Below are 144,179 nucleotides of genomic sequence, written 5' to 3' on the forward strand. Positions count from 1 at the left end.
TCATTATCAGATTTCAATGTTGTCTAACTATACAGAATTGTTTAGTAAAGACTCTGGTGTTGGACAAATGCTACAAAAATTAACCAGTGGAACAGAATGGAGACCATACACAGATCCATATTTAGGTTGTCAATTATTAACCCAAAACAGATTGTAGACCTAAAAGTCAAAAATATAATCCTTCTTGAAAAAAAAGAAAAGAAAACGTTTTCAGTTTTGAGGTAGGTCACTATTTCTTGGGTCACAAGTACAAAAAAAAAGAAAAAAATATAAAAATGGAGTTTATCAAAATTGATACCTTTTTCTCTTTAAAAGATATTGTTAAGGAAGTGAAAGGCAAGCCACATAATGGGAGAAATTTTTACCTCTCATCATCTTTAAAAGGATGGGTTTCAAGAGTGTATAAATAGCTCTTAAGTCAACAATCAGAAGACAGATAATCCAATAAAATCCAATAGAAATGGGCACATGTTGAACAGGCACTTCAGAAAAAAAAATTATGAATGGCTAGGAAGCCCATGAAAATATGCTTAACATCATTATCATTAGGAAAACAAAATTAAAATTACAGTGATAGTATAATATGCTAAAATTAAAAAGACTAACAGCATTAAGAATTGGTAAGAATGTGGAGGTATGGAAACACTTTTGTGGTGTAAATGGGTAAAGCCATCACCTGTGATGCCAGCATCCAATTTGGGCGCTGGTTTGAGTCCCAGCTACTCCACTTCCAATTAACTCCCTGCTAATGTTCTTGGGAAAACAGTGGAAGATGGCCTAAGTGCTTAGGCCCCTGCACTGGAGTGGGAGACATAGATGAAATTCCTGGCTCCTGGCTTTAGATGGCTCAGCCATTGCAGGTATTTTGGGGAGTGAACCAGCAGATGGAAGATCTCTCTCTCTCTCTCTCTCTCTGTAACTCTACCTATATATATATATATATATATATATATATATATATAAAAGTGGAAGCATGAGAAGTCTTATAACTTTCTATTCAGTTAAAAATGGCACAACCACATCAGAACACTATTTAGGAATTTCTAAATCCAACATGCAACTACCACTTAGATCAGAGATTCCATTCCTTGGTATTCAGAGAAACTTTATTCATGTAATCGAACACTGAAAACAACCCAAGTGCCCATGAAAAGGTGGACAGATAAACACATTGCCGAGTACTATTCAGCAAGGAAAAGAAAAGAAATAACCTTATAGTGTGTTTGATTTTAAAAGCCACCTTGCTGAATCATAAAAGCCAGACATAAAATTCTACTATTATATACTATATAATTCTGCTATTATACTATTTTTTCAAATAAAATTAATTCCAAAACAACTAAAACAAATATATAGCAATAGATTAGAGTTTTATGTGGAAGTAGGAGGAAACTAAAGTCTACAAAGGTGCTCAAAGAAGTTTACATGAATGATGAAAATGTCCTATATTTTGACTTTGACTTTACAGTTAATCCTTATTTTAAATTTTATGTGTTTACTTATTTATTCCTTTATTTTATACGAAAGGCAGAGAGGAATGAGGGAGAGGGTGAGATCTTTCACTGGCTAGTTCATTTCCCAAATGCCCTCAACAGCCACTGCTGCGCTGGGCTCAAACCAGGCTCCTGGAACCCAATCCAGCTCCCCTATATAGATGTTAGGGACCCAAGTACTTGGGCCATTACCACTGCTTCCCAAAGTGTATGTTTTCAGGAAACTAGAATCAGAAGTGGAGCCAGGACTCAAATCCAGGTACTCTGACACTCTGATATGGGATGTAGATATCCCAGATGGTGTCTTAACTGCTGAGCCAAATATTCACCCTTATTACATGGCTTTATTTTTTTTTTAGCTTTTATTTAGTAAATATAAATTTCTAAAGTACAGTTTATGGATTACAATGGCTCCCCCCATAACTTCCCTCCCACCTGCAACCCTCCTATCTCCCACTCACTCTCCCATTCCATTCACATCAAGATTCATTTTCAATTCTCTTTATATACAGAAGATCACTTTAGTATATATTAAGTAAAGATTTCATCAGTTTGCACCCACACAGAACACAAAGTGTAAAATACTGTTTGAGTACTAGTCATATCATTAATTCACACTGAACTACACATTAAGGACCGAGATCCTACATGAGGAGTAGTGCACAGTGACTCCTATTGTTGACTTAACAAATTGACACTCTTGTTTAAGGCGTCAGCAATCTCACCAGGCTCTAGCCATGAGTTGCCAAGGCCATGGAAGCCCCCTGAGCTCGCCAACTTTGATCTTATTTCCACAAGGCCATAGTCAAAGTGCAAGTTCTCTCCTCCCTTCAGAGAAAGGTACCTCCTTCTTTGATGGCCCGTTCTTTCCACTGGGATCTCACAGAGATCTTTCATTTAGGGTTTTGTTTTTGTTTTTGTTTTTGCTTTTTCCAGAGTGTCTTGGCTTTCCATGCCTAAAATACTCTCATGGGCTTTTCAGCTGGATCCGCATGCCTTAAGGGCTAATTCGGAGGCCAGAGTGCTGTTTAGGACATCTGCCATTCTGTGAGTCTGCTGTGTACCCGGCTTCCCATGCTGGATCATTCTCTCCCTTTTTTATTCTACCAGTTAGTATTAGCAGACACTAGTCTTGTTTATGTGATCCCTTTAACTATTATACCTATCATTATGATCAATTGTGAACAGAAATTGATCACTTGGATTAGTGAGCCAAATATTCACCCTTATTACATGGTTTTAAATGAACTTCTCCCTAATGATTAATGCTTGCAGATTTAGTGTGTGCCTTTTCTTGCAGTTTTGTTAAAGCACTGGGCCTTTGCCCATATCCTTAGTGTCCTGTTTTGTTAAGGAATGTTAATCCTGGCTGTGCAGAAAATTGAATGACAGTCCCTAAATAACCTTTATCATTTTTCCCGAGAGGGTTTGAATGATATTTTTAAGCAAATACGATTCCACATAGCCTTCTTTCTCTGTAACCTTGTGTTTACTAATAAATGCTATATCCCTTTCCTCTCCCAAGTTATAAAATTAGAGTCCCATTCAGTACACTAAACCATGGAATTTTCCATGTACAAAGGGCAACCAAGTGGGGAGATGTTATAAATCTGAGGCAAAGAATGATGTTTCTACACAAGCAAGATTATAGTTGGCATAGAAATGGATTTAACTACTCTTAACTATCAAAGGATATTAGGAACAAATTTGTTGTGTTCATTTTAATTAAAGATACTTTCATGACCCGTGGCATCACTTAATTTTGCTTCAGTTAAACACAAGTAGGTATAAAAATTTTGCTTTTATATCTCAATGTATAGCTTTGCCTAATTCACATCAGACCTATGTTTCAAATGCTCACAATGAAATGGGTTTATTTCTTTTATTGAGTTTCAAAACTAATTAATTTTCTTGTGAAATTTCTGACATATAAGATCCTTTGAGATTCTTCCAAACTCCCTAATATAATTGTCAACCATGCTGATTTGGAACTACAAATAAAAAAAAAATCCTAGGATGCTAAAATAGAATAATTTTTAAATAAAAATAAATGATCTTTTTGTGTTACTATATAGTTTTTTTAAACTTTTATTTAATAAATATAAATTTCCAAAGTACAGCTTTTGGATTATAGTGGCTTTTTCCCTCCCATAACTTCCCTCCCACTCACAACCATCCCATCTCCTGCTCCCTCTCCCATCCCATTCTTCATCATGATTCATTTTCAATTATCTTTATATACAGAAGATCAACTTAGTTTATACTAAGTAAAGATTTCAACAGACTGCACCCACAAAGACACACAAAGTATAGAGTACTGTGTGGGTAGTAGTTTTACTGTTAATTTGCATAGTTCACAATTGATCATAGTGATAGGATTAAGAGTCAAAGGGATCACATAAAGAGGACTAGTGTCTGCTAAAAAATAAATGATTTTAGCACAAACTTCTAATAAATTACATTGAAAAATAGAGTGTTAGGATCATTCCTATATCCTTTTTTAACTTTTTCTTAATAAATATAAATTTCCAAAGTACAACTTTTGAATTACAGCAGCTTCCCCCCCCATGACCTCCCTCACACCCACAACCATCCCATCTCCCGCTCCCTCTCCCATCCCATTCTTCATCACGATTCATTTTCAATTATCTTTATATACAGAAGATCAACTTAGTTTATACTAAGTAAAGATTTCAACAGACTGCACCCACAAAGACACACAAAGTATAGAGTACTGTGTGGGTAGTAGTTTTACTGTTAATCCTCATATTACAACACATTAAGGACAGAGGTCCTACATTCCTATATCCTAATAGAAATAACATAGATAAACTGCTCAGATTTTATATCCACATTATAAAGAATACCTCCTCCATACAGATGTCAGTGAACATGTGAATTCAAATGATCAACTGTGACTAAGAATGAGCATATAAAGGGACAGTTAATTTTTAACTTGGTTATTGTATCTTTTAAAATAATATGAATTGAAACTTCAGAAGCATATTCCTGTGTTTGTTCTGAGTCTAAAGTGATACCTAAGAAAACGATCATGAAGCAATATTTCGACTTTCTGCTGAAAAAGATGAAAGGTTGGTGATATTAATCTCTTCAATTAAAATTTATTTATAATTTGTTTCTTTTTATATACTTTATGCCTAAGACCCATTCAAAAGCTTAAAACAAGGGTCTAATGATATAATAAATGTCTGATGAATTACTGAATGAATATAGTACTTTAATGAATAGAGTACTTTCAATTTTTGAGAGTTATTCATGCCTAGAAATTCTTTAAAATAATTTAAGCATTTTAATAATCATATTTTTTTTGGAACTTAGAACAATATCATACTAGCTATTAATAAACTTAAACAACATGAAGTAAAAGGAGAGGAAGTATCGATATGTTCCTAAATCTGTATATATGAGGTACATGAAACTTGTATAACTTAGATAACATTTATAAAAAAACTTTCCCCCTTCCAAAAAAAAAAAAAAAATCCAGAGTACATGTGGGTGTCTTACAGTGTTCATGGAAAATGAAACTAAAAGATCAATTTAGATTGATTTAAAAAATTCTTTTAAAATCACTTTTGTCCTAAAACTCCATGAAGTAAAAGTTTCCAACCTCAAAATCTAAAGGTGCTGAATCTACCTGAATATATCTAGTAATTCACCCAAAATACATTTGTATCATTTCTGTGAAAGGAATAGATCAACAATATTGAAAACAAAAACACTGGTAACATTTCGCTTACATTAATATATATTCAGATAATTTTAAGACAAGTAGTTGACTACTACACTTTACTTTTGCAATGATTTTTTTTTTAAATAAATAGTCATGGAATGAGATTTCATGGAGTAGGGATTAAGAAAGGGGAAATTGTTAAATCTTCAGTTTATGAATTGTTAATCCTTTCTATGAAAGAATCAGCACAATTTTTATCAGAAGTCTTAAAGGAATTAAATCATAAGGGGCAAGGTTTTCATTATCGTCTTTTCAGTATTCAAAATGAAGAAATGACTTATAAGTTTTATGGCAGAAATTTGACCACATTAGAAAATCTTTCTGAAAGGTGAGCCAGTTGACTGATAAAAACATGTGCTTTTCTGTGTGGAATATATTTTAAATTAAGGCTTAGATTTATCTACTATACAGTTTTATATAGAAATGTAAATTTACGGGTTCCTTCAGTCTTGTTGAATTAAAAGTGAGAATATTTTTCTCTCTGGGTATATTTACATATGCCAATTCTTTGTAATTGTCCATCTTGTTTTGATATTAATGGTAGAGTGGAGAAATATAGCATTTAGTGCACCCATATACCTGCAGAATAATCCCTATGAGGAAGAAATATAGCATAATATTAATAATGTAAAACATCTACATGCTAGATGAAGTAACATTGCCTGTGGTTAAATGTCACCTTTACTTATCTCTATTTTCCTAAAAAAGGAAGAAAAGATGTTCACAAATTCACCCACAAAATATGCAAATGCCATTGAGAAAAATATATTCAAGAACATTCCACAATAAATTCTTTTGAAAATATGTATTCATTTATTTTGAAAGGCAGAGTTACATTGAGACAGGGAGAGACAGACAGAAAACTTCTATCTGCTGCTTTACTCCTCAGGTGGTCACAACATCCTATGATTGCCTATCATAATCTAGGTAGTATCAGGTAAAACCAAGAGTACTACAGCAATAAACACACTAGACCTAAATATTACTAAATAATATTGAATGAGAAATAATTTGAATGATAAAGTTAACCCTCTACATATGTATCATTATTTAATATGGTCGCCCATCCCACAGCCTCAAGTGATTTCATAGAGACTTTCCTTTGATTGCACCATTGAGAATAAAAAAAAAAAAAAAAAAAAAAAAAAAAAAAGCTTTAGCATCATGAGCAGAAGCCTGCACCAACTCTAATTAGAACTACTCATTTGGATATCACAACTTCACCAGGAATTGACTTTAAGGACTTAGGAATGTGATATTCTTCCAGTGAGCAGAAGTGTATGTCTACCTTTGTTTCCAATTTTCCTGAAAAGTGAAATGACCACGCTGAACTACATGATGAGGCTTGGAAGGAGCAGGATTAGAAGAAGAATGATGAGGTTTTGGGAGAGAAACTAGACCACCTAGAACAGTTCTGGAGCTTGACCACATTTGTTTTTCAAATGATTACTAATGGGATCTTTCCAACACAAGTCTCCATTAAAGTTATAAACTCCTGGGGGCCAGCGCTGTGTCATAGCAGGTGAAACAAACCCCTGTAGTGCCAGTATCCTATAAGGACACCAGTTTGAGTCCCAGCTGCTCTACTTTGGGTCCTGCTCCCTGCTAAACTGCCTGGGAAGGTAGCAGAGGATGGCCCAAGTCCTTCGGCCCCTGCCCTCTTGTGGGAGACTCAGAAGCAGCTCCAAGTTCCTAGCTTAGGATCAGCCAAGCTCCATCCATTGTAGCCAGCTGGGGAGTAAAGCAGTGGATGGAAGACCCCTCTCTCTCCCTCTCTCTCTCTCTCTCTCTCTCTCTCTCTCTGCCTCTCTAACTCTGCTTTTCAAATAAACAAATAAATCTTAAAAAATAAAATTACTAATTCTTAAGTAATCAGGTGACCAGGCAAACCCTCTCTGTATATTGTTTTCATTTTTATTCAACCAGATGATCAAATGTTTAATGAGCACATCACAAAATACCCATGCAAATAAGGGAATAAAAACATGTGTTGTCCTTCAACATTGAGCTGGTTACCAAGCTTTTGTTTTGCTAGCAATAGAAACCAATTTTAAGCCCCTATATATCAAATATCAATTTTCAGAATAATGGTTGTTAACTTGATGAACTAAAGGAGACAAAAATATACCCTCACTGAAATGGTCCCTTAGAGTACCTTAGATTACTCTGGATCTGAATTTGCTTCTGTATTTGGTAGAATAGTGACCTCCCAAAAGTCATGTCCACCTGGACTTCAAAAGTTGGCTTTATTTGAAACGATATAATTAGCCAAAATGAGATCATACCGTTTTAGAGTAGAATCTAAAGCCAATATGATTAGTGTCTTTATGAGATAAAGGAAATGTTCAGAAACACTGACACATGGAGAGAACAGCATGTGAAGAGATGGAGGCAGAGCTTGGAGTGACACAACTTGTCTGCAGCCAACGAATGCCAATGATTGGCAGCAATACCAGAAGCTAAGAAAAAGGCATGAAACAAACTCTCTCATAGAAACTTCAAGGGGAGCGTGGCCCTGCCAACAACTTGATTTCAGGCTTCTACCCTCTAGAACTGTGATAGAATAAACTTCTGTTCTTTTAAACTACTCAGTTTGTGGTATTTTGTTACGGCAGTCCAAGAAACTAAACCAGCTTCCTTTCATATCAGATCTCTGGTATCTGTCTCTGTCTATGGAACGAATAAAACTTAGCAACATTTTTGTGTGTGAGAGCAAATTATTTCATTCATAGGGAAAGAATAACAAAAGTGGTTTGATTCTTGGAAGATTTATTTTAGTGGCTGGGATATCTGCTATTGGAAATGGACGGAAATCATTTTCAACTGTAATTTGTTATTGTGATGGATGAAAGAGACGCACATTCAGGAACATTCTCTTTGAGTAGATTTTAAAAATTATAAAAATAAACATAAAAGGAAAATTCTTCCATTATATTATGTTATGCTACGTATAAAAAGATATAATAATATTTGATATATATTTCTTGGTTTAATTGGATGAGTCAAGATTTTAAATCATTTTATCTTTTCTAACAAGAGCTAGATCTCCATATCTACAATTGTATTCCATTGAAATTGCAAGGATTTTATATAGAATGAGTATATAGCATCACAAATAAATGCTAAAAATATGACAGACAAACTTTTTTAAAATTTATTTATTTTTTTGAAAGGCAGAGTTACAGAGAGGTAGAGGTAGCGAGAGAGAGAGAGAGAGATCTTACATCTGCTGGAGCTGGGCAGATAAAAAGCCAGGATCCAGGAGCTTCTTCCTGGGAGATGGGTCAGCAAGTGGAGCAGCCGAGACTCAAAGTGGCAATGATATGGGATGCTGGAACTGTAGGGGACATCTTTACCTGCTATGGCCCTGAACCAGCCATAAACAGGTAAAATTTTAAGAAAGTAAGTTTTATGGGGCAGGTGTTGTGGTACAGTAGGGTGAGCTACCTCTTGAGGTGCATGGATCCCATATCAGAATGCTATGCTGTGCTGCCTCCTTCACTTCCTATACAGCTTTCTGTTAATGTGCCTGGGTAGACAGCAATGATGGCTCAAGTACTTGGGTACCTGCTACCCCTATGGGAGTCCTGGATAAAGTTCTAGTCACCCGACTTCAGCCTGGCCCAGCAGTTGCTCTTGTGGGAATTGGAGAGAAACATGCCTCTTTATATCTATATATTTATATATCTATATCTGTATATCTGTATCTGTGTCTCCCGCTCCTTCTCTCTGTCACATCACATTTTAAATATATAAATAAATCCTTAAAAATAAGTAAGTTTTTAGAATAATGAAGCTTCAAGGAATTTGTTGGGGAAAACAGTATTAAAAGCAGATTAGAAGTTCTATTTTACACAGCACAATATAGGCATTTAATAAATATGAATATATTTTTATTAAAGTTTTCTCTGGCTATCGTTATTGTTATTAATTTATGAATCACTGCAAACAGAAAACAGATGATAATTGGAATGCTTAATTAAACCAGGAAAAGTGCTACTAGAGTAAATTAATAAGTAAAACTTCTCAGTTCATTTATGAAAACCTCAGCAGTTTTATGTTATTAAAATCCACAGTAGTGGATTGTATCTTAATAGATAAGTTTCCTATTTTCCTACAACAAATATGATTATAATTTCATAATTCTTGTAACCATAGCTTAAGAAACTAAAATTAAGTATATTGACATATTGTATTATAGTTGTCCTAAATTCTAAAGAATTTGAAATATACCAAAAACTATGTGATTAAAATATTTTAAAAGACAAAAATGAGATTTGGAATTCAAACAACATTAGTTTTTTTTACTTTTTTATTAAATTGTGTTTTTTTGAAAATGCTTTTAAAAAACTAGATTGCAGATTTATTTATAACTAAAGACCTCATTCCTTCAAAAATACACCTATATTGTAGAAAATTATTTATTGCAGTCTACTACTCTAAGCTTTGTTCACATGTGTGAGCTCATTTACACTCAATTTACATTCAATGAAAGAATACTAATATTATCCTCAATATACCAGAAAAAACTGTGGTATAAGGAAGTTAAAATAACTGCTCCAAAGTCATAGGAAATTGATATAACATTCTCTAATGTTAACTGGTTAAAACTGAGGAAAATTAGATTTCATGTAAATATCATAATCACCCATGGCATTAGGCTAACATATATTGTGATTCAGCAAGAGGAGGATGTAGGCAGTTATTTATTTAGTCAAAACATTTGTTGAATGCTTCTAGGTTTAAGACTAAGGACCAAGGATGTAAGAGTGATAGAGATATACGTAATATTGACTACTGGAGAGGGCATGTGTGATGAAAGCCATGAAGAAATACAAAGTGTGATTTGTCCACTAATGACCATTTTAGGGAAGTTCTAGAACGAGTGACATTCAAGGTGATGGGAAAAGATGGGCAGTAGAATGATTTACTAAGCTGAAGAGAAGGGAAGATGTTTTAGACAGAAATACATCATGTACAAAGGTGCTGAGGCAATAGAAATTCTGCCAGGTTACGGTAACTGTGAAAAGTATAGTACAGCTAATTAAGAATGAAAAGTTATTGCCAGAGGTGAATCTGAAGAGCACCGCAAGGTCAGAGATTTTCTAAGGGTTTTGGTTTTATCCTAAATGTAAACAGTCAATAAAAAGGTAGTAGGAAATGTATGTCAACGCTAATTAGTCGTTATATAAAATCAGTATGGATATGAAGGTAAGCATAGTAGTTTCCCTTAAAAATAAGTCATATTTACTCCATCTCTAGAAAGTATCTTGGATATCTTTGCTTCTCTCCATGTCGATTGCAATCACCCTAAACAGCCATCCTTTTTCAATTTTATTTTAACAATTACCTGCCAACTGCTCTGCTATCAAGTTGAGGGGAGGATCCCTGATTTCCAGTCTTAACTCAGGACTCCAAATAACATTGCAGCATAAGCCAGAGTCTATCCCTCCCCTGTCTAAACACCTCTGATGACTGTTCAATATTAATAAAGTACCAGTGTCTCCTCATGGCCTTCAATACCCATCATGCCTTTGTTTCTACCTAACACTTCAATCTTGCTTACTCTCATTCTAGAACCTTTATACTTACCAGGCTCTGTTTTCTCTTTAGATACTCAATCATACAAACACTATAAAGGCATTGAGACAAATGGAAGAACAGATCAGAATAATTTTCCCTCACACAATTTTAGATTTATAAAAAATGCGTTTGGGTATCTCAAAATTCTGAATAGTTCAGACACTTTGAAAAGAAAACTCAAAACATAATATCAGAATTTTTTTTCTCAGGTGGTAAAACAAATTTAGGATTGGATGCTACCTGAAGTTTATAATTATAAATTTTTTCTTTCCTTTTTATATGTAGATATGGGTAAGGAGAGAAATCCAGTTGTTTCTTTTTAAGTGAGAATTAAGAACCTTCATTGCCCAGAGAACATGATATTAATCCTGAGTCATATTTTCCACTGCCCTTGTTAATTATAATGCTTTGGTCCCAGAACTTTCGAAACTGCTCTGTCAAACAATAGAAGGATGGCTAACATTCCTGAGTGTCTCTCCCTATAGTAGATGTTGTGACCTGGGTGTGGTTCCTGAGTTGATTACTCAGTCTAAGTAGCATATTCTGTAAATAGCAAGCTAACACTATCCACACAGGCTGTGTTTTTGACTTTTCAGTGGCTACAGGAAATAAACTCTGCCCTGATTTCCTACATGATTCAATAGGGTGGAAGCCAGGGGAATACAAGCTAATGTGACCTTTAAATATATTTCTATGACATAAACTTTAAAATGAAAAAAAAAATTGGCAGTGAAACACTGTACTTTAGTCTCAGGAACATGCATATTTGCTGGTATTAGTAAATAAAGCTTATTAACTCTGGAGTTGTTAGTCCGGACTAGCAACAGAAATCATCTTAAATTCAGAAAATATATTTATGCAAATCTTAAGCTTGGAAACAGAAAGGCTGTCTGCTGAAAAGTAATTACTACCTAGTCATCTAGATTGATGCTTAATTTTAATATAATATGCTTACGGTATGACTCTTTGCACTATTATTTCTAATTATTCTTTCTTTTGTTTTTACTGAGAAATTCTAATTCAGGAGTAAAAACATTGGGGAATGACAATAAGGTTTCCTCTTATGGACAAGCAAGCAAGTAAACAACCAACCAATAAAATGTCCAAACCTCTCTGGAAACATTTGACCTACTAGGCACAGCTGGAACTTCATGGCAGGAAACACACCCCGTCACATTTTCAGCTGAACGTTATCTGAATAACAGAATGCAAAAGAAGCTGCCTATTTTGGGCTACTCTTCTATCTAGATGGAAAGATATAATAACATACTTACCCCAATCATTAATGTATAATGAGAAGCATCGCATTTTCTTTCTATGGAGACTTTACTGTGACTCTATAACGTTGTATATGCCAGAAATTTTTTTTTTAACAAATTTCGGCAAAATGCCATCATTGCACTGGCAAGTTAATTATTCTTTGTGGTAATGGCGAAAAAGAGAAAGATCTGAGAAATTCTAATTCGGGAAATTAAACATTGATGAATGGAACAAAGAGTTAGTTATTCAGACCCACTTTATTCATTCATTCAAAAACAATTTGAATGCTAGAGGCTGTATTATGCCACCTGGGGGTTTCAGATAATAGATTGTCCTAGATTCTAACAGAAAGATTCTCCCAAGGTCCATCCCTACATGCGACTACTCAGCAATTATGTTTTGACTCTACTTTGACTTTGGCATATGGAAGCAGTAATAGGTTCTCAATAGTAGCTGAGACAATAAAATTGTCTCCCCAGAAATCTTGGGAAGAGAATTTGGAGGCACTCCCAATATACTCAGAACCATAATGAGTAAACTCTTGTATTCCAAGATAGTCATACTATGTTTAGCCAGGTAGACAGAATCCTGGCCAGCTGGTCAACAAAGAAAGAGAACACTGAAATAGAACAATGCAATGAAAAAGGACAATTGAAAAGTCTCCCTTGGTCTCTATTAGATTTACACATTCTTTTCTTTGTCTATTTTTCCAAATTCTTTACTGTACTTCAGTCCCTAGGTTCCAAGAAATTTCTCTAAATCCTTAAGTTAGGATCCTCTCCACTTTCCTTAATCTAGATATTTTATTTTATGGCAGTTACAATCCAGGGAGTCTTAACTAATACAAGGACAGTGTATTCTAAATTCAGAAACCTAAATTAGTAATTGCAACCCAGATGTTCAATGGTAAACAAAGGATTAAAGGCAGAGGATTAAATAACGATGGATAAGTAAAACTGAAGTGAAGGTTGTTGAGGATTTGATGCTTGGCTCCCATGGTAAGACACACAGTAGAAAAAGAAACCAAGCACACACACAGAATATCAATATCAATATCTATCTATCTATCTATCTATCTATTCTTCTATCTATCTATATTTATTCACAAATGCCTTAGAGTGCATGTTTGCTTTATACCAGATTTGGCATTCTTTCTGGTATCTAAAGAATTTGCCTGGGGAAAGACTTCCAGCTAGCAATACCTGCAACAGAGTGGCCAGTTTAGGCAAGAGTAAAATGAGGCAAGAGGTGGGAGCATTATAGTGTCAATCAGTGCCTCTCCTCCAGAACACACCCACATATCCTGTTTCCAAGGTATGGAGCCAGTTACCAGAATGGTAGCTGTATAGTCAGTTATCTCTATTTCACTGAGATGCTGAAGATATACAGAAACACTTAGGTCAGCATAGGTATTATCAATGGCGATAAAATGCCTACCAACTTCATTAAGATAAACTTCTCACTGATGCTAACCAAGCAAAGACTATTTTAAGTACAATTTGGCAATCTCTGTAAGGAAAGTGAATGTGTTCCATAATTAAGAATTCTCCTATTTCAGTTGTTTGTGGATATTTTGTGACTTTAGGCTTTCTAATTAGTTGGTGGTTGTGATAAAATTTCTTACTGAAATTTTCCCCAAGGACCTATAAGAAAAAGCACACTTAGATGTTATCAAGTCTGCTGTTAGTCAAAGGAATCTGTCTTAAATACCTGGATGTTATATCGTCAAAACTTACTACCAGCTCTGCATTTTCATGGTAAAAGCGTGATGTCACTGGAATATTAAAAGCAATCAGCTGTTATAATTTTATCACATTTCAGTGTAATTTTGTCCCTGCTAATATGAGGATCCTAAACTTGCAGGTCAGAAGCAAGGCGGAAGATAAAGAAAAAATATCCAAACAAGAAAATGACAAAAGCAAGATAAAAAACCCATTAAAATGAATTGGCGGAATCCACACCTTCCTCCTGATCACTGTTACTACCAAGTTCTTGAACTTCAGGAGTCTCAAAATACTGACACCATCCCCACCACTCTTCTGCTGGATCATCTTTGAGGTGTGGTGAAATATATGCAGATCTGTTATTTGCAATACCACTAGCTCACATATAGTAACATTTTAAATCTAAGAAAATATTCCAAATTATTTGTTAGTCTCTTGATTTTGCAATATATATATATATATATATATATATAATGGAGGCTTAAAGAGGTTAAGAGATCTCTTAGAGTTTACAGTTATCAACATGTTTTCTGGTTTCAGAAATCAAAACTTGTGCACAGACTTATACAATAAATTCCTTAAAGCTTGGATTCTTCATGATCTCTCTGCTCCAAAGTATGGTAACAGAACAATTAGCATAAATTAAAATGAATGTGTTGCTATTCTGTAGAACTTGTAAAAACAAATCTATCACTGTTATATATCATCCAGAGATACAATTAGGCTTTTTTGCTTTGATACTACTTTTTCAAAGATCTGTAGTAATCTCAATCACTTCTAAAATCAAATTGAATCACTTTTTAAAAAAACTGGAATTAGATCTCTCTCTATTTTCAACTGCTATCACCAGTACCTGTGGTCATATTCAACACCCCAGCACAACTCCTTAAGTCTCTCAACAAAACAATACTCTGAAACAACTATCTGGATAGTTCCTTTAAATCCCTTCATCTGAGAACTTGCTGAAATCTTTCTTTTCTGTTCTTCACAATTCATTTTTTATTTCCTTGCACTGGGAACAGAACTCAGACAAATCTCTTCTGCCGTTGTTCCATTTCTCTGTTCAATATATATCATTTTTAAACTATTGTTTATATATGTTGAATCACAGACATCCCTTTACTTAGAATACTGCTTTTTCCACCAACAATTGTTTATTGTAACACTTTAGCCATGTATGGTTGAGACCGATGATTGATTGCTTAACTTGTAAATCATAATTCTTTTCCATGCCAAGCAAGAATAACAGCATAATAAACATCATAGCTTTTAACAATTTCCCAAAACTTTAGTCAACTAAACAATCTTCGAACCCCTTGCATCTGTTTTTGTTTTTGTTGCTTTTGTTTCTGTTTAGCTATGTTTGTTTCATTTAGAGGGTATGTGTATGTATGCTAAAAAAAATAAATAAATAAAAGTGACTGTGTCTGTATACCTATGGCACCTGAATTCTAAGGCATAAGCCAGCCATGCCACATATTACTTCCTAACTGCCTGAAGCTCCTTCAGCAATTTCAGAAATGGCAGTTGTGCTGTAAAATGAACTGAAAAGCAATGAAGAACACCAATTCCTCTGCCAGCTCCTCCATTACAGACAAATGCGCCTTTTATTTGTATGTGCATGTTTGCATGCATTTGCAATTTTTCTGTTCACCTATCACTAGATGTAAATATATAGGTAGAAAAAAAGGGTTCCAAAATGCAGATTTCATGGTCTTTCCTAGGGATAATACATAGAATAGGATATGATCTTCCTAGGAAACTGTAATGCTACAAGTCTACTTTGCTTTTTAATTGCCTCCCTTGATAACTCAATGTTTTGCAAAGCCATTTCCTGCTTAACAAAGAGAACTCTGACTCTAAAATGTCCTTTTCTCTCCTCCTCCATGGATCATCTTTAAGCTTTTATATTAATAAATGATCTCCTTCTACATTTTTTTTCTTTGAAAATTTAAAGTTTGATATATTTCAGTCTCACTGAATTATAAACAGTTCCATTTTCCTTCAGCACTTAGACTTTATTAGTTTTCCAAAAAATATTAAATTAACATGCTGAATAATAAAAGAGTCAATAAGATGTTTTTTCTGTAAGCTTTGCATATAAATTTCAGGAAAAGATTGTTGAAGAGCTGACAGATTGAAGGCAGTAATAGTTAATGGACATATAGTGCAGAATAAATTGCATTCTTTATGGAAATGTGTAACAAATAATCTCTGTGCACCACTTCCTTTCATCAGGGCAAACTGTGAGGAAAGATTATAGAAACAAAAGAAACTTCTACATTATTCTTAAATTAAGAATCTTAGCATTTTTAAAGTAATCTACAGTCAAAATGAAATGCATAAAAACACACTTTGTTAATCTGAGGTTTGAAAGAACCACATGTACTTCACTTGCCCTTGAATTCCAGCACCTCATTTTTAACTGTACTAAGTTTACATTCTTCTTACAGAGATTAATCTTCTCTTTTGCTAAGTGCATTGGAAATCATGAGCACTAACTATGTAAATGATGCTAGGAAATGTATCCCCCAAGTATGAAATAAAACTCTAACTAGATAATGCTAATAAATATTAATATATGGAGATAGCAAAGGAATATTAAATGATTAAGCTGCCCAAAATAAGAATAATAATATACCTAAAGTCCTCCAGGCAGTCATTCAGTGTTTTAGGGCTCTACAAATATTAACAAAAGCAGAGCCTGCAGAGAATTATATGTCCTGAAGGTTTACGACTTGAATTGCCCCAAGAAGAGGAATAGACAGTGGCTACAACAAAACAGGTGAATGATTGGCTTAGTTGATTAGACGTGGTAATTAATTCTGAGAGATATAGCCTACTTTTTCCTCTTTCAATAATCAGGTTTTCTTCCATAGAAATTACCATTCTCTAGTCTTTCTTTTTTTTCCTAGGAAAAAAATATTCTGTAGGCTTTAGGAGTCTCTGGAGAATCTGCTTCTATCCTAACCGCATTATCCACCCCCACCCCCGATAATTGGGTAATAAATAGTGAAGTTAAGAGAATGGGCTGATGTTAAGCAAAGTGTTGAAATTCCTCTCACTCAGCAAAAGTGGAGTACACAACGCACATTCCATGGGTGCCTTATATATTTGCAGGTCCTTGGAGCAAAAGATGAAATGAGTGGCAACTTCCTTAGTTCCTCCTTGCCAGTCAGCTTCATAGAACCAGCCTTGCATTCATTGTTATTGGCTCCATATTTGAAGAATGTCCTGCCCAACTCATAACAAATGCCATCAATTCAAGAGGACCTTCTCTACAGTGCCCACTATTGGGTTTGTTTTGTATATACTCCAATACTGCTATCACATGACAGGACTGATGTCCGGATCAATGGATCTTAAAAAAAAAAAAAAGATGAACCAAGTCACAAATGCTTTGTTTCCAAATTTAAAAAGTGATCCGAGCAATTGTAATCTCGCTTGGATGGGAGACAGATGCTCAAGTTCTTCATGACAACCCCTATCCTCACCTTAGTCTTATCAAGGAAAAGATAAAATACTGCTGCTCAATATAGTAGTAGTATAGTAAGAAGATCTGATCATTGTCATAAGATTGTTTAGCATTCTTGCTAGATTTGTGGGCAATTCCTGTCCAATAGCCACATTAACAGTCACCTTGTGGTCTGAACTATAAGTAAGGCCACTGAGTTAGAGATAGTAAAAGTCAGTATTCTTTCTTTTTACATCAACTTTTAATTTCAGAGTAGTTTCAGATCCACACAACAAGAACTGAAATAGTAAACAGAATTTCTATATACTTCACACCGTTTCCTCTATTATTAACATCTTATATTGGTATATTTGTCCCAATTATTGAGCCACATTGAGCTGCCTCTATGCTTTTTTTCGCCGTGTTTCCTATATCCTTCTCACTCGTCCCAGGCTCTAATAATCACTATTACATGTTTATAATGAGTTGATTTTTTTAAGCTGTCCCATTTGAAGGACAACATGTAGTATTTGTCTTTCTGTGTTTGTCTTTCTGGTTTATTTCACTTAACATAATGAAGTCCAGTTCCATGCATTTTGCTGCAAATAACAAGATTTGGACTTTTTTGTTGTTGTTGTTCAAAAGTAAAAGTCAGTATTCTTAATCACACAACCAATGTTGCTGTATAAATTGTACTTCTTGCTTATGAGAATTATATGAAAACAGAATAAGATGACCTGGAAACAACTGAGTAGTGTGATTTTTACCCTGCTTGCAAAAACCAGAGGGACACACACACACACACACACGGAATTAATACAAGAAACGGTACAAAGCACAAAGCACAAAAGGAAGATTCTATAGATGTGATTTCAAGTGAATCAGTGAGTTTCTATACAGTGTATAGCTTTCAGCCTCAATAAAAAGCCAATTATTAATCCTGCAATTACCCAGCCTTATCACTACTGCCCACACATGCTGACTATAGCTAGAGTTTTAGATGATATTCTTTTCATTAGTGTAGCCAAAGGGAAATTTAATTAGAGATGCATCTCTTGAATGGACAAGGGAAAATATAAGGATTAACACATTAATTCTAGCACTTAATTACATTAAAATGTCTAGCATTCTGTATAGAAAATATTGACACTCCAGCTGACCTTTTTATTTGTTCTCTGTTGTATAACAGTGAAAACACTATTTTAAGGGGGAAAAACGTGTTCTTTCCTTCCTGTAGGCTTGTGTACTGACTGCACAGGAAGAAATAATCAACCTAGTTTATTCTGAACCCAGTCAGTTCCTGACCACATTCCGTAAATGCAGGCATTTGGAAGAAAACAAACTGATCCACAGGTAACAGAAACCAAAACCTGTGCCGATGGAGAGATAGGAAACTGTGACTAAATGATTCCAGGTAAGTCCAATATAGCATAAAAGAAAGAAATGCTGTTGAAATATTTAAAGAGATAGTCATGCTGGCATCTCAAACTTCTAATAGCCAGACCAGCAACTAAGTTACTATACCATAGATAGTGCAATTTCTTCCAATCTGACTCTTTCTTGGTCTCTTTTTTTCTCTCCTTCTTTTGAAACTGCAGGTGTGTGCGGCTAGGATAATGTGTATGCTTTGTGGCACATGTCTCAGGTGTCTACCAGGAAGGCCCAGCTATCTGGCTTTGGAACACCCACTCAATCCTTCACAAGCGCCTGCTATAACTTTACTATCATTGTTTTGACATTTAGGAAGCAGATGCGTATTTTCCACTTTGGAAGGCAGACATCTGTTCTTCAGAATTATCTCCAGAAGCTCGAGTTTTCTAGCAGGAGCATATTAAATTAGAGAAGCTCTTTACCACCAGAACCCTTATTCATGTCCCTCAATTGAAAATATTTTAAGAAACAGCAAAGAGAAACTCATGAATAAGCTTACAAGTATGAAGACTCTGCTGACATTGATTAAATAAGCCCATACAATGTTCACTGCAAAGTAATCTATGCTAATGCAATTTACTAGGAAGAAGGAAGAAGGAAGTTGAGCTCCGAGCTCTGATAGATGGAGAGTTGCCTGAGGAGCCAGGTAGCCCAGCACTTCAGAAATAGTGCATAATTCCCATGAAAAAGAAATTCTGTCTGTTTTTATTAAGAAAAAGCTAACCTAAAATGCATATAATCATTTGTGTCTGGAACTGGCATGTTGAATGCCATGGTTAGAGGGGTAAAATATTCACAAAATGTGCATAGAAGGAATTCTTTTTGTGCCTTGTTTTGTTTGGCTTTTATTGGGTGGGGGTTCTGTTTTGATTTTAATCTAAAAGTGGAGACTGCCAGCTGCATCAAAGACTACTTTGCAAAATCTGAAACTGTAAAGCCCTCAAATGTATCTAATTCATCTGGAATTTGTAAATATATTAACTCGCTATTCTCCAGGGGGAAAATGGTATGTTTTAGATGAAATTTGGATGTAAATTCTAAACAGGTGGACAGAGCAGCAGGAGGGTGGTATCAGGCTTCCTGCAGGGGGCCCACACCACATAGTTGGAGAAAATGAACCAGAGGGATTGGTGGAAAGGAAATCAGATTTGCGAAGTCGAGTATTGAAACATGAAAGGAGTATGACTGCTCAGTAAATTATAGATCAGGGATTCAAAGTCATGCACCTACAACTTACAATCATGGAGACTCACTGCAGGCCACTGGCTCTCCTTCCCAAGAACAATGCACATACTTTTAGTTTAATCTTTAAAATCTTGAGCTCTAGGCTAAGTGCTCACATGGTGAAAAGCACTTCTTCCTATGCCTGAGAGTAAAGTTGCTTTGTTTAATTACAATCAACATTTGTGAGCTTCCTGCTGCTGAAACCATTTGTGACACTGGCAGGAACAGAGTGCAAATGGTGTGGTGATGAACTTTATGTGCCTGAGTCAGATAATACAAAAAAGAGCAGGAGAGCCCTTGTATCGTTTTCCAGCAGGTTACAAATTGTCCTGAGAATAAATAACGGATGTTGTTTATGGAAATACTCCCAGTGGGGACATAGATATTTTGTGGAATTTCCACTTATTGCTGGCAATCCAAGAAAGAGTAGAGGTTTATTTCTCATTGTTGGCTTTTTCCCTACTAGAACATTTTCGGGAAACTCGGCAATTTTAATTAAGACATGCATGTTCAGATTTTCAAAAATATTAAAATTCGGCTTTTAAATGGCTTTGGTTTACAAGGCTACTTTAAGCATGATGAGGTCATCTCTATCCCCTTGATATAGGTGAGGAAAGATGCTCAGTACTATTTGCCATGATGATTGCCCCTGATGTTTTCCTCTGCATGACAAGGAATATAATGATAATAATGTAATTAAGATTTACTGAGCATTTACTACTTACAAGACACTGGATTAAATGTTTTACATTCATTATCACACTTAATCCTCACTCTAACTCTGGGAGTTAGGTAGCATTATTATCCCTTTACAAAATGGATGATAAAGCTGTAGTTTCAAGAGGTTAATTAATTTGTCAAATATTACTCATTTTAATCATGGGTAGAACTGGACTTGAATTTAGGTCTCTCTGATGGCAAAGCTATAAAAGATCTCTGTATGCAGTTTACTATTCTCCAAACTGATTATTTAAATTTTCACTAATTGCAGTTGCAGATAATTAGCATACAAAAGGTATCTCAGAGAAATTATTTAATTTCATAAATTTGGGGCAGGATACTGATGGCAGTTCCTTTGACTCCCGTGGATGGTGAGGGTGCTCATTTAGTACTCATTCTTCGCAGCCTGCAGGTGTTTAACTCCCAGTTTGCTATCACTGAAGCATCTCTGCTGGCTGTCCAATAAAACAAGAGTTGAAACAGTTATAAGCATCTACTCCTGGTTGCTCTTATCTTGTCACCAATCACTCATTGATTATTGTCTCAGCTATGTCTAGGTTTGCAAATCCTTCTCATCAGAGTAGTTCTTCATCAGTTCAGCAACCCATGCAATTGGTTAGTCCACTTCCATCACACGTGTGTAAGGTGGGAGTTAGATTAGAATTTGTCATACCTAGTTGTAGAGGAATACATAAAAGCTCTCTTAAAACTCTGTAGAAGACCACTATCAACTGGTTTGATGAAAAAGGACAAGAAATTCTTTTAATCCGGGGCAACAGAGAAGATTGGACTCAAAACACAGCCTTTACAAAAAACTATCTTCATTTGAATACTTGCTCATCTGCTATCTTGAAGTCTTAAAGTGGCTAAGGAAATTCAAAATCCTTAAAGTGATTCTAAAAAATTTACTTTGTAAATGTGCATATGATGACTTGGCAAATGCCTATGTGTTTTATATCAGTGACTGGAAGAGATTTAAATTTTTTATATCCTGTTATATCTGTATCTATATTATTTTTTCTATTTATGTTTATATTTTAGTTAACTTTATACTAGCTCCCTCAGTTTATTGAATATCTTTGAGAAATTTTTCTTTAAATTTACTCAACATTCTAGATACCTGTGCACCATAATAAAGTTAATGTCTTCTCTGTTGTTCACATAATTTCTTATAATTTTAAGATGATATGCACATAATATCAATTTATAAACATTTAACCAAATCATTAACTTAAAACTTATGATAAGTCTGTATAGTGTAATGATTGAGATTATATGCATGAATTTTAGGATTGGTAGTACAGACTCTCAAATTCGCTTTCTGGTATGTTACAATTATATCTATTTTTTCTTTAACAATAGAAATATCGGAAATGATCATTTTAAATGTATTTGATATTTTACCAGATGGATTAAAAAACTGAGGAATAATCTTGTTTATATTTAATATTTTTGCTTTCTTTTTAAAACATTAGTTTACAGAATTTACAATTAACACATAAAAACCTGCAAAAGAAGAAAGCATTTCATGATAGCATGAAAACTACCACTTATTTGTTTAAATATCATTTTAATTTTAAATTTCTTTGAAATAATAGTAAAATATTAGATGTTCATTGTTAATATAAAATAATCTGTAGTAAGTTTTTTTCATGAAACAAATATAGAAAGTAAAAATCTTTATGAAAACAAAATAGCTCATGTGCTTTATTAAGAAATTTCTATTTCCTTAGATTATCATTGTCCATTTTATTTCTTTCCTGTATTTTTTCTTGAAGAATGCAGAATTCATTATGTTAGCATTATTAATGTGTCAACATTTCTATCCTTTTTGAGAGATTTATAAATCAGTAATAAAATATGTGATGTTGGTATAAACTTGGCATATATTTGTAGCCTACAAGCATTATTTTTCCTCATTTTTTTAAGTTAAATAGTTTGGCTGATATGACACACAAAGGAGCAAAATCAAAATGTTTTGTGGCTCCTTCTGCATTACACCCTTTTTCTAAAAAGATGTGTTCAACAAAAAGGGAAGAGGAAAATCAGACAGTTCAGGATAACAACTTCAGGGAAGTCACTCCAAGCTTGCCCTGTCAAAGATGCCTGTGTTAATAGCTTCATGTGTACATCAATGCATACATAATAATAACTTTAGAACTTATTTGACTTCCACTTAGGCACAATCTAAAGAAAACATGGGAAAATATTTTCAAGACCAAATAGGCACCATAGAATTTGAGGTACTTATTTAAACATTATATCGAGAGAATTTCTTTCTTTTTATTGCCTACAATTCTGTAAAAGTGTTCACTGAATAAAGCAGTAGTAGCAACATATTACTGAAATAAACAGCATGTCTGGATCACTCTGATCTGCTCAACACCTACAGAGAAGTCCTCTCCACACAGTGCCCTGATTCCTTGGGTGGCAGAAAACAAACAGAAAGGTTTTCATTAGTTTTGTTGTTTTACATATTTTAAACCTTAGAAAACAACCTGAGACACACTACATTTGTCATCCCCCAAAACAAAGTTATACAAATAAACAGATACTAAAAAGTCATCCATGTCTTGTATCCAACATTCCCATAATTTTCTCATTACAAACACTTTCATGGAAATACTAAACACTTAAGGATTGAAAAGCAATAAGGAAGAATGAAAACATATATTCACCATATCCTTTTCCTTTTTCCCTTTTGTAAACAAAGTATCCAAATAACACAAAACAAGAAAAATTTCATAGTGTTATCATATAGCAGATAATCAAAGGTAAGAATTAATAATAATAAATTTTCAGTATTTGGGGAAATTCAAGTTTGTTTCCTCTGAGCCACACATTTCAAAGGGGTTACAGAGACAGGAGTAATTAGTGATCCTTCCCTAAGAGACTCACTTTTCCAATTAAATATTTAGTGTTCTACAAGAAGACCATCAAACGGCCCCCTTGAAACTGTTCATTGGCTTCACAGTGATTATATTTCACTGCCAATGGCTGCCAATTTATTTTACCAAGAAATATCGGACTTTATATTTCTCTGTAGAAAATATCTTCTCTATCAAAGTATAGGGAATAAAAAGGAAATTCTTGACTGAGGGCATTATCATCTATAGACGGAAGAAAAGATGTTTCCTAGTATAATAAAACACTGCTTGGTTCTTTGTATCTCAGAAGACGGATAAGATATGTCACATCCTGTTCCAGATGGTTTTTGACTTGTTCTCATTTCATAGTGAGTCAACCATTTCAGAATCACAGGATTCCATTCCCTGGCTGAAAATCATTCATCACCAAAATCCTATAGTCAACTGAAATATGTAGTGTACTGTGAGTGAATCAATGCTGAGGGTCAAGTGCAAATGTTCTGATTCAAGATTTAACTCATTGCTGTTGTCTAAAAGTTCTAATGAGAATTGGAACATCATGCTTATATTCTCTGATTTGTTGTCTTCTCTCCCATTTCTTCATAACAGAAAGACTCACGTTTACAGTAAAAAATCAACTCTTATTTAATTTTGATCTGTAATCAAGAATGTTTTCATTCCACAGAGACCACTTCAAGTTTGTGGGGTTCAGAACAAGAAAACTGTTTCCAGTGAGTGAGTTATCAACTACACTTGCTTTCTGGCACCAGAATTCTAATCTCTATGAGTTAATGAAAGATGAGATAATGAATATCAGTGAGTATAATACACAAAGTCAGTTTTAATGTCTTACTTAAAGGAGAGAGGAGCATGTGACAGGAGTGGTGATCGAGAGCATTTAAGTGGGTTCCTCATCAAACCTACTTGTGCTTTCATGGCCTGCTCAGGGGTTGACTCACAAGTACATTCACTCACTTATTTCACATATTTTATCGACAGTTGACCATGCCGTGTGCCTATGCTTGATGTCAGAAGCATTAATAATAAACAGCATAATTTCTTTTTAAATTTTTTAAAAAGTTGTTATTTTTTCATGTTTACAATGGGTTTCCCTAAAATATTGATTAATGAATGCTAATTAATTGATTCATGGATACAAAAATTAATTAATAATACTAAGTTATAGCTACACTAGGATAAGAAGTTCTGGGATTCTATTCCACAGTAAGGTAACTACATATGTTAATGTACCATATGGTTTTATATAAAAAGAAAATAAAAACTAAAACATTCAATTTTGGATATTGCAGTAGTAGGGAAGCTTTTTACTGCCAAGAGCCATTTGGATATTTATAGCATTATTTGTGGCCCCTACAAAATTATCGACTTAAAAATTAGCCTTCTTGGAGCTGCTATTGTGACATAGAGGGTAAAGCCACCATCCGTAATGACAACATCCAATATGGCAGCCAGTCCAGTTTCCTTCTAATGCCCTGAGAAAAGCAGCAGAAGAAGGCCCAAGTCCCTGTGTCCCTGCACCCATATGGGAGACTGGATAAAGCCCCTGGCTCTTGGCTTTGGACTGCCCAGCCTCAGCTGCTGCAGCCATTTGGGGAGTGAACCAGTGGATAGAAGACTTCTTTCTCTGTCTCTTCCCCTCTTCTCTCTGTAACTCTGCCTTTGAAAAACAATAAAATAAATCTTTAAAAAAATTAGCCTTCTCATGGTAAATTTATTCAAACCCACCTGTGGTTGCCGTGGCAGGGTCATACCAAATGATTTTGCAGGCCTATCATTCCTCATCATTGCAAGGAATGCAAAATGTTCTATTCTGGTGATCCATTATGTAACATATAGATATAATGAAGCAGTGCATGAGACCCCATAAAAATGTGTAATTTCCAAGTTTTTAAATTTTTGATAGTTTTTTCCAATTTTAAATATTTTATTTCATTTTTAATAAAAATAAATCTTTATTAAGATCAAATAATTTTTAAAAGGGTCACATAGCAAACACAACTTTGTGATATAAAAATATGCATCAGAAAAATATTTGGGAAATTTAAAAATTAAATATAAACTAGGGAAATACAAACACAAAGAAAGCAGGGATAGATATACTAATATCATGTAACTTCAAAATTAAGACAAAAATCACAATATGAGAAGAGAAGGGTATATTATTATATAAGGGTTATAATTTAGTACAAATAACATTTAGAAACATCTATACACAAAAGTATATGGTATACCTGATTTAAAAAAAAAAAATTATGTATACATTTGTCTTTAAATTTCAGGAGTGAGTTCTTGGCTCCTGATTTTGGCCTGACCCAGCCCCAACTACTAAGGGTTTTGGGAAGTGAACTGTGAAGGGAAGTTCTTTCAATATCTGTCTATGTCACTCTCTCTCCATATATCTGCTTTTCAAATAAAAGTAAATAAACAAAATATTTTTTAAAAATTTGTGTCTAGTTCAAAGATAAATATTGTATTAGAAGTCCTAGTTGAAGCAATGACTTTAAATGAGGACAGGATTTCCAACAAGGGTTATGAAAATATTCTAAAATTAGAAAGCCAAGATGATTGAAGGCACAATGTCATAAATATACTAAAACCTATAGAGCCATATACTTTAAAATGGTGAATTTTCTGTATGTGGATTATATCTCATCAAATCTATTAATAAATAGAAATATATTTAACCAAATATAGTAACCTAATTTTTGTTTTAAAATGACTTCCACAAATTACAAATTTCCTGCAGCTGGTAAAAGCATTCTTTGAAAAATTTCAGCTAATATCACATATATATTATAATATTAAAATACTAAGTGTTTCTCCTCTAAGATAAAGGACAAAGCAAAAATACCAACTGCTATACTTTGTTCAATAATGCACTGGAATTAAATTATCTTTTTTTTTTTTTTACAAATACCATGCTGCTATTTTACACATAAAATTTTAAGAATTCTACAATAAAACTACCAGAAATAAAAAGTGAATTTAGCAAGGCAATATTCCAACAATTATATTTCCATATACTTGCAGCATAAATTTAGAAAATTAAATTTGAGAAGTAGCATTTGCAATAGCATCAGAATCATAAAACATTTGGGAGTAAATTCGACAGAATACAGGGAAGACGTCTGTACTTAAAATTACAAAATGTCATTTGGAAGAATTAGAAACCTAAATAAATGAAGAGATATGCCATACTCACAAACTGGAAGGTACACTATAATCAAGATACTAATTTCTCTCAATTTCATCCCCACAATCATACAGGCACTAGCAATTAATAACTACTTCTGTATAGAAATCGACAAGCTGATTCTAAGATTCATGTGGAAATGCAAATGATCTAGAATAGTCAAAATATTTTTTGAAAGAAAAATATAGTTGGAAGACTTAACACTTTTTGGTTCCAAGGCTTGCTATGAAGTTACAGTAATAAGGCATTGTGGTATAGGTTTAAGGATAGGCAAATAGGTCAGAGGAGTTGTGTAGAGTCCAAAAACAGACCAAAATTGGGTTTTGGTAAAGGTGAGAAAGCAAGTTACCAGAGAAAGAAAAATTTTCTCAACAAGTGTTACTGACGAAAATAGATAAATTTTTAGAAAAAATTATATCAAGACACCACCTCTCTTCATAAACAAAAATCCATTTGAGAGGGATCACAAGCTAAAAGTAAAAGCCAAAACTGTAAAGCTTCTTGTAGAAGAAAGTATAGGAGAGTATCTTTGCAACCAGTGGGTCAGCAACATTTCTTCAAGAGTCCACCAGAAACTATAATCTTTAATGAAAAACAATGACAAAATATTTTCAACATTTTTTTAAATCTGAGAAAAGAGACCTGTAAGAAAAAATGAGTAAGTAAGCTACACACAAGGAGACAATATACACACAATAAAAATCTGTACAAGATTTATATATACAAGTCAATGATAAGACAAACAACCCAACAGAGAATGCAAAGGTTACAGAAAACATTTCACAAAAAAATACAAAGTGATGAACAAACACATGAAAAAGTTATATAAAAAAAAAGAAATTTACAAATCAAAAATCATATAATGTCACTGTACATCAACTAGAATAGCTAAAATTTGTATTCTCAACAACCAATTTGATGAGATTATAGTGCAACTCGGACATTCCCAAATTGCTGGTGGAAATGTAAAATTACGCAATGACTTAAAAAATAGCAGTTCTGCATGAATTAAATGTGTGGCTACCATATGTCGAGCAATTCTGCTCCTAAAAGTATTAAACACTTAAGTCCATTAAAAGAGACATAAGCTTGAATGCTTAGAGTAACTGTACTCATTAACAACCAAAAATTACAAATAACACCCCAAATTTCAAGAACATGGAAACATGATGATATGTTCTTGCAATCACAATCACAAGTATTGATCAACTATTAGTATATCTGATCTCAGAGGTTAGGTCTCCTAGGAAACAAATATTGAGGATTAGGAGAGCAAAGAGTAATGTGACTATCGAGTATCTGAAAATATGGGTGTTGGGAACACTCCCCGGTGAGATAGTGCTAGCAGGTGGAACCTAGTCTAGTTCTGAGATCTCTACCCTCATGAATAAATTGATGACGCCCGCCCTTCAGGATTTGCAGCAATGGGATTACTCTTTTTTGTTCTTCTGCTTCCTGTTATCTGAGGAAACATTGAGAGGCTCCAACTACATGCCAGAACCCTGATCTTGGACATCTCAGCTTCTAGAACTATTAGATATCTGTTATTACGGTCCATGGTAGTTAGAGCAGTTCAAAACGGACTGACAAGAGTAACACAGGAAGAGAAGAGGAACAGTGGCTGTGATTGGTCAGTATCCCTTATGGTGTCACGTAGTGCTGACGGTCCCTGATACCTCAATAGGAAAATTCAGCGTGAAGATGACCAGGAAAAGAAGCGATGCACTAAGCATAAATAAATACTAAGGCTCTTATACCGAGACAGCTTCGTAAAGACTGGAGAACTCCTGAAGCCTGACCTCGCCTAACTTCTGCCTTGATGTGTCATTTATTGGAGGTTGCTTACAACGAAAGTAAAACTGTGACTAAAAACAGAGGTGGATCCTGAAGAATTCCTAGGCTATCATAACCAGATTTTGAAGCTGAAGAGGGAACTCTTCTTTGAAGAGGAATCAGAGCAGAATATTTCTTTATCTGTTGCATACAACACCTTTGGCTAATTTGACCCTAATTGTTTGAATGAAAGAAATTAGATGTAAAAGAGTATGTACTGATTCCTTTCTTTAGCATGACAATCAAAACCATGCCCTCCCCTTTTCTAAATGAGAATAGTGTTTGCCTTTGGGAGAGTGAAAATTAACTGGAATAGGACATGAAAAAATATTCTGTAATGTTGAAAATTCTCCATATTCTAAAGATTGATAGAATATATTAGCATATTTATAAAATTCATACTTTTTTTTTTTTTTTTTACAGGCAAAGTGGACAGTGAGAGAGACAGAGCGAAAGGTCTTCCTTTGCAGTTGGTTCGCTCCCCAATGGCCGCTGCGGCCAGCGCACTGTGCTGATCCGAAGCCAGGAGCCAGGTGCCTCTCCTGGAATCCCATGAGGGTGCAGGGCCCAAGGACTTGGGCCATCCTCCACTGCACTCCCTGGCCACAGCAGAGAGCTGGACTGGAAGAGGAGCAACCAGGACAGAATCCGGTGCCCCGACCGGGACTAGAACCCAGTGTGCAGGTGCCGCTAGGCGGAGGATTAGCCTATTGAGCCATGGCGCCGGCCCAAACTCATACAATTTTAAAGCTAAAATTTTTACTTCTATTTTAAAAAGTCACTATATTTAATCACCACTCCTCTATCTACTATCAATACAAAAGGTGCAAACACTGGAAACTTAAAATAGCCATTAAATTACCAATAATTCTCTACTCATTTACTACTGTCAACTGGTAGTTAACTTGTTGGATAACAAGGTTAAAGCAACAGCAATGAAATCTTGCATGAATTTAATTGCACATGATGTGTACAACTATGTATGTGCAAGTATGTGTCCATATATGTGTTTTCTAGGTGTAATCTTTGATACAATTTTATGTATCTTTGGTCTGATTACTAATAAATTATGAATTTTAAATACGTTCAAGTATGTCTACTGTGAAAATATGAAAAACGTATTTCCAGTCTTCATCAACACATGGAGAGCTAGCCACACCCATGTATACAGGCACTGAAATAAATGAGTAGTTGCATATTGAAGATATATTTATAGAAATAATATATGCTTCAGGTACACATAAAGGAATAATCTTGGCTGCATTCCTCTCACCTGCATTGGCTGCTCTCCAAAGGGCAGAATTTTATGCCATTGCGGTAGATAGAGACTTATTTCTCTTATACTGCTATTCCCATCCTGGATTTTTTTCCCTCATCTGTTGTCCTAATGTAGCCTTTAATTTAAATAGTTACTTAATGTTCATACTATTTTAAATATATACAAATAATGCACAGCTGGTACGCGTGGCTTATTATTTTTGGTTTCCTATATGATTGGTAGAGTTTCTATTGTTAAAAATTGCTGAATTTGTGGCCCGGGAGTGCAGTGGAGGATGGCCCAAGTCCTTGGGCCCTGCACCCCATGGGAGACCAGGATAAGTACCTGGCTCCTGCCATCGGATCAGCGCAGTGCGCTGGTTGCAGCGCGCCGGCCGTGGCAGCCATTGGAGGGTGAACCAACGGCAAAAGGAAGACCTTTCTCTCTGTCTCTCTCTCTCACTGTCCACTCCTGCCTGTCAAAAAAAAAATAAAATAAAAATTGCTGAATTTTGCTGGCATAGTTAATTCTATAGTAATCAGTTCATCCTATTAATTCTAGTAGCAGTTAAGTACAATTTTTGAAATGTACATATGTCTTATATAATGTATCACTTGAATTTATTTGTAGAACTCTTATTCCTGAAACTTCACATTTTCCTACTCAATGTAAATGAGCCATTCTTTTGGTCAACCAGAGAGGCTTTGTCCTGGAATTTTTCTGTTCAGTCATTATTGTGTGTTTTTCATGCTGACCTCTCCATCTTGTGATCTTCTGCTTTGTTTTTTTCTTGTTTAAATTTCCGTGTGGTAGATTCCTGATAAAGTGCACAGGAAAAGTAAAGCAATGGTAAAGTTTTTGAGGAATTGAATATCTGATAACATCTTTATTGCTTCTTCACAGTGTATTGATGAATTTTGAAAGAGAATTCTAATTTCATATTAGGATTCTGAAATCATTACTTTTTGTCTTCTAGCTCCAATATTTCTGAGAATATCCTGGTTATATGGGAACAGTATGAGAACTGTCTTCTTTTTTTCTCTCTGCAAACTTTGAGGCTTTTTCCTTCATTTTTTTGATTATGAAAATTTAATGATAATTTTTCATGTTAATCCTATTTAATTCACTTATTCCTATACTTACTTGATAATTTTTCGCGTATCTTTTTCTGTTTTCTCTTTCTAGAATTCATGTCAGATGTCAAATCTCTAGCCATTTAAGTAACACAATCTTGGGGCAGGCACTGTGGTGCAGCAGGTTAAAGCCCTGGCCTGAAGCGACGGCATCCTATATGGGTGCCGGTTCTAGTCCTGGCTGCTTGTCTTCCGATCCAGCTCTCTGCTGATGGCCTGGGAAAGCAGTAGAAGATGGCCCAAGTCCTTGGGCCCCTGTACCCATGTGGGAGACCTGGAAGAAGCTCCTGGCTCCTGGCTTTGGATCGGCACAGCTCCAGCCATTGCAGCCATCTGAGGAGTGAATCAGCAGATGGAAGACCTCTCTCTGTGTCTCTACCTCTCTCGGTAACTCTGTTTTTCAAATAAATAAAATAAATCCTTAAAAAAAAAGAAACATAATCATCTGCTATTGTCTATCTCAGTAATTCTGTGTTGCCATTAGCAAAATTTCCCTAAATTTTATCTTTCTTTTCCATTTGAAGTTAATTTTGCATATTTTAGATCATCATTGAGTAGCAGTAATCTAACAGAAACATCCATGTCTTTTTATCAGCACATATCTTATACCCATCTTTTTCCAATAAACCTTCCTTCTCTCCTGCTTACAAGTAAGTGCTTATGTTCTTCTCTAAGACAAGCAATACTACTACATTTATTCTTTTTTTTTTCTTTAATGCATATTTGTTATTTACTATTAGTGTCTATTACATGGCCATCATGTAGCTCTATTCTAGTAGAACAACAGTTACAAATATATTTGCTTTCAATGGAGCTATTTGAGGGGCTGTGGAGAAAATGAACATAAAAATGATATTAGGTAGTCAATTGGAACATTATAACCCCAGCTCTTTTTACCTTTGTAAGGATATAACTCTCATATCTAAGTCTCTCATTTATGTAATCATAAGTTTTGATATCTATGGGATAATTTCTATTAGCAAATAAACACACTGTCATGTATCTCAACTTAAAAGGAAGTTTTTATATGCTCCTGTTCCCTTTTAGCAATTGCCACATTCCTCAGCCTTCCTGTAGAGAAAATCTCCACAAACCTGTTGCCTCTATTCACCTTCCCCCTTGTCATTTCTTTTCATTTCTTCTCTCCATGAATCTGTGAATAAGAATTCTTACCCATAGTGGCACCTTCAGTTGGCATTAGCAATAGCTGAATATGCATTCGTTTTCACAATACTGTCTTCACCTTGTTTCCTCTGTTCTCATCTTAGCTGCTTCTCAGTCTCACTAGCTAAGTACTTCTAAGTATGGCTCTGACCAGAAGCTGAAACTTCATTCCACCCCACTTCCCCTGGGAACTCATCCAGTTCCATGTTTAAATGCCCAGGGTATGAAGATGATACATTTAACCAGTTGCCTGTTTTTGATATCTTCACTATAATAATTAATAATAATAGTTAGTGGTAGTTGAGTAATCTTTTATGATACAGAAACTGTCTTAGAAAGAATAACATGAGTTAATACATATGATTTCCCAAGAACTCTTTTTAAAAATGATGAATTGAAGCACTAAATGCTTAATCTGCCCTTCATATTATATAGCTAATAATTTATTTATTAAAAGTTAAAGTTGAACAGTTTGATACCATCTGCCTATGCTCTTACTGACTAGGATATGTTTCTTCTGGCTGATTAACATCTGGCATTTCAGACTAGATATAGGAAGACATTTAGTTTAAATCATATCTGTTTCTAGTAGTGCAGTAAGCATATATGTTTATATGTAAGTATGAATAGCTTGTTGAAGATAAAATGATTAAAAATGAAGCAACAGCTGATTTCCAAGACAATCAACAAATGTACATGTTTCCTAAATAATATTTTGCCTGTTTTTTTTTTTCCTTTAGCTAAAAAGGTGATTATGCTGAGTGTTATTGTTAAGAAATCGGGAATGAAGAAAGAAAAAATGAATGCCAATGGTATAATTAGAAGACATATTTATAAATATGAGGGTGCAAAACCTGTTGTATAGGTAAATGAAATGACTTTTAAACATAGATCAGCAGTTGTCTTCAGCTTTTAGATGCATGAAATAGATGAACACTATAGTAGGCTAGAAGTATTTGGGCGGAATAAATGAACGTTGCTTGCTTCGCCTGACAGTTGTTATGAAGTTCATATAATGGGGAATGATATCACAACCGAAACTGTAATAGACTGTATCAATAACCGAAAGCAGCACAAATTGAGGAGAAACAACATGAAAAGGGAGAGTCACCAGTTCACTTAGTCAATAAAGATCGCAGCTTTCCCATCATGCTTGAATTGCTGTTATTCATCACACTGCCCACTTACAACAGACAGTGCTGTGTAGCTGGTGATTGATAATTATCCTGGGCATAAGGTCAGATCTTCCGTGAACCAGGAAGACTTAGCCCACATATTTGAGATCTCACATGTTGTCAGAATCCACAGTGCAATACATGCTCAAATAAGTTACTTCATTATTATTATTTAATATATTGAGAGAAAACAATTGAAGAACAATTTAGATTTCTTAGGTCACTTTTGAAATCCAGGTGAATTTATGACACATTGATCATGAACATAAAAGTTATTAGAAGCAATTGTTCTATAATAAAAATTGAGTGCACATAACACGGTTAGAGCACAAACATCTGTCACTCATGCAGGCATCATTCTGGAAACCCATCTAACTAACTCTATTTTCCTTTCTGATTGTATCAGGGTAGCTTGCGGCATGACAGTGATGTGAGTGACAGGCATCTGCCATGGCACACGTTGATGCATACAGAAGTTTTGTTTATAAGAATCATGCCTCCTTGAAAAATGTAAATTTTTAAATTGGTTTTTATTGAAAAGAGGTATATAAGGAAGTAGCATTGCTGGCTTCACTCCTTAAAAAGTCAAAGTTATTATAGTCTCCAGCTTTCATAAAAATTTTACTAACTTTTTAAATTGACTTTTTGGTTTTATAATGAAAAAGAACATGAATTATTTAAAAGCTCCAGACAGGTTTTCTTTAAAATATATATATTAGAACCATACAGTACAATGGCAAAGACAATGTTCGAGAAAAAACATAGCACTTGCTACATTTAAAAGAGGTTAACATCCTCACATCTACCTCTACAGAAGCAGCCAAAGTCATTTTCAAATTTTAAAGTTATACTGGTGGCAGGTTGATTGGATATCACATAGAACTATAGTAAGATATCTGTTATGGAATCCTTAGTGGGAATGTTAGCTTATTAGTTTTGGAAGGGGCATCTGAGCACATCTAGTTTGATCCTGGAGCATCCAGAGACATCCCCTCACGGTCATTCCAGTCAAATGGACTACAGCTTCGCTCAGACATTTGAGAGAAAATTTACAATTTTGAAGTAGACATAGGACACAGATTGAGAAGCTGCTTGAGATGCCAGCATCTCATATTAGAGTGCTTGGATTCAAGTCCTGACTCCTCTCCCAATTCTAACTACCTGCTAATTCCCACCTTGGGAGGCAGCAGGCAATGGGTCCCTGCCACCCATGTGAGAGACCAGATTATGTTCATAGTTACTGGCTCTGTCTTGACCCAATGAATCAGTGGAAGGGAGAAGTTTGTTAGTCTCTCTCGCTTGCTCATTTCTCTCTCTCTCTTCCTCTCTCTTTCTCTCTCTGTCTTGCCCATTCTTGTATCACTCTGCCTTTTAAACTTTTATATAAATAAATGTTTAAGATTTATTCATTTATTTGAAAGGCAAAGTTATATACAGAGAGAGAGGGAGAGACAGATCTTCCATCCCCTGGTTCACTCCACAAATGACCACAATGGCTAGAGCTGAGCCAGTCTGAAGCCAAGACCTAGGGGCTTCCTCAGGTCTCCCACATGGGTGCAGGGGCCTAAGCACCCTCTGCTGCCTTGCTAGGCACATCAGCTGAAAGCTAGATCAGAAGTGGAACAACGGGGACGCAAGCCTCAAACTGGCACGCACGTGGGATGCTGGTATCACAAGGGGGCGGTTTTACCCACCATGCTACAATGCTGGCCTCATGAATTTTTTCTTTAATTTTTTTAAAGGAAAGAAAAATGTATGACTTTGTAAGGCAATGCTCTGTTTCAGAAAACCTCCTGTTACAGAAAAGGTTTTTCAGTTTCAGACATTTATTTTCTCTTTACTTCCACAGAGAAGTCCTCTAAAGCTACATAGCACAGAAAACTACTTTATAACAGAGATGCTTAAAAATCTGTGTGATTGTGTGAAATATTATTTTGATATTGTAATGTGACTAGTTATTTAAATTGTTTATAGGAATAGCATAGAAAATACAAGTCAATAGCATTTTGGTAAAATAATTACAATGTCTTTATACACTGAAAACTATTTTTAATTTGAGTGGCAGAGAGACAAAATTTCCATATATTGATTTAGTTTCCAAATATCCACAACTGTCCCAGTGGCCAAGGCAGCTAGGAAGCAGAAGCCAGGAGCCAGGAATGCTATGCACATCTCCCAAATGGGTGGCAGGAACCTAAACACATGGACCCTCTCTGCTGATTTCCAGGGTCTGCATTAACAGGAAGGAGGCGTCAGGGGTCAGAGCCACAAACTGAACCCAAGGACTCCAGTGTGGAACACAGGCATCTTAACAGTGAGGCCAAACACTCGGCTCCTGAAATGTTTTTTATCAGAGCAAATCAGTTCTTCATTTTGTCAAGATTGCATGAAAGAAATGAAACCCAAGTGGGAAAAGATGCATGAGGATCTGGATTCCTGCACTTTCCTTTTGCTCCCAGCTGACCATATCTTCATCCTCTCACAATGCAGCAGATGTAATGGGTCATACATCAAACATTGTAAACAGCTTTTCACCGCTGGGAGGCTGTGTAGGCGAAACGTGGTCTCTTGACAATAAACTCATGCTTTCTCTTCAATTATACCAACCTGAACGTTGGCTTTATGTATTATGTGTTTATTTGTCAAGCAGTAAATTGATTTGTGAGGAGGAGAGAGAATTTTTTAAAAGGAGAAAAATACACACACTGACTTCAATAGACTTGGAGTGCTGTGTTATACTAAAGAAACAAAGATTTCATTGGCTTTTTGTTTGCTTTTTATTATTATTTTTTTTAATCTAGCACCCTCTAAGATAACCTGGTCCTCATGATTATTCTTTTCGTCTTTGGATATCTGGCATTCTCTGAGTCAAGTTCGTAATCAGAAGAATGTTCCCATGGATCACTGAAAATTCAGCTCGGAAAGGATAGGAATCTCGAATTTATTCCATCCATGTCATTTTAATGTTTATTAGGCTGAAAAGGCAGAAGTCTCTGTTCTGACTCAGAAGTCTATTGTTTGAACCACAAAGACAAAACAACCAGAGACTTCACTAAAAATTCTACTGTCATGTATTTCATAGCTTTTCATAGAGAAATCTTTACTATTTTTGGAAAGGCAAGTAAACTCTCTCTACTTTGAATTAGGAGGCAGGAGATCATAAGCAGAGAATAAGACCTAACAGTTCCTCTACAAAGCTTAAGTAATGAGAAATAGATATAGTATATATTTTTTAAGAAAAGCTCCTTTTTTGGCTTGTATTTGGGTGGAAGAAGAAAGCTTATCCTCCCAAATTTTGTAATTTCTGTTTCTCAAAGTATGTATAATTTTAAAATCAAGTCAGTCTTGAGGAGGAAGCATAAGGACAGCAGAAATAGCATAGGAATGCTTTTTTTTTTTTCCTGAAAGGAGGGAAGTTTTTCTTATAATCCAGTGGAAAACATGGAAACAAATTATTACAATTGAGTCAGAGAAAAAAATACAACCAAGATAGAAAAAATATAGAACTAAGTAAAAAAGCAAAATGACATATACAGGGTGCCAAGGATATGTACACAAAGCCCGATGTGTGAGAACCCTGGAAAGAAAATTAGTAAATTTGCCGTTGTTATAACAGGCTGCAGGGATGAAGATTTTTTTCTTTTGCTTTCTTACCATGTTCATGTTTATTATATAAAAACTCTAAGAGTACAGGGCATATAATGTTTACTTCCGTTTTTCATTTAGTTATACTGCCCACATCTTATAAAATATTGAGAGATACAAATCACAACCTGGACCAGAAGTACATTATGCCTGTGTCTTTATAAATCAGGATGAAAATGTAAGAAAAAGATAGAATTAGTTTAATTGCCAGTAAAAGAACCACATCCTCATAACCAAGAGGTAGATCACTTCATTGCTAGTTACTTTCAAGTCATTCCAGTTACCTATGAGGAAGTTGAATGTCTCTGCAAGAGAGCTGTGTGCCTTCTACTGGTTCAAAATGATGATGGGCAGTAGGGTGACTGCTCATTGTGGTTCACCAGTAATTAAGGGATTTAACAGCATAGAGTTTGCAGTGTTAAAATTGGAAAAGACAGCTAATAACCCCAAAGTATCCACACTTACAGAGGAACCCTAAACAGAACCCACAAAAACCCGTGGCAGGAGGAACTACAAATATTATTCCACCAGGTGAACACCAGATATCGTTGATCCTTCCCTTTTTTCATCCTTTTTTCATGAAGATGAAATAGGATGGAGATTACTAGCTGTGAAAAAACGGGAGCTACCCCCAAGATTGTGGGTTTTTTTTTTTTTTTTTGAAATCAGGAGTCTTCTAGGTAGTACTCCATTTAAAATAATAATTATTATCCCTCCATAATGATGGGATTTTTTGAAGAATAATAAATAGTGCATTCCTCCAGGCAGAGAGTTAATTAGGAGAAGTCTACAGCCAATATTCCCATTATGGTTTAGTTTGTGAGTTCAGAAGCAAAGACTTCTCCTCCAGACAAAGCATGAAAATAGGAGGAAAATGAAAACAGTGCAAAGGTTGAACTCAGTGAGAGATTTCAGTTACAGGAACATTGCATGCTATGTGGTGTACTAAGGATAGGCGCCAACAGGGAGAAGAAAATATTTTCATAGCAACAAAAGGATAAAAGGTAAAGCATATGCAAAGAAACTGTGGAAGAATAGAGTGGCTCCCATAACATTGGAGAGCTCAGGTAGGCAAGAGCTCTGGAAGAAAGACTATTCATAATAATTGTAGGAGAGTTAAGAGAGAATTAAACAAAAAGGAATAATCTAACACACTGTCAATGTAAACAGAGATCTGTAGTTCTGACATCTCTAATTTTTGGTATATGAAATAAGAATACCCAAGAAAACTTTAAATTAAAAAATGAAACACACCAAGACAATGGTTGTGTTGTAGTAGTAAATGCATGCTCTGTCATAGGTGATCTTTCACAATTCTATGAGCTACATGTCATCTATAAACTAATACTGCCAGAATGTTTATCTGCAATCTAGACCTTACCTCTAAGCTCCACACCAACCTCAAAACTGATATTCACCATAAAAAATATTGCTCAGTGTCCATCCCTGCAGGTCTGGGTCACTGCCTGTTCTTTAGCATCTTTAAAACTTCACATTCTGAAGACAAGAGCAGAAAGCAGAAAGCTAAACAGTTTCAAATGTAATATGCTTGAAATAAAACTTGATTTCTCTCATGCCCATCACCAGCTTTCTATCTGCTTCTTCTCTACTGTTTTCTATCTCTCTTAATGGTGCTTTCATCTACACACTTGATGCCAACGCCAAGGAGTCATCATTTGTCCCTTTCTCCCTAGGACTCAACATTCAATTTGTCATCAAGTCTCTTAGATTGTGTACAAAATATATCTGGGAATAAAATCTCTCTTCATCTCCACCTCTGTCCCCATCTCTCCTACTTTACCAACTGGTCAAGTCCACAGTCTGCAACAGTCAGGACTTGAGCAGGAAAGAGATGGTATTCTCAACTGAATTGAAGATATGATTTGCAAAGGTGTGGCCAGGGCTTAGGAAAAATAAAAAGGAATGGAGCTTTACTTCAGGTATAGGGACAAGGGGAGGGCTATACCGCTCCAGGCCTGGAGAGAGAAGCCAACTGATAGGCACTTTGGCCTTCCTTTGTAGGAAAAAGCCAGCACAAGAAATGCCATCAGGAAATTGCAAATATCCTACCTCTCTCTCCTACTTTTTTTTTTTTTTTGATTTAAGAAATTTTTTTTTAACTTTTATTTGATGAATATAAATTTCCAAAGTACAGCTTATGGAGTACAATGGCTTCCCCCTCATAACGTCCCTCCCACCCGCAACCCTCCCCTTATCCATTCCCTCTCCCCTTCCATTCACATCAAGATTTATTTTCGATTCTCTTTATATACAGAAGATCAGTTTAGCATACATTAAGTAAAGATTTCAACAGTTTGCTCCCACACAGAAACATAAAGTCAAAAATACTGTTTGAGTACTAGTTATAGCATTAAATCTCAATGTACAGCACGCTAAGTCCGATTTCCTACTGGTATCACTGTTAGCTAAATTCAATGGAAGTCCAAACACAAGGGAATCTATGCCAGCCAGTCTAACAGAGCACATATGAAACAGAGAATGGTGAGCACCAAATGGGGACATCAATAAATCATATGAATTTCTTTCCTCATTTCTTCTTGCCTCACTACAGTCAATTCATCATTCTTCAGATCAACTCAGCAAAATCTGCCTTAAATGTGCATGTACATTAGCCTGTCTTTGAACCATCATTCGTATTTTTGTCTTATCATCCATTGTGAATTCTTTTCAATTATGGTGACATGTAATTATCCAAAATCATTGTATAGATGTAAGGAATAAGGGATGGAAATGTGCATGTCTTAGTAATGGACAGTTTTGGGGCTGGCGCTATGACACAGTAGGTTAATCCTCTGCCTGCAGTGCTGGCATCCCATATGGGCACCGGTTCTAGTCCCGACTGCTCCTCTTCTGCTCCACTTCAGATCCAGCTCTCTGCTGTGGCCTGGGTAAGCAGTAGAAGATGGCTCATGTCCTTGGGCCCCTGCTCCAGCGTGGGAGACCAGGAAGAAGCTCCTGGCTCCTGGCTTCGGATCAGCGCAGCTCCGGCCATTGCGGCCATTTGGGGAGTGAACCAACAGAAGGAAGACCTTTCTCTCTGTCACTCCCTTTCTCTGTAAGTCTACCTCTCAAAGAAATAAATAAAATCTTTAAAAAAAGTCTAAAAACAATGGACGGTTTAATGTTCTTTCTCCCTCCACAAAAAAAGTACTCCAGATTCTAACAAGGTAAGGTTCCAATATGGCTCATTCACTGTAATATTATATTCAGTTGTAAAATATTTCACAATATATTTAACCATTTTACATTCGAGGGGGTAAAATGTCTTAGGATATGAGCATGTTGAACTCTTTCTAAGTAATACCAAATTATTTTTAATTTATTTTCTAATTAAAAGTTCCACCAGTGTCATATGAGCATGATGGGCAAAATAATGGTCCACCAAAGAGGTCTGCATGTTCATCCCTGTTACTCTATGTGGCAAAAATATCTTACAAATGTAAGGTAAAGACCTTGAGATCTGGAGAGTATCCTGGATTATCCAGTGAGTTCAATAAACAAGGGTCCTTAAGAGGAAGAAAGAAGAAGTATAATGTAGAGTGATTCGATGTAAAACGTATGTGACCTAAAGCTTCTAGTTGTATAGGTAACAATAAGGGCCGCATGCCAAGGATTCAGGCAACTCTAGCAGCTGAAAAAACATGAGGAATTACATTCTTCCTCGTGACATCTTAAAGGAAAGAATCCCTTTCAATGTTTAAATTTCAGGTTACTGAGACCAACGTTAGACTCCTAATGCAATACTAACTTGCTGTCATTTTAAGAGTGTAATAATTTGTTATCACAACAATGGAAAAGTAATACAGTGGACAAGTATTTCTGTTGTACTAAATCCTTTGCAACATTTGGGATTTTCAGTCAGCCAATTTGTATGGTGTGAAACCACTTCTCCTTGTGATATTATTCTGTATATATGAGTATATGTACATTGTTATTTATACTCTTATAATTTACTGCCATTTAACATGTTTTATATGTTAATTACCTTGTTGTTTGTGTTCTTTTTTAAAGATTTCTTTAGTTATTTGAAAGGCAGAGTAAGAGAGAGAGAGAGAGAGAATCTTCCTTCCGCTGGTTCACTACCCAAATGGCCACAACAGCCGGGTCTCTCCCAGGCCAAAGCCAGGAACCAGAAGCTCCATCTGTTCTCACGTGCGTGCAGGGGCCCTAGCACTTAGGCCTTCCTCTGCTGCTTTCCCAGGCACATTAGCACAGAGCTGGATCATATATTGAACATCTGGGATTTGAACTAGCATACATCTGGGATGTCAATGTCACAGGTGCTGACTTAACCTACTGTACCACAATGTTGGCCCCTATTGTTTATATTCTTTTTTTTTTCCCACTAGACTGTAAGATCTAGAAGGGCAAGTGTTTTTCCGTTATTCTGCTTATTGCTAAATGCCTTATACATATTGCATCTTCAATAGCTTTTTTATTGAATAAATTAATGAATAAATTTAGTCTGTTCCCCATATGCACTTCTTGAGTTTTGACTGAAAATTGCACATTTCCCACCAGGCGCAGGGTAAATTATGTTTCTCTAGAGAGGATTTATATTTTTCCTGCCAAGTGATTGAAGACACTTCTCAGTTTGAGATCACTGCAGCATAATCTCTCAGTGTCTTCAGATACGTATATTTTCAGATACTCTAAATAGACATATCTATGAAGATCTACTTCTTGTTATACATTTTCAAGTCCTTTTGCTGCATAACACCAAGATTCAAGTAGTTCATTATTTGTATGTGGGAGTAGAAAGGATGGCTGTTTCCTATACAGCAGAACATTGAGGATAGCATGAGGCTTATTAGGATAATACATTTTACAGTTATATTTTCCTAATAGTCACACTACTGTAAAGACTAGGGTTTTATCTTCTATCCTGTGTCCCTCAAACTCTTGAGAAACAAAATTTGAGTTCATCATTTAGAAAATGCTCTTAAGTCTAAGACCAGCCTTGGTATTGAATCATATACCAGGCTGGGTTCAAGATTTCCTTTAATCCCAAACAACAGTATTTTTCATTTTTTTGGTCAGTTCAACATATGGTCATACTTTTTAGGATATGATTTTCCCATTTTTTGTGATTTGTCTTCAAGTACATAAACCCTACTACCTGCTACCTGACATTTTACTAGTAGAAAGCTTTGAAATTCATAGTTTTTAAGTCTTCTACTAATACTTTAGCCATGAAAAGGTTACAGAGGTTTTCTGAGGTGGTACCATAGTGCAGACACTGTACAACTTTGTGAAATACAAAAGGGAAGAAAGCTTCGTTCAAAATTTTAGCCAAGAAAAATCTAAATCCTTTTAGCTGGTTAGTGGCATTGCCAGGGTCATAAGTTATTTTGCCAGTGCTCTCTCTCTCAGGCCTTCCCTCCATTGCTTCAATACTGCTTCAATAACTATAAATATTAAATTCAGTTACCTGGATCCCTGGTGATACACAGATAACTGTAAATGAATTATTAATTATATTAGTTCTAGCTTAGGACTAATTTAAAACACCAGCTAACAATGGCAAAGTATTATATTTGAAAAATATTACATATATTTTACTGTTTTATAAAATTAGTATTTCTAAGACCTATATTTTTATGCAAACAGTGACAATTTACATGTTGAAATGAACTGTAATGAGTGTTAATTCACACAAAAGATTTCTAAATAAATACCCAAAGCTGTAAAACTAAGGTAATTAACCATTCATCAGAATTTCTGACTACTAGTAGCTGGATTCTGATAACATATTTAATACCAAATATTTTACTTTAATATTTTGAATGAGACTATTATGGAAGAGAGCTGATTCAAAGTCATTTCTGTAGCAAAAGTAGCTGGTTGTGTACAGTGTGGAAATGTTTACTTTTGTCTAAAAGTTTATGTTCTAAAGGAATTTTTAAAAATTATTTTATTGAAAGTAAATTTATTGTAATTCATATATAAAATATTTAGGAACATAGTGATATTTTGCATCCTATCCTCCCACCTGCCCACATTCCTACAATTTCTCCTTCTTCCACTCTTATTCCATATCTTAATTTTTACAATGATCCACTTATAGTTTACTTTATATTCATAAGAGTAACTCTACACTAAGGGTTCAACAAATAATAAGAAAAAGCACTATTCCTTGAGCATAGAGATGTCAACTTTACTTCTCTGTATTACATTTTTGGTACTCTATTAATTACCATAGGTAAGAGAAAACATGTGGTCTTTGTCTTTTTGGGACTGGTTTATTTCACTAAGTATAATAGTTTCTAGTTGCATCCATTTTGTTGCAAGACAAGATTTCAATCTTTTTTAAGATTGTGTATATGCACCACATTCTTTATCCAGTCCTCAGTTGAAGGATATCTGAGTTGATTCCATATCTTAGCTATTGTGAATTGAGCTATAATAACATGGAGTATAGATAACTCTTTAATATGCTGATTTCTTTTCACTTGGGTAAACTCGCAGGAGCAGGATTGCTGGGTCCTATGGCAGATCTACTTTCAGCTCTCTGAGATATCTCCATACTGCCTTCCACAATGGCTGCACTAGTTTAGATTCTCATCAACAGTGGATTACAGTATCTTGTTCCCCTCATTCTATTTTTTTTTTTTTTTTTGGACAGGCAGAGTTAGATTGTTCCCCTCATTCTTGCCAGCATTTATTCGTTGATTTCTATATGAGAACCAATCTAACTGAGGTGAGGTGAAACTTCATTGTGGTTTTGATTTGCATTTCCCTGATGGCTAGTGATCTTGAGCATTTCTTCATGTGTCTGTTGGCCATTTGAAATTCCTCTCTTGAAAAATGCCTGTTCAAGTCCTTTGGCCATTTTTTAACTGGATTATTTTGCTGTTGCTGAGTTTCTTATGATCTTTATAGATTGTGAATATTAATACTTTATCAGTGGTATAGTTTGCAAATATTTTCTCCCATTCTGTTGCTTGCCTCTTCACTTTGCTGAGTGGAACTTAAATGTGTAATAAGCAGTTTGAAGATCTTCCACATCACTACTATTAAATAATAAACACAAATATTAGGTATCATTTTTAAGTTATTTCTTTTTTTTCTAAATGTCAATAATATTGTTTTGACAAATGTACCTAAAAGTATATATATTTTCTGAGGTCAACAAAATTTAGAAAATCAACTTTGAAAGCTATCTGGTTGTATTTTTCATAAATTTTATGAAATATTCACAGACTTTGTGTTTAAGTACATGATTTTGAGAGGTTTTTTTTCTGACGAAAAAACTTATATAAAATATTTACATTAAAATATTTTCCAAGTATTATGGAAATACCTAAATGAAGTATGACTACATTAATTCAGCAGAATATTTTATAAAAATATGTTATATGCTACACTTTATGACAATATAAAATGATTCAACAGAAAAATTGAAAAATATAAATTATAGAATCTAATCATATTGATTTATATATAGACTATTAGAATATATAGTGTCTAATGTCAATGTTGAAGTAAACTGATACAATGACAAAGCCTGAAAGTTAAAATTTTTTGTCTTTTATTAAAATTTTTAATTACTTTATTTTTAAGGTGTCCAAATTTCATGTACTTTATATGTACAGATTTAGGAGCATAGAGATACTTCCCACCCTACTGCCCATGCTTCCACCCTAGCTGTTTCTTCCTTTCAAATTTATAACACTTTGAAGGGACAGATGATATTTAAGGCTTAATTGAATTCTACATATGAGGCTTAGAAAAAAGAATACACATTGATTTTTGCCCAATCATTCATGCATTCCATATATATGTATGTAGTCCCATTTCTAAAGCCAAGTTTTATGGTTATATACACAAAAAAGTATGTTAACAAGTCCCCAATTCCCCAGTGAGCTTAAATTCTAGTGAGAAAGAAGGAACCAAATTATTAAAGACATAAAAACAATACAACCTATACTAAATATGATTATGGGGATATTTCTACTAGTTAATTCACTTAATCATTAAACCTGAGCTTTGGAGTCAACCATCTTTTTATGTTGGGAAAGTACCTAAATTTTCCAAATTTTGATCTCTTGATCTGGTAAATGTCATTATCAGATGTAGGTATGCACTAAATAAGAACTGACACCAAGGTATACATAGCTGCTCCCAAAATGACAATTTTCCTTCTGATTCTGGGACTATTTTTAGGGGATTAAAATATCTGGAATGAATGGCACATTTTCTTTCTTTTTTTTCTTTCATCCTCTCCTTCCTTTATTTGTTGCTTTCTTCTTCCTTTTTTTCTTCTTCTCTTTTTCTTAATGACACTTAAATTGAGATGATACTACCAAGCATTTTCTGAAGAAAATATAATATCTTTTTGTTTTCACTGATTGAAGGTTTTACATGGCCACTTCAGACTTCTTGAATATCAAAATCTAACAGTTTTAGGAATTCAGTGAAAATAAATCAGGAATAAATATATTAAATTTTTGAAACACAACAAGTATTTATAGTTAAGATTAAATATTAAGACAAAGAGGAGTTTCCAAAAATATGCTAAAATTTAACTTGTTACAAAAAAAGAAAAAAGAAAGATGAAGACAGGTGGCAAATAGTCAACCTTCTGAATATTATGCCAATGGAATCAATGTATTCATCCTTCAAAGGCAAGATCGATCTAAGACCTCTATTGCTTTCCACTCCTGGGTATTTTAAGGAACACTACACTAACAGTCAATAATTATAACAGATGTGTTTTAGCTGTCTTTTTCTTGCATTGATAAAATAACCCACACTCTTCTCTTAAGATGGCTCCCAATTGAATGAGAGTTTTAGAAAAGGGAAAAAAATAACATTTACCATATCATACATTAGAGGATTTCAACACTACCAGGAGTATTGTATTTCTACTGAATGAAAAGCATCTAAAATTAACATATCATTTCTTTAAAGAAGCTCTTTTGCCTTCAATCGACATAAATGACAAATTGTTCCTTGTAAGAGGATCTTAACATGTTTAAATTCATATTTTTCAAAACTGTATACTTTCTTTAGAGTTTTTTATATTCCATTGCAAATGCTCCATCATAAGCATAAATCATTTGTCCTGTTAAATGGGTGAGTAATCAATATGCATTTCTAAGTTTTCCAGTCTATATTTGCATTTTTATAGCTAGAGAAAAATAATACTGGTAGGAGAAAAGTACTCTGTGTTCTCACAGAAGCTATGAGTCATTTGCTCTCATACACTTATAAAGTCTCAATTATTTCTGAAAATAAAAGATGTAAATTTATGCATGATTACAAAACATGAATAAAACCAAATTCTTTTATATTTGGCTTTGCTCTTTATAATTTGAGGAACAAAGGACTTTACTTCCTGACAGATAAGCTGCACATAGAATGATGAACAAGACTTCAACAGGTTGAAGTGATAGCAAATGGAGCATCCTGGAAATGAAATAATTCTATAAATCTTTTATGATGTACAACACCAAAATTTTTCTTCTGTTGATGGCTAACCAAAACGCTTTTTATAACTGTTGCCACGAAAAATAGAGTTATAAAGTAGCTGAGTTTTGTCATTGGATTTCAAATAACTTTAAGTTAAGATTCCAAAAATTTCAATTTTGTTCCTGGCTATCTCATTAACTCATAAACATTTATGTTTTTACACAACTACTATTACCTTTCTGGACTTCAGTTATTCCATGTATAAAATGATGTAATTGTATTCAGCCATCTCTATGATGCCTTCCAGATTTCAAATTTAATACAGCTGTGATTCAAATCCTGAAGGCCAGAGTTCTAGTACTTAAACTTGTAGCTATGTAGATATATCCTAAACACCCAGATATTCCTCTAGTTGTTGTTCCCTCTTTACTCTTGTTCTTTCTATATCATACCACAACACTTCTCCAAAAGTGTCTGTTCAAAGAAATGCATGACTTCCATGCTCATAACCCAGAGGCTGATTCTTTTTCCTTGTTCTAGATTTTTCAGCAGCATTTCATACAGAAAGTGCTTTTTCATACAGAAAACTTGCTTTTTCTTAAAACACTTTCTTCATCTGATTCCTGGAATATCATTCTCTTAAATCCGTTTATTTCTTACATTATTCCTCCTCCCACCCTTGTGTATGATCCCCTTCTTGACCTTTCATGATTGGAGTATCTTGAGCAACGGTTCTTAGATTTCATCACTTTCCAAATATACTCACTGCAAAGTGATCTTATAAATTCTCCGGCTTGATACAGCAGTTCGTAATACCAGCAACTCAACATAATATCTCCAGCAAACTTCAACTTCAATCTTAAATCCAACTGCATATGCCATGTTGTCAGACTTAACTTGTCCAAAACTAGTATCTTTGTTCCCACTATCTACTTCTGAAGCTTTTTTCCCTTTAACCTACCCTATTTAGGTGAAGCACAACCATATTTTACCATTAGTTCATAGTGAACATCTTAAGATCATCCTTAACTCATCTCTTAACCAGAAACTGTATTGTACAATCAGAAAATCATATTCTTAATATTATATATGTACAGAATTTTAATTGTACTTCATTACATACTTATTTCTTCATGTGCAAACTTCTCTTACTTGTCTTAATTCATTTGTTTTAATAAGCTAATGAACTATCATGAACCTATCATTCAATATAAAAACTATCATGAACCTGTTATTCAATATAAAATCAGCATTCAGTGGTAATTTATATATACATTTTCCACCATGCTACATTATACCCCTGCTACTCCTCATCCAAGTAATAGCTCTTAAGATACTTAATATCCTAGTTCCTTGCTATAGTTTGATGTAATTTTAGCTCATCTGTATGTAATTCTATATATTTTAGGTATGTATTCATTCTTAAAAAGATTTTCATGTTTACTTTACTTGTATTTATTTTTAAATAATATGAATTGCTGTGAGCCATCCAGACTTCTAAAGTTAGTTTATTTTAGCTTTTGTGTAATAGTCCATTTTGTGAATATCTCACAGATTATATTTCCACTCTTGTGTCAATGAACTCTGTGTCCATGTTTTCTCACAGCGAGTGATGCATCTGTGAAAAAGCTTGTACGTGTAGGGTTTCTCTCAGGTAGCAGCAGATGCTTTTAGCATCTTCCCTGGATTCTCGAAGATTCTTTTTAGCTGATTGTTGTTGGGGCTGCTGTTAAAGGTTGATACCCACAACTTTCTCTTGGGAAATTTGTGTGACTTCACCTTGAACTGCTCAGACTGTGCTCTGTGCCCCAGAGATCACCCACCCACTCTCCTCACCTGAGGCACCTGGAGTCAATGAGATGGTACCGTCTCTCATCACAGAAAACCCTGAAGAGGAATCACCTGGAATCACATCTTTGTTTAGCTATGCTGCCTTCCCCTTCCTAATTCCTAACTCTTAGAAACGTTTCACTCAAACACTTCCTTGAAAGTCACTGCTCAAGAATCACTGAGGCTCTCTTTCTAGAGAGTTTGACCCAAGACAAATGTATCCACCTAGAGGACCTAACTTGACAACAGAAGCTCATATTTGAAGGGGATTGTTAAGTTACAAAACACAAGGGATTCAGTTGAAATAAACTTGAAAATTATTTTCAAATTACTCATTTATTCACTAAATATATGAGAACCTACTATGCATCAATTTGATTGCCTTAACAACCACGTGATGTTATAACTTTAAGATGAAACTAAAGCATTTTTCTTTTCTGTTTAGAGTATGCCCTTCTTCAGAATACAGAGAAAACTTCTACTTCAGTTCTTCAATGGTCTAGCCCTTAACTGTAATTTATCAGAATGTTAACCTGTCTCTTAATAATTGAAATAGCTTTCTTATTAAATTATTAAGCTTCACTGACTAGTCAGTTTTGCCAGATAATAGTAGGTCACAAAAAATAAACAGCATGAAGTAGTGAACTTCCCAACTAAAGAACAAAATAGTAACAAAGAAAAGTAAAATATTCTATTTCTGGAATGCTTGAATTCCCCTAACAATTGGAATTTGAATAAAAATGTAGAATAAAAATATGACTATTATCAAGGGTTTAGAGTAGATTCATTAATAAAATAAAGTTTGCATTCTTTTATGCAATAGATATGCCCTGGAAAGTTGTATGCAAATTCAATTTGTCTAATCAAATCATGTACCAATGCTTTCTATTAAGGGAAATTATGAATCTCTTATGAAAGAATTGCCCAGAGTTTTATATTGACTTTGCTTAAATGAAGGTGAATTCTCAAGATGGCATATTTCAATATACTAAACATGGCAAATAATTGCAGAGGAAATATTTAATAATTAATTTCAAAAGCTTTATCTTGGAAGCAGGATTCATACAAATTGAAGGGGAAATGTCTCCAGTTAACGCAATTTCTGTACATTTGTAGAATAATCAGTCATTGCTTTTAAATAGGCACTTCATACTTTAAATATGTGAGTACTTCAAAAAGTTCACGGGAATATGAAATTAAAACATTTTGATGCAAAAAACTTGAAATAATTCACACATGGCTATTTCATAATATACATTCCCAATAACTTTTTTAAGACCCCTTATTTAGTCATTGATACAAAAATATTGTTACCTTAAATACTAATGGGATGCTTTTAACTTACAAAAGCCCAAATTGTACTTCATTAAAACTAATCTATGAAAAAGTGACAGATGGCGAAGAGAAGATGATAGAATTAGTTAGCTGCTATAAAAGAAACATGATCTGCTAAGTAATATCTACAACTTCCAAATGTCAAAATCTATTATTATGTAAAAATCATCTTAGATGCTTACATCCCTAGGATAAATCTGCATGATAAACTATCAGAGTCCACTGAAAAATTTGTTTTATATAAAATGTGTTATTGTTTTCAAATCATAAGCTAAACATATTACTTTGACAAATATGTGAATTTTATCAATAACTATTTTTTGTATGTGGACTTGATGAAAATAAGTTATATCTGAATGGAGACAAAGATTAGGAAAAATTTGACCCATTTCAGAATTTAAGAACACCAAATGGCAGCCAACAATGTCCAGATAGTAGTTTTTGTAATATCAGCTGTATGGAAGGTTTGTCAAACAGCAGCTTTCAATTTCACAGGAAGATTGTCTCACAGGGACAGTTATTTCCCTGGAAGACACTTAGCTGTCTGTAAGCAAAGGCTCAATGGGCCTTGTATTAGACGTCTACTGATTATTCAGTACCTTCCCTGGTAAGGTGTTATATTGGCTTTCCACTCAAAAACCAGATCTAATACTAGTTTGAATGCAGAGTGGAACTGCCATTGCATTAGCAGTCAATATTAGCCTTTTTAGCATGAAACATCATGTACTGTCGATTTTGAATGTACAGCAGCTGAATCTCCATGCTTTTTTTTTATAACCAAGCTAAAATGAAAATTGTATGATATCACATTGCTTTTACCAGGGCACATTGCTTTTAACAGAAGGCACCAAAAAGAAGTACTAACTAAAGCAAACTAAGAAAATCAGCAGTGATCTGGCTGTGTAGAGCAATCCGATGGCAGAGGCTGGGTATAACTCCACATGTGTTTCAGGATGTTTTCCTTATAATCTAGTCTTTGACTTCTGAAATTACATTAAACACTGTTTTCATTTCTCTTTGACTATTTAGCATCTCAAATATTTAATGTGTTTATGTATTCTCATATTATTAGAGGGAAACATCATTCCAAGTGTTATGAATTTTAAATTTAATATTAAAGATAGATGTTTTCTAATTAATATATCTACATTTTGACTGACGGAAGGGCACTCTTGGTTTCTTCTTTTCAAGACAGAATACAGGCTTGGTTTCGTCTTTAGTTTGTTTAATGATAGAGGTAACTTTCCTGGAGAAGGATAGGGACTGGAAAGAACTCCCTGGTCTCCACCCACACCCTCCTATCCCCTTCTTTCACCTCACAGAGCTCAGAAATCTCAAAGTTCTTTACTTCTTTGGTTATTCTCCTCTTTATTTTTAATATAATTACACTTTCAATTCATTTCCTTTCATTTATTACATACCAAAGTCCTAGAATTTTCATCTAGGATAAAAAAAGTAAGACATTAACCCGACTTGTACTGTTTGTTCCAAAATTAAGAAAACTGTGTTAAAACATTAATGTATATAATAATCTCTTTTCTTGCAGGCGCTGACACATATACTCCTGCAACGTGTACATAGGAAGGGCATAGAAGCCAATCATTATGATAATATGTGGTAAGTTCTATAGTGGTAGAGGTCTGAAATGTTGGTAACTCTAGGGCAGAACAGAGAGGGCATAAGTAAATCCTCCTGGGGAAATTTACAGGTAATATCCTTCTTACAGCAGGTTCTATTTCTTTTTCATTATCTGGTTGGGGAATGTAAGAAGCAATTGAGGAACTCAGAAAATCCAAAAGTTGAAGGTTGGTTTTAATTGCGGAGTGGTATGAAGAGCTTAAGTCTGAAGGATTTTGAGTAGGGTATTCTTGCTCTTGGTTGTACTGATCATGAGATGTAATGCAATGTAATATGTATTAAGATTCTGAATATGTTACTCTCATGGTTGAGATTCTGAAGAGAACATAAACGTAGGAAGTTATCTTCAGCTGATTTATGTTAAAGAAAATTTGTAGAGTTGAGAGTTTAGGCCAAAATGGTTAGGCAATACAATGCAATGTTGTTTCAAAATAGGAAAAATATCTCTCTTTAGGCTGTGACCCCTGTTGTTCTGTTCTTTCCATAACATGGAGATATCCAAGGGATTTTGTAAAGAATTTTATCATTTCCTTGAGAACTGGTTTCTATATCTTATTCCATCTTCAAATGTAGTCTGGTTTGAATTAACTGAATTTTTTATGCTTTGCATCCTATACAAGTTGCCTATCACTTAACTAAAATCTCAAAACTTAGAGGATTATTCTGGGTAACTCTATTCAGTTCAACTATATTTTGATAATTCATCAGATTCTTCTACTCCATGAGGTGCTAGATGACATTATTTGATGGCATTCACTCGACAGATTTGTTGATCTTAGGGTACAAGCTGCCTGCATTTTCATTTTTGGAGCTTTTGTGGTATTGACTGGAAGACTGTGTTTAGCTGGAACTATCCACAAGAGCACTTGGCCTTATTTACATATGCTGGGGTTAGTCAAACTGATTTGACTCTGGACAAACATAGAAATTGTTCTATGAAAAATAAGTGGAGAGTAAAATCAACTTATAATTTTTGCAGTCCCAGATTGTCACTTGTGCCACATGCTATTGGGGAATCAGGTCCTAACTACCATTGTGAGAAGTAAAGAATTTGCAGCCATCATTAATATACCATGGTTCAACATCTGGTCATGAATTATTTGTTGCTTACATTTGCAAAATATACATCGTGCCCTCTCAGAACCCCCAAAATATCATCCCATTGTAACACTGAGATCAAGTTCAAATATCAAACTTTTGAATATAATCAGGTCCAGGTTGGAAAAAACATAAATTCTGTTCCAACTATTATTTCTGCCTAAAATCTACCAAAAACATAACAGCTTAGGGTCCGATACTGTGGTGCAGTGGGTTAAAGCCCAAGCCTGCAATACCAGCATCCCATATGTTTGCCAGTTTGAGTCCCAGCTGCTCCACTTTCCCAGCTCTTTGCTATGGCCTGGGAAAGCAGTGGAAGATGGCCCAAGTCCTTGGGCCCATGTACTCACATGAGAGACCTAGAAGAAGCTCCTGGCTCCTGGCTTCGGATTGGCTCAGCTCCACAATTGTGGGCATCTGGGGTGTGAACCAGCAGATGGAAGACCTCTCTCTCTCTCTCTGTCCCTACCTCTATGTAACTCCGACTTTCACATAAATAAAATAAATCTTTTTTTTTAAAAAAAAGCTTAAAATAATTTTGCTATTCTTTCTCAGGGTTGTGCAGATTTACGTTACTCAAGTGTGTGTTCTCATTCAATGTCTCTCATGCTGTTATTCAAGCAGGACCTTGAATAACTAGAGTTAACGCAAGTCTTCTTACTCAAATAATTTACCTTCCTGCAAAAACTAAGGTATACTCACACCATCTGAAGAATCTGTGAAGTATTTTTTTAATATCTATCTTATTTATTTGACAGTCTTTTTTTAAAATATTTATCTTATTTATTTGAAAGAGAGCGGTACAGAGAGAGGTAGAGCCAGAGAAAGGGGTAGAGGCTTTCCATCTGCCAATTCACTCCCCAAATGACCACAAGAGCCAGATATGAGCTGATCCGCTGCCAGGAGCCAGGAGCCTCTTCTGGGTCTCCTATGTGGGTGCAGAGGCCTAAGCTCTTGGGCCATTTTTCACTGCTTTCCCAGGCCACAGCAGAGAGCTGGATAGGAAGTGGGGCAGTATGATCTTGGACTCACTGCTCCTGTAACATAAGAATTAGCCAGTATTTAACACCATGAAGTCTGTCTTCATGGCTTCCTATTTAGAGATATTTGAGGTCTTAAAGCTTGCTTTTTGTTCTTGTTTTACTCTTTCTATCTCATTTAGCTTAAGCTGATATAGTTCTCTTAAAAACACTGTGCGTTTTTATAAGCCTTTTTAGAACCTGCTCAATCCAACAAACAAAAATATCAACGAAATCACACCACAAGTTGCACTGAAACAAGGCCCTCTCTATCAAGGCCACCTGGGAGATTGCTTCGACATAACATAGAAATCCTGTTGCCTAGAGAAGAAAGTCTACACGTCTTGAGCCAAAGATTTTTCAGAACTTGATGACAGAAGGTTTTCAGCCACACTCCTGCTTTCTTTACCAAATACCCCATTTATTGCTTTGAAATTGGCCTTTTCCTTTACATGTCTTGCTCTGAGAACATTGTGCTCAGAGAAATGGGGAATGAGAGACTGTTCTAATTTAAACTCTAGTATGTCTCTGAATCTTTATGTTTCCTCTTAATCTTCTGGAAGAATGGAATGCTTATCTCTAAATTACTTCTTGTTTCTTATTTTATCTTAAAGACCTATGAGAAGTCAGCTGACAATTTCTATGTTCTGCCTGGAATTCTCCCCAGTGAGATGGATGGCTCCTTAGCTGTCCTGTCTTTGCTTCATTTAACTGTAGAGAAGAGCTGAGAAACATTTTACCACTAGATAAAAGGAAGTTCTTGCTCTAAACACTGTGTGTTTCACATATGATCTTTCAACTCCATGCTAGTAGTCATTTCAAGGCCTCTCCAGCATCCAAAAATGTTCTTCAAATTTTTTTTAGTTTCTACCTGATGCCACCAACTCAGTGACACTTGTTTTAAGTTTGAATAGACAAAGGTCCCCACTTCTTGCAAACAGATTCTGTTCTGATCATCTGTTGCTGCAAAATAAATAATGCCCAAAATAGCAGGTAAAAGCAATAATAATTTTATTCTATCACTTGATTTTGTGGATCAGGAATTTGATGGGAACTAAGGCAATTTTTTCATTACATTGCTGAGGTTGCTTGGTGGTTTTCATCTGGCAGAGGCTGTATAGTTGGTCAGCTGTGGCTGCTCACACATCTGTAGCCTTCAGGAGGATGCCTGGAAGCCTGTTCTCACTGGGACTATCCACTAGTTTGCCTAAGTATGGTCTCACTAGCTCCAAAGACAGTATCTGGGTAGATACAGAAGGCTTCTAATTACCCAGCCTGGGAAGTCCTATCAAGTCTTTTCCACTGTATGCTCTCAGTCCAGTAAGTCACTACAAGCTAGATTCAAATGCAGAAAATTTTACATTATCTTTTGATGAAAGAAAGAGCAAATAATTTGCAGTCATTTCTAATGTACTACACATTTCTATGACACAAAATCATTTTATACAAGGATTAATCTTTACATAGGGTTTGGACATGTTCTACATGAAGGTTGTTTTGAAATAAGTAGTTAATGCCCCCAATAAATAATGCTGTTGTATTTAAGATCCATATCATTAATTTTCATGAGGAAATTCTGAGTGGTAAAATAACTAGTCTACAAATACGTGTTTCAAATCATCACTAACTAAATATTTCATGTCCATGCTGTTATGATTCTATTGTGAAGTGCAAATAGATCTTGAGGAAGATAAAATATTACGTAGGAGTATTTGTGTATAATAATATTGTGTCTAATTAAATTTGGAAAAGTTTTTCACAATACAAAGTACTGCAGATATGGTCTGTGTTATGTCTTGGTCAGGCAAATCTAGAAATTACTTTCAGTGGTAGAAATTTTTATCTGTGGTAGAATGCAAAAATTGACCAAAATTTTTAAGCATTCCAAAGTTCATGACCTTGCCAAGTAACTTTATAGTAAATTTATATATATATTTTTAAAATTTCCCCCATGGTGACCCTGACCTGGCCAAAAGAAATAAAAATGACACTTTGTCAATTAGGAATGTGGATATCATGAATCCTTTCCAGCTTGTACCTCTGTTATTGCTATAAACATGAGCTCAGACTTGCTTGCCAGAGAATAAGTGAGTATAGCTGAATTGCCCTTCTCACTCTAGGTAGAGTCAGCATTGTCTAGCCAATGGTCAGTGCACCCTCAGGCATGTGAGTCTGAAACCCAGCAAACTCCAAATTGAGCAGAGACTAAACCACCAGCACACAGCTAAATAAGTACTATTATTGACTTGTGATGATTCCTCTATTAAGATACATTTGGTACAGAAAGTGGCATCAGGAGCAGGATGATGACATATAAAACTAAAATATTTAGCAATAATTCAAGAATCAAGAGGTAGGTAAAGTGAAAATACTTAGTAAGATGATCTGACACTATCAAGGGAGTTGCCATAGAAAAGTAAAACATGGTAACATTCTGTAGCTGCAAAACATTTGATAAAACTCTTGCTAACAAATGTCTTATCTTGGACACAGAGAGTGAGTTAAATACAGCAGTTGAGTTAAATACAGCAGTTGCCAGAAAATATACTATAGTAAAGAGAGGAGCTCAGAACAGTGCTGGAAGTAGGCAAATAGAAAGAAGGAGAGAGGGCCTAGAATCTAGGCTGAAATATAGAATTGTTTCTATTTCTAGCATTTCGTGCTATACGTGACCCCATGGATAAGGCGAAATCATGACTATTGCTATGGATCATTTTTTAAAAAGACTTATTTACTTATTTGAAAGTCAGAGTTAGAGAAAGAAAGAGACGGAAAGTCAAAAAGAGAGCTCTTCCATCCACTGGTTCACTCTTCAGGTGGTCACAGTAGCCAGGGGTGGGCCAGACCAAAGCCAGGAGCCAGGAGATTTGCCCAGGTGTCACAAGTAGGTGACAGGGACCCAAACACTTGCCCCGTCTTCCGCTGCTTTTCTCAGGATACTAGTAGGGAGATAGATCAGAAGTGGAGCAGCTGGGACCCAAACTGGTACCCATACGGGTTGCTGGTATTGCAACCAGTGGCTTTACCTGCTGTGGTAGAATACCAGCCCCAAAATGGATCAATTTTTTAAGACTTCTGAAAGAATTAAGTAGTTAATGGTATATTCCCTCACCTGAGCAAAAATGACTTAGAAACTGAATGTCATGGTTCCGAAGAAGTTTTTATAACCCAAGTATCAGAATCAAAAGTTATAAAGAGATGTACATTTCAAAAGAAAATAATAACAGAAAATTGAATATGACTTTGGGACTTAAAGTGGACTATATCAAATATTGAAAACACTCAACATTTCTGAGAGTTTCTTTAGTGAAAGAATCTATAGGCTAATCTGAACTGAGACTTTTCAAAGTGTAGATAAGCCTTTAGGACACTGAATTTAAATATATGATCAGAAATCAATTGAGTTATCTTAACAAGTCGTATTCTTGAATGTTGTTTTGAGAAGTGGAAAAGAGTTCATAGAGAAGAAAAAACAGGAGCAGGCATTTTGACATAGCACTTAAGCCTCTGCCTGTGATGCCAACATCCAAAAGGGTGCCTGTTCTAGTCCTAGGTGCTCCACTTCTGATCCAACTCCCTGCTAATGTGCCTGGGAAAGCAACAGAGAGTGACCCAAATGTTTGGGCCCCTGCACCCATGTGGGAAACCCAGAAGAAGCTCCTGGCTCCTGGCTTCGGCCTGGAGAGTGAGCCAGTAGATGGAAAATCTCTGTCTTTCCTTCTCTTTCTCTCTGTAAAATCTATCTCTCTCACTCTCTCTTTCTCTCTCTCTCTCTTCTCTCCATCTCTCTTCTCTTTCTGTCACCTCCTCTCTCTGTAACTCTGCCCTTTAAAATAAAGATAAGATGAAAACAAAAAAAAAAAAAAAAGAAATAAAGAAAGAAAAGGAAAAACATTCCAGAAGGCAGAGCTAAAAACTGTGAAATAATGGGAAAACCTTCATAGTATCAGTATTGGGCCAAGAATATTCCCAGTATCCAGAATAGACAATCTAGCTATAACTGCCCAGTGTACTATCAGAATTTCTAGATGAGTAATTACAAAAGAACTTCCATCTTTTGTCTTTACAAATGAAAGTATTTATTGGTATGATCCCACCACTGTTTCATCACAGTATGTTGGATAAAAGTGGTATGGAATACTTGTCTTCTTTAAAAAAAAAATCCAGATCAGGAGCAACAAAACTAGGCAGAGATTGATGAGCATATCAGTTAAGTTGCCCAATGAGCCATCCATGTCCTATAGTGGAGTGCCCTGGTTAGAATCCAAGCTCCAGCTCCTCACTCCAGGTTTCTACTAATCTAGACCCTGTAAGACAGCAATGATAGCTCAAGTAATTGGGTTTCTGTGGGAGACCTGGATTGAGTTCACAGGTCCCAGCTTTGGCTTGGCCCATTCTTAACCATTAGAGGCATTTGAGGATAAACCAACATGTGAGGCCTCAGAATGTCTGAATGTCTGTCTCTCAGTAAATGAGTCCAATCAAGACCTGAAAATTGCCTATAGGAGCCCAGTGTCTTTTTAAGACAATATTATATTAAGTTACTTATTCTTTGGCACTTCTGTGACCATATTGGATATATTTTAAATTTTTAATGAAATACTTTATATAAATATAAATTATTAGTAATCTTAAGGCTTGTATATCAAAGTTAAGAAATAAACATTCCAGATCCATTTGAAGACTCTGTTGTATAACTTGACATCCAATTTCCCTTTTTCAGTATTTTTGGAGATCAGCACATTCTTATATATTTATTCTTCAGCATTTCCACAGTTTACCATGTATTTTTATATAAACTAAATATATCATTATTTTACTTTTCAAAAATTGTTACCTTTCTTTGTAACCTGTAATAACTTTTATTAACTAGTATTATGTATTTTTAACATTTAATAATTTAAAGCACATTGCTCCCACTCAATCTTTTTCATTATCTTATTACATTATGTTGTATAGGTGTGCCACAATGTACTAAAGATGTTTCATCTACTTGAGTACTATTTTATCATTTTAGGCCATGGGACATCATTTTCTGTACTATTTAGATGTAGAAATTTGTTTTTAAATTTTATGTCCATTGTTCTAAGTTGCTGAGGCAATGAAAAGTCCTTAGACCAGCATGTATTTTATTCCTGCTTCTGGATTTGTGTCATGCACTCAGCTAACTAACACTAAATGTAATACTATCCACACTGACATATTCCACACCTTTGCAAAACAGGCAAAGTTTATGAAGATGTAGACTGGTTTCTACTACCAGGAACGTTAAGAAAGTTTTCAAAATAAAACCTCTTTAATGACTTTATATAGTTGTAGTCATTATGATATCACTCCTGGAGAATAATTTGCATTAATTGTTTACAGTTTGAAAGAGTCAGAACAAACTACTCAGCGATTCAGTTTTTAGCTTCAGCCTGGCATCATCACTCTTGGTGGGAATTAAGATACAGATTGGTTCACACCTTGTACTTAGAAGGTGGTATTGAAATTTGACAGGTGCAACAGATGCCTCTTAATTGGGTAGTTCTTAAGAAATTGGAACACAATTATATTAAACGTTTATTTTATTTTTCAGAATATCTCTTAGTGATACTACATGAGGTTTGCTTTTCCTGAAAAGATACAAACATGTTACTTTTACAAAGCAATTCAAGTGTGCAAGGTGAGGGAAACTATTGTTTCAGAAACAGAAAAGGCAAGGTATTCAAGTAAAATACTTGATCTCTATTGTGGATGATGGCTGTGATGCATAATGTTGACCTTACCAAAGTCCCTATGTTGAAATTATAGATTCCACTTCATTCACTATTGAGAAGAGTTTAATGTTGAAATTTATGGAAATCTAAATTTATCCTTATTAAAGAATCCTGTAAGTAAATTTTATGTCGCAAGACAAAACTTGTAAAGTTAGAAATGATTGACACCAGTAATTACTCTAAAGATTCAATTATTTTTACTAAACAATATTTTTTAAAAATTTGTTTATATGAAAGTCAGAGTCACACACAGAGAGAAGGAGAGGCAGATAGAGAAAGAGGAAGAGAGATACAGAGAGAGAGAGAGAGGTCTTCCATCCGCTGGCTAACCCCTCAAATGGCTGTAATGGCTGGAACTGCACCAATCTAAAGCCAGGAGCCAGAGCTTCTTCTGGGTCTCCCATGCAGGTGCAGGGCCCAAGGAACCAGACCAACTTCTACTATTTTTGCAGGCCATAGCAGAGAGCTGGATTGGAAGTGGAGCAGCCAGGACTAGAACTGGCACCCATATGGGATGCCAGCACTGCAAGTGGCAGCCTAACCCACTACTCCACAAAGCTGACCTCAACAATATTTTTTTAATTATGAAACAGTCCGTACTTTCATTATCATAATATACAAGACTTAGGGTCCTTATAAACCAAGGAGAGTTTACATGAAGTAATTCTCAAGAATTTCCCTTAAAATTACGTATTTTATAATCATATTATTCTCATTTTTATTTTGAATTATACTCTCTAAACTTTAAAAATAATTTGAAGAGGATGGCTCTGTGGTACAGATAGTTAAAGCCCTGGCCTACAATGTCAGCATCCTGTATGAGTGCCAGTCTTGTCCCAGTTGCTGCACTTCAGATCCAGCTACCTGCTAATGCACCTGGGAAAGCAGCAGAGGATGGTTCAAGTTCTTGAGCCCCTGCACCCACATCAGAAATCTAGAAGAAGCTCCTGGTCTCTGGCTTCTGGCTTCATCTGGCCTATCTCTGGCCATTGTTGCCATTTGAGGAGTGAACTAACAGATGGAAGGCCACTCTCTTTGCCTCTACTCTTTGTGTAACTCTGTCTTTCAAATAAATAAAATAAATCTTCAAAAAAAATTAAGTGAACATCATTTTAGGTATATATTATCTAAAAATTTCAATATAAAATGTGTGAATCACAATGGCAAATGATTGAATACTACATCAGTTGAGAAGCCCTGAGACTATAGTCTTTACATTTTTTTTTTTTTTTTGACAGGCAGAGTGGACAGTGAGAGAGAGAGACAGAGAGAAAGGTCTTCCTTTGCCGTTGGTTCACCCTCCAATGGCCGCCGCGGCGCTGATCTGATGGCAGGAGCCAGGAGCCAGGTGCTTTTCCTGGTCTCCCATGCAGGTGCAGGGCCCAAGCACCTGGGCCATCCTCCGCTGCACTCCGTGGCCACAGCAGAGAGCTGGCCTGGAAGAGGGGCAACCGGGACAGAATCCGGCGCCCCAACCGGGACTAGAACCCGGTGTGCCGGCGCTGCTAGGCGGAGGATTAGCCTAGTGAGCCGCGGCGCCGGCCCAGTCTTTACATATTTTTAATCAACATTCTACGTTTAACAGCTAAACGTACAGCAATCATTTACATTTGATTTGCTTCTATAACTGATATATTATTATTCATTGGCAAAACTATTATCTGCATATTTAACTCATATATACTTTTCTGGGATTGGCATTGAGGACTAGCAAGTTAAACCACTATCTGTGATAACAGCAAATCATTTGGAGAGGTGTTTTTGATCATAGCTACTCTGTTTCATATCCAGCTCCCTTCTATTACACCTTGGTCAAAGACTACAAAAAATATAAAGAAGGAGAAGATCCCAGTCAATAAAATAGGAGATGAAAAAGAAAATGTAACAGATACTGCATAAATAAAAAGAATCATCAGAAATTACTACAAAGAACTATATGACAACAAATTGGGAAACAGAAAAACGGATAGGTTCGTAGACAAACACAACCTACCAAAATTGAGTCATGAGAACATAGAAAATCTAAATTGGCTAATTACCACGACAGAAATTGATCAACAATAAAGACCCACCCAACAAAGAAAAACCAATGACTGGATGGCTTCTTTGCTGAATTCTAGCAGATGTATAAAGAAGAATTAGTTACAATTCTTCTCAAGCTATTCAAAATAATTAGAGGGAAGGAATCCTCCCTAACACCTTTTATGAATCCTGCATCACCTTAATTCCTAAACCTGAAAAAGATACAGTAGAGAGGGCCAGTGCCACGGCTCAATAGGCTAAATCCTCCGCCTAGAGGCGCCAGCACACCACGTTCTAGTCCCAGTCGGGGTGCCGGATTCTGTCCCGGTTGCCCCTCTTCCAGGCCAGCTCTCTGCTGTGGCCAGGGAGTGCAGTGGAGGATGGCCCAAGTCCTTGGGCCCTGCACCCTACGGCAGACCAGGATAAGTACCTGTCTCCTGCCATTGGATCAGTGTGGTGTGCCGGCTGCAGCGAACTGGCTGCCGGTGGGTGAACCAACAGCAAAAGAAGACCTTTTTCTCTGTCTCTCTCTCTCACTGTCCACTCTGCCTATCAAAAAAATTTTTAAAAAAATTAAAAAATTTAAAAAAGTATTTTAAAAAAAGGATACAGTAGAGAAAGAGAACTTTTTTTTTTTTTTTTGGAAAGGCAGAGTGGACAGAGAGAGAGACAGAGAGAAAGGTCTTACTTTGCCATTGGTTCACACTCCAATGGCTGCCATGGTGGCCCACTGTGACCAGCGCATTGGGCTGATCCGAAGCCAGGAGCCCAGTGTTTCTCCTGGTCTCCCATGGGGTGCAGGACTGAAAGACTTGGGCCATCCTCCACTGCACTCCCGGGCCATAGCAGAGAGCTGGACTGGAAGAGGGGCAACTGGGACAGAATCCCGCACCCCGACCAGGACTAGAACCTGGTATGCTGGTGCTGCAGGCAGAGGATTCGCCTATTGAGCTGTGGTGCTGGCTCTGAGAAAGAGAACTATAGACCAATATCCCTGATAAACATAGATGCAGAAATCCTCAACGATATATTAGCTAATCGAATCCAACAGCATATCAGAGAGATCATTCACCCAGACAATATGGGATTTATCCCAGGTTTCAGGGATGGTTCATCATTCACAAATCAATAAATGTGATACATTACATTAACAAACTGAAGGCTGGTGCCGCGGCTCAATAGGGTAATCCTCCGCCTTACGGCGCCGGCACACCGGGTTCTAGTCCCGGTCGGGGCGCCGGATTTTGTCCCGGTTACTCCTCTTCTGGTCCAGCTCTCTGCTGTGACCCAGGAGTGCAGTGGAGGATGGCCCAAATGCTTGGGCCCTGCACCGCATGGGAGACCAGGATGGGCAGCTGGGTCCTGGCTTTGGATCAGTGTAGCGCGCCAGCCACGGCAGCCATTGGAGGGTGAACCAATGGCAAAGGAAGACATTTATCTCTGTCTCTCTCTCTCTCACTGTCCACTCTGCCTATCAAAAAATTTAAGAAAACCTGAAAAACAAAAAGTATGCAATTATTTCAACAGATGTAGAGAAAACAACTGATAAAATATGACATCCTTTCATGATGAAAATCATAAGCAAATTGCATATAGAAGGCAATTTATGAGAAACCACAGCCAACATCCTTTTGAATGGATAAAAGCTGGAAGCATTCCCCCTAAGTTCTGTAACTAGATAAGGATGCCCACTTTCATCATCGTTATTAAATATAGTCCTAGAAGTTTTAACCAGAGCCATTAGACAAGAAAAAGAACTCAAAGAGATATGAATTGGAAAGGGGGAAATCAAACTATGCCTACTTGCAGATGATATTATTCTGTATATAGGCGAACCAAAACTCCACTGAGAGACTATTGGAACTCATAACAGAGCTTGCTAAAGTGGTAGGATGTAAAATCAACACAGAAAAATTAATAGCCTTTGTTATTCTCAGATAATACCAAGGCTGAGAAAGAACTTTTAAGATAAGTCCCATCCACAATGAGTTCAAAAATATTAAATATCATTAAATAAATTTAACCAATGACATCAATGATCTCTATGACGAAAATTACAAACCACCAAAGAAAGAAATTGAAGACATAAAAAATTGAAAAATCTTCCATGTTCATAGATTGGAATAATCAACATCATCCAAATGTCCATACTACCAAAAGCAATTTACAGATTCAATGTAATCCCAATTAAAATGGCAACAGCATTCTTAGCAGATCTAGGAAAAAAATGATACTAAAATTCATATGGAAACAAAAGAGACCCTGAATAGCTAAAGTAATCTTATACAACAAAAACAAAGTCTGGTACTGGCAAAAAAATAGACATGTAGACCAATGTGCACAATAAAAACACCAGAAATCAGTCCACACATTTACAAACAGCTAATCTTTGAGAAAAGAACTAGAACCAATCCCTGTAGACTTGGCAGTGTTTTCAACAAATTGTGCCTGGAAAATTGGATCTCCATGCACAGAAGTGTGAAAAAATACCCCCACCGTATGCCTTCTACAAAAATCTACTCCAAATGTTTCAAGGATCTAAATCAATCTATGATCTGATACCATCAAATTACAAAAGGAAAACATTGAGGAAACTCTACAAGACATTGACATAGGCAAAGACTTCTTAGAGAAGATCCCAGAAGCACAGGTCATAAACTGAAAATAGACAAATATGATTACATCAAGCTAAGAAGCATCTGCACTGCAAAGGAAACACTCAACAAAGTGAAGAGGCAACCTACAGAATGGAAAAAAAAAGTATTTGCAAACTATACAACTGATAAAGGATTAATATCCAGAATCTATATAGAACTTAAGAAATCTAACAACAAAATAAACAATCCAGTTAAGAAATAGGTTAAGAATATAAGCAGACATTTTTCAAAGAATGAAATATAAATGACCAATAGACACATGAAATGCTCAGGATCAGTAATCATCAGGGAAATGCAAATCAAATCCACATGAGGCTTTTTCTCATCAGTTAGAATGGTTCTCATCCAAATATCAAAAAGGTATAAATGCTGGTAAGGATGTGGGAAAATGGCACCCTAATCTGTTGGTGGGAATATAAAGTCTCACAACATGGAAGACAGAATGGAGATTCCTCAGAGATCTGAAAATAGAACTACCATTTGACCCAGCAACCCAATTCCTGGAAATTTACCCTAACAAAATGAAATCATATGAAAGAGTTATCTATACCCCCATGTTTATTACAACTTAATTCACAATAGCTTCGATATGGGATCAGCTCAGATGCCCATCAACTGATGACTGGGATAAAGGAAATGTGGGATATACATATACTATAGAATGGTACTGAGCCATAAAAAAGAATGAAATCTTGTCTTTCGCAACAAAATGGATGAAACTGGAAATGGTTATGCTTAGTGAAATAAAACATTCCCAAAAAGACAAATACCATATATTATCCCTGATTTTTAGTAACTAATATACAGAGTACATAAAAGCAATATGTGAGTGAAAATGACATTTTGAGATTTGATTGTTATTGCATTTGTCTGTACTCTTGAGGAACTGTGCTTTTTCTACTTACTATTTGTTGAGTTCTTTAATTAGTGGAGGGTTAAACCTGTGATTATGAAATAAACTGAATGTACGTCATTGTAAAAATTAAAACAAAAAGTAGGAAAGGAAGGAAGGTGGAACTATAGGCAGTAGGGAGTATAGGGTTGGAAGTATCACTATGCTCTTAAATCTCTATATACGAAATACATAAAATTTTTCACCTTATATACGTTTTAAAAATTTTGTAGAAAATAAAAAAAATTGTTTTTCTTAAGATAGATAATTCCTGGTGTATTTGAGACTCTCTCAGTTATCTGCTGCTATGCAACACACCACTCCAAAGCTTACACAACCTCAGTTTATTATTTTTTGCAATTCTGTGGCTTGCCTTAGCAATTTTTTTCTGCTGTTCCCAATTTCACTCACATGTGTAGTAGCATTTAACTGTGAAGTCAGCCATTGCTAACATCAGCTGGGGTAACTGAGTCAGTCTGTCTCCCCAGGTAGTCTTTCATCTTGAAAAGGTTCTCCTATTTACTTAGGATCCTGAGGATCTCAAGGTTCCAAAAGGGAGAGAAATCCTGTTATTTGTGAGGTCCAGTAAAAATGAAATCATTGTTTTTTCATGCAAAAAATTGGGTTTAAATAGAGTGACAGCAGATCATTAAACCAAGTGCAGACCCCTCTAAGGATGTGTCACCCTCAAATTGTAGAGTTCATATATTTAAAACAGCATCCCTAGATAAGGACAATAGGTGAAGCTGCAAATTATCCTGGAGTCCTGGATCTTAAATCACACAGCTTAACATTACCCATATTCTATTGGCCAACAAGAATCCCAAGCTCAGTCCAGACTCAAAGGAGTGAACCAGGATAAGAATAATCTATGATTTTTTTCATTTTACCATAAGAGATGTTTGATTTCTAGTCTTTTTTTTTTGGACAGGCAGAGTGGACAGTAGAGAGAGAGAGAGACAGAGAGGAAAGTCTTCCTTTTTCTGTTGGTTCACCCCCCAATGGCTGCAGCGGCCAGCGTGCTGCAGCTGGCGCACCGCGCTGATCCGAAGCCAGGAGCCAGGTGCTTCTCCTGGTCTCCCATGCGGGTGCAGGGCCCAAGGACTTGGGCCATCCTCCACTGTACTCCCGGGCCACAACAGAGAGCTGGACTGGGAGAGAGGCAACCAGGACAAAATCCACTGCCCTGACCGGGACTAGAACCCGGGGTGCTGGCGCCGCAGGCGGAGGATTAGCCTATTGAGCCACGGCACCGGCCTCTAGTCTTTCTTATGTCATCTAGCTACCCTCAACATTGCCTCCATTTCAAAAAAAGGTAACTAATAAAACTATTTAAAATTGAATTCTACTTGATTGCATTTCCAAATCTGTTTACTTAATTAGCAAAATCTTGATTAACTGTTAGGAGAAACTAGTAAATAAAGAAAACCATAAAAATATCTGCAGATTGAAAAGAAAAAAATATGTTAGGAAGAGAAGGATCTAAAATAGCTCATTAGCTTGTATTATTGGATTACCTAAAGATGACATCCAGATTACTTACTATGAACAAATGTGGCTGGGTGAGTGTGTGTGAAGTTATTCCATTTCAATAAAGCAGGACCATGAAATACCCAGATCCGTATAAGCCCCTGTAAAGCACAGTTCATGTAAGAACTATCCTCCAAATGTACAAAACAGCCTAGGATATCAAGAGGCATTTCTGACCTGGAATTAAAGGTGTCAAGTTTGCTTCAAAGGGAATAGACAAGACTTTGCAAACCCAAATCTTTAAATCTTAAAAAAAAAAAAAAAAAGTGTGTGTGCTGTTATTTTCACCATGGACCACAAATGTCCTACAGCAGATGTGCTAATAAGGTCATTCAGCTCTGATTACCAACAAAAGGCTTGTTTACAAATTTGAAAGATTGTCCCACTACTGTATTTCTGATTTATTAACTTCTCTTTAAATGCAAGCTTATCTCTAAAAAAGTCTGCATCCCAATTTTCTCCATGAATTCTAATCTTTCAGTGGCACTCTATTATAATTTTTCTGTGTTCTCAAATTTCCATTGTCTTCTGTTTATGATACCTGAAAACATGTAGGAAGGTAGATGTTTTCCACCCTAATAACTGCTACCTCCTTTTATTTGTACAAGATGACAATAGTTTGATGAAAAGAAATGGACACAGCATATTTTGCTATAAGCTGTGAGAATTGTAGGCAATCTGTTGGTGCTGTGACTAGAGGGAGTAAAGAAGTTTGCTAACAGATCTGCTGAAGATTCGCTGGTGTCTTCCAATAGTAGCTCTGGGTTTTTGTTGTTTTTGCAGTTTTTCCACTTGAGAAAGACACAATGAAAGAGCAAGGGAAGCTTCTGTCTGTTTCCAACTTCAGAGTAATGGAGAGCTTGACTCATTCTGCTGAGAGTGCACCAACGAGCAAAAAATCCGTTACTAGATGGGAGCAAAGAACCCAGGAGATGCCAGATTGCCAGAAGTGTGGCTCTCACACGCACTGACAGCAGGCATGAGACAGGGTCCCCTGCAGTGCAGACAGAAGGACTCTTTCCCTGCCTTGCACTGATCATGACTGAGGCCAAGGACAGTTAGCAGACTGGGTTTCGTGGGAATTTTCAGCTTTCCAGATGCTACTCACTGCTGCCAGGCTGCATTAGGTTAATTAAACCTCTTCCTACAACATTGTTGCTACAAAAGGGGTCTGCCAATGTCCAGCAAAGTGTGTGCTCCCAGAAAGCCGGAGCAGGGCTTCTGCCAAGGGATGAGGGGAAGCCCAAATACAGACAGCCAGGCTTCTTATTGGAAAAGTGCACTCAAAACAGAATGAACTGGTTTCTCTACTTTCAAATGAAACGATGAGCTCAGTCCTGAAAAACCATTGGTGTAGTGTGTACCCTGGAGCCCGATTTACTTGTTAGCATTGTCTCCAATGAACCCATGGGTCTCTCACAGGTGACTCCAGTAGGAAGGGTAATGAGTGCTTTTCCTTTCAGGGCCACACTGATTTTATGTTACCCCCAGCAGATGGTGGTTTTGACCTGGGAGGAAAGATCCCATCCTTATCAAACAATGACTCATTTCTATGACTGCCGACAGATGACAATAACGCTAGGTATAGGCAGACAGATTTATATGTAGGAGAGGGGGAGGGAGAGAGAGAGGGTAAGGAAAGAGGGAGGGAAAGAGAGAGAGAGTGAGAGCAAGCAAGTTTTGGCTTATAACTGTGTTTTTATATACAGGGAACAAATTTCATGTACTTCCTATATACAGTTTCAAAAACATAATTGTATTCTTATAAGGATGAATGAAATAAACTAGTGAACATAAATCATGGCAGTAGGTCAGAGGTGATAAAGAAAATGGGAGAAAAGAAACAATAAAACAGAAACAAAAAGACAAAAAAGAAATTTTTCCAAAGTTATCAGTATGTATATTATCAACTTTAAATATATTTTTCTAAGATTATATGTTCATATATACTTAATGAAAAAAATTAAAGTAACTTGGCCGGCGCTGTAGCTCACTTGGCTAATCCTCTGCCTGTGGCGCTAGCACGCCGAGTTCTAGTCCTGGTTGGGGCGCCAGTCCTGTCCCGATTGCTCCTCTTCCAGTCCAGCTCTCTGCTGTGGCCCGGGAAGGCAGTGGAGGATGGCCCAAGTGCTTGGGCCCTGCACCCGCACGGGAAACCAGGAGGCCGCACATGGCTCCTGGCTTTGGATCGGTGCAGAGCGCTGGCCATGTGGGGGTGAACCAACGGCAAAAGGAAGACCTTTCTCTCTGTCTCTCTCTCTCACTAACTCTGCCTGTCAAAAAATAAATAAATAAAATAAAAAAAAAACAAAGTAACTCATGTCATTTGAAAACTCATATAGCTTGAAATTTTGGTTCTTAAAGGATAAAGTTACTTTGATGCTCCTTTCATGTTAATTCCTGTGCAAATATATATCTCAATAGCCATTAATAGTCAAGACATGTTGATTGGGCCATCTAAATGTCAAGCATCATTGAATTTGTGGGTTCCAACAGACTCCATCCTCAGTTCTCCTATTAATATGTCGTAAAAGCAATGGAGCAGTGTGAGGTAATATGCCCTGTGAACAGGAGGCCTTGCGTGGTGGAATCAACTCTCCCAAATAATACCACTGCAATGGTGTTGGGGATCACTTTCACAGTATGGCAGAAACAAGAAATTGAACATTTGTCCATAGTGTCAATATGGAAGATGAAAAATTTTCAATGTCCTGGACACACCACAAAACACACACACACACATTTATTTACATGTAAAATTGCTCTCCCAAATTATATAAATTGAACGTGAAACTTTCAAAGCATTACTTGATTCCCATAACTTTTAATTGTGTTAAAATATCCACTTTTGCATAAGGTAAAGCAGGACCACTTCACAGTAATTTAAAAATGTCAGAGGAAATGATTATTGCACTTTTGTACCTCCCTTGTTTTTATTTTCTCTGCAGTCTCTAGTGTGCAGCTGAAGGTGCAATGTGACTTTTGACTATTCTGTAAAAATTAGGTTGCTGTCAGGAGCCCAACACTAATGTCCTTTCACTAGCAAAGCTCCCAAGGAGATCAATCAGAGCTTTACTTCTGACCTAAGGAGAACGTGACCGGGTCCCATGGCAGAAGAAAATGTGGGCAAACACAGCAGCTGTTTGGTCATCATCGATTGCTCAAACACAGCTAGAAGCATTGGAGTCTGCTTAACTCCCACCAGGATGATGACTTTAGATTGAGGCTGCAGAGCATCAAGAAGAGATACCTAATTAGAAAAATCCTGGGTCCTTTTTATTTACTTCTGCACATATATATCAGTTATGTATTCTGCCAATCTAATAATGAAGATTAAATTCAGATACTTGCGTGGGTCTGGAAGGATAGGGGTGGAGATAGAGGGGACGATGGGAGTCAGAGCAGAGAGATAATGAGCCTTTGAGCAAATGAGAAATTACAAGAAGAGATGAAAAATAACTTTACCATGAATATTTTCCATTGGATCCATTATTTATTGCAATCAATACAGTAGAAAAAACTATAGCGTAACCTAGTGATTATTGCCTAAATCATCTGACAGATTATCCAGATCAACAAAATAAGCCTATATGATTTTAATTTCTCCTTGTAATATGCTATTACAAAATAAATCTATTTACAAAAATGTTTCAAGTGTAATATTTGAGTTATTGCTTTAGTTATAAATGAACATAACCAGGAACACCTCAATTATAATATATTCTAGAACTGAAACTGCTTTCTAATTATTAAGCTTTTTATCTCTTTATTTTGTTGCTTATGATACTTTATTACCTATGCATTACAGAAATTGCTATTTATTGATAATATTTTCTGTTGATATTTTCCTCTAAGGTTAAACCTTGGCTAAAATTACGATACTTAACTTTATGTTTTTTAGCTTTTTCGTGTGTAGTAGAAACAAAATCTACCTTCCTGAATGATTTTATGTGTATAGTGCATTATTGTTATTTAAAAGCATAATGTGGTATAGCAGCTCCCTAGAATGTATTTATCTTAGACAGGTGAATTTTATACCAGCTGATCATCAGTTACTCATCTCCTCAGCCCATAGCGACCATCATTCCACTCTGTGACTCAGAGTTTAACAGGTTTCGATACTTCGTAAGTGGAGCCATAGAGTACTTTTCCTACTGTGACCAATTTATTTCATTTATCATAATGTCCTCCAGCTTCATCCATGCCCTTTCATATTGTAAGATTTCCTTCTTTTATAAAGCTGAATTCTTTACAGAGGTTTAATGATAGAGCAATAGTAAAAATTACAACTGCTGAATACTAAATTGTGATGAACACTAACCAAAGATTAATGCAAGAACAAGGAAAATACTCTGGAGATTGTAAATTTCAGAGAATATATGAACTCTCTTGATTCTGGGTTGGTTCTTCAAACAATTTGTACTTTTGCTACATTTTGTGGTTTGCATCAGACTTATGATTTAAAATTTCTGTTGTCTTTGAGACTTGATTTAACTTATGATGAAAATAAAAAAAATAAAACATACTGGCTGAATATCTAATTCCAATATCATGTTGTTTTCTGTACTTTTATATGCCTTCTGGTTCTGATGGACATTCACCAGAGATGCAACTATGGGACTAAGAAGTACACACTAAATTTGGAATCACAAAACCTCAAATAAAGGGTAGACTTCAGCCTAGCACCTAAGACACCTGTACCCTGTATCAGAGTACCTGGATTCTCTCCTGAGCAATTAGGACTCAGGCTGCCTCTGTTGCTTATCAGAGTAACTGGACTCAATTCCCAACTCCAGCTCCTGGTTCCAGCTCCCTGCTACTACTGCGGTTCCTGGGAAGCAGTGTTAATGTCTTAAGTAAATGCATTCCTACTGCCCATGTGAGAGATCTGCATTGAGTTCTAGCTCTCAGCTTCAGCCTCAGCCCAGCCCTGCCCCTCAAGGGCTTTTAGGGAATGAACCAGATGGGAATGATTGGATGCTCTCTCTCTCCTTCCTTACCCCCTCTGCCTCTCAAAAAGGAAAGTAACTAAAGCATCTGAGCAGAAATTTTTCTTTTTCAGATTTATTTATTTATTGGAAAGGCAGAGATACTGAGATATAAAGAGAGAGAGAGAGAGAGATCTTCCATCTGCTGGTTCACTCCCTCAAGGGATACAACAGTCAGGGATAGGCTAAGCTGAGGCTAGCAGCTGGAATTCCATCCACCTTTCCCATATGGGTGGCAGGGCCCAAGGATTTGGGCCACCTTCCACTGCCTTCGCAGGAGCATTAGCAGGGAGGTAGATCAGAAGAGGGTAAGTTGGGTCTGACTCTGTGGTGCAGTAGGTTAATCCTCCACCTACAGCGCCGGCATCCCATATGTGCACCAGTTCTAGTCCTGGCTGCCCCTCTCCAATCCAGCTCTCTGCTATAGCCTGGGAAAGCAACAAAAGATGGCCAAAGCCCTTGGGCCCCTGTACCAGCATGGGAAATGGGGAAAAAGCACCTGGCTCCTGGCTTTGGACCTGCACAACTCTGGGCGTTGTGGCCATCTGTGGAGTGAAACAATGGAAGGAAGACCTTTCTCTCTGTTTCTCGCTCTCACTATCTGTAACTCTACCTCTCAAATAAATAAATAAAATCTTAAAAAAAAAAAGAGGAACAGCAGGAACTCCAACATATGTTCACGTAGGATGTTAGCATGTCAGGTGATATTTTAACCCACTGTACCACAATGTTAGCCCCTGAATAGACATTTTTCAAAAGAAGAAATACAAATGGACAGCGAACAAAAAAAATGCTCAGTATGACTAACTAGCTATCTGGGAAATGAAAATAAAAGTCACAATGAAGTATCATTTCCCCCCAGTTAGAATAGCTATTATCGAAAAGACAAAGTAGCAAATGGATGTGGAGAAAAGGAAACCCTAACACACTGTTGGTGGGAATGCAAATTAGTGAAACCATTGTGGATATGTCTCAAAAAACTAAAAAGAACTCCAGCATATGACCCAGCTATCCCACTTCTGGGAACATATCCAAAGGAAATTAACTCAACATATGAAAGAGATAATTACTCTCCGATGTTTCTCACACCCCGATTACCAATATCAAAGATATTGAATCAACCTAAAGGTCCATCAGCTGATGATTGAATAAAGAAAATGTGGTGTATATATAAATCTTGGTATATACAAATATATAAATCTATATAAGTAAACATATAAATATATATTATATATATAAATCTATAAAACAATTACCTACCATAAAAACTGAATGAAATTTCAACATTTGCAACCAAATGGTAGGAGCAAAAGAAACCAGACACAGAAAGACAGATCACACATGTTTTCTCTCATATGTGGAAGTTTTATATAAAATATACACATATATATATATTGTAAAAACTCTGTGGATGCTGCATTATTTGGTATACAAATATTTATAAATGTTGACTGCACTGAATCATGCCATTTACGTAATAATACAGGCTTCTCTCCTCACTTTATGATCCCGGTCATGGATCCCACAGTATGTAATATTACTCTCCATACTTTCAATAAAAAACAGTACTTATGTATTTGAATGTGACATTTCATATTAATTGAATATGCACAATGTTAAAAATTGCTAAATGTATGTGTGCTAATTGAACTCTTTTTCTCCTTACATTTCTGGATTGTTTGAAATATTTCAAAATATGAAAAAGCCGGGGGCCAACATTGTGTCATAGAGGATAAAGCTGCTGCCTCAGAAGCCAGCATCCCATTATAGGTGCTTGTCTATGTCCCAGCTGCAGCACTTCCAATTCAGCTCCCTCTCATGGCTTGGGAAAAGCAATAGAAGACGGTCCAAATGTTTGGATCCAGATAAAATCCTGGCTCCTGGCTATGTCCTGGTTCAGGCCTGTCTGTCTACCATTTGGGGAGTGAACCAGTTAATGGAAAATTTCTTTTTCTTTTTCTGTAGGTCTTTCAAATGCATAAACAAATCTCTAAAATACATAGTACGTATATATATATATGTGTGTGTGTGTGTGTGTATGTGTTTGTGTGTATATATATATATATATATAAAACCAAACAACATATAAAAATAAAAGAAAATCGCAGTTTGAAATTTGAGTTTGTTAACTTCACTGACATTGTTCACTTACTACTAATAGGATCTGGGGGATTACTCAAGCTGCACTGGCAACCACTCCTATATTGACAGTTGTTTCTCCAAAGATTTTAAACTACTAACAACTGATATATACAACATGAATAAATCTCAAAATTATATATGAACAAAAAAGGTAGACACAAAGAATGCAATTTATAAGAAGGTAAAGAACAGATGGCAGCAATCCTTGGTGATAGAACTTAGAGGAGCGTTACCAAGGGTTGGGGTGAACAAGGTGAACAAGGTGAGGGCAGAGTTAAGAATGACTGAGAGAGGATGTGAAGAAATCTGGTAGTGCTGTGTTTAATATCTTGGTCTTGGTGTGTTCACATGGTATACATGTTAAAAATCATCGTGCTGTACTTAAGTTCTGTGCATTTTACTTTAAATAAATTTTATCCTAATAAAATCCTATTAAAATCATGGAAAAGAGGAGGGAAAGAAAAATGCAGAAAAGCCTAAAAATAACATAAGACCCACATTCCCAAGAAGACAGAACATCAAAACTGCACTTCCAAGTCTTTCGGTCCCTCAGCTCATGAAAAATGTTGAACTACAAACTAAGCCCAGGAGATCCAGGAGACAGAGTATCCTCACTGACATGCTGTTTCCAGGGCATGAGCCAGCTTCCCCTTCTGGGAATGAAAATAAAATTTTGGTAGCTCCAGAATATCCTCATCAGAAAGGATTCTTTCTTGAAAATGATGAATCCAAGTTCTTTCCAATTGTTTTCACGACTCCTTTAAAAGGCTAAATTCTATAGAAGGCATCCTAGAAATTCATCAAATAGATAAACACATGCTCTTTTTGAAGATAGTCCTTCTATGAATCTATGAGTATAGTTTACAAAAACAAATCACAATTTCTAATTCTATTTCAAGTCCTTGAAATATGCTAATCTGTAATTGTCCATATTTATCATATAATGTATTATATGTTATTATATATTATTTTGTATTCAAATTCTGAAAGACCTCAATCTCTTCTGCCTCAGGCATACACATAGACGGTGTTACTGGAAAATACCTCATTGGAGAAAGGGCACGCCAAATGCAAGTACTTGGGGAGATTAAGTTCTGAACTGGAATATATTATTCATTAATAATCACGTGAAATGAATATGAGGTGTCCAGGACATCTCTATGTCATTTCAGGATTTTTCTCTCCATTAAGATACTCATATAGTAATATAAACAAGGATATTGTATTTTATTAGTTTGCATTTTAATATGACATTTATATTCCATTTTCTATTTCACTAGTTGTCATGTATATTCCTATTGTTTTTCACATTCCACTTTTGCCAACAGTGTTTTCCTTAATAAGGTTTTTTTATAAAGTCAATTCTAAAATGTTTTGATGTTCTATATAATCAATTTTCCACAGCTCTGTAACGATTGCTTCATAACCTTCTATCGTTGGTTTTATTGCCTTTGTTTTCATTTATAAAACTATTAACAGAATTGAAAATATAAATGAAAGCGTGGAGTTTTCCATAACACTGCAAGGATTTAAAATTTTTGAAGTATAGTTTATAAAAGCATTACAGTAGAAAGTTAAAGAATGGCAACTTTCTGATGGAGTATTTTTTTTTGGTAATACAAAGTTGTAAATGGTTTCTTGAATCACCTGAGTGATCACGATTTGGGTTATAGGCAAGTTACTAACTCTCCCAGCGTTGGCATTGTCCACTGTTATTAAGGCAATATACCTATGTGTTTAAATGGATTCCTAAATTATCTATACATTGAGGGAAAGCAAATCAAGAAATAACACTGATGCTTGGTATTTAAGTAGTTTATTTTACTAAAAGACCACAAATACAAAACAAGTTGTGTATACAGTTCATTATTGAAATTTTTTATTAATGTCCTCAGCGATAGGTCATCACTGAACAACCCCCCCCCCCAACACACACACTCACAAATGAAATATAGGTACAATAAAAGTCTGGAACCTACTATGCTATGAGAAAGATATTTATTAAGGGCAAAACTATTCCTTGAACACTCAGTATCCAGAATTATACCTTTGGGTGTAAGAGCCCAAGCCATTGGTCATCAATCCTATTATTCTCTATATATGTTTTATATAACAAATATTTTCATAGTGTCACTTTCATTCCCCTAACATAAAATTCATAGATATCATGACTTAACAGTACACAGTATTAAAAATATATAGGATGTCTTACCTGTAATATGAAGAACAAAATTAATTTATTTATAATTCTATACATGTATATATAAATGTCTAGGTATTACTATGCTAGTAACCACACTCTAAGAGGTAGATGCTTGTACTGTAAGCATCATCACTGTGAATGTTACAGATTCAAGACAGTAAATTGTTTCATCTTGTGGTATTGTTGCTTCAAAACCCAATAAATACAGTGTCAATATTAATATTGTTTTAGAAATGAGAAACACCTCTTGATAAAATTCTTTACAAAATCAAATAAAATATTTCCTCAGTTTGCATTTTATTTGCATTTCTGGTAAAATCAGTAGATCTGAAATGAGTTACAAAAGTGAGTGATTTTATTAAACTCGGTTATTTATAATGGGTTTTTCACTCACATAGATACTCAGTGGAGCATTAGAAAGTCGGGCAGTGATTGTATAGAGCTTTCCTACACAGCTTGAGCTTGTAGCCCTGTCAGTTGCCTGCTGAATGACCACAGTGCCTCTCCACTTGTCCTGACAGCCAGCCACTGCACACATTACCCAACTGGGGTCCAAGGGATAAGCCAGTTGAGAATGATTCCTCTAAAACAACTGCACTTTATCAATTTATCTCTGTGTTAGTCTTTTCTCCATTGCTGTAACTAAATGCCACAGTCCAGGTAATTTATAGAGAATAGACATTTCTTTCCCACACTTCCAGCCGCTGGGAGGTCCTAGGCCAAGTGGCCGTGTTTGGGGAGAGCCTTCTTTCTGGTGACGATTCTTCGCAGTCCCAGGGCCACACAGGGCATCACAAGGGGAGACAGAGCAGTGGATGAAAGACATCATCTAATTGCAATTACCTGCCTAAACCCTCTATCCAAGGGCCACTGACATATTACTTGCAAGATTTCATTCTTTCTCTCTCTCTTTCTTTCTTTCTTTTCTTTTTTTTTTTTTTTTTTTTTTTTTTTTTGACAGGCAAAGTGGACAGTGAGAGAGACAGAGATAAAGGTCTTCCTTTGCCGTTGGTTCACCCTCCAATGGCCGCCGCAGCCGGCGCACCGCGCTGATCCGATGGCAGGAGCCAGGTGCTTGTCCTGGTCTCCCATGGGGTGCAGGGCCCAAGTACTTGGGCCATCCTCCACTGCACTCCCTGGCCACAGCAGAGAGCTGGCCTGGAAGAAGGGCAACCGGGACAGAATCCGGCGCCCCGACCAGGACTAGAACCCGGTGTGCCGGCGCTGCAAGGCAGAGGATTAGCCTAGTGAGCCATGGCGCTGGCCGAGCATTTCATTCTTAATACATGAAATCTGACAGACACATTTACACCGTAGCAGTAACTATGGCCAAAACATTGTTCGAAACAACTGCCACACTGAGCTTCACTTCCTGCAGAAGAGAATCCATGTGCTTCTCTTTCCTCCCTTGCTTTAGACTGAGAACCTTGGGGACTCTGGAGCAAAGAGGCTCCCGTAGTGCTGACTACTGCTAAGCACACACTCTGGGGCCAATCATGGCTTGTGTTTTCATTTCTTCAGACGACAACTAGCCGTGTAGGGAGTTTCTGGGTTTAGGTTTAATCACAAAACATGAATCTTGATATATTCTTACTCCCATTAGCTGTGTAACTTCAATAAAAAGAGCTAACACTAAAAGGGGCGATAGACTAGTGTGTCAGACCCTGCTGTTGCTCTCAGCCCTCTAAGGATCATATTAGTATCATTCCCATTTTATACATTAGAAAATTGAGGCGTGCCTTAATCTCAAAGGACAATGGTAACATAGGATTGGAAACTCAGCAGTCTGGTGCCACAGTCATGTGTTTGATGTTTTCTCTTTCTAGTACACTTGAGGAAAAGGACTGAAAAAGATAGTTATAAACTGGTCATTTGTCTAAAACTGCATTAGACAGTTTAGTCACTCCCTTCTTCGCAACAGCTTCCTCCTCAAGTTACTATTGTCCCAACATAATAACAGCATATCTGGATCTCTGAGCACATGCATCCTATGGCGATCACCCTCAGCTTGCTGGTCCTAGGAACAGCTCTGACTTACGCTTATGGGGAATTCTGGAGTATGCATTGGCACATTGTATTTCCACTCATATATCTTGTCCCGCTACTTTTTGAGCTTTTCTTAAATTGGCCAATGAAAACTTTCATTTTCCTGTTGTACTCCAGCATGGTGAATTTAAAGGTATTTGGGAAGTCTAGAAATATCATGGATCAGAAATTATAATGGTCTAGTTATAAGTTCTATACACATAGTGTATTTATATTAGGTATTTCTTTACTTCTGTTTGAGTCCTAACAAATGCTCACTACTACTATTTTTATTGTTAAAATTAATGGATAACTGAATTATATGTGATAATTTATTTTAAAAAATAATTTGAATGTACTCATCCTGGCACTAGTACTCTGTTTACATTTTGAGGACAAATTCCTTTCACTACTAGCATTGTCAGATTTCTATGCTGGTCAAATCCTGTGGTCCTCTGGCAGATATGATCCAGTTTATCATGCCCCAAAGCTCTTTGAATTAAACACAACATCAAATTTTCTTTTAAATATTTATTTTCATATATATACAAAAGTTAAAGTTACAGAGAGAGGAGGAGAGACAGACAGAGAGAGAAGATCTTCCATCTGCTGGTTCACTCCACAAATGGCCACAATAGCTGGAGGTTGGCCTATGCAAAGCCAGGAGCCAAGAGCTTCTTCCGGGTCTCCCTTGTGGGTGCAGGGCCATCATCTGCTGCAGGGAACTGTCTTGGAAGTGGAACAGCCAGGACTTGAACCGGTGGCCATATGGGATGCTGGCACTGCAGGTGGCAGCTTTACTTGCTACATAACAGCGCCAGCCCCCACAACATCAAATTGTAATGGGAATGATTCCTTTAAATTACAAAGCTTTTTTTCATCATATTGGATAAGTGGTAACTTATTACATACTACAGCAGAAATCAAACTATTTAATAATCATGCTGCATTTAAAACACGGTTTTCCTATGACAATAAAATTCTTCTCATGGATAACAAAGCATTCTCCTAGTTTTAAAAAAAAAAATGAGGGGCTGGTGCTGTGGTGCAGTGGGTTAAGGCCCTGGCTTGAAACGCCGGCATCCCATATGAGTGCCAGTTCGAGACCTGACTGCTCTACTACTTCCAATCCAGCTCTCTGCTATGGCCTGGGAAAGCAGTAGAAGATGGCCCAGGGGCCCAAGTGGAAGTTGGAGACTGGAAGAAGTTCCTGGCTCCTGGCTTCGGAACAGCACAGCTCTGACTGCTATGGCCAATTGGGGAGTGAACCAGCGGGTGGAAGACCTCTCTCTCTCTCTGCCTCTCTTCTCTCTGTGTAACTCTGACTTTCAAAAAAAATAAATAAATCTAAAAAAATGAAAGAAGATGACATGCAAGAAGAACAAAATCTTAAGCTCAATATCTTAGTAAATTTTGCACTGCTACAACAGAATATCATGGGCTGGATAATTTATAATAAACAGAAATTACTTGACTCAGAGTTGTGATGTCTGGGAAGACTAAATAAGCACTTCTGGCGGAGAGTCTTGTGAACTACATCATAACATAGCGCCACACTAGGAGAGAGAGCCAAACTCATTTATGACAAACTCATTCTTGAGGACTTAAATCCACTCCCACAAAAATGATGTGAATCCATTTATTGGGTCAGAGCCCCAATGACCCAACACCCAACCATCTCTTAAAGGTCTCACACCTAAACCCTAGTGACTGAGATTAGGTTTCCAGCATGTGAACTTTGGGGGACACATTTTAATCACAGTGTTGTATATTCAAAACCCATTTCACTGATGAATGTAATTTTCTTATGGGAATGACAAAAAAAAGCATTTCAGAGTCTACAAGACATTCATTGTGCAATGATTTGAAATGACAAGTCCTTTCTAATACAAAATATGTATATAATACAGTAAAATGATGTGAATTTAGTATGTATAAATTTATTATAAAGAGCATTTTCCTAGAAAATGTGAAACAAACTTAGAAGTGTTATGCTTTAAGTACTATCATGCAGTGTATGAACAAATTGGACTACATCTTTCAGTAAAACGCCAAAGCAATATTTCCTCTACTTCTAGGTGTTACAAAGAACATGAAAGGTATTTTTTTTTATTTTTAAAGATTGTATTTATATTTGAGAAGTAGAGTTACAGACAGTGAGAGGGAGAGAGAAAGGTCTTCCTTTCTTTAGTTCACTCCCCAGTTGGCTGCAACGGCCAGAGCTGTGCCCATCTGAAGCCAGGAGCCGGGTGCTTCCTCCTGGGCTCCCACATGGGTGCAGGGGCCCAAGCACTTGGGCCATCTTTTACTGCTTTTCCAGACCATAGCAGGGAGCTGGATTGGAAGAGGGGCAGCCGGGACTAGAACCGGCACCCATATGGGATGCCAGTACCACAGGCGGAGGATTAACCTACTGTGCCAGGGCACCAGCCCCGTGAAGAGGCATTTTTCAAAGGATGAATTCAAATGGCCAACAGACACAGGAAAAAATGCTCAGGATCACTAGCCTTCAGGGAAATGTTGAGTAAAAACTACGATGAGGTTTCACCTTATTCCAGTTAGGATGGCTATCATTTAAAAATCAAAAACTATAAATGCTGGCAAGGATGTGCGGAAACGGTACCATAATACACTATTGGGGATGTAAACTAGTACGACCATTATGGAAGACAGTACAGAGCTCCCTCAGGGATCTGAAAATAGACCTCCCATATGATCCAGCCATCCCACTCCTGGGAATTTACCAAAGAAAATGAAATCAACATACAAAAGAGTTATCTGCAACTCTATGTTTATTGCAGCTCAATTCACAATAGCTAAGATATGGAATCAACCCAGATGTCCATCAGTTGAACACTGGATAAAGAAAATGTGGTATATATACACAATGGAATGCTACTCAGCTACAAAAAAGAATGAAATTCTGTCTTTTGCAAAAAAATTAATCAACTAGAAACCACATGCTTAGTGAAATAAGCCAGTCCCAAAAAGACAAATATCATATGTTTTCTCTGATATGTGACAGTTAATGTTGACTACAAAAAAAATGTATAGGAATGAAATAGACATTTTGTAATATGATTGTCATTTTTAGCTTTTATTTATACTCCTTTGGAACTGTGATCTTCCAAATTTTTCCTTATTAAATATTTTGATTATTGGCATATTAAGACTCTGAATACAGAGCACATTAAAATTATGTCTTTGCAAAAACTAATTAAGAGAGGGGTGGGAGAGAGGATATTGGGGGGATCAGGAAAGTGAGGGAAGTTGATTGTCATCTTGGAAAGTACCTATGGAATGCATGAAATCTGTTCTGCTTATATTAATAAACAAAATTTTAAGAAATAAAGATAAAGCCAAATTTTATAAGAAAAAGAAATACATCAAATCAACTATAAAGAATAATAAAAATTTTACTTCGGAACACATCCCAAAATAATTTACTGATAATAATTAATGAAAGTAAAAATGTAACATAATCTCCAAAATTAGTAAAATGAAAAATCATAACCCTATCCAAGAAAATAATGTAAAACCAAAAATTGAGTCTGAAATAGGTAATCTTAGAATAACATTCACAATAAAAGATCAGAATACCTAACCTGTTAGGAGATACTAGTGATTATTTACAATTGAAACAAATAAATAATATTTATTTATATCTGAAACAATATTTTAAAAGATTTCACGATGATGAAAATAATAGACACATGGATTATGGATCATTGTTAAGTCAGAATTATTGTTTGTCATAAATGAGTTTGGCTCTCTCTCCCAGTGTGGTGCTGTATTATGATGTAGTTCACAAGACTCTCCGCCAATTCAAACTGATAACATAACACATTTATTTTAAACTGTATCCTGGCATGCTGATTTGAAGACACTGCTACCTAAGACCATTTTGCTGATACTGACTAAAATTTCTCACCATTTTCCTTGCCATATTGTAAGCCACTTGCCATTTATTATTTTTCTTTGAAAGCGCTTTTATGTGCTCTCCTAACCATTTATTTTCTCTTTGCTTCCAAAAGTAAACCCCAAAACTCTATTCATAACCTCTTCTATTATAAATTATTTTTTAAAAGATTTATTTATTTTACTTGAAAGTCAGAGTTACACAGAGAGAGGAGAAACAGAGAGAGAGAGAGATGTCTTCCATCTGCTGGTTCACCCCCTAATTGGCTGCAATGGCCAGTGCTGCGCTGATCTGAAGCCAAGAGCCAGGAACTTCTCCCAGGTCTCCCATGCAGGTGCAGGGTCCCAAGGACTTGGGCCATCTTCTACTGTTTTCCCAGGCCATAGCAGAGAGCTGGATCAGAAGTGGAACAGCCGGGTCCCCAACTGGTGCCCATATGGAATGCCAGCGCTGCACCACAGCACTGGCCCCATTATAAATTATTGTATAAGTGTTTCTATGTCCATAAAATGCTTCCAGTCTCTTGAAGGCATATTTTCCATTAGTTGATGGCACATCTTCTAGTATACTTTTGGATTAATCAATGCCTGACGGTTTGGTACTTTGTTCATGAGTATATGGAAGATGAACTGAGTCATTACATGTAAAACAGAAAGTACTCTGTCAACAGATAGTCCAGATGTCCGAAAATTCAGTAAAATCCCTATACTCTATTTTTAAGTAATTTGGGAAAAATTTAAAACTTTGGTAAGCTGTCTTCAAAATACATTGAACAAGGAAGGTGACAATTACACACTTTTTCAAATTCTCCCCAAATTAGAACTATCCAGTCTTCCAATATTGCCAAACACCTGTTATATCAATAGAAAAATAAATTTTCTGAGAATAACATTCTATCAGGGAAATTATAAGTATGCTCTCCTAATGTTTTTTCTTTCAATTTCAAAATTTTAAAAACCTTTATGGAAAGGTTTATGACCTTGGAGAATAACTAAAAACATGGAACAGGATCAATATGAGTTTAATGACCTTGAAGGAACTACTTAACTTCTCTGTGTCAGGTGAGTCTTCATTCCTAAGAAGATGAAACTAAGAGTTTCATCCAAAGGATTGGAAAGATAGGCAAATGAATTAATATGTGTAAAGTGGTTTCTAAAATTTATTTCAGTTATTTTAAAAACAGGTGTGTGTGTGTGTGTGTGTGTGTGTGTGTGAATCTAGAGAGAGAGAGAGAGAGAGAGAGAGAAAGAGATATCTTGCAACCACTGGTTTACTCCCCAAATGTAGACAGCTAAGAATGAGCCAGGCTGAAGCACTCTGTATCTCCTCTCCTGTTTGGGTGGCCAGGGATCAAGTACATGAATTATCACTGACTGCCTCCCAGGGTATGCATTAGTAGGAAACTTGAATCAGGAGCAGAATTGAGAGTAGAATCCAGAAATTCTGGTATGGGATGTGGGCATCCCAAACAGTATCTTAATCGCTGTGCCAAACACCAGCTGAAGTGCTTTTTATGTTAAGTGTCTCATAAAAATATGCCATATAACATTTACTTTTATGAAGATTCTGATACTGTTTCTCTAATTCAGAAATAAATGATGCAGTTCCAGGAGCCATTCTAACATAACAAGTGTGAACACATAGAAAATCGTTGCTTGGTGTTTGTGGGAAATGGGTTCCAAGATCCCCAAATTAACCAAACATGTAGATGCCCAAGTCTCGTATTTAAAATGGCACAGTGTTGGGACAGGCACTATGGCACAGTAGGTTAAGCCTCCTCCTGCATTGCCAGCATCCTATAGAGGCACTGACTGAGTCCCAGATGCTTCACTTTTGACCCAGCATCCCCGCTAGTCACCTGGGAAAGCAGTGGAGGTTGGTCCTAGTGTTTCGGCTGCTGCACGCAAGTGGGAGTCACTAAAGAAGCTCCTGGTTCCTGACTTCAGATCAGCCCAGGTCTGGCTGCTGTGGCCATTTGTGGAGTGAACCAGCAGGTAGAAAACCTCTCTCTATATCTCTCCCTCTTTCTGTAACTCGTCTGTCAAATAAATAAATAAATATTTTAAAAAATAGCATAGTGTTTGCATGCAGCCTATGCACATCCTAAATTACTTGTAATGTCCGAAGCAATGCAACTGATATGTAAACATTCATTAGACTGTGTTGTCTAGGGAAAAGGATTTTTTTAAAAGTCAGCATGTGTTCCAGACACAATTTCTTGAATATTTTTGATCCAAGTTTGCTTGAATCTGCTGATATAGAAATTGTGGACATGGAGCACCAAGTGTATAATTTATGTATCTATATAAAATGAAGCTTTTTCAAAGATTGCCTATGGAGATTACACATAATGCACCACATATGTGTACTTTTTTTCTAATATAACAGTATCTCTAATATAACAGAATCTTCTTTTCTTCTTTTGCTCTCTACACTGGACAATCTGAGGACATATCTCAACTTTATGAAATAGGGGTCACCATTGGGAGAACCTTGATGGAGTATATCTGTGTAGATGGCCTCATCTAGCTGAGGGCAAAGTTCCGATGTCCACAACTGATTTCCCTTGGGAGGACTTACTGGATATGAAGTTTCACTGAAATTCACACCCAATAGCAAAGTGCAGGGAGGGTCACCATTAACCAAAATGCCTTCAATTCTTCAGGTGAGCTCTTTATAGAGACAGCTATATTTAACCTGGATGCTCCTTCCACATCCACCCGGGGTTCATATTAGTTGAAAATAGAAACCAGGGAGTTCTTGGATATAACTTAATAACTGAAGAAATTTCATACTTCTTTGTATTGTTTGCTTATATAGCCACAGCCAGGAAAGGACTGCTCATGGGAATCAAGACACAATTCCTGATCACCAAAACACATGTAAAGGTATGCCTATTCCAGCGAGGGAACGAAGAAAATGAATACGGGGTTGCTGCTCGGAAGTGAAATTTTGAGCAGGATTAAAATGAAAAGACTGCTTTCTCTTGCTTAATCATTTGGTAGAATTTTAAAAGTCTGTGTTTCCAAAACCAATAGTTTTACTTATTTAAACAAAAAAAATATATCTGGTAAAAGTTTTCTTATAGCTTGTTTATTTTTTTAAGATTTATTTTCTTTTTTTGAAAGGCAGAATGACAAGGAGAGAGAGACACACACAGAGAAGGAGATTTTTTGTCTGCTGGTTCACTTCCTAATTGGCCACATTAGCCAGGACTGAGGGTGCCACAACACCTGTCCATATAGCTAGTTTTTACAGGCTTTCTGTTGGGTTTTTGGCAAGTAGGAGATCTATTTATTGATCAAGTACACTTTGTGCTATGATGAGTAAATCACATATATATTCTTATTTAATGCTTATAAACTCTATTCTATTCTCTGACTTCACAGATGAGGAAACTGGAGGCCTATAAGTAATGTCAAATCTAAGTTATGCCAGTAGTGAAGCAGGAATTTAAACCTAATTCTGTTCTTCCCTAAAATGTATGCACTTGACCATACACTATAAGATGGTTTATCTGAGCTGAATATTTTGAGTGAGTTACGTTTGTTTGCTTATTTGCTTGCTTTCCAACTGGCTGTTTTGACAGGGTAGTCAGTGAAGATGGGTGTTTTTTCAACCTCTCTTTCAGGAACGTAGTTATTACATTTTCGTTTCTTAGGCTTCCATTTTGTTGGAGTACCATTTCTCTGTCTCGTCTTCTGGATTAGAGGATGCTGTTGCTTAATCAAAGACACTAATTGAATCCTAAGTACAAGAGAATTAAATGGCCAGAACCAGAGATACTAACTGCTGAACATAGCATCAGGATACCTAAAATGATACTTTCAAGAAATCCATGTTGGAACATTCCCTTCTTTGCTCTTACATGAAGTTAAGCCTATTGAGAAACTTTAGCAAAATAACCCAAAGTTTAGGAAGAGCCACTTCAATAGTAAGGTCCTGCCTCTTATAGAAGAAGGAGCACCTCCACCACGTCTACGTAAAACACACTGCTTTCACAGCTTGCCCTGGTAGGTTCCAAGATCTTATTCCCAGTAGCAGAGCCTAAGACATCTGGTACTCAGGGGCTAAGAGAAGCATGGTGTCCAGTTCTTTGTTACTGAGATTGGGAGAGGATCTTAAATGCTAAAAACAGTATTATTGGTTTGCAGAGCTATTGAGTTTAAACACTATTTTTTGAAATGATATTAATAAATGGTATTCTACAAGATCTAAAAACCTCTACACAATATTTGTAAAATCTGGAGCTAAAGGCCAAAACAACATTTCCCAACCATGAAGCTCATTCAAAACCCAAGAGTCATCAGTTTTCAAGTTTCTGGATGAATGGAAAGCATAATTACTTTGGAAATAAGAGAGAGAGACTATTTCATGACATTAAAATTAATCCTGACTTTAATTAATTAATTAAAATTAATCCTGTCTCTGAGTTTATGACAGCAGGGACTTCATAGCATAAATCATTCTACCTCTAGTATCTATTATTATATCTGAATGATGTAGATGCTTAAAATATATTGGGGAAGGATGCAGTGAAATAATAAATGAATAACTTGATAGTAGAAAATATCACAGGAGTCCAACATAGTATAGTATATTGTGTCAGAAACTGAGAAAAAAGATGAGTAGAACACATAATAAAATGGTTCGCCTGCTACTTTCCCTGATGGTGTGCAAACCCAAGTGAAGGTGATAGTGAAAGCTTTATTAGTTCTCCCTTATTTTGAAACTGTAGAATTGATTTGTCTCTGCCAGCTTGCGATTTTTTCTTTTGTCTTCCCCCTGTAGCTCACTCTCCCGTTTTTTTAATGTCGCACTGATTGCTGAGAATACCTAGAAATATTCTGAAGTTCTTCTTCCTTAACGATCTTGTATTAACTTAATCTACAGAAGTGAAATTGACACTTTGATGTCTTTGATAATTTTGAACAACCCTTGTCTCCACTGTTGACCAGTTTATATACACACACACACACACACACACACTATTTGTAGTACTCTTAGTATAAAGTTAATCATATGTTTATAAAATTAATTGAAAATAGATTCTAATATCAAGAATGGGAATAGGAGAGGGAGGAGGAAGAGGGATTCAGGGTGGGTATAGTGGGAAGAATCACTATGTTCCTAAAGTTGTACTTATGAAATGCATTAAGTTTGTATTCCTTAAATATCAGGTTTCTGGAAAGAAAAAAGACACATTAAAAAAGAGAAGAAAACTGAACATTATTAAGGTTATACTAAGGCAAAGAACATTAGTTACATTAAGCTATATCCCCTCAATATACACCTAAATTCTGTAATCAATAAGCCCAAGTCACCAATTGCCATTAAGTAGCTTTATTCTGAGGATGGGGAGGAGCTGTGAAATTGATGGGTTACATAATTCATCAGCTTCTACACATAAATACCACCGAACCCTACCTCAATAATTCATTATGTAAATTTATTGCTCATGTTCAGAAAAACGACATTCACTCAGAATAGCATAGTAAAACTCTATATAATTTTTCTTCATATAAATTATGTAGCTAAAACTAAAGGATATAGCAGAACATCCAACCTACAAATCATCAACCAAACTTAGTGACATGATTACACCAGTCTCCTCTCTATCAGTTAACCTATAAAGAAATACAAACTTTGAACTCAGAAGAACAAATAGCAAACCTAGAAAATGTGATTAACAGATTATGAAATCCTAACAATTCTAATGTTTTATTGAATAAAATGTATTATTATATTCAAAGAAGTTTTAAAATTAAAATTTCTTCAATGAAAAAAATTTATTTTGGGATTCAAAAATGCATAAGAAATAATTTCCTGACCCTAAGAGGTAATCAATTTGGGAATAAAATTAGCATGCAAATGGCATACACTTGGAGCATAACATACATTTTAGAAAGAAAGTATTAAATATTACAGAGTAAAATGAGGTAAAGCTTACATTTAGGTGATCAAATTATTACTTATTTCCAAATTATCATTAGATTTTGAATAGGTAGAGATAGAGAGCACAAGAGAAACTAATTTAATCCTGGTAGACATTTTGGATAAAGAAGCAGATAAATTTGTTATATAAAATAAATACTGTTTTCCACCATGATCACTATGCATCACACATAATTATTTAGAACTGTATAAAAGATTTAATGCACACAATAGCATCAAGAGGTTAAGGTATTGAAATATTTTTCTATTCTAATGACAGAAATGAGTTGGAACAGGCAGCTTTCCTCCATAAAACTTGCTCCAAAATACTGGAGCAGTCCTCTGACTTCTGATAAATGTAATGGGGGGATGGTATGTAATCTATAATCATTAACAGAATCCTGAATCATGATGGTTCTTTGATGCTTCTCTGATAGTCATAGAAGATGATGAGTTCATATTTCTGTATTTAAAATGTAAAATCTTGCACAGTATCCATGGTGATGTTAGAGAAAACCCTACCTTCAGTTTAGAATCACCTCCATACAGTTGAGTCTGGAATAAATAAGGCCACCACAGTAGAGGAAAATTGAGAGAGCAAGGCAAAGAACAAATCTTTTTCTTTATTTAGGAGAGAAAGAGACATCAGAGGAAGACAAGACACAGTTACTAATGTTTCTTAAGAGCCTGGGATACTGTCCAGCAGGAATTGTTGAACAGGTTGCTCTGCATTTGACTTCTCACCCATCCAATACTCACTGCAAAGATTTAGGTCTGGCACATGTAGAAGACTTTTGAAAATATTTGCAAATTAATATGGAAAGAAAAACTACATTCTCTGTATGCCTACAAGTTGTGTCATGGGTTTTACTAACTTTACTTGATTGACTACATGCACTTTTATTTTCTTTGCATTAGAAATGAGCTACCAGAGGCCAGCTAGAACTATGCCTGAAGCACTGGCATCCCATATGGACACAGGTTCAAGTCCCAGCTGCTCCACTTCCCATCCAGCTCTCTGTTAATAGACTGGGAAATCAGTGGAGAATGGCCCAAGGCCTGGACCCCTGCACCCATGTGGGAAACCCAGAAGAAACTCCTGGCTCTTTGCTTCATATTGGCATAGCTCCGACAGTTGCAGCCATTTGGGAAGTGGACTAGAGGATGGAAGACCTTTCTCTTTGTCTCTCCCTCTCTCTCTCTGTAACTCTGCCTCTCAAATAAATAATTTTTTTAAAAAACGATGTACCTTATATATAGAAAATATGGAAAAAACTAGTAGTCAGCTTCAAATTTGTGTAATTCCAAGTTTGTAAATTTTTAAAACTATGTATCAGAGACACCTGCCTTTTGTTAAAGGAATTGCTTTTAGAGCAGTTTTTATTATTATTATTGTGGCAGGATAGCTTTGTTTGAAGGCATGAGAAGGCTTTATTGAACAGAAACAACAAGCTGTCACTCTTTACAATTATGTTTATTCTATCATGAAACAAAGCTTACGTGGGGAACAAAACCAACATTGTTACTAGAATTTATGTTTCAACCGTTACATCAGTTAAACAAAATGAACCAAGTAGGTGGAAACATATGTGTTTGCTGAAGAGAGTTTTGAAAAACCACTGTGGTAAGTTTTCCTAGATAAATATCATCTGTCTATCAAAAGATAGAAAGCAATCAAGACTAAAATACACACACTTGTGTGGGCACACACACACACTTGTTTTGTCTTTGTGACTGTACAAAAAAATCATTCTTTTCCCCAAGACTTTTTTTTCTTTTTATTGTGTCTGAAGAATTTCCTTTTTCTCATTTGGGACTTCAAAATTTATTCCAGACAAAAAATCACCTGACTTGGACTCTGAGGAAGTTGATTTAAATACTCCCTTATGGGTTATCAGTGAGGTCAAGAAGCATGTTCATGGAGGTGTGTAAAGCGCTGTGTTCTGATAGATGCACTGACTGTTCTGCCCTCTAGCTTCTCACAAATATCCAGGACCAGAGGAGCAGGTCATGCAGTTTCAGAGGAAGGGGTGGGTAAGTGGTATTTCCTCTTTTGTAAGAGAAAAAGGAAATCCACGCACTTAGGGTGTTTGGGTTTGATCTCCATCCTTCTGATGTAGAGCTGTCATTTGTTTGTTAGAGAGGAAAGAAAGTTGTGCACTGACCCAAAGGAAAGCCTACCATCTGAATTATGACCCCACTTCCTCCCACTGGTAGCCACATAAAAGAAACTTCTGCATTAGTAAGTATTCCAGTGGACAGGGAAAATTTGAAGAGGAATGTGATATTACACTACAATACCAAAGACGGAGGAAGAGACAAAAAATAGATGGCACCTTATGCTCTGTTAAAAGTTATCACTCAGAGGAGAGGTTAAGGAAGGAATAATAATATAAAGTGCAGTATCATGAACATACTCATTTCTGAATTTTATTCCAGGCATTTATCCATTACACCATGTTTCAATCTTTTAAGTTTTCACAAACAATTTGATGCATTCAGAAATCAAGAGAGAGGAACTAAAATTTAAGATTTCCCTTTCCTAACAGTTATTTTGGTGTTAATGCCTCACAAAAGGTAGGACTATTACCCACTCAAGTTGGAATTGGTTTTGATAGAAATATATTTCATTCTGTTCTTTTCAATGGTATCAATCCATTATAATGTAAAGATAAGGTTAATAATGTATGATTGTGCAAAACAAATAGGCAAAGGACATTATATAATTTATTTTTAAGTAAAACTCTTGTTTTCTATAGTATGGCCTCTGTCTATATGAACTAACCTATCTATTCATGCTTCATAGTGAAAATCAATAGCCTATGAAAGCACAGTTATGTTATGTAATATGTTTGCAACAGATATGACATTCCATGTGATTGAATGTGGTGAGCTTTGCTGTTTCCTTCAAGCTTGGTTGATATGGTAGATTAAATGCTACAAAAGAAGATATTTTTCAGAAAGCATTTAGTACTCCAGCCTCATTGTTTAAATCTTGTATAATTTTATATTTCAGTTTAAAAACACTATGTTAGCATTTTAGGCCTTTAAAACAATATGCAACACTATTATTGTGACAATAGGAGAAAAAATTAAGTGCATATTGTCACTGCTTGGAGATATTAATTTTATGCAATTTAAATGAACACACATTTTGTATTTTTTCTGATCATATGTTTCACTATTATGTAATTTACATTGTAGATGATATGAAAATATTATCCTAGCTATACATGGACTAGGAAATCTCACTTGAGGCACATACAAATTTTTAGTGTATTTCAATTATGGAATTTCACCAATTTTACAATTCTACAAACACTGAATATCTGAACAATTTCTTAAGATTACCTGTAGTTTTGAAGGTTATCATTTTAGTCTTATAATATTTTTATTTTAATTTAAAGAACTAGTTTATATGAAGAAAGTACTAATAACAACATAATTTTAAGAATATTTCCTTACAAATGATAGTTCTATCTGAAAAAAATCACATAAACTGTCTAAATAACCCAATCAGTTTTACTTAATAAATGACGTTGGTGCTAACAAAGGGATGAGTAGTTTTTCTAAGAGTAGAGGAAATGTTTTTATCATACATAGTGACTTGTCCATTGTCTCATGAGTTGCTCATCCGTGCAGGACACCTGGTTAGTCAGGTTTAGATATACCATCTGTGATCGCTGTGCAGAAAAAAGCTAATTGGCCTATGCAGAGACCAAACCCCTGACCTTAGCCTCATTATGTACAGATCCAAATCAACTGTGCATACCAGCCAAAGACGTGCATGAGTGTCATAAAGTGTCCCGAATTTCCTGACATGGAAACCTTCCCAAACAAGTCACAACAGAGCTTCGGGAGCCCAAGCTGATGACTCATCCAGAGGCAGCCATGCACATCTTGGCTTCCTGAGGAAGGAACCAGAGCAGCAGGCCAGTCAACCATTGGAAGCTGATAAGGTCTAAGGCAGCACCTTCTCCATGACTCCTTTCAGTCCGCTCTGATCCTTTCTCTGAGGCACACATCTATACAAAAATTATGTAATTCTTCCAGGAATGGAGCCAAGAGCCAGATGCTTTCTGAAGAATTAGCCCTCAGGCTACTATTGTTGATGTTGCTACTAAACCTGAGATTTATTTTCTTAAAAATAAAGTTATTTTCTTGTTAAGGATATTACATTTAACTAAACACCTCTCTGGCATCAGTGATATCAGGATTTAATCTCCACTTCTAGATTTCATCCTTACATAACATCACTTGAACACATGTAAAAATGTTCACTGTTTCATATTCTATAAATCAGGTAGCAAAGTATGGTGAGGGTGTTCAGTATTTAATGAACATGTCCCATCATTTCCATTATCATAGCTGTTGGGTTCTTCCCAAATGGAGGTTGTTTCTCATCCTTGATTATGTGATTAAAGAGAAATATTTCATATTATTCCGTATTTAAGAGATACTGACAATCTACATTTATAATATTTACATACAATGAAAACACCTGAAAAGAATTTGTAGCAGTGAATTTCTAGTTTATGAGGCCTATCATTATATTCACTCTGAATCATGACTTATGAAGTGTCTTTGATAAGAAGAATCATGATCAAAATAGATTTATCATCATTATAAAATATGCATGTTAGTTTACAGGCCTTGATACTAAAACTTTATTTTTCATTACTTGTATTCCTAGATGAAGTGAGGTTCAAACTTTCTGAAAATTGATTAGATGCCACCAGAAAATAGCTATATTTCATTTCCAGATATGTGAATAAATGGACCTAATCTAAATAATATAGAGTCCATTTTAGTAACTGTTATTTTAAGCTATGAAGGAGTATAGGCAAGAAAAAAAGGAAGCAGAGAAGAGAATAGGGAAGGAAGGAAAAAATGAGACAAGAAATTGCTTGTGGATCTTCTGCATTCTTTTTAAAGTAGGATTACATATGCTATTTAAGTTCCTCTTAAAGTACAAAATTCAAAAAAGAATAGGATAGTCATAATCTAAAACAACTTTTGTTAAAGTTACTGTGATATGAAAATACAGTCAGTAGACATTGAATGAATATTTGTTAAGAAATTCAGGTAAAATTGCTATTATTCTCTGTCACTTTCGCTCTTTCTTTCTCTTCATTCTTCCCTCTCTCATTCACCAAGGAACAAGGAAAGCATGAGTCCATAAAAAATGAGAAGGAAAGTAACTGTTATTTGAAAAGATTTTTGAAGTCATTTTCCTCCTGGTGTTGGGAGAACTTGTTATGTGAACTCCAAAAACCTGTAAAAATATTCGATATTGTACAATTGAAAACATTATGGACATCTTGAAAAAAGTGAAATACAATGTGATTTCAATCACCAAAAGTTAAACATAAAGATTTATAATAACATAACTTATAAACATATAATTCTAGACATATATAGGAGTAGGTATAAAATACTGTAATTAAAATGTCCATTAAAACACATATGGACTTAAGAGTCTCACTGAAATTCCACTATTAACTTTTAAAGGGTCTTAAAGCTGCCAGTTCAGCTGTTTAAATAATAGGAAGACTTGTAATAGGAACATATTAGGTCATTGTATTACAAAAGCCTACATTTTACACCTCTCTAATGTTAGTGTTTCTGGAATATTCCTTACCTAGTTTATTAAGAGCCCTTGCCTGGGTGTTATTTCAGCTACAGAAAGATTTCTAGGACACATGTAGATGGAGTTGGTTGGGTAGGCAGCATCAATGAAAGTATCCTTAATATCCTTTGTCTGATTAGCATGAAGTGTGCTTATGAAGGCACTGCTAGACATAGAAGTATTATAAATCTCATTTGGTTTAGGGGTTGTACTCTTACTTAGGTACTTTCTCTGTGACAATGCTTTACAGATGTAAAATAAGATGTAAAATACTGAAATCCAATTTTAATCCTCCTATTCCATATATCTGTGTGTTCCCTCAACACAATGTTTTTGTTTTTAAATAAAGGATCATAAATAAATGGAGAACAAAGTCTCACCTCTTTAACTCTTCCTAAAATACAGACCATTCCAGACACTTTTACAAGAGTTTTCCTGGAATATTTGCAAGAATTGACTCTCTTCTAACGCTGCTGGTCCTGGATTACATGGGAGAAAGATCACTGAGCCAGAAGTCATGAGGCCTACGCTTCTGCCATTGATGATTCTTCTCCATCAGCTGTTCCATCACAGCATCTCTTTAAACCTCACTATTGCAATTAATGGAAGAAAATAGAGACCAACATTCAGACATGGAAAGGCTTGAGAAAATTGTCTCTCTGTTTCAAAATGCTATTGAAATATCAGTTATTAGAGTCTCACAAATGTTCCTAAAAGACAACCTTCAATTTTTCACATCATTAACTTTGTAAAATGTAAATGAGAGTCACTTGAGATGTGTTTCTATAACAAGGTCACTATCACTTTTCCACTTGTTCTCACGTGGAGAAAAATGGATTGAGATAAAGATTTAAAAAAAATAATAAGATTGAAATTTTCCAAGCCCCTGAAGAGTGCTTTGAATGAAAAGGTCAGATATCATCAGGCCCCAGTCTCCTAGCCTCCCGACCTTAGCTTCAGGATTCTTTGCCTGTGGCAGGTGCATCTTATGTAAGTGTTGCTTTGCATCCTGTTGGCTTCCACTTCCTAGAACACCAGTGGAAGATGGCCAAGTACTTGGAACCCAGTCACCTACAAATGACTTCTGGATAAAGTTCCAGGTTCTTGGCTTTGGTTCTGTCATTCGGGGAGTGAATCAGTAAATGGAAGATCTGTCTGCCTCTCTGTATTTCCTCCCCTCTGTAACTGTGCCACTCATAAAATGAATAAATAATTTTTAAAAATTCTCTGTGCCCTGCATTTTTTTGACAGGTAGAGTGGACAGTGAGAGAGAGAGAGACAGAGAGAAAGGTCTTCCTTTGCCGTTGGTTCACCCTCTAATGGCCGCTGCGGCTGGCGCACTGCAGCTGGCGCACCACACTGATCCGATGGCAGGAGCCAGGTGCTTATCCTGGTCTCCCATGGGGTGCAGGGCCCAAGCACTTGGGCCATCCTCCACTGCACTCCCTGGCCACAGCAGAGAGCTGGCCTGGAAGAGGGGCAACCGGGACAGAATCCAGCACTCCGACCGGGACTAGAACCCTGTGTGCTGGCGCCGCAAGGCGGAGGATTAGCCTAGTGAGCCAGGGCGCCGGCCTGTGCCCTGCATTTTGATAGTTCTAAAAGTAACTCATTGAATTAAGAGAGAGGTATATCTGTTTCTGCAGGGTCTGAATCACTGGACTCGTGAATTAATTTGCTTCTCCAATAAATACCACTTTGAGGGTTGGTATGGTCTTGAGAAATCCTGCCATTTCTTTTGCCACCCCATATCAGTTGATTGGCTTTCTGTGCTTTGGGGTAGCAGGTAGAGTTTCAGGGTTTATTTTCTATCACAATCATATATTATCTCTGTTTTCATAAGCAGATATTCAGTACATGTTTTATCACACAAGCATGACACTACTAATACCAGTTTTTTCAATTGTTCACTATCGTTTCTCAGAAAAATCGATAGCGCAAGAGTTTTTTCTTATTATTTTCACCACTTTATTTTGTTTCATATCACATTATTAGTACTGTGATGATTAATTTTAGGTGTCAACTTGACTTGATTAAGATATACCTAGAAGGGGCCGGCACCGTGGCACAGCGGGTTAAAGCCCTGGCCTGAAGTGCCGGTTCAGGGTTCATATGGGCCTTGGTTCTAGTCCTGGCTGCTCTTCTTCCAATCCAGCTCTCCGTTTTTGCCTGGGAAAGCAGTGCGCTTTTAGAAGATGGCTCAAGTCCTTGGGCCCCTGCATCCACGTGGCAGACCCGGAGGAAGCTCCAGGCTTCTAGCTTCGGATTGGCGCAGCTCTGACCATTGAGGCCATCTGGAAAGTGAACCTGTCTCTACCTCTCTATTTAACTCTGTCTTTCCAATAAATATCTTTTTTTAAAAAAGTTATACATAGAATGGTAGTACAGCATTATATCTATTGTGTCTATGAAGGTATTTCTTTTCTTTTTTTTAAAAAAGAATTTATTTATCTGTTTATTTGAAAGAGTTACAGAGAGCTAGAGGCAAAGAACGAAAGAGCACTAGAGAGGTCTTCCATCCACTGATTCACTCCCCAAATGGCTGCAGCAGCAGGAGCTGGGCTGATCCAAAGTCAGGAGCCAGGTGCTTCTTCCACGTCTCCCACGTGGGTTCATGGGTCCAAGAACTTTGGTCATTCTTCACTGTTTCCCAGACATAGCAAGAAGCTGGATTGGAAGTAGAGCAGCCAGGACTTGAACCGGTGTCCATTTGGGATGCTGACACTGCAGGCAATGTCTTTACCTGCTTTGCCGCAGTACCAGCCTCTATGAGGGTGTTTCTAGAGAAGTGGAAGAGATGGACTGAGCAGAGCAAGGTCCCTTTAAATATAAGGAGGAACAACCCAATTGGCTATGGGCAAAAACATAACAAAAAGACAGATAAGAGTCTAATAACTCTGGCTCTCTCTCCTGGACTGCAACACAGTTCTGCTCCTTCACTTTGGATTTGGAAGCCTTTACATTTCAGTACTTAATCCAGTGGACCTTCGGTCCTGAGGCTTTTGACCTTGGAATTAGAATTACATCACTGACTTCTCTGGTCCTCAGACCTTTGTAATTGGACTGAGCCGTGCCACCAGCTTCCCTGGTTCTCCACTTTGCAGAGAGCCTGTCACATAACCTCTCAGGGTCCATGATCATATGAGCCAATAATCCTAAAATTACCCCTCATTTCAACATCTATATATCAAAAGATAGACAGATAACAGATAGATTGATCAATCAATTGGTCAATCCTCTTGGTTATATCTCTGGAGAACACTAAGTACCAACTAGGCAATTTTTTATGCGCATAAAAAAACCATTAAACTCGAATTGTCCACAATAGCCTTCCTATCATTCCACAAAATCCTCATGAGAATTTTTATCTATACAATGACCGTCTCCCTTATTATCTGTTCAGTCACCTAGAGAATCACTCTGTACTGCCTCCTTCTCTCCCCTCACTCATCCATTGTTAACAGGTTCTGTGGATTCTGTTTCTTAATGGTTTCTTCCTCCTGTTTGAATTTTACTCACAAATTCCAGTCTATCTTGAAATATTTTCAGAACTCATCTTCTTTGTCTCCAATGTGCCCTGTTTCTCCAATGTGCTTTTTTAGTTTTGTTTTGTTTTGCTTTTTTTCTAAAACAGGTGATAAAGTTAATTTTTCCACTGAATGCCCTTTAAGGCACTATTTGTCTGTGAAAGATGGTCTACTGTCACAACCCCCACATTCACTGACTTGTAGCTGTGCTACACAATCTTCAATTCCCTACAACTGTCTAACATTTCCATGTTGCAGTTTTTTTTCCTGCTTAGATTACTTGGCTTACTTTAGGAGCATCATTCATGCCCATCAATCTTTAAGATCTCCTGTCAGTTCCTCCAAGAAGGAATTTTTCCTACTTATTCTGGTCCCCTACTATATTCTCCAGGGTCTCATGCTTTTATGCTACCACATAATCAAATACAAAATGTTCACATTGTATTTATTGTTTATTAGTATTGAAAAAGGAAAGATCAGATACAGTTACAACAATTCCAAAATATAAATTGGTTGGGAAGAATCAAAGTTTCCATTATTTGCATTCCTGTTTTGTATTCAATATTTCATTCCTGTTCCAATTTCAGTTTGAAAGAAAATCCAGGCACTCCAATAGTCAACTGAGAGTTCTGATTTTGTTTCACTTTCATAATGAAACATTTGTAATGAAACCTTTGCAATGGAAAAATATAGCCTACAGGAACTGTAAAATCAGCTTCCCAAGACTACTATTTTTTAAGCTTTAAATTGTTGATGTTTGAAATAAAAGATCTGAAAGTTTTAGAAATTATTTTGGTCACACCTTACTTTTTTTAACTGCCCACACAATAGACCAATTTAACTAGTGATTTTTTTTTTTTTCTGTTACAGGAACCTCAAAGGAATCTCCACAGGAGTGAGCTGTCGTTTGTGAGAGACGCCAAACCTGCCACCTTGTTCTTTCATAGAATCATGTGGTGATTTCAATGAATTGGTATCCTTTTCTTTTTTATATTACTCTCTCATGTTAGAAACTGAAAGGGAGATGGAAATACAGATAGGCTTTGATACAACATTTTTTATTTATTCTCTATATTTCATGGTTTATAAGTGCTATTAATACATTCATACCTTAATTCACAGATAGTATTTATTTTTATGAATATGACACAATTATGGCAAATGTTAAAAATTACTGTTATTAAAAAGTACATATCATATCCTTTAATGTACCATGTCCAACTAACTCAGATACAGTTGCACAAATATAAAGATAAATGATGTGTTATGCATTGGTAATAAGGAGAAATTGAAATATATTAATACTATTAATTATATTAATTCATAATATTAATGTCTTAGAAAATAAACCATGGTACAGACATAAAAATGACAATGGTGTCTAAATTTTGCTTATTTTTTCAAAAAATCTTTTCATTTCTCTGATTTTTTGTAATGTTTTTGTTTCAATTTTGTTTATTCTATAATTTAAATCATTTCTTTTTCTTACTAGTTTTGCATTTAGTTTGATGTTTTTTTATGTCCTTGAGATGCATTGATTGCTTATTTATTTAGTGCCTTTCAAATTTCTTGATGTAGGCAAAATTACTATAAACTTTCCTCTTAACACTGCTTTTGCTGTATCCTATAAGTGTTGATATGTTGTATTATATCGCCATCTTTATTCATTTTCAGATATTTTTTATTTCTCTTTTGATTTCTTCCAGGGCCCACTGTTCATTCAGGAGCATGTTGTTCAGTACCATGTATTGGCATATGTTTTAGAGATTCTTGAGTTGTTGATTTCCAGCTTCATTCCATTATAGTCAGTGAAGACGCATGGGGTGATTTCAATTTTTTTTTTTAATTTGCTGTGTCTTCCTTTATATTCTAGAATTTGATCTAAAATAAAATTCCATGCACTGGTAAGAAGAATATATGTTCTGCATTTGTAGGTTGAAAAATTCTGTAAGTATCTATTTGGTATATTTGGTCTATAATATTGATTAACTCTGTTGTTTCATTGCTGATTTTCTGTCTGGTTGATCTGTCCATTGCTGAAAGTGGAGTATTGAAGTCCGCCTTTATTATTTAATTACAGTCTATGTATCCCATTAGATCCATTAACATTTCTTCAAAATAACCAAGTGATCTGTAATTAGGTGCATGTACATTTATAGTAGTTACATCTTCTTGCTGAAATGATCCCTTAATCATTACATAATGCCCTTCTTTGTCTCTTTTAACAGTTTTGTGTCAAAGTCTATTTTGTCAAGATGGCTACAACGGCTTCTTTTTTGTTTAGTTTTTTGTAGGCAGGGAATATATTTTCCCATGCTTTCACTTTCAATCTACATGTATCTTTTTTGATGAGATGTGTTTTTTGTAGACAGCATATAGATGGATTTTATTTTTAACCCATTCAGCCAGTCTGTATCTTAAGTGAAAATTTGAGGCCATTTACATTCAAGGTGACTATTAATAATTAACAACTTGGATCTGCCATTTTTCCATAAATATTCCTATTGTTTACTTTAGATTTCCTTTGTAATTTTACTGTGAGATTTTCTGCCTTCACCTTCCTTCATAGTAATGACCATGTTTCTGTGTTTCTGTGTGTAGCACATCCTTAAGCATCTTTTGTAAAGCTGGACGAGTGCTGACAAATTCTTTCAATTTGTGTTTATTCTGGCAGGTTTTTATTTCACCTTCATTCATAAATGAGAGCTTTGCAGGGTAGAGTATTCTGAGTTGACAGTTTTTAGCTCTGAAAGCTTGGAATATATCTCACCATTCTCTCCTAGCCTGTATGGTTTCTGATGAGAAGCCAGCTGTGAGTCTAATTGGAGGTCTTCTGAAAGTAATCTTGCACTTCTCTTGTGCACATTTTTTTTGACAGGCACAGTGGACAGTGAGAGAGAGAGAGAGACAGAGAGAAGGGTCTTCCTTTGCCGTTGGTTCACTCCAATGGCCGCCGCGGCTGGCGCGCTGCGGCCGGTGCACCGCGCTGATCCGATGGCACGAGCCAGGTACTTCTTCTGGTCTCCCATGGGGTGCAGGGCCCAAGCACTTGGGCCATCCTCCACTGCACTCCCGGGCCATAGAAGAGAGATGGCCTGAATGAGGGGTAACAGGGACAGAATCCGGCGCCCCGGCCAGGACTAGAACCCAGTGTGCCGGCGCCGCAAGGCGGAGGATTAGCCTATTGAGCCACAGCACCGGCCTTGTGCACATTTTAGAATCTTTTTATTTTCTGTGGAAAGTTTGACTACAATGCGCCGTGGTGAAGATCTTTTCTCGTCATGTCTGTCTGGAGTTCTGTGTGCTTCCTTTACTTGGATATCCCTTTCTTTCTCCAAATTATCAAAGTATTCTTTTATTACTTCACTAAAAAGTCTTCTAAACTATTCTCTCTTTCCATGCCTTCAGGAACTCCTAAGACCAGTTATATGGAGTCATTTGATAGTAACAGAAAAATCTCTGACAGTGTTTTTTAGTTTTCTAATTTCTTCCTTCTCCTTCTACATCTCTCTCTCTCTCTCTTTCTTTCTTTCTCTTACTCTTCTTCTTCTTCCTCTTCCTCTTTTTCTTCTTCTTCTTCTTTCTCTTCTTCTTTTTTTCAGTCTGACTGTAAAATCCAGAGATTTGTCTTCTAACTCAGATATTCTTTCTTCTGTCTCATCAAGCCTGTTCTTCAGGGTTTTCACTGTATTTTTTATTTGTTCTATTGAATTCTTCATTTCCAATATTTTGTTGTGATTTATTTTTAAAATCTCAATTTCATGGGAAAATTTTCATTCATGTCACATATGAATTTCTTTAGTTCATGAATTTACTTCTGATTACTTCTAAGTAATCATATGATCAATTTTTTGAATTCTGTTTCTGACATTTCATCAATCTCTTCATCTTCACATTCTAGTATTGAAGTGTTGTATTCTTTTGGGGCATCATGTTGTCTTCCTTATTCTTGTTTCTTGATTAATGCATTTATTATTAGGCATTTGTGGTGATACTTGTTTGTCCCCCCCCCCCCCCCCCGTGATGGCATTTATCTTTGGACCTGCCTCTGTGGCTTAGTGAAGTGTCTGCTCTTTCAGTGAATACCCAGAGGTGTGTGCTGGATGTGGTCAGGGAGTTCTGTTCAGTGCTCCAGGGTGACACCCAGTTGGGTTTGGTAAATCTCCTTTTTTTTTTTTTTAAGAGGAAGTTTGTTCTGATCTATTGGTATATTCTCCTGCTCATCTCCTCTCCTTAAAGGATACCAATGCCTGGGCATAGCCCCAGTGGGTACAATTTTCATCCTCGCTGCCACAAGAACCACACAAAAGATCAGTGCAGTCTTCGGTGTGAATAAAGATCCTGCAACAATGACCCTCACCAAGGAATCATGGAGCCCCAAACATATGGAGCCACCCACAGTCACTGGCCAAAGTCCTAGCCACACCCTGTGCCCTCCCACCCAGCCACAGTGTTTGCACAGTCCTGACACACAAGGGTACCTCAGTCATGAGCACTCAGCCCCCTGCCAATTCTCCCAGCCACACTCAGGCATCTCCTCTAGGCTGGTTGCTAGGGAAGGGGACACAAGCTGGCCCAGCTTTTACTTAATGTCCAAAATGGCACCACCCTCTCTTGGCTAGTTATAGGACACTGGTGCTGGATGGTTGAAAAGAGAGAAATGTGCCTCTTTTTGGTTCCCTCTAGGTTGGCAGATACATTGCCCTCCACATACACCAGGGCTCAAGCTGGGCCCATGCCAGGCTCTTCCTGCAGCTTTATCGCCAGTGGCTTGGGCTGCTGGAGTCTGGTCTCACCTCACTCCAAAGCTGGTGCTGAGGCTCTTGGCTGCTGGGGTCCCCAGCTGTGTGTGTCCACACCCTCCACATAGGTCCACAGTGTCCCCTCAATTTGTGTGGAGTTTCCTAAGCTGTATTCTCAGTAATCCTTCCCTGCCATTGCATTCTCTCCAGTTTTTTTCAATGCTCTTCCCCTAAACTAGAGCAGTTAGCTCCCTTCCTAGTCTGCCACCTTGATGAATCCTAATTTATAGTATTTTTGCAAATCCTTTGTAAGTGTAAATTCACAGCAAAATAAACTAATGTTTTAAGTGTTCTTCTGTTTATTTGAAAGCAGAGTGACATAGAGAGAAGGAAAGACAGATTCAGTGAGAGCAAGAAAAAGAGACAGAGAGATATCAACCATCTGATAGTTTACTCCCCAAATACTTGCAAGAGCTGGGCCTGGGCCAGGCAGAAGTCGAGAGCCTGGAACTCATTCTGTGTCCCCAACATGTGTGGCATTGGCCCAAATACTGGAGCCATCTTCTGCTGGCATCCCAAGCCCATTCCTGGAGCTTTGGATCAGAAGTAGAGTAGTAAGGACTCAAACCAGTGCTCCAATATGGGACACTGGCATTACAGGCAGCAGTTTAACCTACATGTGCCATGCCACAACACCAGCCCCAATGGGTTAATTTTTTTTAAAAATAAGGGTGGCCTACATTTTTACTATTAGAATCAATGACATGAAACATTAAAGTTCTTTTCATCCTTAATAATACTCCCTTACCCAAAAAGTCACTTTCATCTCATTTTTAACTGCACACTATCTTTTGTCTTCTGTACCATGTTGTTTGCTCAGGTTCTCAGTCCCATTTGGATAATTGCAGTGGCCATTACAATAGCTCCCAATTTCTATGCTCAAAAACAACAGCTAATATAACTGTGATCTAGCTAGAAAGAACTCATCTCATCACTTGTCATCAACTTAACTCTTGGATCACATTGTTGTACTCAATTGCAAAATGGAATAATGGCAGCTTAATTATTTACTTTGCAGAGTGGCAGGAAAACAATGTCTGAATTTAAACTAATCATCAAAATAAATAGCTTTTAATTCCATTCTCTACTAACTTTTTGAAGACCCTTTTATTAAACATAGTGAAGTCTAAGCAGTTGTATTTTCTTTTAAAGTGTTATTTATTTACTTGAAAGGCAGAGTTACAGAAAGTGAGAGAGAGAGAGAGAGATCTTTTATCTGCTAGTTCACTCTCAAAACTGGTCTGGTCCGCAGCCAAGAACTTCTTCCAGGTCTCCCATGTGGTACGGAGGGGCCTATGCACATCAGACATCTTTCACTGCTTTTTCCAGGCACATTAGCAAGGTTCTAGATCAGAAATGGAGCAGCCAAGACTTCAATCATCACCTATGTTGGATGCCAGCACCATAGGTGGCAGCTCTACCTGCTATACCACCACACTGGCCCCTAAGTACTTGTATTTTTAAAATGATCGGACATCATTGCTTGCTAGATGCAAAGAAGCGACAATAATTGCTTCCAGATGATTATTTTACACATGTGTTTTAGGTTCACATATTTCCTGTGATCTGGTTACTTAAAAGTGCCCTGTAGGGGTGATACTGAAATCCAAAGCACCTGGACATCCCTGAAGCCAAGACCAGTTTTGGGGTTTGCAATGGCTTCTAGTTTCCGCTTGTTCAGTTTTAGGTGTGAATACAGACGTGTAACGTGAAAGCTGTTCATTTGAACTGTGTCACCTTCAGTAACTTCTTAATGTCACATAGTGCTTAGAACTGCCTACAAATTAACCTCAAGTAAAATAAGTCACCCTTACATGATTGAATTGCCTTCCCGGATACAAGTAGTAGCATTCATTGACGAATGCACATGCGAATACATGAGACGAACTAAAATAATAAATGTACTTAAAATTTTGCAAATTCTATTGTGAGAAACAATAGCATATGGTTCTACAATTATTCAAATTATAATTTTTATAATTTTCTTCTATTAAAGTGTTATTTAAGAGAATGAGCACAAATATTAGCATGGGTTAGAGGCTTTTAAAATAAGTAATGTTTCTGCAAAGGTTTTTGCTTTAGAAAGTACTGATTCAGCAACCTGCTCACATCTCTGACTCTTTCTTTTTATAGCCTTCATTTAGAAGAAATCACCCCAAATTCCTTAATAGCGATGAGAAAGCTTAAGCTTTTGATTTTGAACCAAGCATCTTTTTTGTTTAAATATTTGTGAAGCTTAAAAACAACAGGAAGCATTGTATTTTTAGCAGAATTTACTAATTTACAATAAAATTATCACCAATATAACCCACACATCAGCGGAGGAAAGGGTCGAAGGTTAATGAATAATTTGGAATTACCGGCAGAACCTCAACATCACCCTGGTTTTCGTATTACTTGGTTATTTCTTGCTGAACTCACTTAACTGGTGTAGTCCACATTTCCACAGACCTTCTACTCACTGAAGAAAATCTGTACTGAGACCCTAAGCCTAAACAAATTGCCAAAGGATAAGACTAGAGATGACTGAGGATCTCTGCATATTTAAATATTCAAGACCCAAACCTGATAAATACAGAGAGTAAGGCAGATATTTAAGCAAAAAGAAAGGTTCCTGTTTGCACCCCAGGTAGTTTGCCAATTGGCTCTCTGCGCTGTTAAATAAGACCCTTGGCTTTAAATATTGACAGATGAATGATCTGACTCTTAAGAAAGAGTTATTATGCGGTAAGAGCTCTGTGTTATCCAAGCACTTCTGTTTTGGTTCTGGGGGCACTTGGCATAAGGGCCCTCCACTATTATCTGCAGCTTAAGGATGCACAGCTGGAATAGCAATGGATTTGTTATTTGTAAAACATCCATGAATTTCACCACAGGCCTTCTACCAACATGGAAGCATCTGTGAATCAAACTGTTCCCCAGCTGTTCATTCATTACCTGCAGGTTCTTGTAGTATAACGTCCCTATTAATACTGCTGGTTATACTACACCCCTATTGGGTCTGTACAAAATCGTTCCTCTTATGCGACATAACTCATGAAATCCCCCAAAGATAAATCCCTTAAGATACTCTTTAAAAAGGAATATCTTTCTGGAGTTACTGCCAGTGTTTCTGGGGTAACTTTCCACATTTTCACTTGAACCCTTTTTAGTTTCCTAAGTGTTTTTTTTTTTTTTTAAGTCCCTCCCTTTCAGGCAGATACACTCGGTTCTTTCCCACATCAAGAATGGAAAAAATTTCTGTGAAAGCAAGATTCAAACACTAAATAGAATAAAAACAAATGCCATACTGAAGTTGTTTTAGGCCTTATCTTCAAAAGCACAATTGCTTCAGGTCCTCTTAACAAATAGCTTTTCTTATTAAAGCTCTGGAAATTTTCATTTTTTTAACAGCGAAACAGTGACGCACATATTTTAGGTTTTAATTAAAAGCTTTGAGTGATAATAATTTGTATCATTGTACCACTGTACTTTTATTTAAAAACAAATTGCATTTATAAATCATTTGGTAAAGTGTATTTAACAGCTTTACTGCAGGAAATGGAAAGAGTAGACTTTTATATTAAAAGCAAAACCATAAAATGTAATGTTTAAGTTTGCAAAGAACATGTATTTTAACTTAGACGCCAAGTAATAGTTATAATAAATGAATGACTACAATATTTGGTAATTCAACAACGTTTTACGAATGTTATAGAAAAACATACAATGGTTTCCTTTAAAATTCAGACATCATCAATGATTATATTTTGTTTTATGACTCCAAAATTTCATTGAGATCATGCTAACAGCTGTAATCCATGAAAATCTGTCAGCATAATTTTCTATTTCTTCCACATCAACAGGTCTAGAATTTCAAGACATCAAATTTAGCATTCTGTACCGTATACGGTGCATGTTTTTCTCTGGTTTACATATCTTTGACCTTAAAGAATACAGACTTGATTCAGTAAGAATATGGTCACTTAAGTGTAATGTGTAATAGCTTAAATCTGATATTGCAACACTCATTAATAAAGCTTTAACGATAGAGCTTCGCTTCTGTTTAGATATCTAGATTTTATTTAGATTTGGATATGCTTTTGAATTTCCAGATATTGAGTCTAATTTTTAGATTATGGATATTAGATTTGTTTGCATTTATAAGAGAACACATAAGTAAATATAATTTAGAGTTTATTTTATTTCGTTTTTGGAAACTATTTGGAACACAGAGAGGCAGACAGAGAGCCTCTATCTGCTTGCTCACTCCCTAAATGTCCTCAAAACCGCCTGATCGGGGGCCAGGCTGATGCAGCAGCTGGGAAGTCAGTCCAGGTCTCCCACATGGGTGACAGGAACCTAACCACTGCTCTCCATAGTCTCAAACAGCCTGAAGCTGGAATACATAGTGGAGCTGGGAATCAAACCCAAGTACTGCAAGGTGGGACACAGTCATCTTAACTACTAGGCCAAAGGCTTGACCCCATGATGTGCTTTTTAAATTGATACCTACAGTCGGTAATATGCCTTCAAATGGGAAATACTGTTTTTGGTCCTGTACTTGGAGAAGGAGACACAGGCATTTTGTCCAGTGTGGCTACTGAGGCCATTTCGACATTCCTTCCAGGACCAGGAAGTAAATGGCAGGAAAGGAGGCACCTCTTTCTTCTCACATTTTATTATTCAGAATTGTGTCACATGGCCATCAATTAAATATACATCAATTATAAATGTGATTTTTTGACACCTTAAACAACAGTGATAGTCTACTAACAATAAAGAAAGGATAATCAATTGTTTGAAGCATTGATCAAACTCCCAAATGCACCTTTTGTTTAATGTTCCGTGCTGCCCTTAATAATTAATTCATCTGTTTATATGCTAAATGTCTTATCTTCCTCTTACTAGGAAGTGAGCTCCAGGAGAGCAGAAACCTCATCTGTCTTGATCACTGCTATGTTCTTACAATCCAGGAAACTCTGTCCCCCATTATGTGCTTTATAAATGTTTTCTTAGAGAAACTATATGGACTTAATTGAAGTTCAATTAAATAGCAACCAGCTTATGGAACTCAAACTTATTAAACAAATACTTCTTATCTTAAATTGCCGCAGAAAATGTCCTTACTATTTCCAGTTAATTGTGTCAAAGATTATCTAAAATTTTTCTTCCAAAGAATTACCATGTAGAACGAGAAATTGCAAAATTGTAACCAGTCATTGCCTTGTTTTGGTTCAAAAGAAGTATAACACTTGATGTCCAGCTCACTCTTCTCCAGAGAGTCAATTCCATTCCTATTCTCCACCCGCACCCATCCACCAATAATAGAAGTAGGAAGTAACATAACCTAGAACAAATACTCTATGATTAAAAACTTTGACAGATATCATATATATATACATATTTTTAAAAAGTTCCTTTAATCATGTTCCATAATGCTATAAGTATGTGAAAGATTGTTTGTTGACTTCATAAGGACTCAATTTAATTTCCAGAATGCAAAATTTCATAAATGATAAATCAGTTGTAAGTGAATTAAAAGGACTAGCATACTTCTTTCTTTTGCTTTAAAATGAAATAGTCACCTGGGGCCAGTGCTGTGGTGCGGTGGGTTAATCCTCTGCCTGCGGTGCCAGCACCCCATATGGGTTCTAGTCCCAGCTGCTCTTAGTCCAGTCCATCTCTCTACTATGGCCTGGGAAAGCAGTACAAGGTGGGCCCAAGCTTTTCGACCCCTGAACCCTCATGGGAGACCAAGAAGAAGCGCCTGGCTTCAGATCAACCCAGCTCCAGCCATTGCAGCATTTGGGGAGAGAACCAGGGAATGGAAGACATTTCTCTATGTTTCTTCCTCTCACTGACTGTAACTCTACCTCCCAAATAAATAACTAGAAACTTTAAAATAAATAAATAAAATAAAATAGTTACATAAACACCTGCTAACTACAGCTTTCATATAAATAGGTTACTTAAAAGGTGCTCGATTACTTTTAAAAAACTCCATCTTAACAAATATAGCTGAAGAGTTTACTAACTCTTGTAGAACATATGAATCTGTAGACAGAACAGGAAAGTTTTTGGACGAATATCACCCATCATCAGAGTCCATCCTTCTGGGGATAGGCTGCCTGAAAAATAGTTACATTTCTATCCCATGGCCTTTATTATTCTTGAAAGCAAAGGAGTATCATTTGTCCTTTGCCTCTTTTTCAGTGTGAGCCCTGGATGATTTGCCAAAGCCATTTATACAAATCTCACTACTTGGGAAAGAAATTTCAAAACAATAAAAAAACTACAATTTCCATTGATTTGCAGGGAATTCCGTGGTAGTTTCTTTACTGAAAATCATAGAAAACTGATGTCATTGTTTTTGTTTTCCTATTATTGTACAATAACTATTGAAGGGTATTATTCAATTATGTTCCCAGTGAGAAGACAGAGAAATTAGGAACTATCATGCAGCCAGTTACCAAGCTTCACAGACTTGACTTGAAAGTGGTGTTAATACCATAAATCAAGATTCTTGACTCCCAAGCTTGCCTTGAGAATATTCTTTCCCTAGGGTGCCTAATAAATGGATAACTGAAAAGGATCATTAATTCTTTCAGGACACTAGGGTATCACTTAAACACCCCAGAAAAACAATTTGCCAAGTGTTATACTGATTCTTTGAAAGAGCTAAAAAGATGAAGAGTTTACACCCAGAAAATTTCTAACAGAATTTGGTTCATTCAAGAGTCAGGGTTATCTTTAATTTTTCAAAATAATAGTAACTTCAATTGAATTTATGTATTTTTTATTAATTGTTGAAAGACCAGGTTGCCACTGTAATCTGGTGTGCTCCCCTGACCCACCTCATTTTTGTAAGATCTTATTTATTTATTTGAAAGAGTTACGGGGAGAGAGAGAGAGAGAGAGAGAGAAACAGAGAGAGAGATTTTCCATCTGTTGTTTCTCTCCCAAATAGCTATGAATGCAGGGGTCCAAAGACTTGAGCCATCCTCTGCTGATTTTCCTAGGAGGATTTGCAGGGAGCTAGATCGAAAGTAGAGTATCTAGGATTCGAAACAACGGCCATATGGGACGTCCACACTGCAGACGACAGCTTAACCCACTGCACCATGGTGCCAGCCCCATCACCCCTCAAAGAATTTTCTCTGGTGTAGTAACATAGAAATGAAAGAAATCACAAATAAAATTATAATCCTCCAATTTCAAGTTTTTTACTTGAGGTATTATAAGGAATCTATTAATGAATACTAAGAGGCTTATTTTAATATATCAAACTTCTTTGTAATTGAAATTGGAATCCCTGATAATAAAACTAATAAAAATTTAGTAGATAAATATTATTTTGCATCCTTGCATTTACTGTTTCTAAATCATACTGAATATGTAATTAAATTTTCGAATCATATGTTTCAGTTGCAACCATCTAAAATATCGAAGATAAATTTTATTTGAACCAATATACACTTTACTCTTTGTTGCCAAGATTCTGAAAAAGTTTTTTTCACGTACATGACAAGTTTAAAAATAAAAAATATCTAATATCTTTTCATTTTTTAAGTCTGAGAAAGAATCCCTACTGGCAATACTGTTAATAATACAGAACCTTTTATACTTACCTGCTAGTTCCAAAATGCAATTTGTTTTCTAGTCTTTCATTGGCCAATCACATATCTCTACACTTAAGGAATATCCAAGAGAAAAGAAGAAGAAAATGAGCAGGATAAAAGGAGGGAGGGACTAAGAGAAAAAATGAGAAATTATATAAAGAAAGAGCGAGGGAGGAAAATGTCACCAGGGAAATGCAGCATCTCTTTCTACTACATTTAGTTCCTGGTAAAAGAAGGCAGACTGAGCCAAGTACAATTATGTACTTTTAAAGATCTATTTCTAATGAACTCTGAACATGATACATATACATGCCTGAATACTGTTGGTAGAGCCTCCTCCTTCACTCCCTGTCTTACCTCAAGTTCTTTCTTACTGCTGGTTTTCTCCTTTCTGTTCTTAAATATTTCTATTTTCTCCTAAATGCGGACTATTCACCTGAAGCAAACTCATGCTGATTTCAGTCTTTCCACTTCAAAGCAATAACAAAAAAGCTGTGGATCAAAAACCCAAATCACAATAAGAATACACAAGACAAGACATTACTGATTTTCATCACCAATGCTTGGTATTGTCATTAAACATGAATTATCTGTTGAGGAACAGTAAAACATTTGTCTTAAAGTTAGATTGATTATAGTAGACAGTAAAGAGGATACTCAGCAATGAAACAGTCTTTTTCTTAAGATTTTTTTTTTTTATTTCAAACTCAGAGTTACAGAAAGAGAGGAAGCAACACATATAAAGAAAGAGAGACCATTTCCCTTGTTTCATTCCCCCAAAGGGGCCTTAAAAACAGGGCTGGCCCAGGTGGAAGCCAGGAGCCTTGGCTTACCTCTGGGTCTCCCATGTGGTGGGAGGGATTGTATACTGTGGCATCTTTTGCTGGCATAAGAGCACTCTACAATTAAATTTGGTTCTTAAATTTGTAGATGACATGGGAAATATTTATTTCTTGTTAAAAGAGTTGTAGGGGCCGGCACTGTGGCACAGCGGGTTAAAGACGTGGCCTAAAGCACCGACATCTTATATGGGCGCTGGTTAGAGTTCCAGCTGCTCCTCTTCCGATCCAGCTCTCTGCTAAGGCCTGGGATAGCAGTAGAAGATGGCCTAGGTCCTTGGGCCCCTGCACCCTTGTGGGAGACCCAGAAGAAGCTCCTGGCTCCTGGCTTTGGATCTACGCAGCTCCAGCCATTGGGGCCATCTGGGGAGTGAACCAGGGATGGAAGACCTCTCTCTTTGTCTCTACCTCTCTCTGTAACTCTGTCTTTCAAATAAATAAATCTTTAAAAGAGTTGTAGCATGTTAATGCTAAATTTTTGGAAACGTTTGATATATCTAACTTTGGGAATCTTTTTTTTTTTCAATGTAAAATGCTTCAGAGTTCTAACACTCTTAGACATCTATTTTTTAGACTATATATCAACTGTATCTGCTGAGTTTTAAGCATTGAAATATTTTAACATTGCAAGAACTTTGTGGCCCATCCTTCAGGTGAATTTAGAGCTTTTACTTTCTATAAATATTTGGACCCATTATCATGTGTAAGTGTTTAGTCAATTATCAAAATTATGTATATAAATAAAATTAGTACTTTCTATAAATGCAAATGATATATTTTATCTTTATGTGTTTAAATTTACAATTTCAAGATATATTTCACCTTTTATATACAAATCACAACTAAAAGTCATTCCATATTATTTATTTTCATTGGTAGAAGATAGTTAAAGGGAGAAGTCAACAATCTATCTGATGCTTCTGTTCTAATTTTGGAAACAAAAAAGCTTAAAATTATTCTCTTGACATATTCTTGCTAAATTCTTCAACTTCTGGATTTTGGTTTGCTAACATTGAGGGAAAGTGCCCGTAAATATTCAGCTACTTGAATAAATTAAGACCAAATACACTTAAGGAAAGATGATTTAATTACATTCCTTTTGGGATGATGTTCTCACCAATTTACTTGCAAACATGAATCTACTTCTTTTAAACAGATTTTCAAAATATTTGACAAAAAGCAGGATTTTCTCCTCAACTAAAGTTTCTAGTCTACAAGCATTCATGTTGTTCATGGAAGCAAGCTTCTGTGTTTTTGCCTTTGCTCCTTTTACAGCTTTTAATCCTTTTCTGGAATAAGATTTTGTTTTGTATAAATTGTTAGACAAAAGCCATGAATATTAAGCCATTATTTTTACATTAGCAAGTTTTCCCAAGGTGGGTTTTTATCATTTTAAGAAATTTGTTTTGTGTGTTACTCCCTCTTTGTCTAATCACCTCTAAAATTATGAACGCTCCAAGAATAATACATACAGAATAACAAAACAGCTTGAAATATTCATAACCAAGAAAGCAACTGTTAAATGTTCATAAACAAAGTTGTTTGGAGACTCCTTTATTAATTTTTAATTTATTTTCAGTCAATTCCTTATTACTTCCAAATTCCTGTAGGGGATTCTGTTAATTAGTCATATGTAAAATATTCATTAAAACCAGCTTCCTATTTTCTTCTTTTATTGCAAATTTACATTTCTAATCTTATAACCAAAATAAATGCCATTGGGTAGAGAAACCATATTAATTATGATCAGGTCTTTAAAATATGAGCTCATATAATGAAATATTAGGTAATATAAGCTAGACTAATATTGAGGTACTGTGTTACCATATCCTGATAGTGAAGTAGCACCTCGTTATCCAGTTCATGTCTGAAAAATTAATATCAACACCACATAAAGTACAAAGTTTGAAAGCTAAAATTAATTAATACTGACTTTGTAACCTTATACTTTTGTACATTAAGGATATTTCAAAAAGAACAGATAGTTTAATGATTCTAGGATAATCAAAAGTGACTTTTGAAATTAAACTTTCATTTCTGGATTCTACAAGGTTTAATAAATCAGTTAACTTCACATTTTACTTTTCCAGTTACTTCCTTTAGTTTCTATGTATTACTTTAAAAATATTTAGTATTGATTACATTGCTTTGATTCCATACTAAAAATAGCAGAAGTATAAGAAATGAGACATTTATGGGAGCTTAGCATTATTAATATAGGTATTTACTTTCCCCCTCACATAAGGTTATGTTAGTAAAACCTTCACACAAACATTTCTAAAAGAAATAATACATTGTCATTATAACAATAGTGTCCAGTACCTGATACAGTATTGTGACAGCGAAATATTTTTTTAAGATTTATTTATTTATTTTAAATGACAGAGTTACAGGGAGAGACAGGGAGAGAGAGAGAGAGAGAGAGAGAGATATTTTCCATCTGCTGGTTCACTCCCCAGGCTAGGCCTCAAAGACCAGGGCTGAGCCCAGCCAAAGCCATGAGCCAGAAGCTTCATCTGAGTATCCCACATGTGGCAGAAATCCAAGGCTTTTGGCAGAGAGCTGGATTGGAAGTGGAGCAGCCAGGGCACAAACTGGCACCCATAGGGGATGCCAGCATTGTAGGTGGCAGCTTTACCCACTATGCCACCATGCGAGTCTCAGAGAGTGGAATTCTTGATCCAGCTTAGAAATTTGCTTTCAAATGCATCTTATGTTGCTTTTCTAAAACACTCCAGATAATGTATATTATATATATATGTATATATAATATACATATATTGCATCTTTTCTGGAACTCTGTGTGAATCTTAAATCTTCAGTTATATAATTAATATGTTTAAAAAAAACTGCTTGTGTCCTAAAAAGTCCACCCAACCTGATTTTTATCCAGCCTGAATTGATGTCTCCATCTTCACAAGAATATCAAGAAAAGTACTTAATAGTAAACTACATAGATCAAATAATCTAGTTTAGTATTATAATGAAATTTGTCAAAAGCTAATTTAGCAAGCTTTGCTGGTATAGAGTCCATGCTTGAACCAATTTAAGAGGTTTGAAAGAATTATCAGTAATTATAATTCCACATCCCTGTGATATTTCAGAGATATCTTGAGCAACATATTTCTTTCTGTTTAAAGATTTATTTATTTGAAATTCAAAGTTCGAGAGAGAGACAGACAGAGAGAGAGAGAGAGAGCACTCTTCCATCCACTGGTTCACTCCACAATTATCCACAAATTCCCAGAGCTGGGGCAGGCCAAAGCCAGGCGCTTCATCAGGGTCTCCCACATGAGTGGCAGAAGCCAAAACACTTGGGCCATCTTTTGCTCCTTTCTCAGGCCACTACCTGGGACCTTAATGGGAAGCAGAGCAGCCGAGGCATGAACTGGTGCCCACACTGGATGGCGGTGTCACAGGAAACAGCTTTACACACTATGCCAGAACACCAGCCCTAATATAATTTTTTTAAGACCAGAATTCCTTCCCATAAATTGAAAGCCCTTTAAAAGATCTTACAGTCTCATTTTACTTTGAATCTGTAACTAATCCTTAATCATATATGCTCTGTGCTTTCAAACTTGAGAAAAATTCTACATTTTAGGTGGTGTCGTGGAAGTGACTTCAGAAGAACATGAAATTCCCCTTTTACAGAAGAGAACTCTGCGGTCAGCACAGAGGCACTCACTGAACAGAGGGCCAGCTGGACCAGGGGCCACTCCACCTGCTTGTCCCCCATGAAGAGACATTAAGAAGAAAACAGGAGCAGAATAAGTTTGGTATGTGAAAGTGTGCCATAAGAAAAATAAAACACATTCAGGCCTGATTTAAGTTCTGATTCAAAATTTACCAGTAGACAAATGTTTGAAGATAATTCCCTCCTTAGTAAAGAAGTAAAACATTTCCTGTTTTGTTTTGATATGTTTGTGAGGGCCCAATAATATATATATACAAGCATACACCACTATCTAAGCTAAAGTTGGTATGTAACAATGCAGTACACAAGACAGCCTGCTTCTCAAAGTGGTTTAGCATTGGATAGTTCCTATAGTTCCAGAGTATTCAGGGAAAACTATGATGAACTTTTGTATAACTAACATCTTTTTCTGTAGCATATCTTTCAATGAAACCCAATACTTTTAGTTTTTTTTTTTTTTTTATTTGACAGGTAGAAACAGAGACAGAGAGACAAAAACAAAGAGAGGAACTGTCATAGACAAAGGGAAAGACATAAAGAGAGCGCCTATCTACTAATTTACTTCTTAATTCTAGAAATGGCCGCAACAAGGCCAGGTCAAAGATGGAAACCTGGAACTCTTTTTAGATATTTAACAAGGATGACAGGAACCCAGTGGAAGCCAGTCACTGGAGCCATCAGTTATGCCTCCCATGATCTGCATCAACAGATCAGGAGCAGAAGTGGGACTGGAGCACAGGTGCTCTGATCGGACATGGCGTTCCAACAAATTCCTTAACCACCAGGCTGGATACCCACTCCAATATTCTGTGTTTTTAGATTTTTTTTTTTTTTAGTGTTAGATGTGTCTCTTCTACAAGAATAGTTTGAGAAGTATAATTCCATTTAGAGTTGAGATAGTAGGTTTCCCAAAGAACAAGTTATTTCTCAAAATTTTAATAGGAATAAAATATTCTCAAAACCTTTCTCAAAATTCTGGTAATCTCACTTGGTTTGAGGAAATTTTCAAAAGCAAGCTGGGGCTCCTTCTGAGACAGATCTTGTCACCACACAGTGTCCCATCTGAGGTGCGGCCACACGCAGCATTTCTTCCTCACTCAGAGACTGTTCTTTCATCTCCACAAGATGTATTGTGATGCTTTCTTTTGAAAGTAGTGCAACTCTTAGTGAAATATAGTGTGTTTTCATTAAAGATACTTAATTTTTTTTATTATTCTTAATTTTTTCTGTTTCACTCTCCAATGGCTGTATAAGAAGCTGAGTATTAGAAAAGCAAACATTCAAAATAACACTGTATAACCTGGACAAGGCATAAAAATACATTTCATTTTTACTGCATCCCCTATGAAAGTCAGTTAAAGAAAACCACACTATAACTAGGAAGATATTTGTCTCTTCCAACAGATATGCATAAATTAATTGCTCTTAAAGTTATCCTATTCAATTTTTAAAATGTCTACTCTCTCCAATACCTTTCTAAGATGATTAGTGATAAAATTCATAAAAGATTATAAAAGGGTTCTTTCATTAAGAAGATAGTTGGTTTGCTTCTATTTTTATAGTTTAAAGAATTTACAAAGCAATTATCTTCCCCATTACCCAAATAGTATTTACAATGTAGCAAAACAATTAAATATAATTTAATATTATTAGGTTACACAGCTAAGATTTTGTCATAGAAAATAATCTTACTTTACTATGCAGTAAAAAAAGAGAAAACTATTTTCTGCCATAATTTTAAATACTAATAACAGTTTATGGCTTATGCCCAAAAATTACCTGTAAAACTTAGAGCTGTGATAAAAAAAATTGAGTACATTTTTATTCATACTCAAAATCTCTTAACGATAAGATTCAGGTTGAAAAGGGAGGGATTGAGAAGGGAATCAAAGATTAAGTCTTCATCATCACAGCACGACATTTCTTTTGACAACATAACTCAATTGCTACTAAAAATAAATCATTTATGATTCAAAATTTATTTAGTGTCATTCATACCTGTCATTTATTTAGTGCTTTCCCCCAGGGATAGAGAAGAACACTCTACACTTCTTAGTACATGGCCAAAATAATTCCTAGGAACAGGAAACCACAAACGATGTGAAGCATAAAAAGAGCTGCAGAAATTTTCAGTTGTCCTAAAAATCGTAAGAGAAATGAATAGAATTTTCCTAAAACCATTTCACTCACTTGGAAATATAAAATATTATTCAAATGCAACATTGGAAACTTCTAGCCAGCTTATTTTAAATGAGGTCCATCTCACCATGCCCAGGCCAATATTTTCTCTAAGAGCTTTCCGTAATACTGCTTTAGAATCTAGAATGGCCCTCTGGAACTGAGAATAGGCCAGAATTCAGGTAATGTATAAGAAATTTAGTTGAACACAACACAACTGGATTCAGGACAGGAATTAGTCATATTTTAATTAGAGTCGAATTTACCTATAAATTAACGTCCCATCATTTTGAATATTTTAAATTAACTCACCTCTGAATTTTGACAGCTTCTACGTTATAAAATTGTTGAAGATCAATTTTAACATAGAAAGCACTGTGCAGGATGATTTTTGATGAAGCATTAACACTCTTTAAAAATGCAATTATGATTTCTATCTTATACTATTTTTGCTAAGCTTAACTGAAGTTCTGCATGTAAATCATACTGTCAAATAAAGATCTATATTCATATAATGGATTATTATGCTGATAGTCACGATTACTACTTTTGACTAAATCAACCAAATCTATTATCAACCAACTATAATCCATTCTTTGGTATTTAAACCACTCTGGTAAGCGAGATAAAAATGCATGTTTCTGAGCAAACTGAATTTTTAGGGAACTCTATGGAAAAAATAATTAATTAGCATACAAGTAAAGGCATCATGGCAAAGTGGAGTGAACACTGAAGTAACTCAGGAACTTTGAGACACATTCACTTAACCAACCTTGTACTTGATTTTTCTTTGTATGTGTAATATAGGGATTGAACTAAAATTAGATCTCTCAATATTCTATCCAGTGAAAATTTCCCTGCTTATGGGCAGAATTGAAATAAATATGGTTATATAGAGCATTTATAGCATAACAATATACCAATATTAAATCGTATCTTAATGTGTCAAACATTAATGCATCCATTAAGTCAAATGACCTTCAAAACCCCTTATCTTACCTACCCCAATCTGCAAAAAAAAAGGTACCTGGGAAGCAGGACAAAGATGGCATTTTACAGATTAAAAAAAAATACAGTGCTAACAGAGGCTATGTAATATATCGTGAATAAATATATAAGACGCACATCTGGGGCTGGAGTGCAGATTACTTTTTAATCCAAGCTCTTTTTAAATTTGAGAGGTAGAGATAAAAGAGGAGAAAGTTGGGAGGGCACCATTGCTCTGGTTCACTGTCCAAATGTCTACAACAGTCCCTAGGTGGCACCAAAGCTGAGAGGCTTGTACTTCACCTGGTCTCTCACCGGGCTCATCCCTAGGCCATCACTGGTGCCTCCCAGGAAATTTATAATGGCAGGAACCTATTAATGGCAGGAGGCGAGGTTGCGAATTGAACCAAAACACTCCAATGTGGGATGTGGGCATCCTAAACACTAGGCCAAATATCTGCCTCTATATTTTATTTTTTTAACTCTACAGATAATGAAAGAATTTCAAGATTTTTAAAATGCTATGTCATCAGTGAAAAAAAACCATCATACGGCATGTTGATTTCTAATAATAATAAAATTCCCCATACATTTAAGTTTGTAATAAAATATAGATTTGCATATTTTATTCTACATATTAATACACAAAAGCATGAAGATGAAAACTAAACATCACGTACAAAATATTTAACAAAAGTTGGAGAAGTGTTTATTCATTCAAGTTTTTAGATATTGGACACTTATTTTAGCAAGTTATATTTGTGTTTCAAGCACTATATTAAAACTGAAAAACACATGTAATTATAACTTTGTTAAATAGTATTTTCTTGCTGGGATACAACATGAGCAAGTAAATCTATCCATAATACTGCTAACATTGATTAGAATTAAGTTTAATTATATTCATATGTTATTTTAAAGCCAAGTAATTCATTTAACAAAAACATACTCATGCAATTAGCATCAATTTCTTTTAGATATCTCATAATCATATTTCAAAAGAACATTTTCTGAGGCTGCTATAAGATGCTATCAAAATATTTTAGAAAAATTATCTATGAGCATTTCTATTCATGCATTTCCAAGTTATATAATATGGTATGTCACCAGTCTTGATATAGTTCATAAAATTTAAAATATGGTGATACAGACGGTTTATCATTTATATGTCCGAGACATTTGAAAATTAGCTCTTGAAAGTTTTCTAGTTCTGATTTCCTGGTGAAAAAATAATACATTGGAATGAACTTCTGGTAGCTGAGATGATATCACAAATTAAGACATGGCAGAGTCTATTTACTTCTTTCAGTAAACTCACTTAGATAGAAAGTTTTTGACAACTTGTGGATTTTCTTTTTTGGTTGAGTGACAGCAAGTAGCAGTGTATAGCTGTCACAAGGTTATTAGCATACAGACTAGGAAGACTATTTTTGATTTGCTGAAAAATAAATAAATTTTCTCATGCAACTTTAAAACTTATTCCTGGATGGACTCTACTCCTCATGTTAGTAAATTGAAATTACCATTTAATTCAGAATATCCTGAACATATCTATTGCATTTTAATACCTAATTTTTGCAAGACTTATAAAATTAAATGTCATGATGATACATTTTGAAAGCTTTCTAATGTTTAAAATAACAAAGTGAACTGAAAACAAGGAAGTAAAGGAAAGAAGGAGAGAGAGAGGGGAGAGAGGAAGAGCAAGAAAAAGGAGGGAAGGGAGCAAAGAAGAAATAGAACAAACTCCTGCCACCCTAACAAGCAAACTTGCCTTCCACTGGCTTGTATTCCTCGTACTGAACAGTGTGTCGGTTGGCAGGAAGAAGAAGTAATTCACAGATCCTACAGATTCTGGGCTTAGTCACAGGAGTGGATTCTGGACATCCTAAGAACTCACCAAGAAGATGAAACCTGACAGAACCCACATGGAAATTCATTTAATCTATTTTCGTTTAATACTGTCTATCATGTATTTTTGATGGCTAAATGGAAAAGAAAAAATGAAATTCTTCCATATAAATTTCTATTAAATATCATTTTAGCTATCAGTTGTCACACCTGCTATTTGATGCTTTCCAGTGAATTGACACAATTATATATTTTTGCAACCTATATCATTCTCAGAAGCCCTATTTATTTTCTAGTAAATCCAATTTATTGAAACTTTATTAGAATATTTTAACATATGCCAAATATTCATTTCCAATCAATATATTAAATATTATTCAATCTGAATCTGTGAGGTATTGGCTAATGTGCCTGTTTTTAACCTAAAATGATTCACTGCTTTCCATGAAAATGCCAAGGCAGCTCTGCAGGTTCTTTTTGAAAACATGCAGCTTAGCATATGCAATTAGACTTTACATATTATTTTAGAAGCTTTGAGGCTTTCTGGTATTCTGTAAAAGCTCCTCCCAATTTTTAAAGTTTCATTAAACTTATGTAGTGTATCAGTTGCCTCCAAACTTATCATTAGACTCACAAATCCATTACATGTTTAGTATCCTCAAGTTTATCTGTATTTATGCATGATCCCACACAACATTAATCTCTAAAATTGAGCACAAACATATACAAAAGCTGAATTTATAAGATGAAATACAGATGTACTTCCTTATTGGGGTGACTTTGGAGCGACATTCCTTGTATTCTTGAGTGCGACTCACCAGTGATATAGTTTATTACATAGAACTTTGTTCCTAAAAGGATTTTTAAGTAATTTGGGGGTTTGGGGATCAATTTTTTGGCAGATCTATTTATGGAGTTTTTAATCTCCCAGAATAACTCACAAGGGAGATACCAGACTACCAGCATTCCACCTTCAAAACCAAGAGTCTAATATACAAATGTACTCATTCTTAGTGTGTGTTTTGTAAAGACAGTTTATCAGCCAAATTTATGACAAGGTAAAATTTAATGTGAACAGAATTTTTTTCAGTGAGATGTTGAAAATAAAAATATCCATAATACACATAGGCTTGAGTTCAAATATATTTCAATTTTTTAATCATAACCTTAAATAATGTTTAGATATTTTCCTCATAGTTTATTTAAGTATTTTCTGTTAAGTGTTTCAAACACTCAATATATTAAAATTATTTAAGATGATTTTCTGGACTCATGCTTTTATACCTACATGACCTATTATTCAGATCTCTTTCTTTAGCTGTATCATTTGAAAGAATGAATGAAAAATATTTTTCAAAATGCAATCTGGAGCAGTGTTTAGTGCAATGGTTAAGACACCACTTGGGATGCTCACATCCCACTAGAATGCCAGAGTCCAAATCCCAACTGTGCTCCTGATTCTAGTTTTCTGTTAATGCATACCATTGGAGGCAGCAGGTTATGACTCAACTACATAGATCACTGCCACATACATGGGAGACCTGAGTTAACTTTTAGTCTCCTGGGTTTGACCTGTCCCACCTGGAGCTCTTATGGGTATGCTGTGGAAGGGAGATTTTTCTCGATCTCTCCCTCTCTTCTCTTTCTTTGTCTCTCTGCTTTTAAATAAATTAACATTTTAAAGAATAAATTCTATGACAAAAGATTTATTCCTGGATTTTTCGTGCCAAATATTTTTAATAATATGGAAAAGTTTTCTCTCACAAAAAATTATGTCATCCATTTCTCAAAATTCACTTAAGCGTATGTTTGAGTGTATATTATTTTTGAGCACTGTGTTGGGTAATGTAGATGACTATTCAACAACTGATATCTTCTTCCTTCCTTTATATAACTCAGTGTTAAATTAATTGAATTGACAGAGTACCACCCACATTTCCTTTGATAATTTTTTTTATCTACTGCAAATACTCTTTTCCCATCAGTGGAAAATAAGCAGCCCTTATCAAGGACAAGGAATTACTCAACTGTCTATGAATGGACACATAAAAATTGGTACCATCATCCCCATCTTAATTTAGAATAAATCCAAGAATATAGTGCTCATTTCATCAAGGAATCTGAAAGTTGACATTTCTATACTTAGCAGGCTTAGTCCTTGGTAGTTATAGGGATTTAAAGAGAAAAAGAAAAAAGGCTGAATCACTCATTCCAATGTTCCAACATCAATTTTAGAGACTCTTAAAATGAAGACATACTTCATAGACCTGCTCTGTAGAGTTGATTTTCTGTTGTAGGACAAAGTATTTGAGGAATGAAAATGACATATGTGAGGTACATTAGTGAAATGAATAGTCACTTCTCCCCATCTGATGAAGCATTTTTATCACAGCACTTTATCATGAACTAGATGGAGATTTAAGAGGAAACATTTATATTATTGTAAGGGAAATTAGCAAATAAAAACTAATGACTACAAAACCGATAATACAGAAGCTTTTAACCTACAGGCACTGGCAAAGCATCTTTTGACTGATTTTAATATTTTGAAATTAATCTGCATCTCTTAAGAGATGAAGAAGTAAAAAAAAATATACAATTTGCTGAATACTTTAGGTAAAAGTTAGGGAGGAAAGAAGCTTAAACTGTGACTTCATAATCAACTTAAAATTTTTCACTCTGTATTTGTACCTTATCAATTTTGGGGCTCAGTCTGGTTTTGTGGCAAGAACTAAGTCTTTCACTATCTCCATAACAGGTTAACATAGTAAATGTTTCCATTCAAATAGTTTGGAAATAAATATCCATGTAAGTTCAAAATCAAATGCTTAAGACACACAGAGGTTTTAATTAATTCTATTTTGTTACTTCATGTTTCTTGTTAATAGCAATGGCCTCAATCAGTGAAAAATCCTCAGGGGGTGTTGGCCAGAGCAGGAAATCTGTAACTGGGAGGCTGGCAAGACGGAAAGGCTTCCCACAGAGTGCTGCCACTGTACTCTGCAGGCCTTGGAAGTGCGACTCTAATCAGTCAGAATACCTTCCATTCTGAGTAGTCATCGCCTTAGGAATCAGGGACATCTCCAGGCACAAAGGGTACTGCGAGAGTTCAGGAAAAACCTAAAAATACAGGCACTGGGACTGACACTGACTTTTTAAGTGTTTGCACGTTACAGTGAGAGGGTATAATGCTAAGAGCTGTCACAGTGTTTTGTTACCACTCTAAGAAGAAAGAGGCAGGACAAATCTGAAGATGTCACTTCAACTGAACACAGTTCAAAGCTGACTGAGAGTTGCATTTCAAATTTAACTGGAAATAATTAGCTTCAATAACTGATCGGGATCATATATGCATGTGTGTCCTAGCCACCTCCCCAGCGGCTCTACTAAAGCCAGGCAATGGAACAAACGCAAGGAGACAAAAGAGGCAGCTCGAAATGAGAACTTGTCTTTTACCCATCTGTTTAGTCCTGACGTGTTGAACTAAGAGCTTTATTCCACTGTGCCTTGACAGCAAAACTCAAATGTCTTTACCAGGATTCAGCCATCGTTAGCCAATGTGATAATGCGAATTACCTACTTTATGAAATATATAAGAATTCCATGAGTCAGATGTAGAGAACGGTGGTTGGCACTTGAAATAAGCTAGACACGGTAAACTTAGTCAAGGCTACAAGTCGATGGAATGGCAAAAATAGATGTGAAGTTAGAACAGAGACCCACAAATTTCACTTACTTTATAATTTTATCTAGCTCCGATCTTGGAACACAATCTTTAGGCTAACTTCTATTTCTTTACAAAATGGTAAACTTAATATCTAAAATTTCAATTTCTGCATTAATCAAGTATGTTGCCAATGAGGCATCAGTGTTCCATATTAGTGTTTTCAGCTCTGCTATGAAAATGGGTACTGTGTTTGAGAATTTCTACATGCAAAAAAAATTGTGCTTGATATGTTATTTAATGCTTAAAACAGATCAATGGAACTGTTGTAGTCTATTGGGAAGATATAGCCCCAGTGAAATCAAGACTCGGTTGCCCAAGGTCAAAGAACTTTTGAGTAGTAAAAGGGAGATTCACACTGAAGCTTTCTGAATGCAAAATCTGTACTCCTTCTTAACCACTAGGTGTGTACACATGGCTCCCAGTAGTTAGCCATAGTATGGCACCTCTATGCCCTAGAAGTGTTTATTGGTGATGTAGTTTATGGTGATGTTGCTATATTTTCTTTTGTATCCATTTCAATTTTCCTTGTCAAGAAATGGTATCACTACTTTTTAATAGACTGAATGCACATTAAGAATTCCCAAGGATAGTTCATTCAAAAAACACTTGAAAATACTCTAATAGCAACTTCCCACTAAATTACTTCCAGTTATATAATTTTATAAATTTAATATTTCCAAATTTATATTAGGATAGAAATATTAACAGAACCAATGAGTTAGTATTCATAAAATACATTGTAATTCCTGGTTTAAATGTGTTTAATTTAAAGAATATATGGATTCTAATAAAAAGATCATGTATAAAATTTATTGAGCTGAAAGAAGTTGCTCTAAATGTGTAATTAAACATGGTGCTTACATTGACAAGAACTAGAAACGAGCTGTTCCTTGCATGTCCCAACCTTTCTTGAATAGTCAGAGTTGAACAAGTTGTCCAAGTAACATCAGTCTAAAGAATACAGAAGAAATTAACATAGCATAAATGTCATAATTGCCATCACTTAATATTCACTGGCTGCCTCCTGGGATACAATTGACAAAGAATAGGAAAAGATAGAATAGGAAAAAAGTTACGTGGTATGATTTTAATCTTTGTAGAATACTGGCCCTCTGTATAGCAAGCATTATACATGCATAACTAAATTGTTGGTAATATTTCATTATTTTTGTTTGAAATATTTTCTACAAATGAAAGAACTTGTCTAAGTAACTATGAGTTACAATGCACAATAAACCAAATTCCGAAAGATGCAGTCTGTCCCTTCTGTATCTTTAAATGTTGTCTCACAAGCAGAAGTAAACTTATCCTGATTTTTGTATGTGTAATGCCATAACTTTTTATGGTTTTTGCGCATATTTCTATCCCTGAGCAATGTTAGTGTGTTTTTTTTATAAACATACCATCATACAACATATCATCTTCTGTAACTTAACTTGTTTTTCTTTTCTTTTTTTTCTTTTTTTTTTTTTTTTTTTTTTTGCTTTTCAAATTGATCCTTTTTAAAATAAGATTATTTGTTTGAAAGTCACACTAGAGAGAGAGAGGGAGAGACAGAGAGGTCTTTCATCTGGTAGTTCATGCCCCAAATGGCAGCCAGCATGGGCAAAGCCAGGAGCCAGGAGCAGCATTCTGGTCTCCCTCAGGGTGCCATCTTCCACTGCTTTTCCTAGGCAGTCAGCTGGGAGCTGGATTGGAAGTGGAGCAGTCTTGATACGAACCAATGTCTATAAGGGATGCCAGTGTTGCAGGCAACGGCATCTGCACCCATGTGGCAGACCTGGAAGAAGCTCCTGGCTCCTGGCTCCTGGCTCCTGGCTTCGGATCACCTGAGCTCCAGTCATTGTAGCCATTTGGGGAGTGAAGCAGAGGATGGAAGACATTTCTTTCTCTCTCTCTCTCTCTCTCTCTCTCTAACTCTACCTCTCAAACAAATGAAATCTTAAAAAAAAAAAGGAATTAAACCTTTTTTATTTTTTTAATTTTTTTATTTAATTTTTATTTTTTTTAAACTTTTATTTAATGAATATAAATTTCCAAAGTACAGCTTATGGATTACAATGGCTTCCCCCCCATAATGTCCCTCCCACCTGCAACCCTACCCTTTCCCACTCCCTCTCCCCTTCCATTCACATCAAGATTCATTTTTGATTCTCTTTATATACAGAAGATCAGTTTAGCATACATTAAGTAAAGATTTCAACAGTTTGCTCCCACACAGAAACATAAAGTGAAAAATACTGTTTGAGTACTAGTTATAGCATTAAATCTCAATGTACAGCACACTAAGGACAAAGATCCTACATGAGGAGTAAGTGCACAGTGACTCCTGTTGTTGACTTAACAAATTGGCACTCTTGTTTATGGCCTCAGTAATCACCCTAGGCTCTTGTCATGAGCTGCCAAGGCTATGGAAGCCCCCTGAGTTCACTGACTCTGATCATATTTAGACAAGGACATGGTGAAAGTGGAAGTTCTCTCCTCCCATTCTTTCCACTGGGATCTCACTCACGGAGATCTTTCATTTAGGTGTTTTTTGTTTGTTTGTTTGTTTGTTTGTTTTTTTCAGAGTGTCTTGGCTTTCCATGCCGGAAATACTCTCATGGGCTTTTCAGCCGGATCCGCATGCCTTAAGGGCTGATTCTGAGGCCAGAGTGCTGTTTAGAACATCTGCCATTCTATGGGTCTGCTGTGTATCTCACTTCCCATGTTGGATCATTCTCTCCCTTTTTTATTCTATCAGCTAGTATTTGCAGACACTATTCTTGTTTATGTGATCCCTTTGGTTCTTAGTCCTATCATTATGATCAATTGTGAACAGAAATTGATCACTGGGACTAGTGAGATGGCATTGGTACATGCCACCTTGATGGGATTGAATTTGAATCCCCTGGTATGTTTCTAACTCTACCGTTTGAGGTAAGTCAGCTTGAGCATGTCCCGAATTGCACATCTCTTCCCTCTCTTATTCCCACTCTTATATTTAACAGCGATCACTTTTCAGTTAAGTTTCAGCACTTAAGAATAATTGTGTATTGATTACAGCATTCAACCAAAAGTATTAAGTAGAACAAACAAAAAAAATACTAAGAGGGATAACATATTAAGTTGTTCATCAAGAATCAGGGCGAGGGCTGATCAAGTCACCATTTCTCATAGTGTTCATTTCACTTTATCAGGTTTCCTTTTTGGTGCTTAGTTAGTTGTCACCTATCAGGGAGAACATATGGTATTTGTCCCTTTGGGATTGGCTTATTTCATTCAGCATAATACTTTCCAGATTCCTAACAGGGATCACTTTTCAGTTAAATTTAAACACCTAAGAATAATTGTGTGTTAATTACAGAGTTCAACCAATAGTACTAGAACAGAAAAAATACTAAAATGGATAAAGTATTACAATGTACATCAACCATCAGGACAAGAGCTGATCAAGTCACTATTTCTCACAGTGTCCATTTCACTTCAACAAGTTTCCCCTTTGGTGCTCAGTTAGTTGTTGCCGATCAGGGAGAACATATGATATTTGTTACTTTGGGACTGGCATAATTCACTCAGCATGATGTTTTCCAAATTCCTCCATCTTGTTGCAAATGACCGGATTTTGTTGTTTTTGACTGCTGTATAGTATTCTATAGAATACATGTCCTATAATTTCTTTATCCAGTCTACTGTTGATGGGCATTTGGGTTGGTTCCAGGTCTTAGCTATTGTGAATTGAGCTGCAATATACATTAATGAGCAGACAGCTTGTTTGTTTGCCAATTTCATTTCCTTTGGGTAAATTCCAAGGAGTGGTATTGAATGAAATAAGCCAATCCCAAAGGGACAAATACCACATGTTCTCCCTGATAGGTGACAACTAACTGAGCACCAAAAAGGAAACCTGATAAAGTGAAATGAACACTATGAGAAATGGTGACTTGATCAGCCCTTGCCCTGATTCTTGATGAACAACTTAATATGTTATCCCTCTTAGTATTTTTTTGACAGGCAGAGTGGACAGAAAGAGACAGAGACAGAGAGAAAGGTCTTCCTTTTGTCATTGGTTCACCCTCCAATGGCCACCACGGCCTGCGCGCTGCTGCCGGCGCACCACGCTGATCCGATGGCAGGAGCCAGGTGCTTCTCCTGGTCTCCCATGGGGTGCAGGGCCCAAGTACTTGGGCCATCCTCCACTGCACTCCCTTGCCACAGCAGAGAGCTGGCCTGGAAGAGGGGCAACTGGGACAGAATGTAGAGCCCCGACCGGGACTAGAACCCGGTGTGCTGGGGCTACAAGGTGGAGGATTAGCCTAGTGAGCCGCGGCGCTGGCGGAATTAAACCTTTCTGTCATTTTTGTTTCATTCGTTACTGAGAAATATTATCCTGTATGGATATTTCACTTTATTTTTTAGTTCTATTTATATTTATGTGTGAATTCCAGTTTTTTGCTATTTCTATGGTATGTATGGCTGTGGAGTTATATTGGAACTGCTATTAATGGTTTTAGGTTTGTCTCCAGGAGCCTAGTTGCAAGAGTTTCTCAGGTGTTAAGAGTGGAGTTCAAAATGTTCATGGAAAAAATGATTTAACAGTTAATTCATATTTCCCATGAATTTTAAAGGTCCCTTATACATCTAGAAATAGAGTTGCTGCATGGCGGATAGTATTTTTTTCTGTTAGTGGAAATACAAAAATATAAAATTTCACTTGATCTATATCCCGATCAATACTTCCTATTATCAGGCTCCTTCCTTCTTGCTACCCAGAGGGACAACTTTATTGTTGTTTCTATAAAACTCTATTAAAACTTTGTTTGGCATTTTATTGAGCATTTATATCATTTTGCAGAAAAAAGACAAGCTTAAACTAATATGTCTCTCCATTCATTTAAATTTTATTTAAAGCCTTCCACTGAAATTTTATATTCTCCACACAGATCTTACAAATTTCTCCTCTCTCTTTCTTCTCCCTCCTCCTCCTACCTCTCCTCCCCTTCCTTCTCTCCTCCTCCACCTCCTCTTCCTCCTCCTCTTCTCCTTCTCATATAAATAAAATAATTATGCAAATTTAACTTATATATCTAAAGTTGTTTTATTGCATTACACATTTTTCTTTAGATTTGGAATGAATATTGAATTTGATCCTGTGAGTATATTCTTTGTCTATTTATTTAGTATTTTGTTCTCCTTTATTTGCTTAATGTGATAAATTAATATAAAATGCTTCAAAAGTTAATATCATTCTAAAGTTACATTCTTGTGATAAATCCAAACTGTTCTTTTATTACACATCAGTGGATTTTTCTTTTCTTATGCATTTGATTATTCTCATTTTGGTGCTATCATTGCTTAATTTTTGCTCCAATGTTATATAGGACTTCAAGATTGCTTTATGCTTCCATTTATTTAAAATGTTTATATATGGATAATTTAAATTATGTGTTCCAAAATTACCTGACTTTGATGCTTTGTTGGTGGGAAGACTAAATACTAAACACTTAGTAAATATTTAGTATTTAAACATTTTGTATTTAGTATCTAAATACTAAAAAAGTTGTTATAAGACTACATTACAGGCCGGCGCCGCAGCTCACTAGGCTAATCCTCCGCCTTGTAGCCCCAGCACACCGGGTTCTAGTCCCGGTCGGGGCGCCGGATTCTGTCCCAGTTGCCCCTCTTCCAGGCCAGTTCTCTGCTGTGGCCAGGGAGTGCAGTGGAGGATGGCCCAAGTGCTTGGGTCCTGCACCCCATGGGAGACAGGAGAAGCACCTGGCTCCTGCCATCGGATCAGCGCGGTGCGCCGGCAGCAGTGCGCAGGCCGCGGTGGCCATTGAGGGTGAACCAACGGCAAAAGGAAGACCTTTCTCTCTGTCTCTGTCTCTCTCTGTCCACTCTGCCTGTCAAAAAAAAAAAAAAAAAAAAAAGACTACATTACCTTTGTATTTCTTTAATCAGTTAAAACCAATTATTTTTATGGTGGAATGTATGTTTCTGGGAAAATAATAAAAATTTGTATTACAAGGATTTATAGTAATATCTTTATTTTCCTTCATGAAAACACACTTTTTCTGGCAACAGTAGAAAAAATCAACACAAAGTGCTAAGTGACGTAATCCATGTAGCAGTCTGAGGGCAATGAAGTTCAAGAAACTGAGGCACAGAAAAGATTGATAAGCTTGTAAGTGGCGCAGTCAGAATTACTTTAGGATGCCTCTGTCCATTAAAAACAGGTACTCAGTAGAAAATACTCTGTTTCATAGCTTTTGTCTTGCATCAGAAAGGGTCTCTTCCCTTTTTTATCAATTCTGAAAATCCTATGAAGGCTTTCAGTTGAATTGGGTTACTTTCCACTCAAGTATGAGCAGAACGGCAGGGTGTATAGAAACATTACTTCCAGTCCCATCATGTAGTTGGAGTGAAATTAGGGCATGTTCCCCAAACAGAGAGCCTTCTATTGGTGGAAAATGATTGAGGTTCTGAGCAGCTGAAGGCATTGGACTGGAAAAATTATCTGAATACCAAGAATAATGCAGGAATCTTTTCCTTTTAGAAATGGTGCTTTCAACATGGTAAAGATTTAACCTTGCCCCCAAACAGGACAGGTTTATACCTTTGGGTCCTGAGAGATAATTCATAAATTCTTGGAATTTTCTTCCTGATACTGTCTTATTTGAACTAAGGGCCTTGAATCACATGGTAACCCTGTGATTTTATGGTGGAATTCTAATAATCATATACTATTCACTTGACCTTTGGAGACCTAGAGAGTGAGTTCAGCCACACAGAAAGGAAACAGCATCTCAGTGTCTCTGTGAATTAATTCCAGTGAAATCTCTGGACGTCAGGCTCTGGGGGATTTCCCTTAGTTTGGACTATCTCAACCATATTTTTGCATCAATACCACAAGGATTTAACATTATCCATATTTCCACTAGGACTGAACAACAAGAAATTCCATATTTACAGTTTCTTGATTGGTTCAGCATATGCAGACAGTCACATTTTTCTCTTCCCTTGGTTAACTTTAATCTGTATTCTTTCATAGTAACTAACTATAACCATGAGTTTAACAGCTTTCAGTGAGTTCTGTGGGACAGTTTAGAGAATTACACACCTGGAAGTGATTTGAGGAGTCCTTGAACCCTGTAGGCAATGTCAGAAAGGAGGGTGGTCCAGAGGACTGATTTTAGCTTTGAAGTTGGTCATGATAAATCATTTGTTTTCCTAATGTTCCATTTTCTTAGAGTTGGCACCTCTCAGAAAGTGCCTTGGTCTCTTATAGTAATGTATGGAAGACAGCCCCATCATGGATCAATGTTCTACAATGGATCCAATTCATAGTTCTTTATACACACACACACACACACACACACACACACACACTTTTCAAGAAAATGGAATTAAAGGATAAAAATAAATTTCTCAGTATGATCTCTCTCAAGTTGCTTTTAGAGATGACAATAGCCATTCTTTCATCCCTAAAAAACTGACAGTCCTGGAAAGTTAACTATGTTAATGAAGTCTTTTTTTTACAATAATGGAAGAAAAATGAGTCCCATCAATGATGTTTTAGGATTAGAGAACAAAAAGAGTTCAAAAGGAGCTAAATGAGAACTGTAATACGGGTGCCTAGTGATTTCCCACAGAAACTCTTGCAAATGAACAAGGTGCATTGTCATAGTGGAAATTCACTCTATGATGGTTTCCCCAGAAGAATTTCTGCTAAACCTTTGACTATGTTTCCCAAGACACTTGCAAAGAAGCAGATGTTAATGCTCTTTGGCCCTCCAGAAAATCAACAAGCAAAATACCTTGAGCATTCAAAAAATTATTACCATTACGTTTGCTCTTGACCAGTCTACTTATGCTTTGGGTGGACTACTTTCTCCTCTTTGTAGCCATTTCTTTGATCGTGCTTTGTCTTTGGAAATCTATTGTTACAGCCATATTTCATCTCTTGTTCCAACTATTTGAAAAAGTGCTTTCAGATATTGATCCTGCATATTAAACCTTTCCATTGAAACTTCTGCTCCTGCATATAGCTTATCTGAGCACACTATTTTTTGCACCCATGGAACAGAAAGTTTGGTGCATTTTAATTTTTAACCAGGATTGTGTAAAATGAACCAGTTGAGATATCTATGTGGTTATCGCTATGGCTTCTGCTATCAGTCATGGGTACTCCTCAAGTAGATCATGAGTAACGTTAGTTTCATCCTCTAAAGTTGACACAAATGGCCTGTTGCTGTGAGCTTCATCTTCAGCATCATGTTGTCCCTACCTAGAACAAGTTATCCATTTGGAAATTGCTTGATTCTCTGGGGCATTGTCCCCATAAACTTTTCGTAAGCAATCAGTAAATTTACCATTCTTCCATCAAGGCATCATAATAAATTGGATGCTTGTTCTTGTTTCAATGTTAGCAGAATTGGTTATAGTACTAATAGGAACTCTTTTTTTTGACAGGCAGAGTGGACAGTGAGAGAGACAGAGAGAAAGGTCTTCCTTTGCTGTTGGTTCACCCTCCAATGGCCACCACGGCCTGCGCGCTGCAGCCGGCGCACTGCGCTGATCCGATGGCAGGAGCCAGGTGCTTCTCCTGGTCTCCCAAGCACTTGGACCATCCTCCACTGCACTCCCTGGCCACAGCAGAGAGCTGGCCTGGAAGAGGGGCAACCGGGACAGAATCCAGCACTCCGACCGGGACTAGAACCCGGTGTGCCGGCGCCACAAGGCGGAGGATTAGCCTAGTGAGCCGCGGCGCCAGCCTAAGATTTATTTACTTATTTGAAAGTAAGAATTACACACAGAGAGAGGGAGAGACAGAGTCTTCCACCAGCTGGTTCACTTCCCAGTTGGCAGCAACTGCCAGAGCTGCAGCAATCTGAATCCAGGAGCCAGGAGCTTCTTCCAGGTCTCCCACATAGGTTCAGGGGCCCAAGCACTTGGGCCATCTTCTACTGCTTTCCCAGGTCATAACAGAGAGCTGGATTGGCAGTGGAGCAGCGGGGTCTTGAACCAACACCCATGTGGGATGCTGACGCTGCAGTTGGTGTCCTTACCTGCTACACCACAGTGTGGGCCCCGGGGCTCTTTCAAATGTCCTACCTTTCCTTCATAAGGCCTCAAGCTACGTCTTGTACAGACACATTATAGTAGATATCAGTGTATAATGGCACAAACAAGTGAAATCTATGCATAATTTTATAGTATTATTTTCCATGGACTTTCTGAAGATCCCCGTGTGTGTGTGTGTATATGTGTATGTGTGTGTGTGTGTTTGCACATGTGAGGATATATGTGTGTCTATATAATTTATTATTTTACGTTTAGATTTCCAAATCCAGAAGCCAACGATCTTGTTTCGTTTGTCAGTTTACATGGTCTTTGTCGAGCCACCCAAAAGTGATAACTTTATTGATTGAGCCACTGATTTAATCAACCAGTTCATGTTTATTGAGTATTTACTATACTTTCAAGGTGACATTTAAGCATACCCTAAAGTGCAAAGGGAATGTGTCAGTGCTGAGCCAGTGACTGAACTAGACCAAGCATGTGAAAATCAGAAAGGCAACATTTTAAGACGTGGACCTGCAAATATAAATTCCTCAAAGAGACCAGCACTGTCACACACCCAGAGTGAATTTTGGTTGAGAGTAGGGCTTGAGGAATCACAGGAGGTGAAGTTAGAGAGGTAAAGATGAGCCTGCGTAATGTAGAATTCTGTGGGTCAGGGGACAAGTTCAATTTCAGTTCTTAATATATGTCAATGGTTTGGAGCAGAGGACTGTCATAGTAAAACTGAGGATCACTCTGCAGTGAACATCTGGCATAGTGGTTAAGACACGCTTTTAGCCGCCTATAACTTATATTTGAGTGCCTTGGTTTGAGGCCTGGCCCTGATCTCAATTTCAGTCTTCTGATTCACACCCTGGAAGGCAGCATGTGATGGTTCATACACTTGGATCCTCGGCACCTCCATGGGAAAACTGCATTGTGTTCCAGGCTACAAGCTATGGCCTGGCCCTACCCAAGTCTTCGTAGGCATTTGGAGAGTGAACTAACAGATGAGTGATGGCTGTTGTCTGTCTCTCCCTTTCTTTCTCCTCCCTCCATTTCAAATAAATACACAAATAAATATTTTTAAAAACATTAGTCTGACTACCATATAGTGCATAAACCATAGTAGGCCTAAAGGTGGGAGGAGAAAGTTCAGTTAAGAAAGTGATGTAGAGGGGGCAGCACAGTGGTATAGCTGGTAAAGCCGCAACCTGCAGTGCTGGCATCACTTATGGGCACCGGTTCGAGTCCCAGCTGCTCCACTTCTGATCCAGCTTTCTGCTATGGCCTGGGAAAGCAGTGGAAGATGGCTCAAGTCCTGCACCCGCATGGGAGACCAGGAGGAAGCTCTGGCTTGGGAGTGAACCAGCAGATGGAAGACCTCTCTCTCTCACTCTCTCTCTCTCTCTCTTTCTCTCTCTCTCTCTTGCTCTCTCTCTTCTCTCTGCCTCAGCCTCTCAAATACTGAATATATAAATATTTTAAAAAATAAAATTATGGAGAAATCCAGGAGAGTGACAATATGACTTGGACCAAGGTCATGACAAATGATATGATTCCGAACAGATTATGAAGATAGAGTTCACAGAATTCACTGATGAGTTAGACTGAGTGTGAAAGAAGTCAAGGGTCATTTGAAAAACTGTGTCTCAAGGAACAGGATGGAGTTGCATGTAACTTAAATGGAGACATACATACATTTCAGTTTCAGGTTTTCTGTTTGGGATGGGGGAGGGTTGTTCAGTTTAGGTTCTATTTGATTGTTCAGTTTAGAGAGAGAAATTGGGGAAGAGGCAAAGCAATAAAGTTTTGGAAAATATTTTAGACATTTAAATGGAAAAGCAAGGTAAGTAATTGTAGGTGCTAGGGAGATTGTTTAAACATGAATAGACAAATAGAGCATAAACTTCTCCAGGCTCCCAACAACCTGGTTCACAGTGGCGTAACTGTGACCTGGCACTGTGCACTGCTCTTAGGTGTGCACTGCTCTTAGGTGTGAATTGCGGATTCAAGATGAGAAGGAACAAAGGTTTGATTGTGAACATTTCAAACACTGCCATGATCTCTGCCTCCCTGGGAGCTGTGCAGCAGGATCAACAGGCCTACGGAAGGACAGAGCCAGGCGTTTCCTCAGAACGCAACCCCAGGTCTATTCATTTCTGACCTCGACCCATCAGGCAACCCATTTCCTGCTACATACTTGATTTGAGATGTGATATCCATGTGAGTTGGCTGGGATGTTACCCAGAAAGCAAACTCCAGGTAAATACATTGGAGTTGAACAGCACAGCTTACTGCTATATACTAGAATAGCATCTGATTTTATATTTAAAAATAACTGTTTGTGTCCACAATTAATATTCAGATGCTTTACTGACAATAATTGGCTGAGATATTTGGCTACTTCTTACAGCCCCTCCTGGAAAGAGGAAGTTTGTTTTCCTGTTTTTCTGACAGGAAGAGGTGAGTCGACTTTATCAAAACGCAGAACCAAAGTGTTAGAACACAAACTAAAAAGGAGGAATACACTATGTATGGCATTCTTTAAAGTTATGTATCTCCATGCAAAGATGTGCCTTCACATATCTGTGTTTTCTACAGAGTTTGTAACACTAAACAAATATTTTATTATATTTGTTTATATTATATGTATTATATTATATTATATATTTATTATATCTTTTTTAAAAGATTTGTTTATTTGTTTGAAAGGCAGAATTAGAAAGAAAGATAGAAGTATCTTCCATGTGCTGTTTTACTCTTAAGATGGCTGCAACAGCCAGGGCTGGGCCAAACCAAAGCCAGGAGCTTCATTTGGGTCTCCCATATGAATGGCAGGGGCCCAGGCAATTGAACCATCTTCCACGGTTTCCCCAGGCACATTATCAGGGAGCTAGATCAGAAGTGGAGCAGACAAAACTCGAACCACCGCCCTATGGGTTGCCATCATCACAGGGAGTGTCTTTACCTGCTGTGCCACCATGCTGACTCCTGCCAAGCCAATTTTAAAATGCTGTCACACACAGGCTTTGAATGGGATCCAGACACCACTATTCAGTAGTACATAACACTGGACACGTTACTGTGGTTAAAACTTAGATGCTAATTTCTTTCCTTTTTTCCCTGCTTCATTAAGGTACAACTGACAAACAGAAAGTGCGTGTATTTAAATTTAAGCTGTACCACATGATGTTTTGATATACAGTCAGCCTTCTGTTTGCATCTGCAAATTCAATCAATCACAGATGCAAAATCTTGGGGAAAATGAATGTGTACTAAACGCATATAAAGGGACTTCAAAAAGCATGTGGAAAACAGAATTAATGGTTAAAAATATTTTGATACGAAAATTGGAATCCATATATACAAGGGGTCTTCAAAAATTCATGAAAAATGCTTATCATTTAAAACAAACTGCACATACATTTCAATAAATTTTGCAGCAAATAAAACATCTTTAAAAATGTTTCTGTCTGAAAAACAGGATGACACAGAGAGAGGAATAAATGGCCCCAACATCCAGGGCTGATCCAGGCCAAAATCAGGAGCCTGGAATTCTAGCTGGGCAGGCCCAAGCACTTGTCCAAGTGGTGGCTCAGCTGGCTGCATCACAACAGCTGCCCCCAAACTTATCTTTTCATTGCATTTTGCCCTGATCTTGTTGAGGTGTCCCCAGCCTCATTATTCCTGAAAAAATACAATGTAACTACTGTTTATATTGTATTAGGTATTATAAGTCATCTAGAGGTGGCTTAAAGTATACAGGAGAATGCACATAGTTTATATGCAAATGCAATGCCACAATAGACCTGAGCAGATTGTTGTATCAGTGAGTGTGTTGGGGGAGTCCCTCGTGCCAATCTCTCGTGGATTCTGAGGGATGACAATACAAACTCATCATGAAGTGATTACCACAGACAAGTCAATTAGCATATGGGTCACCCGAAGTTATTTATTTCTTGTACTGAGAACGCTTTAGATCTGCCCTCTTCATTAATTTCAAGTATACAGTAGGGTGTTACTAACCACAGTCACAATGCTCTATGTCAGATGTCCAGAATTAATGAATTCTGTATGATTGAAAGTCGTTCTCTTGACCACCATCTCTCCATTTCCCCTCGTCACCTGGCAAACACCATTTTACTCTGTCCTGTGAGTTCTATAGAATCTATAGATTCTACTCGTGACATACAACAGCGTTTGTCTTTCTATATTTGGCTATTTCAGCTAGCATGATGTCCTCCAGATCCATCCACAATTGGCAGGATTTCCTTCTTATTTATGGTTTAAAAATATTCCAATATATACTTCTATGCATATACAACATTTTATTTATCCACTCATGCCTTGACATATACTTAAGTTGGTTCCAAACCCAGATCTTCATTTATTAAAAGATTTACATACTTTATTTGAAAGTCAGAGAGGCAGAGACAAACAAGAATCTTCTATCTACTAATTCACTTCTCAAAAACTTGTAACAGCTGTTGCTGGGCTAGGCCGAAGCAAGGGGACCACAACTCAGTCTGGGTCTCCCATTTGTGTGGCAGTAACCCAAGTCCTAAGCCCTCACCTGCTCTTTCTCTGAGTGCGCATTAGTTGGAAGCTGAATTATCAACAACAAAGGGACTTGAACCCAGGCACTATAATATGATATGCAGGTGTGTTAAGTGCTCCACCAAACACCTGTACACAGATATGCATCTCGAAAATGGTGGCATATATTTATGTCATGGATATATAAATAATATATAAAGAGCCATACGTTTTTATTTTAAAGTAAATGGTGCATAACAAACACTTTACTACTTAGTGGTTATGTTTGTTAAATATTTTACATGAAATTATCTTTCTATTCTTAGAATTATACCTAATAATTATCTTCCATATCACTGAATAGACTTTCTAAGAAACATTTAAAAGAGTGTTTAAAGGGGGCCAGTTCTGTGGCACAGTGGGATAAAGCCTTCACCTACAGTGCCTGCATCATATATGGGTCCCAGTTCGAGTCCAGGCTGCCCCAATTCCAATTCATCTCTCTGCCATGGCCTGGGAAAGCAGTAGATGGCCCAAATCCTTGGGCCTCTGCACCCATGTGAGAGACCTAGAAGAAGCTCCTGGCTCCTGGCTTTGGATCAGCACAGCTCCAGCCATTTTGGCCATCTGGGGAGTGAACCAGTGGATGAAAGATCGACTTTTCTGCTTCTGCCTCTGCCTCTCTGTAATGCTGCATTTCAAATAAATAAATAAATCTCTAAAAAAATAGTGCTTGTAATATTTATTGTGTGCTGATATTCCAGTATCCAAGGTTATTTTTAAGAATCAATAATTTTTGCTAACACTGTTTCCTCTTATTGACATTTTAAAAATCTGAAATCTTCACCATAATTTTAGTCACAAAAAATTAGCAGTGTTATTACATAATTAATGTAAAAAGATAAGTCTATTACTATTCTCTATATTTAGCCAGTTCTAAGCCATTGTGTCTAATGTAATATAACAAATCTTCCTCAAGAATGATTCCTTATCTACTACAAAAACATTCTAAATGAATGGATTATGAACAAAACAATACTTAAACTGATACAGGTAAGCCTGCTTCAACACTTCCTTCTATCCACAATAAATATTAAAAAAGAACAAACCAGGAAAGTGTTCTTTGTAATAAAAACAAAATATATGGTTGGCCATCAATAAAAAGTTTGAAGAGTCAGAAAAACACCTAAAATCTTATTTTAAAAGATTTCTTCCAGGTTATCAACTTTGGGGCGTATTATTTGGGGATGAAGGATTTAGAGTAGAGTATTGGGAGTTGTTCTATAATCTGTCTCTGCACCATTCTCTTGATGAAGGTTGACTCAAAAAGGGCTTCTTCAGCAGCAGGGTATAATCTGCACATAAATACACTCATGAGTTCACATTGGCAATATTAACATTTTTGTGTTAGTGCTTTTCCCAAAAGCAAATATTATCATATTTCAAGTATTTTGTAAGTAAATATATATTTAACTTTATGTTGCTTTTAGTTCACTGAAAGTATTTCACTATCTTAATACGCATTATAATGAAAAAAATATAAATCTATAATTTGTTCCATGTTTTACTAGGCATATATAATTTACTATATCTAAAATGTATCATATGTTTTCTTTCATTTTATTTTATGAACTAGAGATTATTTTTAAATAAATAAACAGGGGGCCAGCTCTGTGGTGTAGTGGGTTAAAGCCCTGGCCTGAAGCGCTGGCATCCCATATGGGTGCTAATTCTAGTCCCAACTGCTCCTCTTCCCATCCAGCTCTCTGCTATGGCCTGGGAAGGCAGTAGAAGATGGCCCAAGTCCTTGGGCCCCTACACCTGCAGGGGAGACCCGGAAGAAGCTCCTGGCTCCTGGCTTCGGATTGGTGTAGCTCCGGCTGTTGTGGCCAACTGGGGAGTGAACCAGCGGATGGAAGACCTCGTTTTCTGTCTCTGCCTCTCTTTGTAACTTTCAAATAAATAAAATCTTTAAAAATAAATAAATAAATAGAACGAATACAGCATTTTGAAATAAGATAAAGGAAATATCTATATTCTCATTTTGTTCCTGTACTAATATCACTATTTTTTAAACATTTTATTGAAATACAGTGTATATACCAAGAAAAGCACAAAACTTATACAGATAAATGAGTTTTTACGTCCTTTGGTTACACTCACAATCAACATCCAAATTAAGGACAAAACATTATTTGCACCCAAAGAGTCTTCACTATCCCCCTCTCTTCCATTTCTTTTTCTTTTGTTTTTCCACTTGGAAAAGAATATATTGTTTTATATTGTATGATTCAGTGAAACAATATCTATAATTAAATGCCAAATAATAGGAGATCCACACATTATTACTAACAAATATTAACTACCACAAATATTAACTACCACAAATAAGAAAAAATATGACACTTGTCATTTGGGGCCTGGCTTATTTCACTTAGCATAATGATCTCCAGTTGCATCCCTTCTATTGCACATGTCAGGATTTCATTCTTTTTGTGGCTCAGTAATATTCAATTATGTGAATATATCACATTTCTTTACATAGTCATTAGTTGATGGACATCTAGTTTGATGCCATATCCTAGCTATTGTGAATTGAGCTGCTAGAAGCATGGGGAGGACAGCATTGATTTCATACGCTGTTTTCTTTTCCTTTGGATATAGTCCCAGGTGTGGGATAGCTGGGTCTTATGGTGGATCTGTTTTTAGTGTTCTAAGGAATCTCCATGCTATTTTCCACAATGGTTGTTCCAAGTTGCCTTCCCATGAACAGTGTATTAGTGTGCCTTTTGCATCCTTGACAGCATTTGTTATTTTTTGATTTTTGGATAACATCCATTCTAACTGGAGCGAGGTGAAAGCTCATTAAGGTTTTCATTTGCATTTCCCTGAAGACTAGTGACCATGAGCTGTTTTCCATTTGTCTGTTGATCATTTGTATATCATCCTCTGAAAAATGTCTGCTTATATCCTTTGCCCATTTCTTAAGTGATTGCTTTGTTGTTGAGTTTCTTGAACTACTCGTGTATTCTGGCTCTAAATCCTTTATTAGATGCATAGTTCACAAATATTTTCTCCCATTTTGTCAGTTGCCTCTTTGTTAATCATTTTCTTTGCTGTGCAAAAGCTTCTTAGCTTGATGTAATCCCATTTGTCTACTTCTGCTTTTATTTTCTATGCTTCTGGGGTCTTATCCAGTAACATCAATGTGTTACTGTATTTCCCAACATTTTCCTGTAGTAATTTGATGGTTTCAGATCTTAGATTTAGATAATTGATCCACTGTCAGTTGATATTTGTATAAGGTGTAAGGTAGAGATCTTGTTTCAAACTTCTGCATTTGGAAATCCAATTCTCCCAACACATCTGTCAAAGAGACTATCTTTTCTCCAGGAATTGATTTTAGTTCATTTGTGAAAGCTTAGTTGGATGTAGATCAGTGGATTATATTCTGGTGTTTCTACTCTGTTATACTGGTCTATATATCAGTACCAGGCTATTTGGATTATAATAGCTCTATAGTTTATCTTTTTTTTATTTTTAACTTTTATTTAATGAATATAACTTTCCAAAGTACAGCTTATGGATTACAATGGCTTCCCCCCAACAACGTCCCTCCCACCCGTAACCCTCCCCTTTCCCACTCCCTCTCCCTTTCCATTCACATCAAGATTCATTTTCGATTCTCCTTATATACAGAATTCTTGAAATCTGGTATTGTGATGCTTTGATTGCTCTGAGTCTTAGGTGTTTCCATATGAATTTTAGAATTATTTGTTCTAGATCTGTGGAAAGTATCCTTCGTATTTTGAATGGGGTCACATTGAATCTGTAAATTTCTTTGTTTCATATTTTATGTTATATATATGTTATATATATATATATATAGTACTTAAATATATCACACATTTTCTTTCATTTTATTTTATTAACTCAAGATTTTTAAATAAATAAACATCACTGATACAGAATTTTTTTTTTTTTAACAGGCAGAGTGGACAGAGAGAGACAGAGACAGAGAGAAAGGTCTTCCTTTTCCATTGAGTTGGTTCACCCCCCAGTGGCCGCTGCAGCCTGCGCGCTGTGGCCGACGCACCGCGCTGATCCGATGGCAGGAGCCAGGTGCTTCTCCTGGTCTCCCATGGGGTGCAGGGCCCAACCACTTGGGCCATCCTCCACTGCACTCCCTGGCCAAAGCAGAGAGCTGGCCTGGAAGAGGGGCAATGGGGACAGAATCTGGTGCCCCGACCAGGACTAGAACCCGGTGTGCTGGCGCTGCAAGGCGGAGGATTAGCCTAGCGAGCCGCGGCGCTGGCCAACAGAATTTTTTAATAATCTTAAAGAAATATCAATATACTCATTTTGCCCTAGTACTGATATCACTAATTTTATATGAACATATAACACTGGCTTGTTATAGCATAATTTTTGATTATTTACTCTTTATTGAATAGTTTTAAAGGATATCTGGCATTCAGATATTCAGATATTATAACTGAAGTGACTGTAAATATATTGGTGCAGAAAACTTGTCAAAATTTGTTTTTGGTTTGTGTTTCATTTGTTAAGAATGTATGTAAAAACTAGGAATTATTGATTCAAAAGAATAATTTTAAGGTTCCAGAAAAACAGAGAAATTGCTCTCTCAATCAGTTTGACTGTTTTATTTTGTTTGCTTAATTAATTAGCTAACAACTGCAGAGAATTTTCAGTAGGAGGCTATTGGTGCCAAATCATTCTTAGGCATTGTTGTTTCAACAACAGTCACAGGATGGATTTTCACAGTGGGCAGCTGAGTGAGGCTGGGTTGTGCCCTGAGAGATTGTACTGTCAGTATGGGATAGTCTAGTGATGTACAAGGAGCAGCTCTGAGGCACACTGTGGGAAGAATCAAGCAAAATACTGAAATAAAGTCAGAGGTCCACAGACAGTAAAGAGACTGAATGCCAGAGAATTACAAATCACAGAACAAAAGGTGTTCCTCATTAGTTATGTGTCTTCAGAATGTGAAAAGACTTTTAGATTAGTCTTAATTTACTCATTAATAGACTGGAACGTTGAACTTATTTCATTTCTCACTGAAAATGTACTTTCAACTAATATTTCCCTCAAAATTATTTTTCAATGAATCTTAACAAATCAATATTTTCTAAAATAATGTGAATTGATAATGAAAGGTTCATTGTCATACAAAATAAATTTTGGTATGTAGCAAAAGATTTAGTGAGCTTGACTAATAAAAAAAACTATCAAAAGACTACTTATAATGATTAAAATGTCATCCTTTTTCCCTTGTATGAAAATCCAACAATATCTGTAAGCTAGCATTATCTGATAATTGCATTTCAGGAGAAAACAAGAATTGACAATTTTACTAGTAAAGCTATTAGTTCTAAGTACTTCACTAAGGATGTCAACTACATAGAAAGCAAAAGACTTTATCAATAAGCCACATTTGCTTTACTCAAAGCCCAGGATTGTGTTATTGAAACACCATGTCATAGGCATAAATTAATAAAGATTTCCATTATCAGTCACAGCATGCTGGGATGCTTTTTCATGTCACTCTGATAAATAATATCTTATTTTTTAATGACTGTCTTCATAATCTATAAAAGCCACCATATCAACTCTGGAAACAGTACAGTAACCTTTTGAGCAAAATCCTTATGGATTTCTTTGAAATCATGGTTTGTGATTATTTTTAACAAATGAAGTTGAGCACTCAGAGACATAGTCATGGACTTTGAGTCACTTGGTATCTGTGCTTGTCATATGGAGATACTTTCATGAAGAAGTTATATTTTAATCAGGGGTAATCTCTTAAATTCACAAATTAAAAGAACTATTATAAGCTTAATATGTGCAAAGAATTTGCATTAAGTGGATATATTAATTAACACATATTAAATATTGGGAAAATAATATTTGCTCCAACTTCACTTTAATCCCCAAACTCAATAAATGAGTTAAGTAACATAAAATAAAAGATTCTAATTTTAGATGTTTTGTTGTACTTATATTTGGAAAGAAGTCATACTTTCTTTTTTTAAAAAAATTTATTTTATTTATTTGAAAGACAGTCACGGAGAGAGGCAGAGACAGAGAGAGAGGTCTTCTATTTGCAGGTTCACTCCCCAGATGGCTGCAACTGCCAGAGCTGCACCTATCTAAAGCCAGGAGCCAGGAGCTTTTGGGTACAGGGGCCCAAAGCCTTGGGCTGTCTTCCACTGCTTTCCCAGGACATAGCAGAGAGCTGGATCGGAAGAAGAGCAGCCAGGACTAGAACCGGTGCCCATATGGGATGCCAGAGCCCCAGGCCTGGGCCTTAACCCGCTGTGCCACAGCACAGGACCCAAGAAGTCATGCTTTCTAAAGCTTTCCATGTGCCTGTCTAGAACTATATTTGAAGCAAAAATTTCAACAGGACTTTAGAGAGACAACAACATAGTCAAACCAATGCAGCTTGGAAATTTACCTGGGCAGGTACTTTGCAGGACACCTTGGGTCAGTTTAGATTCCTGGGAAAGGGAATCAGCCTTCTGATCTCAATTCTTGCAGGTTAAGTCTAAGAAAGTGGCATTTTTATGTGTTAGTGTAGCCTGAAGACAAGAAATCTGGATTTACATCCTAACTCCCTGGAAACAGAGTCTGTGGGGCCCTTGGGAGATGTTAACTCTTCCTATGGGTAGTTTGGCTGAAAGAAGAAGCTGCCTCCAAGCTGTATTACTAGATAATCTAGAATGAATGTGTGTGTGTATATATATATATATATATACACATACATATTCATACTCATATACAAACAGATATACACCCATACATAACATATATACATACACATATACATGTGTATATATATTTAATTTCCTGAACTGCTCTCTGCCAGGTGTTTGCGTTACCTTATATTGATTTTCTTAATTCGTGCCTTAGCCTCTACTTTCTTTGCTTGTAGTGTCTGATCATTATCTACTAAAAATGAAGAGTGAACTAGGTTGAGGCTGAGCCTTACATTGCCACAAAGGTAACTGTCATCTCAATGAACAAAAACTCTTGCAAACTACTATGACAACCATCTTTTTTGTCCTGATGTACCACAGCTCTGAACTCAATTCTAGCACTCTCAGATCCAAAGTAATGATAGTTCTGAAAACATTATTAGTTGGGATTACTTGTATTTACACTTAAGCACAGATCGCAAAATAACAATGGTTCAGACAAGAAAGGAGGTCATTTTTCTGGCATTAAAAAAGATTGGAGTTGGTCAGTTCTGGGAGACTGCAACACAAAGAGTCCTCATGGACAACTGCAGCATCACAACCAGTTGGCTTTATCTTCTAGTCCAGGATCACTGGAAGTTCCACTTTACCAGTGTCATAAGCAGCATAATATAGGAGGCAAGGTGAAAAGATTTTCTAGTGTAAGGATAGATCTGAAAGTAAAATCTAAAGCTTGTGCTTATACTTCAGTGACCAAAACATGGTCTCAGACACCTCACCGCAGCTTCAAAATACAGTGGGAAATGCAATCTTATCTTTGTACACCAAGTTTACACATTCAAGTACAGGGAACCATTACTAGGAAGGATGGATATGATATTTGTTAAAGAAGCAACACACAGTTTTTTATGAAAATCTCACAGTAGACTACTTTTTTGTATCTTTATTAAGAATTATTTCTTTGAGTTATAATATAAGGGCTATCTTTGTGGTACCCAGGGACGTGTCGCATCAAATTTTGGTATGAGGAGCAGGACCACCTAAAAGTTAGCCCGTGGACTCATTCTGGGTTAATCCAAGATAACTTATATTAAGGATTCCTCTTTTCCCATCAAGAAGCAGCTGCTTCTACCAATCTAACTACCCACAGGAAGACTTACCACCTCCCAAGGGCCCTACATTCTCTGCTTCCAGGGAGCTGGGACCTAAAATCAGATTTCATCACACCTGGGATTCTGCTACACCCTAAAGCAGCCCTTTTCTAAGGCTTGTCCTGAAAGCATTGAGGCCAAAGTGTGATTCTGCTTCCCAGGAATCCAAATCCACAACACAGTGTCCTACAAAGTACTTGCCCAGCTATGGTTTTAATAGGCATGGTTCCTACAAAATTCATGTTGAAATTTAATTTCCATTATAAGATATTAAGGGGTGAGACCTTCAAGAGGTAATTGGGGCTCTGCCCACATGCATAGATTAACACTCATGGATTCGTGGATTAATGGGATATCTCAAGAATAGGTCTATTACAAAAGTCAATTAGTGTCTTGTGTGTCCCCTGTCTCTTGCCACATGATGTCTTATGCTGCCTTGAGACACTGCCAGAAGAAAGGCTGCATCAGATGTGAGCCCTTGACCTTGGAGCAGAACCATGAACCAAACATTTTTTGTAACTTCAACAGTCATTGA

General features: G+C 36.4%; 1 long non-coding RNA gene across 22 annotated transcripts; it reads left to right on the top strand.

Annotated features, from left to right (window-relative positions):
• The first annotated feature begins 18,502 nt into the window (after window positions 1-18,502).
• LOC103350144 (uncharacterized) lies at window positions 18,503-113,532 on the top strand. Of its 22 annotated transcripts, none has more exons than XR_016237248.1 (8): window positions 18,503-18,679; window positions 30,998-31,332; window positions 32,850-32,974; window positions 39,815-40,005; window positions 51,076-51,146; window positions 74,287-74,344; window positions 84,242-84,309; window positions 97,382-97,883. It is a non-coding gene; the product is annotated as an uncharacterized LOC103350144 (long non-coding RNA). The 22 variants fall into 22 exon arrangements; XR_016237247.1 differs by lacking the exon at window positions 97,382-97,883 and adding an exon at window positions 88,274-88,599; XR_016237251.1 differs by lacking the exons at window positions 74,287-74,344; window positions 84,242-84,309 and adding an exon at window positions 113,358-113,407 and having other exon boundaries at window positions 97,382-97,484.
• The last annotated feature ends 30,647 nt before the right edge of the window (window positions 113,533-144,179 follow it).

The sequence above is a fragment of the Oryctolagus cuniculus genome, chromosome 7 (genome assembly GCF_051225735.1).
Source record: "Oryctolagus cuniculus isolate XC-2025 breed Fujian yellow rabbit chromosome 7, ASM5122573v1, whole genome shotgun sequence".
NCBI lineage: Eukaryota > Metazoa > Chordata > Mammalia > Lagomorpha > Leporidae > Oryctolagus > Oryctolagus cuniculus.